Source organism: Heterodontus francisci, chromosome 5 (genome assembly GCF_036365525.1).
Source record: "Heterodontus francisci isolate sHetFra1 chromosome 5, sHetFra1.hap1, whole genome shotgun sequence".
NCBI lineage: Eukaryota > Metazoa > Chordata > Chondrichthyes > Heterodontiformes > Heterodontidae > Heterodontus > Heterodontus francisci.
The window spans coordinates 106,856,970-107,001,148 of NC_090375.1; the positions used below are offsets into that span (position 1 = coordinate 106,856,970).

Here is a 144,179-nt window from a genome sequence, read left to right on the forward strand (position 1 = left end):
CATTAACTGATGTACAAGGACTAATGGACACAGATTGAAGATTTTGGGCAAGAGATGCAGGGGAAATGTGAGGAATAATGTTTTTACTCAGCAAGTGGCAATGACTTGGAACTCGCTGCCCATGAGGTGGAAGCAGAGACAATCAATTATTTGAAAATAAAACTGGATGGGTGCTTGAAGAAAATAAACATGCAGGGCTACGGGGATCGAGTGGGGTAGTAGGACTGACTGGATTGCCCCGTGGAGAGCTGGCATGGACTCAATGGACCAAATGGCCTCCTTCTATGCCGTAAATGACTCTACTTCCCTCTCACCGCTCTTGACTGATGAATCCCAAGCGCTCTCACTTTCTGAAGCTTAGTCTCTCCCTAGGTTCGAAGGCCTTGTCCAACTCTTCACCTCTCGTCATTTTTGCTGCGCACTGCTCACTTCCAGACTCATCTGCCCTTCCCCCCTAACCCCACCACTCAAGCTCAGCACTCCTCCAATCACGAATTCCCTTTCTCACCTGCTCATTATTCCTTCAATCATGATTTTGCCCTCACTGACCATTAATAAGACCGTGAACTTTTCTCTGCAGCGAGTGGTAATGACATGGAACTCGCTGCTTACAAAGGTGGTGGAAGCGGAGACAATCAATGATTACAAAAGTAAATTGGATGGGCACTTGAGGGAAATAAACTTGCAGGGCTATGGGATAGAACGGAGGAATGGGACTGACTGGATTGCTCTCTCTCTCTCATGCTCGCTGATCGTCCAATCACAGCTCCACTCTCTCCCCAGCTACTCATGCTTTTGTGGTTTGTGTTTCATGCTCATGCTTGCCCTTGACTTGAGCTTCTGTTATGAATGGCCTCTTTATTTCAATGTGCAGTACCTTCCAGATTGCTCTGTGGCGCGCATGACTGCACCTTAGAAAGAACATCATTCTGGACTGCAAGAAGTCTCATGGTATCAGGTCAAACATGGGCAAGGAAACATCCTGCTAATTACTATCTACAATCCTCTCGCAGCTGCTGAATCAGTACTGTTACATGTTGAACACCATTTGTAAGAAGCAGTGGCAGCAAGGACACAGAATGGACTCTGGATGGGGTCTTTTTAAAAATTCTTTCATGAGACGTAGACGTCGCTGGCAATGCCAGCATTTGTTGCCCATCGCTAATTGCCCTTGACAACTGAATGGCTTGCTTGGCCATTTCAGAGGGCAGTTAAGAGTCAACCACATTGCTGTGGGACCGAAATCACATGCAGACCAGACCAGGTAAGGACGGCAGATTTCCTTCCCGAAAGGAAATTAGTGAACTGGATGGGTTTTTATGACAATCGATGATAGCTTCATAGCATCATTACTGAGACTTGCTTTCAATTCCAGAATTTAAATTCCACTAGGTACCACTGTGAGATTTGAATCTGTGTTCCCAGGGCATTAGCCTGGGCCTCTGGAGTACTAGTTCAGTGACATAACCACTATGCCACCGTCTCCCCACTTTAATGCCCATCACCAAGAATGGCTCAGCAGTACCACTTCTGACCGAGCTTGCCAAACCCTGAAGGACATGATTGCCAGATGGGGCCTATGGCAGGTGATAAGAGAGCCAACATGAGGGAAAAACCTACTTGACTTCGCCCTCACCAATTTACCTGTCAGATGCATCTGTCCGTGACGGTATTGGTAGGAATGACCACTGCACAGTTCTTGTGGAAATAAAGTCCTGTCTTCACACTGAGGACCCCCTCCATTGTGTTGTGTGGCACTACCACTGTACTAATTGGGATAGATTTAAAACAGATCTAGCAGCTCAAAACTGGACATCCTTGAGGACCTGTGGGCCATCAGCATTAGCAGAATTGTATCCATGACAGCATAACCCAAGCTCATGACATCTACCACCCTGAAGGACTAGGGAAGCAGGCGCATGGGAACACCACCACCTCCAAGTTCCTCTCTGCATCACACGCCATCCCGACTTACAGAGTCATAGAGTCATAATGGCACAGAAGGAGGCCATTTGGCTCATTGAGTCCATGTCACTTCTCTGTAGAGAAATCCAGTCAGTCCCATTCTTCCGTTCTATTCCCGTGACCCTGAAAGTTTATTTCCCTCAAGTGTCCATCCAATTTACTTTTGTAATCATTGATCGTCTCCGCTTCCACCCTCCTCCATATCATTACCACTCGCTTCAGAAAAAAGTTCACGATCTTATTAATGGTCAGTGAGGGCAAAATCATGTTTTTTGCACACCTTCATTATAATAGCAAACTGAGCAAATTTATATGAATGCATTAGCTCATTGACTACTAACATTGTACACTTTAATTTCAAATTTCATCCCAAATCAAGCTTATAAGCAATAGCTTCAAGCATCTGGCACTGGACTTGGAATGGACAGAGATGGCTTTCATTGCCCTGCTGGATCAGTAAGTTTATCCAGTGAGTAACTAAGCTATACAAACAAGTATGTCTCAGGTGCAATCATCGGTCTGTGCTGTGTTAAGTGATCTCATCTTGGGCAGCTGTTGGAGTACCATTTGTGTCCAAGTCCCTGGGTGAGGAAGAGGAGAATTGGCTGACATTGCTGTATTTAAATAACTACAAGTGACTCTTGATGGAAGTTCCTGTGTGAGAGTAAAGACAAGATTTGGTTCAGCTGCGATGTTCCCAACTAATATGCCAACTGTCATAGTCATAAGCTACTTGAATGAGATACTGAAGGTTGACTGGTCCCCATAGAACTGCTGCTCAGCTCTGCATCTACATATTTGGAAGGAAGATGAAGCAAGTGAACAAGAAAATAGAATGGAGAAAGTCAGAGAATATGAATATATCTAAATCACCCCAAAGTATAGCCACCTAAATCTCAAACTTCTTTGAAGCACGCAGCTAATCTGGAGGTTAGCCAGCATTTATTGTATGAAATCAGATTTGGTAATCAGATAGGACTGGGATGTTGAAACTACAGTCCATGAGCCACATGAGGCCCCACAACCCCTAGCAATCATGCCCATGATATTCTTATATTTCTTACTTTTAATTTGTCTCTCTTCTGGGGCCGACATCCACATTCCTGCTGTTGGCTGGGTGCAGTCCCAGCAGTGGCCACCACTCCTGATAGTGCTGCTGGGACTGAGAGCTGCTGGCCCACTGATTGGCTGGCAGCTCTTGGAGGCGGGACTTACTGCGTCAGAGAGGTGGAAGTCCCACTCAAGTCCAATTAAGGGCCTGGGGACTGTAAAATCCTGGCATGGCTCCCCAGGCCTGGCAGATGCAAGCTTGCCCCTGACCTTTTGGCCAATGGGTGGGGCCTCCCACCCAATGTAAAATTCCAGCCAAGGAGTTGAAATCTCAGTGGATCTACTGCTTCGGAGAGGTGAGCAATGGTCGTCCACTGTATTGGGTTTGTTTCTTTATGATAAATTTTTTTCTTCATGAGTGTATTTTCATGTTTGGTGCCAGTGGAATAAAGAGACACTGAGCTGGAACCTTCACGCGTTCAATGTGCTTTTTCCTGCATTACACTAGGAACCGTAAGGTGGCCCACAAAAGGGTAGCAGAAAGTCCGTGGGCAGTTGTAAGCTCAATGAATGGCAAGTGTCATTCCTTTGCCGCTGACCACAAAAACCGGGCCAATACTATAAAAGGCAACTGGAGAGGCATATGGCACTGTGTACAACCAAGGGAAGTGAGGTGAGATGAAAGGAAAAAGGATGTGGGGAAGAACAAAGGGGCAACAAAAGCGGAAAAGAAACACAGGTGGCAGAAAAGAACAAGTGGCGCAGTGGTTAGCACCGCAGCCTCACAGCTCCAGCGACCCGGGTTCAATTCTGGGTACTGCCTGTGTGGAGTTTGCAAGTTCTCCCTGTGTCTGCGTGGGTTTCCTCCGGGTGCTCCGGTTTCCTCCCACAGCCAAAAGACTTGCAGGTTGATAGGTTAATTGGCCATTATAAATTGCCCCTAGTATAGGTAGGTGGTAAGGAAATATAGGGACAGGGTGGGGATGTGGTAGGAATATGGAATTAGTGTAGGATTAGTATAAATGGGCGGTTGATGGTCGGCACAGACTCGGTGGGCCGAAGGGCCTGTTTCAGTGCTGTATCTCTAAACTAAACTAAACTAAACTAAAAAGTAACCATTAAATTATAAATATTATGCTACAACATTATTTAAAAGAGAAAAAACTTGCAACATGAGTGAAATGTATGAAGATATTTAGTGTGGGCTGAAATTGTGATGGACCTGCTGTGCCCTCACATGTGAGCTCTACTGTGCTACACAACTACCCAAACGGAAGGCTGCAGACACGATACCAAATTTTGGAGACAGGGTCATTTACATGGTGTGGATGAGCTAAGCATACATTTAAGGGTACAACAGCATGCTTGCCTCAAGCTGTCATTGAAAACCAGAACAGCCCACAGCCACTGCACTAGTGGTCCCTTCCCCAACTGAAGAAATTTGGCAGCATTTTCATCTCAGCTCCTAAGGGAATCATAATTAAATAAAGGTTATCGATCTCCCCCAAAATTGATGACCTTTCTCTGGGAACCTTCTGATGCATTCCCAAGAGCCAACTCTTAGCTGATAAGAGTTCCATTGAGGCCTGATAGAGTGTACTGGTCAAAACTCTCAAAGTGGTCCAAGAACTCCCCCAGATAAACCATAGGCCATAAAGGGTAGAAGACTTCCACTATCTGCCCCCTCCACCACCAAAACTTAAGGCATCATTTGCGTGTGGTAAAATCGCAGCCTCTCCAACAAGGCGGCAGATCTGAATTTCAGGGCCATTATTTCCACACTTTTTCCTAGTGTTTTTGCATTAGTGTTATAGAGTCATTACAGCACAGAAGGAGGACATTTGGCATTTCAAGTCCATGCTGGCTCTCTGCAGAGCAATACGATCAGTTTATTTCCCTCAGGTGCTCACCCAATTTCCTTTTGAAATCATTCATTGTCTCTGCTTCCACCACCCACGTAGGCAGCAAGTTTCATGTCATTAACAGTCACTGCAGAAAATAGTTCTTCCTTCCACCGCCACCCAACCACCACCACCCCCCCCCCCCCACCCCCTGCATCTCTTGTCCAAACCTTAAACCTGTGTCTCCTAATCCTTGTATAATCAGTTAATGAGAACACCTTTTTTTTTGTCTACCTTATCTGAACCTACATAATCTTATACACCTCTCTCATCCCTGGAACCATTTTGATAAATCTCCTCTGCATCCTCTCAAGGGCCCTCACATCCTTCTTAAAGCATGGTGACCAGAACTAGACACAATCCTCCAGTTGTACCTCAGTCAGAGCTTTATAAAGGTTCAGCAGAACTTCCCTCCTTTTGTACTCAATACCTCTATTTATGAAGCCAATAGTTTGTTAACAGAAAAAGACAGGGAATACAATGGGGACAAAAAAGGAAAATGCAAAATAGTGTCAGCTACAACGTACTACAAGATTAATCAGGGCATTTAGGCATTGAATTTATAGTCAGCAAACAGGGGAAAATTTCATCTCATCAATCTGTTCTGCATTTAGACCATTGTCCAAGTAAAGACAGGACATTGTTTACGTCAAGTTTTTGGAGTTTCCATGGCTCTTGCATCAAAGTTACTAAAGGTGAGCAGGAGACCTCCCCACCGTGGAAATTGACCCTATTATTCTAGTACACTCTATGCATTATATCCAAAATTTATTACAACGTTTTGCTTTCAATTCACACCATCTGCTATGTTTATCAATAACATGTCAATCATAAATAAACACACTTTTCTTGTTACACAACTAGAGGTTAATTTATTTGCATTCTCAATGCTCAACAAGAATCTCTACAAAACAGCATCAAAAGCTATTCCAAAAACATTGATTCCAAGTACTCTTGACTGACACATAGCTGTGTACATATCAATTTATTCTTATTGACATTATTCCAGTATGATAAATCTGAAGTGACAATAACAAGGAATTATAATATTCAATAGTTCAGAATTACATAATATAACATTTGGGTACCTAGAGCTTAGGGGCGGATCATAATTACAGCGTTGTAATAAAATCAGAAAAATATCACGGTTAACTACACCCTCTGCAAACTTGAAGTAATTCAAAACCCTGCTACCCGTGCCCTAACTCGCATTAAGTCCCACTCACCAATCTCCCCCGTGCTTGTAGACCTACCATAGCTCCTGGTTAAGGAACAAGGAACATAGGAGCAGGAGTAGGCCATTCAGCCCATCGAGCCTGCCCCGCAATTCAATATGATCATGGCTGATCTTCCACTTCAATGCCTTTTTCCCACTCTATCCTCATATCCCCTTATGCTGTTTGTATTTAGAAATTTGTCAATCTCTGCTTTAAGCATACTCAATGGCTGAGCTTCCACAGCCCTCTGGAGTAGAGAATTCCAAAGATTCACAACCCTCTGAGTAAAGAAATTTCTCCTCATCTCTGTCCTAAGTGGCTTCCCCCTTATTTTGAAATTGTGTCCCCTCATTCTAGACTCCCCAACCAGCGGAAACATTTTAGCTGCAGCTACCCTGCCTATCCCTTTAAGCATTTTGTAGGTTTCAATGAGAATACCTCTCACTTAAGCTAAACCTCAACTTCAAAATTCTCATCCTTGTTTTCAAATCCTTATCTCCAGCCTTACAGTCCCTTGAGATATCTGTACTCTGCCAATTCAAGCATCTTGATCATTCTCGATTTTAATCACTTCACCAATGACAGCCATGCCTCCAGCTACAAATGTTTATTTATTTTTTATGTAGCGATACAGCACTGAAACAGGCCCTTTAGCCCACCGAGTCTGAGCCAACCATCAACCACCCATTTTTTATACGAATCCGACATTAATCCCATATTCCCTACCACATCCCCACCTACCATCTACCTACACTAGGGGCAATTTACCATGGCCAATTTACCTATCAACCTGCAAGTCTTTGGCTGTGGGATGAAACCAGAGCACCCAGCAGAAACCCACACAGTCACAGGGAGAACTTGCAAACTCTACACAGGCAGTACCCAGAACCGAACCCAGGTCGCTGGAGCTGTGAGGCTGCGGTGCTAACCACTGCGCCGCTCAAAGTTCTAAGCTCTGGATTTCCCTCCCTACACCTGTCTGCTTCTCAGCCTCTCTTTCCTCCTTTAAAATGCCTCTTAATACCTAACTCTTTGACCAAACATTTATTCATCTGGTCTCAGATCACCTTATGTGGCTCATTGTCAAATTTTGTTTAATAACTCTTGTAAAGCGATGTGGGACATTTTATTACATTAAAAGTGCTATGTAAATTCAAGTTGCTGATGTTGTTTGAGTTTTGGGTGACTGACTACGTAGGTTAGTCACCCATTTCAGTAGTGAATCGGCCCCTGTGATTCATTGAAGCCCTGGACTCATTTAAATTTGGTGAGCAGAGATATAGGTCACCAAACTGGGAGCTCACCAGATTGAGGCACCAAGATCAGGCCTGGGCAGCCACCCAAGGCAAATTGTGGGGAGCAGATGGTCCCCTGGGACAGCAGCAGGCCAGATTATTGTTGAGGGGCCAGGCAGAGCACTGCTGCTCCTCCTCAGCCCACAAGAATGATTTGTTGGGCCTCTTTGGTTTCATCACCCATGGAATATCATCACAGTGTACAGTGTGCACTGCAAAGGCTTCAACCAGTTCCTACTTAAAATGGTAATCAAGGTCATATTGATATCATAGGACCCCAATTTCCATATTGAAAGGGGACCTACCTGAACTTTGGACATCCAGTGGTGGGCCTATTTCGAAATAAAGACAGCCACACGGGCCAGGATTTTATCCTTGGTGGACAGGAGCCGTTCACCAACTGAAAGGTCGGTGGCGAACCTGATTCCATCTGGCCTTGGGATCCAATCCGTATTTTGCAGGTCCCCATCCTTTAATTGTTCTGAGGAGGGACTTCCACCCGTTTGGGGCAGGAAGTCCTGCTTAATATAGCTGCTGGCCAATCAGCGGACCAGCAGCTCTTAGTTCCAGCAGCGCCACCGGGAGCAGTGGCCACTGCTGGGACTGCAGCCCAGCCTACAGAAGAAGATGTCGGGGAGCCTCGGAACTAAGATAAGTTTTTGTTGCCTCGTCGGGGGTGATTGTTCGGGTCCCGGCGAGGCAAGTGTGATCGATTGGAGGAACAGGGAGGTGTGTTGCGTGTTGGGGGTGGTTAGGGCAGCGGGGGCAGCCCTCCATCGGGCACAGGGTGCCTGATCAGGAGGGCCCCCACCCCCCAGGCCGTCAGAGAGCCGCCTGCTTTTGTCAGGCAGCTTTTCTCAGGCCTGGGACGCCTGCCTGCCATGAGTAAAATCCACGTGGCGGTGGGCAGTGGCCCTTAAGTGGCCATTAAGTAGCCACTTAAGGGCCTTGATTGGCCTGGGACGGGTGGGCCGTTTTTCACCGCTCTTTGGCGGAGTGCGTAAAATTCAGCCCATGGTCCATGTTATGGGCGGTAAGGCTACTGAACCCACATTGATGTTGTTACCAGCACATTAACATCAGGCAATGAAAATTCATCTTAAAAAGTTTCTCATTGTTACGCTTTACATCTCCAACTATGCTTTATTCTGCACAGAAGGTCATCGATCTGCAACATTGGAGTTAATTTTAATCCCCCAAAACCGGTGTGTTGAGGTCGTGAGAGAATTTAAAACTTTAAGGTCTAAAAATTTGTAGTCTATGTAGATCCCCTGGGGACAGACAGCATCTTATGCTGTTACCTGTGTGGTGTTTATCATTGATATCATTGAAGAAACCTGCATGGGCTGCACAGGTAACAGCCCATGGCGATGGCTGTCCCAGGGAATCTACGTAGTCTTCATAGCACCACTTTGAAATGGCGGTATGCCATCAGATTTTTAGCCCTAAAAGTCTCAACCCACTTACTTCCATGTTTAACAGAGGCAGAACGGGGCAGGAAGCCAACCTTTTGGAGGTTCAACCCTGCCTGGCCAGGTTTCCCAAACCTAAGGAACATGCACCCCCACCCCCACAACCAAATTACTTTCTTGCCATGGATCAGCCACTTTCACCCTCTCCCCCACACCCCCAATCCCACCCCTGCTCAGGATCAGACCGCCCCACCCAATCCACACCCTCCAGGAGCAGTTACAGGCTCCCTAACTGAAGCTGCAGCCTGCTCTGGATTCCTCCCAATTTCTTGGCCTATATTTTTGCTGAGTTTTTTCTAAAGCAGAAAATATTGAAGAAAATCTAACAACACAACTGCTGCACCTCCTTATTAATGTTTTAAATACAACATCAAACAAAAGCTTTATTACAAATTTAGCAGGAGACTGAGGGGGGCCAGATCTGATTCACGTCACTCTGCTTTTACAAACCATTCTCAATTTCACAAACAGGTTGAAAATGAATTTGGCGTCAGGTTGTGAGCAATGTTTTTGGTTGGAAAATCCTGCTGCCTTATGTTCAGTAATTATGCATGGATGCTATATGGTTCTTGTCTGCCATCTAGTGTTATAGCAATTACAAATCTTCCTTAATGATTTCAGATAACTGCTTTTGACTATCATATAGGATGTCGGTTCTGCAGTCTTGTTGCGATTTGTACAGTAATTTTTGGATGCAAAAGCCAAATTTATGCTTTTCTTCAGTGGCCAATCTTCATGTGTCAGTACAAAGTGCTGATGAACTAGTTGACAATGTGGTGCGAGCGAGTGGGGTGGGGGAGCTTTAAAACCAATTAATTTCTGACAACAAATGACGTCTCCCTTCAGTACTGGAAGTGGACAATGTCAAATAAGTTGCCTGACACATATTTTGCAGTATGTGCTCCCTATTAAAATCTGCTGCACATACCCTGTGCTATACCATACAGTGTCTCATGTACTTCTTAATGGAGGAAATTTTACTAATCAATACTGCTGGTGGGATCCTCATCCACCAGCAGCGCATGTGAGAAATTTGGTCAGAAAATCATGGCAATATTCACTGACAGCAGCAAGGACTTGTAAAATTAGCCCTATTGATCTGCATTTGGTCAGGTGGAATCTAACAACAGAAGCAATGTTCTCAAGCAGGATTTTCCTTTTGGGATTGGGACCCCAACCTCGGTACCAGTTCTGGGTCCTGACCCCACTCCAAGGAGGAAGTAGTCACAGGTTGCAATATTCCCAGAGGTCGGCCCTAATTGGCTGGAGGGCGGGTGTTGGTGGCTGATTCGTGGCGGCAGGCATGGGATGGAGGCGGAAGCCTGTAAGTGTGGGCCCAATTAAAGGGATGGCAGCAGCCATTATTGTGGCAGCCGTCTTGTAATGCAAAGGCAGGCGGAAGCAAGGAGGAAGAGAAGCAGAGTCCGGGCAGCCGTGGCACGGCAGCCCCAAGATTTAGAGATGTTGCCCCTGAGAAATGTGTGCCCAGGGTAATTACTGAACCATCAGCAATACCTGTAGGAGAGGGTGAAAAGACATTGAATTCTGTAGATGAAGGGGATGGAGTGCATTCCTCCCAGTCTGGCAGCATCTCAAAGCCTGAGCTGCATTGTGAAGCCTCAGCTCTGCAGAGGCAACTGCTGTCAGGTGAGTTCTCATGATCTCCCCCTTATGTCTCCCACAGGGCCAGTTGTGGAGGGGGAGCCTGCCAGTGCTGCAGCGACATCACCGGGGTTCTCAGAGGAGATGATAGCCACAGACCCAGCACAATCACTTCATTCAAGCGCACTTTCCACCAGCGCAGATACACTCATATCAGTGGATCCTCGTGCATGATTAGATAGGGTGGTACTGGGTGAAGAGCATGTCATGAGTGAGCAGGAGGAGGGGAGCGAGGCAGAAGCAGCTGAGGTCATTCCTCCTCGGTGGATGGAGGACAGACACAGCCATGCTTAGTTGGGTGCAACTGACAGCCTCAGGAGTTCACTTTGACCAGCAGCATGAGGTGTGTGCCCACAAGTCGGAATTCACTGAGGCAGTGTGGAATCATGGGCTGGGAATGGAGGAGTCCATTCAGCTCATGTGCACCACCATGGTTCAGGGCTTTGAATGTATGCGCTCCTCCACTAAGAGAGTGACCAACCTCATGAAGCCATATGTGGCAGCACTCTGAATGGGTGCAGGGACAGTGCATTGACATGCACAGAATGCATGCAAAGCTCTGTTGCACTGACTGATCATGGCACAAAAATGTATGGAGTGGATGCCAGTTGCGCCTCAGCTGATTATCCCCTCCACCGATCCAGAGCAACATCAAGTGACTGGGGCAGTCACTGAAGAGTATGAGGGTGCCATCCCTCATGGGGCACCATCATCATCATAGGCTTTCTTGGCCCTTCTTACTGATGGACCATCTATGCAGTAGGGCCCTGTGATGGAGACTGCTCTTGCATTGATGGCGATGGAGCAGCCTCTGGAAGTGCCCCCACCTCCAAGATGAGGACAACCGCCATCAGCTGCAAGCAGGCACATGTGAGCAGGCCGCCTCCATCTCATCGGAGGCCATAAGGGGAGCATTGCATACAAGTGGCCAAGAGTGAAGGCCAGCATGTTGTTCATTGCAATGAGTGGTTCACTTGGGTGACTTTCATTTGTAATTGTGTAAATTATTTATTAATTATATTGGAGGTGTTCAGCCATGATCCCAGACATCTGAGCTTCAATTCTTTAATGTCAAAACTGGAAAAGAGGAAAGAAGCAGCAAAGGGAAGCAATGGTCTTTGAAGGGGACACTGAGGCCACTGGAGAGATGTGTATTATGCATTGTCAGTAAGAATGAAACTATTCAAATGTGTGTTTAATGGATGCATTCTCACAATCAGAGCAAAGTGAGTACCAGAGCATGCAGTCCTGCTGCATGAGTAACACTTAGTTACTACGTACCTAGATCAGATGTGCCCTGGTGTTCGGGCCATCCTGATGAGGGCTTTGGCTCCTGAGATGGCTCCGGCCACCTCCCTGCACAGCATGGGCACTGCTCTGCTCTGTATCTTCCTTTTCCTCCTCCTCCTCCAGTGAACTGTGTGGATCTAGCACTTCACCCATTTCAAGGTCCCCGTCTCTCTCAAGGGCCATGTTATGGAGAGCACAGCAGACCACCACAATGGGCGAGAACCTTGCAGCAGTGTACTGCAAGGCACCACCTGACCGGTCCAAGTACTGGAACCGCATCTTCAGAAGCCTGATCGCCTGCTCAATGATGGCCCTTGTTAGCAGATGGCTTCAGTTGTGGTGCCTCTGTGCCTCTGTCTCATCTCATTGAATGGCATGGCCATGACTGGCTCGCCACTGCTTTGACACCTCGTTCTACTTGGCCTGTTCCAGATCTAGCGTGGATCCCATGCCTTCCCACAAAAGTTGCAGACTAGCCCTTAATGAGCAGGCTTAATTGGGCATTGGTCCGAATTGGGCTGGTTGCAGAGTCCTACCTTCTCCCTATCTCAGCAAAATCGCTGACCATCAGAACAGCGTCAGTAAACCAATACGATGGCCAGTGTCAGGAAATGCCAATCCGCTTCAGCTCCCGCCCCCATTTGGGAACAAAATTACTGCACCTCGTTCCACCAAGAAGACCAAGATTGACAATGGAAACAGATGAGAGTTGGGGAAGGAGAAAGGGTCAAGTTATAAATCACAACAGAATCGTCACCCCAAAAAAATAGGCATACTGCTTTGGATAATGTGTTTTACTGAGACTTGGACAACTTCACCTCCGTTTTAAAATTAATGGCAATGGTAACTGGATAAGAACATCATATAATCAAATTATTTCTACATGAAAGGTACAATTGTTTCTATCCATGTAACATCAACAGGCACATTCCAGATATTAACAAAGAGTTAAAAGATCTTTTCTTTCTCTGTGTTTTTGTTGCTTACATTTCAGTACTTCACAACGGGAGGAAATCAGCAACTTAAAAGAATAAGTTTGCTGAAAAGGATTAGCTTTTCTCACCAGTTACCTCCTTTGCAATGGTTTACACCATGAGGGAAATATATTTCTTGATGTGTAATAACAGCAATTTTCTCTGGCGGTGACGGTAATGAAGTTGGCTGTGCCTATCTTCTATATCCCTGTTACATTTTGTAATTAGTTGTTCTCTAATGCACCAATTTACTGAGAAGTTATGACAAGACCCTGGGCCCCTCTGAGCACTTTCCCTCAGTAACCCATTTTCTGACAAAGAAAACATGTTTCGCTCAGGGAATATCCGGATACTTGATGATGATGCTGGTAGTACTCTCTCAATTACCAGGATATAGCTATAATTTGAAAATGCTACTCGGTTTGGGGGCTGACTACTTGCTGAACACTACCTGTCATTTTAATCTATTCCTTCCATTTTCAATATTTTTCTTATCTTTGGCTTCTCTCTTAAAGGTGACACTCCAAAGCTAGATCCACACCCAGTGACAAATCAAAATTTCAGGACAATAGCCTGAAATAACTAAGCAAATCGAACAAAGATTGCCAAACCTTCGAGGTACTGAAACTTTCAGTGGATTGCCCAGTACTAGTCAAATGATAGAGGAATGTCCATTGGTCATCCAAGATAACTCAGCTTCTGTATTTTAGATTACTCTCATAGATAAGTTCTCACCTCTGCTGAGAGTAGCTTCACTGGCTGTAGTAACGGAATACATTTCTGGTTAAGTAACAGGGATAATGAGCAGAAAAATCTTTATTTCAATTATTTTAGCTACCAAATCTAACCTGTGCCTCCACAGGACTTTTCACACATCTTCAAAAATCAATAAAGCATCACAACATTTGATCGCATTTTAGATTTTATCAAGTGAATTTATTGAAAGAAAGTTGATTACAGTATTATAATACAATTATATAGGAAAACAAAAATGGTCTCAATTTGTATACGGAGCTACTATTTTGTAATTAACCTTTTTATCCGAAGTATTCTTGTCTTCCAGTAGTCTTTCTAATGGCAGGAGCTATATAAGTTTGCCATGTATTTTTCTGAAGGCTTGAATCGACTCATCCATGACTTAAATCCATTAAAATTCTGGGCTTTCCTGGTTTTGAATAACTGTCAACTACATTCAAGAGTAACTGCCTAATGTACACAAAACTAAGCAAATTGTGCATTATGAAACAAAAATTTTGAGAGGGTACGGTGGTTTAGTGGTTATGTTACTAGATTAGTAATCCAAAGAACTGAACTAATAATAGAGACTTGAGTTCAAATACCATCATCAGCAGCAGAATTTTATTCCACTACAATCTGTAATCTCATGGCCTGACATATCCCTCACTCTACCATTACCATCAAGCCAAGGGACCAGTCCTGGTTCAATGAAGAGTGTAGAAGAGCATGCCAGAAACAGTACCAGGAGTACCTAAAAATAAGATGCCAACCTGGTGGAGATACAACCACAGGATTACATGCAAGCTAAACATCAAAAGCAGCAGGCTATGGACAGAGCTAAGCAATCCCACATCAACAGATCAGATCAGATCAAAGCTGTGCAGTCCTGCCACATCCAGTCATGAATGGTGGTGAACAATTAAACAACGAACCGGAGAAGGAGGTTCTATGAACATCCCCATCCTCAATTATAGAGGAGCCCAGTACATGAATGAAAAAGAAAAGGCTGAAGCATTTGCAACCAGGCTTGGAGGGCCGAAGGGCCTGTTCCTGTGCTGTAATTTTCTTTGTTCTTAACCATTTTAAGCCAGAAGTGCCGAGTGGATGATTCAACTTGGCCTCCTGAGGTCCTCACCATCACAGAAGCCAGTCTTCAGCCAATCCAATTCACTGCACATGATATCAAGAAATAACTGATTGCACTGGATACAGCAAAGGCTCTGGGCTGTGACAACCTCGGGCTGTAGTGTTAACAAGACTTGTACTCCTGAACTAGGGGCTTCTCTAGCCTAGCTGTTCCAGTACAGCTATAACACTGGCATCTATCCAACAATGTGGAAAATTACCCAGGTATGTTCTGTCCATAACAAGCAGGACAAATCTAATCCGCCCTGTCTGTCTGTTTTTAATCATCAGCAAAATGATGGAAAGTGTCATTGAAAGTGATATCAAATGGCACGTACAATAACTTGCTTGCAGATGGTCAGCATGGGTTCCTCAAGGACAACTACCTTCCAGACCTCATATTGGACCAAATATTGATATTGGAGGAGGTGGTGGCATAGTGGTAATGTCACTGAACTAGTAATCCAGAAGCCCAGGCCAGTGCCCTGGGGATACGAGCTCAAATCAATTCAATTAATTAATAAAAATCTGGAATTGAAAGCTAGCCTCAGTAATGGTGCCATAATACTATCATTGATTGACATAACAACCCATCTGGCTTACTAATTCCCTTTAGGGAAGGAAATCTGCCATACTTACCTGGTCTGGCCTACATATGACTCCAGACCCACAGCAGAATGGTTGACTCTTAACTGCCCTCTGAATGGCCTAGCAAGCCGCTCAATTGTTCAAGGGCAATTAGGGATGGGCAATAAATGCTGGCCTTGCCAGCGATGCCCATATCCCATGAAAGGATTAAAAAAAATGACAGAAGAGCTGAATTCAAGAGGTGAGGTGAGAGTGACTTCCCTTGACATTAAGGCAGCATTTGACTGACTATGGCATTGAAGAGCCCTAGCAAAATTGAAATTAATGGGAATCGGGGGAAACTCTCCACTGATTGGAGTCTTATGTAGCATAAAATAGAAGATTGTGATTATTGGAGGCCAAACAACAGCCCCAGGACATCACTGCAGGAGCTCCTAAGGGCAGTTTCCTCAGCCCAACAATCTTCAACTGCTTCATTAATGGCCTTCCCTCTATCATAATATCAGAAGTGTAGATGTTTGCTGATGATTGCGCAGTTCCATTTGCAACTCCTCGGATCCTGAAGCAGTCCATGCCCATATGCACCAAGACCTGGACAACATTCAGGCTTGGGCTGATGGTAGCAAGTGACATTAGCACCACACAAGTGCCAGGCAATGACCATTTCCAACATGAGATAGGCTGATGACTGTCCCTTGATGTTCAACAGCGTTACGATTGCTGAATCATCCACCATCATCATCCTGGGGGTTATCATTGACTAGAAATGTAACTGGACCAGCCATATAAATCCTGTGGCTACGAAAGCAGATCAGAGGCTGGGACTTCTACGGCAAGTGACTCGCCTCCTGATTCCCCAAAGCATCTATAATGTACAAGTCAAGAGTGTAGTGGAATACTCTCTGTTTGGATGAGTGCAGCTCCAACAATACTCAAGAAGCTCGTCACCATCCAGGACAAAGCAGCCCACTTGATTAGCACCTCATCTACCACCTTAATATCCATTCCCTTACCCGCTGGCGTACTGTGGCTGCAGTGTGTACCATCTACAAAATGCACCACGGCAATTCACCAGACTTCTTCGACAGCATCTCCCAAACCCATAAACTCTACCACCTGGGAGGACTGATGGATATACCACCATCTCTAAGTTCCCCTCCAATTCACACACGATTCTGACATGGAAATACATCATCGTTCCTTCATCATCACTAGATCAAAATCCTAGAACTCCCCACCTAACAGCACTGTGGGAGTACCTTCACTACACAGTCTGCAGCAGTTCAAGAAGGCAGCTCACCACCATCTTCCCAAGAGCAATTAGGGGTGGGCAATCAATTCTGGCCTTGCCAGTAATGCCCACATCCCATGACTGAATTTAAAAAAGTGTGTTTGTATACATTTGGTTAAATGTAATTTGGCTGCTCTTTTAGAAAGACCCTAAAAGTATCTCAACCCATTAGCAGCCCTTGACAAAGGTGAAGGGGGAGGGAGCTAAAAAATGAAAGTAAAAATGAAGGCAAGAGAAACCTAAATGGAGACATGGATTTGCAAGCAAGTGATGGAGCAGCCCAATTCTCAACCCTATTTGACCATGACTGAGGTGGAATTAGTCTTGTATGACGTGACAGCAAGGAGGGTGGCCATGTTTGCCACTCCATGCCACCATCCCCATAGGTCAGCATTATCGTATGTCTGAAAGAAAGTAGAGGCAGATTGGAGGTCACAATAACTCTGTATTGTCTTTAGCTGTGCCAACCCAAAGCTGCTTGGTAGCTACAGATGTTCCAGCAGCAAATTGGCACAGCTTGGCACCTGGCTCTCTGATGAAGCAGAACCAGTGAAGACAGACCCCAAGGCTGTCACCAAGTAAATGCAACAATACCTAAATATATGATTAGAGGTATCTTGGTTGGCATAACCAATCAGGCTTCCCTGTCTGTTCATTATCTTGGCATGCTTTCTTTCATGCAGTACCACTGAAAACATAGCATACTCTAACTGGGGTGGTTCTAGGAGTCAATCAGTCAGGTTAGTCAGGTATTCGCGTATCCTACTGATGCCATCAAGTCTGCTGTCTCAGCTTCCTTTGAGAATAGGCTCCTCCAACTGGTCCAATTACCTGCCAGAGTGAGGCCTGACCAATTGTGGGTGTTCAAGTATCAGCGAGTGGGCAGTCTGACCTGCCTGTCTTCACTCCATGATCCTCCATGTCTTATTCCTAATACATTGGGAAAACCGTTATTGGCGGCAATGGTGCTGGAAGTAAAAATACAATGAACAACTAGCATAACGACGCAACAGGAGGACCTGTGCCAGCAGGAAAGAAAAATGAAAAATGGTCCAGAAATGATGGAAATACATTATTGTGCCGTTTAAATGAAGTACCACATCTGGATACATATACTACAATGGCATAATTAAGAATCAATATCCTGCACACCAGGATGCTATGAAATGGTGTGGAGGATGTCTCCACCCACAAATTAGTGTTCAAATGAAACTCATCTCTGTTTAAGGCAGGCATTCCCCCCACCTTTCCCATTCCCTGCCAGAAAGGATGGTAGAAAATGGAATGGGCATTAAAGTGAGCAGATGGAATGAAACTCCAGCCCATCTTCCAAGCTGGCAGCTTGACTTACAGTCGGAAAATGAGCAATCCCAATGGGAAAATTGAGGCACTTAGTGCTATAGAAACTAATGTATTTATACATCTAAAGCATCCAGTTTCCCTGTTGATGTGGCACTAGATATCTGTGATGTTAAATTAAGGTGTTCTCTCTCTTTGATATCCAATTTTCCAGTTCACTATGGGCTAATCCTCTATAGTGACTTATTAAAAAATTATCGCTATTTGACATTTTATTTTTCTGCTTGAGTAAGGAGTTCGCTATTTGTAGTATCTTATTAAGAAACCATCGAGCCATGACATTCATTTTTTGTGATTCAGGGACTGGGTTATTTGGCTTATTGGGTTATGCAATGGGTTATTTCTTTCATTACTAATCTAGAAAGTTGTACATTTGTGTTATCTGTGTGAGGAGTATTCATTTTTAACTATTCAACTTTTCAACAGTCTGGAGAGTGTTACGACCAGGTGAGCAATGTCTAGGGGTCGTTGGCTGTCTTTACCTGGTCTTATTTTAACAGGGTTTAATTTTAAACACACTGTGTTTTGAGCTCCCCTTTTTGTGAATCCGTGTTCACAGTTTACAATTATAAGACAAAGAACTGAGCATAAACAGGCTTTCTTTGGTTTAAAGCAGAAAGAGAAAATTTATTAAAACCTTAAACTCTAATACGGTTCACGCCTATGGATATACGACGTGCTCACGCTAGCATGCACACGCAATATAAACATGCAGATAGGAATAGAAAAGAGCAGAAGAAAAGATAAGTAGAACAGTTTGAGGCAATATCTTGTTACTGTTTCTCGAGCTCGCTGTAGTCCTTGATTGAAGATATAGTCTTGCGATTCATCGGGGCCCAGTCGTCTTCTTAAAACTTTGTTCACGTGGCAAACCCTTCTGTCTTTGAGTTTCATGTGTTTTCACAAGATTCAGTTCTGTGGGAAGAGATGAAGGCAGGCAGGCAGACAGGCAGGAAGACAGGCAAGAGAGGAGATGTTCTCAGTCCCAGGAGAAGGTCTTTATTCCATGAGCACACGGCTTTGTCTGAGCTCAAATCCTTTTGATGGAAGTTCAAATTCAAAAAATCCAGCCAGCCAGTCATGTGACCAAAACTGGCCCAACCACTTCTGCGTATTGGAGAAGCAATTGCTGGATCCCCATTGTTTCAACATTGCCTGTTACCATGGAAATGTCTTTCCGGTCAGGGCTTGCAACTTTAAGTTTTAGTGTTCATGTGGCGAAATAATGTGTGCCTCAGTTTTGGCAGGTGGAGTTTGCCTGACAAGAGGCATGCTCCACATGCTCATAATTTGTTTTTAAAAAACCATATTTGAAGCTGGATTCATATTTGAATAATTTCAATCTTGGACAAAGGGATGTCTGATCAAAATCCGAAGTTTAATTAATCCAAATGCTTATCCATATTAATATTTGATCCATTTATATCCCTGAACTTTAAACATCACTGTTGGCACAGTTATAGAGTCATAGAGTCATTCACAGCACAGAAGGGGGCATTCGGTCCATTGAGTCCATGCCAGCTCTCCGTGAAGCTATTCAGTCAGTCCCACTCCCCCGCTCGATCCCCATAGACCTGCAAGTTTACTTCTTTCAAGTGACCATCGAATTTTCATTTGAAGCCTTTGATTGTCTCCACTTCCACCACCCTGCGGGCAGCGAGTTCCAGGTCATTACCACACGCTGCATAAAAACTTCTTCCTCATATTCCCCCTACATCTCTTTCCCAAAACCTTCAATCTGAGTACCCTAGTTCTTGTACCATCAGTTAATGGGAACAGTTTTCCCTTGTCTAACTTATCTAAGCCTGTCAAAATCTTGTGCACCTCTATTAAATCTCCCCTCAATTTCCTTTGCTCCAGGGAGAACAACTCCAGCTTTTCCAACCTAACCTTGTAACTAAAATTTCCCTTCCCTAGAACCATTCTTGTAAATCTCCTCTGCACCTCTCAAGAACCCTCACATTCTTGTAAATGCGATTTACAAAGAGAGGATGGGGTGGGGGGTGGGGGGGTGGTGGTGAGCCAGCAACTCCAATTCACTGACTGTTGAGCTTGTTGTGAAGCTCATTAACAGGCTTTTGAGCAGCAGTTTTAGATTTTCAATCAGGAGGCATGGGGAAAATGGAGGGACTGGGACACCTTAGGGTGCAGTTGTCTTGAACACAGCAGGGAGCCACGAGTGAAAATGGATTCATTGGTCAACAAATTTAAGAAACTGAGATTTATACTCAGCTGCTCAACCATTGGGACAGAGTTGCCATTGCTGGTGCTGAGAGGTTTGGATTTGGGAACACTGAGTGGTTGGATTCATGAGTAGGACGTGAGGCTGCTGGCATCAACTGGGCATCAGAGGTTGGAAGAGGAAGCCCTGGTGAACGAACGAGTGGCAGCTGAAAGAGTTGACATGGGAGCAGGCTACTCTGACACTGGAGGAGCAGCTTCAGCAGATGCATCCTCCTGGTCAGGAGTAGCCCAGAGGAGCACAGCGAGGAACTGCAGGGGAAGAAGGCACTACCCAAGACATTGGGTGTATCGCCCAAGACTTAGCTACCTGCAAATGACAGAGCACCAGTGCTGTAGAAAGCTGCGCCTATCCAGGCAGATGGTCTGGGACATTTGTGCTGTGATCCACAATGACCTGAGGCCTCACAGCCCCCATGGCAGTCCCCTAACTGCAGCCATCAAGGCCACTGTCATCCTGAATTTTTAAGCATCCTGGTCTTTCCAGGGATCAACTGTAGATCTGGGTGGCTTCTCGCTGGCAGAGCTCATCACGACATCAGTCAGGTCATGGATGTCCTCGTCCAGAGGGCAGGGGAATACGTCCATTTTCAGACAGATAGGCCAGCACAGGCACAGAGGATATTGGGGTTTGCTGCCATCGATGGATTCCCTCAGGTCCAGGGATCATTGATTGCACCCATGTAGCATTCAAGGCACTGACAAAGCAGCCAGTCAGATTCCTAGAAAAAGGTTCCACTCACTGAATGTCTAGCTGGTCCATGACCACAGGAAGCATATCTTGCAGGTCTGTGCTTGGTTCTGGGGCAGCTATCATATTGCCTTCATCCTCTGAGAGTTCCAGGAGCAGCACCAGGCATATTTCAAAATGAGGTATCAACCTGGTGAAGCTACAACCTAGGACTACTTGCGTGCCAAACAGTGCAAGCAGTATGCGATACAGCTAAGCGATCCCATAACCAACGGATCAGATCTAAGTTCTGCAGTCCTGCCACATCTAGTTGTGAATGGTGGTGGACAATTAAACAGCTAACTGGAGGAGGTGGCTCCACAAATATCCCCATTCTCAATGATGGGGGAGCCCAGTACATCAGTGCAAAAGATAAGGCTGAAGCATTTGCAACAATCTTCAACCAGAAGTGCCGAGTTGATGATCCATCACGGCCTCCTCCTGAAGTCCCCAGCATCACAGATGCCTGTCTTTAGCTAATTCGATTCAAGCTGCGTGATATCAAGAAACGACTGAAGACACTGGATACTGCAAAGGCTATGAGCCCTGACTAACATTCTGGCAATAGTACTGAAGACCTGTGCTCCAGAACCTGCCACGCCTCTAGCCAAGCTGTTCCAGTACAGCTACAATACTGGAATCTGCCCAGCAATGTGGAAAATTGCCCAGGTATGTCCTGTGCACAAAAAGCAACCCGGTCAATTACCGTCCCATCAGTCTACTCCCAATCATCAATAAAGTGATGGAAGGTGTAGTAAACAGTGCTATCAAGTGGAGTTACTTAGCAATAACCTGCTCAGTGACGCTCAGTTTGGGCTCCATCAGGGCCACTCAGGTCCTGACCTCATTACAGCCTTGGTTCAAACATGGACAAAAGAGCTGAACTCAAGAGGTGAGGTGAGAGTGACTGCCCTTGACATCAAGGCAGCATTTGACCTTGTATGGCATCAAGGAGCCCGAGCAAAACTGAAGTCAATGGGAATCAGGGGGAAAACTCTCCGCTGGGTGGAGTCAGACCTAGAGCAAAGGAAGATAATTATGGTTGTTGTAGGTCAATCATCTCAGCTCCAGGACATCACTGCAGGAATTCCTCAGGGTAGTGTCCTAGGCCCAACCATCTTCAGCTGTTTCATCAATGACCTTCTTTCAATCATAAGGTCAGAAGTGGGGATGTTTGCTGATGATTGCACAATGTTCAGCACCATTCACGACTCCTCAGATACTGAATGCAGCAAGACCTGGACCATATCCAGGCTTGGGCTGATAAGTAGCAAGTAACATTTGTGCCACACAAGTGCCAGTCAATGACCATCTCCAACAAGGGAGAATCTAAGCATCTCCCCTTGACATTCAATGGCACTATGATCACTGAATCTCCCACAATCAACATCCTTGCAGTTACCATTGACCAGAAACTGAACTGGAGTAGCCATATAAATACCGTGGCTACAAGAGCAGGTCAGAGGCTAGGAATCCTGCGGTGAATAACTCACCTCCTGATTCCCTAAAGCCTGTCTACCATCTACAAGGCACAAGTCAGGAGTGTGATGGAATACTCTCCTCTTGCCTGAATGGGTGCAGCTCCAACAGCACTCAAGAAGCTTGACACCATCCAGGACAAAGCAGCCCGCTTGATTGGCACCCCATCCATAGACATTCATGCCCTCCCACCCAAGCACAGTGGCAGCAGTGTGTACCATCTACAAGATGCACTACAGCAATGCACCAAGGCTCCTTAGACAGCACCTTCCAAACCCACGACCTCTACCACCTAGAAGGACAAGGGCAGCAGATGCATGGGAAGACCACCATCTGCAAGTTCCCCTCCAAGCCACACACCATCCTGACTTGGAACTATATCATCATTCCTTCACTGTCGTTGGGTCAAAATCCTGGAATTCCCTTCCTAACAGCACTGTGGGTATACCTACCCCACATGGACTGCAGCGGTTCAAGAAGGCAGCTCACCACCACCTTCTCAAGAGCAATTAGGGATGGGTAATAAATGCTGGCCTTTCCAGCGATGCCCAAAATCCCATGAACGAATGAAAAAAAAACCTCTTCAGGCCAACACCCAGATTCCATAGCTGGCTGCTGGGTGATAAGGGTTATCCCCTGAGACCCATTAGGATCTAGACATGGATGCAGAGAGGTGCTACAACCAAAGCCATCTACTAGCATGAATCTACATTGAACAGACCAATGGCATCTTGAAGATGAACTTCCGTTGCCTTGATCGCATGGGTGGTGTCCTCCAGTACGAGCAAGCCAGAGTGTCTTGTATTCTGGTTGTCTGCTGCGCCCTGCACAACATGACAATACAAAGAGGCCTGGAGCTGGAAGATGAAGAGGACCTGGAACGCCACTCTTCCTTGGAGGAGGATGGAGAGGCGGAAGAAGAGAAGGAAGAGGAGGATGAAGGAGGCACTGCAGAGGATTGGATGAAGACCTCCAAGACCGTCCCAGGCCTTAGGGTAATCGGAAGGCTGGCATGGCCGCAAGGGTGATACTAATTTCACAGTATTTCGCTTGAGCGGCTCTCAACCCTATGACAGATGACTCTGCAACTTACCTTCCATCAGAGAAAGAAATTATCCAGCAAACTCACACATCTGAATAATCCCACCCAAATAGATTGAAAATGGGGTCTCCACCATCAACAGTCTCCCCACAGAGCAAGGTACTGCAGCAAACCCAGTCCCCTGACTCCCAATCCCTCTGACCCTTAATTCTATATCTCTTTTGACATCAAGGGATAATAACACATGAGTCTGATCATCGGGAGAAGCGTTTTATTATTAAACGAAAAGTTAACGACCATACAATCTGAGAAAACATCACCCAGGTGACCCATTAAGTGCATCTAATGGCGTGATGCCTTGTGTTCTTGTCCATTCTACGGCATACTCCCCTGTGGTTGAAGATCAAGTGGAGTTCATATTTCATGGAAATATGAAAGTGCAAGTGATTATTGAATGTGCCTGTGACAATTTAATGTTCTGTAGAGTTAAGTTGTGGATCTATGGAAACCAATTAGTGTTGGGAGTTTATTGTGTTATTATGTCTCCCAGGTAAAAGAAGAGAGTTGCTTGAAATGTAATAAGTTCTAGTGTTCTGCCCCTTTAAGAAGTTCGTGGGTGCAGATTTTACAAGCTGCAAAGGCAAAGCACTTTGCTTTGTGTGATTTAAAAAAAAGGCGAGCTTGGAATTTTGGAGCAATTGAAAGAGTGATTTAAGTACTGAGCAGAATGTTCCGAAATCTGAGAAGGTGTAGGAAAAATTTCACAAGAGTTTGAAAGAAAAAGAACAGTCTAATCAGAGAGATTCAGGTACTTTCTTTGTTTTAAAAAAACAATTCAAACTAGCCAGAGCACATGGCAATGTCTTTGTTCTGTTCTTTTTTAAAAAAGGAGGGGTGACGACAACATCACAAGTTCATCTGAGATTTTTATCCCGACCTCTTTCAAAGCAGCAGAGAGTTAACCCTTTTCATTAGCAGCTTAAGTTACCATTTATAGATATTGGGCAATTTAAGTTTTTGAGTTGTCAGATATTAATCCATTCGGCCACAAGCAGAATCCTATGTTTTTTTTACAGGCAGCTGCAAGTGCAACGGGATTTCCAGCAGCTTCAAGAATTTAAGGACATTTGTCCCAGCTTTGTAGCATTTCGGAGTCTGGGTACAAGGAATTAGAAATGTTGTAAAATTAGATTCATGTGAGTTGGTATTTTAGACATTTAAAGGAAACAATAAAAGGACGTACACGAATAGGGCTGGATCTTGTTCTCCCTGAGGTGTCGGGTTCCATGGAGGGGAGAGGGGGCCTGTAAATGGCTCCAGATGAGGCCCACCACGGACCTCAATGTCGTGAAGCCCTGGCCCTGATCCTCCCAGCGGCAGCGAGGCTCCGTGGCAGCCCCCCACCCCCGACAATGGGCGACGGGACCACAATTAAAATATTCAAGTCAATAAAATTAATGATCTTGAGGGCCCGCTGCGAGCTTCGGCGCAGCGGCTGACACTCCCACATCTTCAAATCCCAGTCCAGGGAAAGGTGGCGCCACACTGGTCGGGAGGGGGGAGGAGGTAAGATTTTCAGTGCATTGGGGTGGGGGGAACAGGGTCATATAAATGTAATGGCTGTAGGGGATGGTGTGGAGGGTTGAACTGTAAACTTCGTGCAGTTTCGGGGGGAAAGTTCAGATGCTAAAGGTGCTGGGGGGGGGAAAGGGCAAATAGTTAATGGAATTGTTATGGGGGTGGGGGTGGGAAAGTTGCATTAAAATCTACTTATTTAATTTTGGGTGGGTCTATCTTTAAAAATTTAAATTAGGCAGCAGGGCTGGCTGCCCTTTAAAAATGGCAGCAGCACCTGTGCATAGGCAGATGATATTGTTGTAGGGTATTCCCAAGCGCAGAGGCACCTGCCGTAAATATCATAATGTTTAGATATTATTTGAGTAACCAGTAACATATAATATTAGTGAACAGTGAGGAGGTTGCAAAACACCATGGGGCTCAGTTAACTTGACCACATTCCACAGGAGCTGAGTAATCCAATCTCAAACAAAAGGCTAATTAAAATGAAAAGCCCCCAGTCCTTCCTGTCATCTATCACAGAGGTCTTAGATGACAGCAGGAGGGAGAGACTGGACAAGCCGCTAATTCTGGACGAGCTGACAAAGGCCGTCGAGTCTTTCGAGACGAGTAAAACTCCCGGGAGCGACGGCTTACCGGTCGAGTTGTACTCGGCCCTGTGGGACTGGGTCGGCCCGGACCTGCTGGAAGTATACGAGAGTATGCTCCTGGCCGGCAGCATGTCAGAATCCATGAGAAAAGGCATCATCACCCTCATTTACAAGCAGAAGGGGGAGAGGGCAGAAATCAGAAATTGGCGGCCCATCTCACTGCTTAATGTTGATTACAAGATTCTGTCCAAAGTCATAGCCAGTCGAGTCAAGTCTGCTCTGGAGTTGGTGATTCACCCCGATCAGACCTGTACTGTACCCGGCAGGAAGATCTCTGATAGTCTCGCGCTACTCAGGGATACGATCGCCTACGTACGGGACAGGAGGGTGGACACCTGCCTCATCAGCCTGGACCAGGAGAAGGCTTTTGACAGGATATCGCACACCTACATGATGGACGTGCTTTCCAAAATGGGGTTTGGGGAGGGAATCTGCAATTGGATCCAACTGCTCTACACAAACATCAGTAGCGCAGTCTCAATCAACGGGTGGGAATCGGAAAGTTTCCCGATCAAATCTGGAGTCAGACAGGGCTGCCCTCTGTCCCCGGTCTTGTTTGTTTGCTGTATTGAACCCTTTGCTGAGTCTATTAGGAAGGATGCGAGCATAAGCGGGGTGACAATCCCAGGCAGCGGAGGCACTCAGGTCAAAACCTCCCTGTACATGGATGACGTCGCCGTTTTCTGCTCGGATCCGCTGTCCGTGCGCAGACTGATGAGCATCTGCGACCAGTTCGAACTGGCCTCGGGAGCCAAAGTTAACCACGGCAAGAGCGAGGCCATGTTCTTTGGCAACTGGGCTGACCGATCCTTTGTCCCCTTCACCGTCAGGTCAGACTACCTGAAGGTGCTGGGGATATGGTTCGGAAGGGCCGGGGCGTGCACCAAAACCTGGGAGGAGCGAGTAGCCAAGGTACGACAAAAGTTGGGCATGTGGGGGCAGCGATCTCTCTCCATTGTGGGTAAGAACCTGGTCATCAGGTGCGAGGCGCTCACGTTGTTGCTCTACGTGGCACAGGTCTGGCCCATACCCCACTCCTGCGCCGTGGCAGTCACCCGAGCCATTTTCCGCTTTGTCTGGGGATCTAAAATGGACCGGGTCCGGAGGGACACGATATTCAAATCTCTGGACAAGGGCGGGAAAAATGTACCCAACGCGGCCCTCATCCTGATGACCACCTTCGTGTGCGGCTGCATCAAGCTGTGTGTAGATCCCCAGTACGCAAACTCCAAGTGTCACTACGTGCTGAGGTTCTATCTGTCCCCGGTGTTGCGAAGGATGGGCCTGGTCACATTGCCGCGGAACGCTCCGTGCAGTTGGGCGGTGCCGTACCACCTATCCTTCGTGGAGCAGTTTCTGCGGGAAAACACCTTTGACCACCGGTCCATCAGGCAGTGGTCTGCACGGAATGTCCTCAAGGCCCTACGGGAAAAGGAAACGGTGGATCATGTCGGATGGTTCCCCGAGCAGACCGTCAAAGTCATTTGGCGGAATGCCTCATCACCAGAACTTTCAAACAAGCACCAAGACGTAGCTTGGCTGGTGGTGAGAAGGGCCCTCCCCGTCAGATCCTTCATGCACACCCGAAGTCTCGCCCCCTCCGCACAGTGCCCCCGCGTTGGCTGTGGTGGGGAAGAGACGGTCGCCCACCTCCTCCTGGAATGTGCCTTTGCAAAGCAGGTGTGGAAAGAGATGCAGTGGTTTTTGTCAAGGTTCATCCCAAGCAGCTCTGTAACACAGGAGTCTGTGCTCTACGGGCTGTTCCCAGGGACGCACACCGAGACAAACATCAACTGCTGCTGGAGGACTATCAATTCGGTGAAAGACGCCCTTTGGTCTGCCCGAAACTTGCTGGTCTTCCAGCGCAAAGAGTTGTCCACCACCGAATGTTGCAGACTGGCACATTCCAAGGTCCAGGACTACGTGTTGAGGGACGCACTAAAGCTTGGGGCAGCCGCAGCAAAGGCTCAATGGGGAAAGACCACAGTGTAAGGTTCCCCCACCAAGCTGGACTGAGGGGCTGGATCCATGGGAAACCCCTCGAACTGTATCGTTAATATTCTCAATTGCTGTAAATGTAAAACTGTAATTGACATGACAATTGTGAAAAGGAAGGGTTGGGAAGGAACTCATGACAGTATTGAAGGAAACTGATCTCCCTTGCAATGTTTGTATTTTTTGGTGCTGTTTGGAAACTGTCTGGCAATGTAATTTTTACAGATGTTTATGAATAAAGTATATTTTGGAAATAAAAAAAAATTAAAATGAAAAGCAGACGCTGACAAAGGTGCTAACAATTGTAACGAGGTGAAGATAAGGGGGTATGGAAAACATCATGAGTAATCCCCTATCTGTGTATGGGCCAGTCATGCAGCCCCTTTATGCCTAGTAACCGCTTCTATTGGCTCTAATAATCAATGTATATAATCGATAATCGTTGTGATTGGACCATGTCCGGCCGGGATGGGCTGAGTAACTGTTTTAAAATGTATAAGTATGGATGATTTTCCTTTGTTCAGTGGAGAGGCGTCTGGACAGCCCAGTGACCTGCTCCCCGCCGGCGTATCTAAATAAACTGTTTGACATTGGAGCAGACCTGAGTGTCGAGTGATTCTTCTAGATTCATTCCCGCTAACAATGCCATTGCTGGGAACAGACAGCCCACCCCCTCCATATGATTGGGTGTTGGGGGGGTTGGGGGGGCGGGCTGCCTCGGCTATTTAAATGAGCCACCACGCTTAAGATCCTGGCAACTCTTTGGCGTGCGGCCCATGCGGGCGGGCCGCCATTTTTTGACCTCGCTGCCAATCTAAATCCAGCCCATAGTTCCAATGGGTTTTTTTTTGGATATAAATAAAAATTTTAAGTTTTATTTGAAGGGAATTAAATAATTTGATCTTAATATTAGGTGATCTGCAGGTGGAGGAACTAGTGTCGAACCAATAGGAGTATCAATCTAAGTAATGCAAATTACGAAGCAGAGAAATCAATAAAAAAGAAGGAAAAGCAGTAGGGAACCCCGCTGGTACCACTGGTACCCCCAAGCCCACCGCCCGCCACCAGAGTGAGGAGCGAGAAAGTACAAAGAAAATCACAAAGAAAATTTGAATATGTATATATACAACCAAAACTGTATAACTGTATTAAATAATATGTAACTACAATACGCCTGTGACCAAATCAGCTCACAGAGCAAAATTTTGCTTTGTTTTATGTTTCACAGGAAATGTGATGGAAGTTAATCTTATCAATAGTTGCATTTGGGGAAGGAGGCGAAGGATATCGAACCTCAACAGTATATGGTTGTTGCTGTCGAGAGGGATCATTACAAACACTCAGTAACGACATCCCATGGTGAATGATTACTTGGCTCCTGTTGCTATGTGGCGACCCTAAGCCCACCAATCTGAGACTCACTTGTCCTCGGGGGGAGGTCATGTGCATTAATTCCCTAAGTCACAGGCAGACGGGTCCCTTGTGGCTCAAAGCAGCAAAGGGATGGGCAGACCAACCAGTGGAAGGAAGGAGCCAACACAAACAGGAGGCGAGAACCGTTGAGCAGAAAGTTGCAGTTCGGAGGAGAATAATAAACACTTGCCCTAAGAATGTAGTTGTGAGTCTAATTAACATAGAGGTGGAATGGGGAGAAACATTTTGCACACAGTATAGGGAAGAAGGGTTTAGGCCTGAGATAATATTGTGGGGAGGAAAAATGACCCCAAAGCTGTGAGTAAAAGAGTTAAGGATATGGAGACCGCTAGACTATGAAAGTGTGGGTATGGTTGGTGACACTAGGGGAGACAACAAGACATTTTGTTGGAAGTGATTTCCAGCTCAAGGGGTAGGCTTCGATGTGTGCGATGATAAATATCAAGAACTACGCTGCTCAAGTAGCAGGATGAGCAGAGTGCTGGGCATCCAGGTGACATTGCCTAGGAAGCCCCGGCCTTTGTTTCCACAGATAGTACTGCAAGGTGTCTCTAACAGACCCCAGGCCCAAAGAATGGTTCGGTTTTGATACCTACTCAGAAAATATTATCTCATGACATATGCCATGAGGTGATTCCGGTGATGTTGAATTTGACAGAGATAGGGTTGTCCAGGTGATGTGGGAGAAAGAAGCAGAGCCTGTATGCCAAGTTATTGGACAATATGTTGGAACATGGAGTAAGGACCAGCGGTGATCTGTCTGCTCTCTGAAGACAGGTATATCTCCCATTCGTAACAAAAGGGTGCAAGCCAAAGCAGGAGGTGAGGGCTGGTCAATGACAGGGCTACCATCTTTAATAGTGGGACTTTACTGGTATATAGTTTGGACCTGGTATCACTGGAGGATTTCAAGGGAAGATTAAAGGATGTTCTTACGAATGAGAATACCAACCAGGATGCACAACTGAGGAAAGATCAAATTATGACAATCTATTTAAAAGATGTATCAGAACAATTGGAAGACCATGCTAAAGCCATAAATAAACTCATCCAGGAGGATAGGAATGCTACTGATGAGGCTGCCCGGAATGATGTGCATATTATAAGAACATAAGAACTAGGAGCAGGAGTCGGCAATTCAGCCCCTCAAGCCTGCTCCACCATTCAATACAATCATGGTTGATCTCATCTCAGCCTCAACTCCATTTTCCTGTCCGTTCTCCATAATCCTTCAACCCATTACTAATTAAAAATCTGTCTACCTCCTCCTTGAATTTACTCAATGTCCCAGCATCCACCACACTCAGGGGTAGTGAATTCCACAGACTCACGACCCTTTGAGAGAAGTAATTTCTCCTCATGTCTGTTTTAAATCTGCTACCCCTTATCCTAAAACTTATGACCTCTCATTCTAGATTGCCCCACAAGAGGAAACATCCTCTCTACGTCTGCTTTGTCAATCCCCTTAATCATCTTATATACCTCAATTAGATCTCCTCTCATGCTTCTAAACTCTAGAGAGTAAAGGCCTAAACTGCTCAACCTCCCTTCATAAGACAAACCCCTCATCTCTGGAATCAATCTGGTGAACCTCCTCTGAACTGCCTCTGATGCAAATACATCCCTCCTCGAGTAAGGGGACCAAAACTGTAGGCAATACTCCAGGTGCGGTCTCACTAATGCCTTGTACAGTTGCAGCAACATTTCCCTACTTTTATACTCTATTCCTTTAGCAATAAATGCCAAAATTCTATTTGCCTTCCTTATTTCCTGCTGCATCTGCATACTAGTTTTCTGCGATTCATGCATGAGGACACCCAGATCCCACTGCACCGAAGCACTCTGAAGTTTCTCTCCATTTAGATAATAATTTGCCTTTCTATTCTTCTGACCAAAATGGATAACCTCACACTTATTCACGTTAAACTCCATCTGCCAAATTTTGGTCCATTCACCTAACCTATCCATATCCATCTGTAAATTTCTTATTTCTTTATTACAACTTACTATCCCACCTATTATAGTGTCATCTGCAAATTTGGCTGTAGTACCTTCTATCCCTGCATTCAAGTCATTAATATCGATTGTAAATAGTTGGGGCCCGAGGACCGAACCCTGTGGCACCCCACTAGTTACATCTTGCCAACCAGAAAGGACCCATTTATTCTGACTCTCTATTTTCTGTTGGTTAGCCAATCCTCTATCCAAGCTAATAAATTGCCCCTAACCCCATGTGATCTTACCTTGTGTATTAACCTTTTGTGCGGCACCTTATCAAATGCCTTCTGGAAGTCCAGATACACTACACCTACCGGATCCCCATTATCCACTTTGCTTGTTACATCTTCGATAAACTCTAGCAAATTAGTCAAACACGATTTACCGTTCATAAAACCATGCTGACTCTGATGGATTGCGGTTTGACTTTCTAAATGTCCTGTTATTACTTCCTTGATAATGGATTCTAACAATTTCCCAATGACAGATGTTAAATTAACTGCTCTATAGTTTCCTACTTTCTGCCTCCCTCCTTTTTTGAATAAGGGCGTTATATTAGCATTTTTCAAATCCACTGGAACCTTTCCCGTATCCAGGGAATTTTGGAATATTATAACCGATGGATCCACTATCTCCGCTGCCACTTCCTTTAAGACCCTAGGATATAGGCCATCAGGCCCTGGGGACTTGTCTGCCCTCAGTCCCAATAGTTTGCTCAATACCTTTTCCCTAGTGATGGTGATTGTTCTAAGTTCCTCCCTTTCTATAACCTCTGCATTACTGTATTATGTATGGCTCCTCGTTGGTAGAGCAGGCCAGGGAAAATCTGAGGCAAATTCCCACTGGGGAAGTGCCCTCTTGGTAATGATCATCTGGATGCATTGATGAGGGATAGAACAACATTACTGTGTGCCAACTCAGAGGTTTGGTGCAGGCGTACCCTGTACAAACAGATTGTAAAAGGGAAGCTCTCAAAATAATGGGTTTGGTGATGTATCTTTCGGTAATGCCACATGCAGAAGCACCGCTCCTGGTCTATAGAATAGAGAACGTAGAAGTCATCAAGGGGGATAGTCATATTGATGGGAACTAGGTTAGAAGGATGCACTGACAGCAGAGGCAAGAGGGTATGTCCCTATTGGTTGGAAAAGCATGCCCAGTCACATGTGGATTCAACCTTCCTGAGGTAAACTGTACCATGGAGGCTGCAAGGGTGGCTCCGAAGCCTATGCAGGCAGCCAATGTGAGGGAAGGGAATACTGTGTAACCACTAAGGAAAAGGGGTACAATCATGGAAGGGATTTATGGTGTCCGATATCCCAACCTACCTTCTGTTTTACTCCTGAAGGGCCTGTAAGGACAGACAACAGGAAGATTGTAAATATTTATAACCTGAAAACTACTGAGCTTAACGTGAGGGATGATTTAAAGGGAATTTCACCAAATCCAACAAATGAACCACCAGATTTTGCAAGAGATTAATGACATCCCAGAAACATTCTGGTGGAATGGGATATGGAATTGGAAAGGTAATATTGAGATACACCCTGGATAAGAAATATCTCTCACACATTCATTGTTGTACAATTGCATATTGTTGTGTATCTTTTGTATGACCTATGTCGTCGATGCAACCGTAGGAGAGCAGAACAGCGGGTGAAAATGTTACTGGAGGGACAGAATAAGGTGAATGGATTATATTCGGAAGTGTAGGAATATTCTTAGGGAAAATTATACACTTAAGGGTGGATGCTGGAAGGCATTTTGATGTCTCTTGTCCTTCTGTTTGTAAGTAAAATGTAATCAGTTATGGTGTGGACCAGCATGTGGAACTCACCAGGTGGTAAGAACATGGAGTTTGGAGGATCGGAACAAAGGGAGAAGAATTCTGACTGAAGACATCATCGCTGGGGCTCATATTGGACGTGTTAAAAATAAAGACAGTTTAACTGAACAGGGACACATATACACACAGACGTGTCAGGACATGACATTGAAATGGTAGCCCCAGACTATTACAACATCAGACACTCTGTCTTCAACAGCTCTCATAGACAATGGCCTCGTGGAATATGTGTAAATGGCTTTCTTCCTGTGTTTGCAAGAAGAAGAAATCACATCCATTGCTGGTATGCACCTAAAACCCTCTGCTGAGAGCAGGATATGGCTACATGCAGATGGCCTAGAATAGCCATGGTGGGATTGATAAGGCACTGAAACCCAATCAGATGACCCGCTTAGAGATATTACCTTATATGTCAAGGGACCAGGGTCAGAAACGGGTATAAAGCCACAACCCACAAGGACATTGTTGCTGCATCCAGGAAGTGTAATTTGGTCAGTCAGTGGAAGAATTCATTCAGCGGACCAACCACCTGGGAATGAGCTCCTGTACGTGGGTCTAACTGAGCAACTGGTGTTGTAAGTATATACTATTGCTTTGTGGGTTAATAAAGGTTTTCCACATAAAGTGGAAAATGTATTCAAAGTTTGTTTCATGTCATTGATACCTAGCATGGAGTCAGGACCTTAGAGAGAAGTAAGACCCCCTGTTTAAGAGTCTTACAGTGGAAGATGTGGAGGAATGATGTGACGATGCAGGTTCCAGAACATCTCTCCCCGCCGAGGAGGCTGGCGACAACTGGGCTGGGATACTCAGCTCCTGATCTGCTACTAGCCCTGTGGCAAACACAAGAAGGTGGTGATGAGAACTTGGGTTACTCAGCAGGTGCCTCAGCACAAACAACCCCTTAGATGCTGGCGGTTGTATAGCCATAGCATGCATTGGGCTACATGCCCTTCACCTGAAGATACAGCTATCAAATGACCCTGCTCTTCATGACCTCCCATCTTGGCATCACCCATGGCCTGAATCAATGGCACCCTCACGGTGTCCGACACTGCCTTCTCCATTGGGGTCAGAATGTGGAGCTGTGGCACACCACCACCCATCCATGACATTTCCCTAGAATTACACACTCTCTTGTACAGAATGAAGAGAGAAACATTTATGACTAGGCTTCCCTCCCTCACCTATTCCATAATGGCACCCACATGAGATGTTGTGCTCCTCAGTGATGCCCACTGTTCAACTGTACCTCATATGTTAGGGTCACTGATGCACTGATATAACTGGCCTCTTGATCTGACAAAGTTAAGGAGAACTATGGGCACTCAGTCTGCTCAGCATGCTGGTGTGTACACAGTTAGAGACCAGTCATCGTGGTATCACTGGCCACTCACCTTTTCAGACCTCATAAGGTCATTGAATTGCTTTCTGCACTGGACCTACATCCTTCTGGTGACTCCCCAACTGCGGACCTCTGTCGTCACCTCTAAACGACTCTCCTGCTGGACACTGCATCCGTTAAAGCTTCAAGGGAGACATCTGAAAATCATGGTGCCACTTGGGGATGCCAGCGCTGGCTGTCTGATGTCCCTGCTGCTCCATTGTTTCAGCAAATGGCAAGCCCAGTCATGACTGCTGTTTGCATTTCCAAAGGGCTCTCCGTTACTGGGTCCCACCTCCAGGCTTCTCCTGGCACTGTTATTTGGGTGCTGAGCTCGACCCAAGGCCAATTAGGCCCTTTGCATTTCAAAATTGTGTTGCATCACTGACCCGGAAATGATGTGGGCATCGGGTTCCTGATCCCAGACTGAAAATCCAGCCCCTGATTTCTGAGAGCAACCTGTCAAATCATTTTGGCAGTGCATTAAACTGAGTTTTGAGAATTAAATCCCTCCAGGTGCCAATGAATCCCTGATCTATGCAGTGGATGAGGAATAAGTTTTCCAAGTAAATTAAGTTGAACAGCAGTTTCAAGGTTTTTATGCCAAAAGGAGCCATTCATATCATAGGTGCAGATTTTGATGCAATGTCGGCTTTCAATCAGGAAGCCTGCAATGGGATAGATCTTACAGATAATTGCTCTGTCACTTTTCTGAAGTGATAAACATACAAATTATTATTACAGAATTATTGAAACCAACTTTATCCTCTTCTGGAGTGGTATCCAAGTGATTAATATAAACAGAGCCGGTTTCCCTTAGAAACAAACACCAGAGAGATTCTATTGAAGAATGGTCTCCACCCATATCTTTAACTTGTCTTTTGGCTCCACAGATGCTGACTAACCTACTTTGTGTTTCCAACATTTTCTGTTTTTGTTTCTGATTACTAGCAACTGTGGTATTTTATCTATTTCTGTGTATTTGCCTATGCTTATATCCCCTATTAGGGGATAATCAAGATAGAAGGATTGTGGAAACTTTAGCAGGAGTGGCATTGAATAGAAACCAGTCAGAATGGTATTCATTCACTTCATACATACATGAGGCAAGTTTCACCTGCAGGATAAATCAGGCCTACAGTAGGAGTCATTTTTTTATTTTTTTTTATTTTATTTAGAGATACAGCACTGAAACAGGCCTTTCGGCCCACCGAGTCTGTGCTAACCATCAACCACCCATTTATACTAATCCTACATTAATCCCATATTCCTACCACATCCCCACCTTCCCTCAATTCCCCTACCACCTACCTATACTAGGGACAATTTATAATGCCCAATTTACCTATCAACCTGCAAGTCTTTGGCTGTGGGAGGAAACCGGGGCACACGGCAAAAGCCCACGCGGTCACAGGGAGAACTTGCAAACTCTGCACAGGCAGTACCCAGAATCTAACCCAGGTCGCTGGAGCTGTGAGGCTGCGGTGCTAACCACATTTTTTTTAGAATTAGAATATTACAGCGCAGTACAGGCCCTTCGGCCCTCGATGTTGCGCCGACCTGTGAAACCATCTGACCTACACTATTCCATTTTCATCCATATGTCTATCCAATGACCACTTAAATGCCCTTAAAATTGGCAGGCAGGGCGATCCACGCCCCTACTACTCTCTGAGTAAAGAAACTACCTCTGACATCTGTCCTATATCTATCACCCCTCAACTTAAAGCTATGACCCCTCGTGTTTGCCATCACCATCCGAGGAAAAAGACTCTCACTATCCACCCTATCTAACCCTCTGATTATCTTATATGTCTCTATTAAGTCACCTCTCCTCCTCCTTCTCTCCAACGAAAACAACCTCAAGTCCCTCAGCCTTTCCTCGTAAGACCTTCCCTCCATACCAGGCAACATCCTAGTAAATCTCCTCTGCACCCTTTCCAAAGCTTCCACGTCCTTCCTATAATGCGGTGACTGGAACTGCACGCAATACTCCAGGTGCGGTCTCACCAGAGTTCTGTACAGCTGCAGCATGACCTCGTGGCTCCGAAACTCGATCCCCCTACTAATAAAAGCTAACACACCATATGCCTTCTTAACAGCCCTATTAACCTGGGTAGCAACCTTCAGGGATTTATGTACCTGGACACCAAGATCTCTCTGCTCATCTACACTACCAAGAATCTTCCCATTAGCCCAGTACTCTGCATTCCTGTTACTCCTTCCAAAGTGTATCACCTCACACTTTTCCGCATTAAACTCCATTTGCCATCTCTCAGCCCAGCTCTGCAGCCTATCTATGTCCCTCTATACCCTACAACATCCTTCGGCACTATCCACAACTCCACCATTTTTGTGGTCAGGTCTAAAATATATTAAATTGCCAGCTGTCAATATGAAATGTGCTCCTGATAGGCAGCTCACCAATTAAGGGGCAGGAAATCCAGCAGGACAGCTGCTGCTTACAGGCATCCTGCAGTGCCTTAAAGGAGAAGTGCTTTTTACAGTGGTGGATAGTGGGCAGTGAGATTGTGCAGCAACATGCAAGATGACTTTGACATACATCCCCAAGTTCTCAATTTCAGTAGTGGAGGAGCTGATTGACCAATTAAGCAGTAAGAAGGAGGTTTTTTTCCCCTTAACCTGGCTGAAGTGCATTCCTGCCATTATGCACACTATGGTAAACTCATACATTGTGAAAATCAATAAAAGTAGGCACATTAATCCACTTCCACTTTATCTATAGGAGAAGCTGGAGTATGACAAGGAGAGCAGCAGACAGTAGGAGGTCTCACCATCCGACAGACATTGACACCAATGGATGAAGCAGCGTCAACATTATTGGCAGAGCAAGGACACATAGCACTGGAGATGGGCAGGTTGGTTTCCATGACAGCAGGCTGTTTAAGCATCTATCTTTCCTTTTCTCTTCCCACATAACTCTCACACAGGGTTGAATTTTAATGGAATGATGTGGATGGGTTTGGAGATGTGGGCAACCTAAAATCGGGAAGGGACATGTCGGATAGGAGGACCAATGGCATGACATCCCATCTTGACTTTGTCCATGGTGACAAATATGGAGGTTGGAGGTCTGACGGCAATGTGGCAGGCAAGTAATTAAAATTGAAAGCGATTTTATGTGAAGGATGTAATTTTACAAACTGTGCACGGGTCTCAAAGGCTTCAGAGTCTCACCTCCTTCAAGGAGGTGACATCGAGGCAGCAGATCATGGCTGCCTGGAAGGGGAGGCTATTGGAAGGGCAAACGTCGAGGGCCTGGAGGGGCCACGAAGGGAGGGCTGAGCTTAGCATGTCAGGAGTGAGGGGAAGGTTGGCTGCGCTGCAGTGGAGCCAAAACAAGAGGGAAATGGGCAAGTAACATCTGGGCAAAGGACACAAGTCATAGAGTTATACTGCACAGAAACAGGCCCTTTGGCCCATCGTGTCCGTGCTGACAATCAAGCACCTGTCTATACTAATCCCATTTTCCAGCACTTGGCCCGTAAATATGTGGGCATCAAGAGGGGGACACTGGCAGGGAAGGATTTCCTTTAATGGAGAGGCCACTTATCATGGGTCTCATTCACCCAGGCTTCAGGGACCCTGTTGAAGACAAATTGCAACTGAGTGGGAGGAAGGGCCAGGCCCCTTCAGTGCCATCACAATGGACTATGAGCCCACAGGAGGGACCTCAGCAGCCTCCAGATGTGGCAGAAGGACAAAAAGGAAAGAGCGAGGGAGGTGGCCAGTGTAGAAGGAGGTACCATCCAGAAAGAGTGTACAGATCAAGGCTCAACTACCTGCAGATGTCTCAGAGGCAGTGCCAACAAAGACTGTGCCTCTTCACAGAGGCCATCACTGACCTGTGTGCAATGATGCATAATGAGCTGTGACCCAGGCGACTAGGTGGCAATCCAACGTCAGTGGCCCTGAAGGTCACCATGGTGCTGAACTTCTACACCACCAGATCATTCCAGGGATCCACAGGGAACATTTGTTGAATCTTGCAGTCCATAGCACATCAGTGCATTAAGGAGATCACCAATCCCCTGTTCAGGAGGGCCGAAGATTATGTGAGCTTCAGCATGGACCCCAACTCTCAAGCTGAGAGAGCCATCGGTTTGGGCCATCGCTGGATTCCCCCAGCTGCAGGGTGTCATCGACTGTACGCCTGTAGCCATCAAGGCTCCTGAACACCAGCCAGTGACCTTCATCAACAGGAAGGGCTTCCACTCCCTCAATGTACAACTGGTGTGCGACCGCTGTAAACGGATCCTGCAGTCTGGAAAGTTGCCACGATTCCTACATTTTGAGGCAGTCACAGGTGCCTGAGCTTTCCACCCTACCTCCAGCTTTCAGAGATGGATCCTTGGAGAGATGGGCTACCCGCTGAGGACATGGCTGCTGAGGCCTGTGAGGAGCCCACACATGGATGCAGAGGAGAGATAGAACACCTGCCATGGGACAATGTGAGCTAGCATTGAACAGGCCATTGGTCTGCTGAAGATGAGATTCAGATGGCTGGACAAGTCCGGGCGGAACCCTTCAGTATGCACCGGTGAGGGTCCCATGTATCATTGTGGTTTGCTGCTCACTGCACAACCTTGCCCTGCAGAGGGAGGAGCTGATGAGCAACGAGGAAAGTGTGGAGCGGACTGCCTCCTCAGACGATGAGGATGTGGAGCGGGAAGATGGGCAAGCTGGGCCAGATGAAGATCCCCGGACAACATGACATTGGGCATGAGAGGTGCACAAGGGAGGCCCACGATGTCCTTATACATTCATGTTTCATTTGACCCTTTATGGCCCTTGTTCCTTCTCCAATAAAGACCTTCCTTTATGCAGCCATCTGGCACCATTCTTTCCTGAACTCTTGACAGAGTTGATCTGATAAGATTCTAGAGATGAGCCCTCTCAGCATCTGCAATGGCCTCCAGCTTGTTACTAGAGGCTCGGATGCAGTGAAGGGTCAAGCATCACTTTTCCTTGATGGAGGAAAAAGGGAAGGAGTCCATGCCTAGCAGCAAAAAATTATTCACAGTCATATGGAGGCAGACAGTGTAATGATAGACAAATGCTCACCTGTGAAAACCCAATGATTTTAAGTGCACTCCTTAATTCCGTCATGCACATCAAAGTGTGATGATACAACAATCACACACTAACGCTGAAGAGTTATGAAAAATAGACGTTGTCTTTTAAAAAAGAACCTTTCTTTTAAAAAGTTATCAATAGTCCAAAATAACTGCTAAAGAAAAAAGTGGATTGGCCTTTTGTGTACTCAAACAGTCTGACAAAGGCAAAGGACAAATCTGCAAAGCCAAAAGGTGATAATGAAACCCATCTTATACCTATCCTAAAATATTCCAGAATTGAATGTCTTCCTCTGAAACAAAGGAAGTGTGAAGTAGACATGTCCTGGGTCATTGTGCGATCACCATGGGAAAGAAACCAGAAGGTCTCCTAACAGGAGGTGAGAGGTAACACAGTTTTACCTTAAAAAAAGGAGCCGGAGAGAGAGAGAGAGAGACTGACAACCGGAATTCCAGCAAGCCAGAAAGTACATGCCCTACTGAAAAATCCAACATCTACATTATATAGCAGATAGAGCTGGAAGTAACCCATCATCTTCAACAGAATCCTCAATCAAGAGAGAAATCTACAATCATTTCAGACCTGTAAACATCTAGATGTTGAGTTTCAAGAGAATTCAACAGGTTTATCATAACCTTTCTCCCCCGTTAAAAACTACCTTTCTCTTTCCCTTCTCTATCCGTTTCTTCATGGGTGTGTGTGTGTGTGTGTGTGTGTGTGTGTGTGTGTGCGTGCGTGCGCGTGAACAATTTCAGGATACGGTGTCTTGATCATTAAACAATTGACTTTCTGTTTTGAAAACCGACAGTAAAACCTGTCGCTGTCTGGTTATTTGTAAAATAAAACACCAAGGGGCTTAACTCTAATACAAATACACTTGCTGCGGTCATGTGGGGAGTTGAACAGTGAGAACCACCCAGTCACACTACATAGCTGTAACAATTACGTGAACTACATGTTGCTGCCCACGAACTGTCAGCTGAGGTGGAGGCTGCCTACTGACCTTGGTGCCCCATAGCTATGGATGATCTTGGCAGTTGTCCTCGGGATGCCTTTGACCTGGAGAGGCCCGGCATGTTGTGGGCCTCCTGCACAGAAGCAGTACTGCATTCTTTCGGCCGGGATATTGGATAAACTGGCGACACTGGCAGAGGGGTAGAGGACCTGCTGCCTGCACCAGGATCATCCTGTGAGCAGCCCCCACCAGCAGGAGGCATGCATTTCTCCTCCCTATCAAGGCAGACTTCTGCCTCCCTGCTGATCTGAGTGAATAGATGACCTCGTGGTGTCTTGAGGTCCCCATCCCCCTCCTTCATTGCCACTGCTGCCTTCCGTCCATGGTCAGGACGAGAGTCTGGAGGTCTTCACGAATATCCAGCAAACAATGAGTGCTCTGCTGGATGTGGTTATCCATCAGATCCGTCAAACTCTCAATGCAGGAGGCCATTCATGCACCAGTTGGAGACAATGTTGAGTTCAAGGCTTTCATGGACTCCTCCACTGACTGTGCTTGGGTGCGCATGTATCTGCAGTGGTGGAAGGTGTAGTAGTATGAGGTGCCGATGGACCCTCTGAGGCTCCTTCCTCCCCCTCAAAGGTGGCAGAATCCGCGGTATATTCAACTGCTCTCCGATTTGGCACAGCTTGACCTGCATGACAGAACAAAAGGGAAAAGCACATTCAAAAAACAGGTAGTTAAATAAGTGACAGGAGGAAAGGAAAAAGAGGTGGGGTAGCTCTGTTACTAAAGGATAAGGTCAGTACAATAGTGAGAAAGGATCTTGGTTCAGAAGATTCCCACGAAACTGATGACCACCCAACTTCTCCTCTTGCTTTCCAGGTTCGTCAATATTGTTAATGTTTCTCTTTCTTCAGGTCTTATCTCTCTCACCTTTAAATCTGCCATCATCACCCCTCTTCTCAAAAGAGCAACCCTTGACCCCTCCGTCCTTGCAAACTACCCCCTCATCTTCAGCCTCCCTTTACTCTCCAAAGTCCTTCGACGTGTTGTCACCTCCCAAATCAGTGCCCAGCTTTCCCAAAAATTCATGTTTGAAACTCTCCGATCAGTTATCCATCTATGCCACAGTACAGAAATGGCTCTTATCAAAGACACAAATGAAATCCTATGTGACTGTGTCAAAGGTAAACTATCCCTCTTCATTCTTCTTGACCCATCTGCAGCCTTTGACATGGATGACCACACCATCCTCCTCCAACATCTCTCCATTGTCTTCCAGCTGAAACAGTTTTTCCTCATCTCCCCCCTAATTTTTCTACTTTAAATCTATGCCCCTCGTCACTGACCTCGCTGCTAAGATGACTAGAGCCTTCACTTCCACTGTATCCAGGCCCCTCAAAATTTTGTACATTTCAATCAGATCTCCCCTCAGCCCTTTGTTCCAAGGAGAACGAACTGAGCTTATCCAATCTTTCCTAATAGCTGCATTTTTACAGTCCTGGCAACATCCTCATAAATCTCCTCTGTACCTTCTCTAGTCCAATTACAGCCTTTCTGTAATGAGGTGACCAGAACTGCACACAGTACTCAAGTTGTGGCCTAACCAAGGAGTTATACAGTTCCAGCATAACCTCCCTGCTCTTGTATTCTATGCCTCTGCTAATAAAGGAAAGGATTCCATATGCCTTCTTAACCACCTTATTGACCTGTCCTGCTACCTTCAGGGGTCTGTGGACATTCACCCCAAGGTCCCTTAATTCCTATACCCTTCTCAGTATTTTCCAATTAATCATGTATTCCTTTGCCTTGTTTGACCTCCCCAAATGCATCACCTCACACTTCCCCAAGTTGAATTCCATTTGCCACTTGTCTGCCCATCTTACCAGACCATCAATATCTTCCTGCAACCTACAGCTAACCTCCTCACTATCTACCACACGGCCAATTTTGGTGTCATCCACAAACTTCTTGATTATGCCCCCAACAATTACGTCCAAATCATTAATATACACCACAAAAAGCAGGAGACCCAGTACTGAGCCCTGTGGAATGCCACTGGTAACAGCCCTCTAGTCGCTAAAACACCAATCAACAATTACCCTTTGTTTCCTGCCACTGAGCCAATTTTGTATCCGCCTTGCTGCATTTCCCTGGATCCCACGGGATTTTATTATTTTAATCAGTCTGCCATGTGGGACCTTGTCAAAAGCCTTGCTAAAATCCATGTAGACCACATCATCTGCACTAACCTCATCTATCTTCCTTGTTATTTCTTCAAAAAATTCGATCAAGTTCATAGAACAAGATCTTCCCATTACAAATCCATGTTGATTATCCTTGATTAACCTGTGCCTTTGTAAGTGACAGTTTATCCTGTCTCTCAGAATAGATTCCAATAATTTGCCCACTACTGAGGTTAGACTGACTGGCCTGTAATTATTCGGTCTATCCTTTGCTCCTTTTTAAACAGAGGTACAATGTTAGCAATTCTCCAATCCTCCGGCACCACACCTGTATCCAGTGAGGACTGGAAAATGATGGTCAGACCCTCTGCTATTCCCTCTCTTGCTTCTTTTAACAGCCTAGGATACATTTCTTCTGGCCCTGGTAATTTATCAACTTTCAAGGATACTAATCCCATTAACACTTCCTCTCTCCCTATGTTTATCACATCCAATAGCTCACACTCGTCTTCGTTAACTACAATATCTGCATTGTTCCCCTCTTTTGTGAAGACAGATGCAAAGTATTCATTAAGAACCACACTAATATCTTCCGCTCCTACACATAGGTTACCTTTTTGATCTTTTACGGGCGCTACCCTCTCCTTAGTTATCCTCTTACTGTTAATGTATTGATAAAACATCTTTGGGTTCACCTTGATTTTGCTTGCCAATATTCTTTCATGCCCTCTCTTTGCTTTCCTAATTTTCTTTTTGATTTCACCCCTCCACTTTCTATAGTCCTCTCGACTTTCTGTAGTACTGATTTCTCGGTGTCGGACATAAGCTTTCCTGTTCTGCCTTATCTTGCCCTGTAGGCTTCTTGACATCCATGGGGCTCAAGATTTGGCCACCTCACCATTTTTCTTTGTGGGAGCATGTTTACCTTGTACCCCTTGAATCTCCCCTTTGAATGCCTCCCACTGTTGTAACACTGATTTACCTTCAAGTAGCTGTTTCCAGTCCACTTTCGCTAAATCACTCCTCAGTTTAGTAAAATTGCCCTTGCCCCAATTGAGAACTCTAACTCCTGTTCTATCTCTGTCCTTTTCCATAATTATGTTAAAACTGACTGAATTATGATCACTACCACCGAAATTATCTCCCACTGCCACTCCTTCCACCTGCCCATCTTCATTTCCTAAAACTAAGTCTAAAACTGCACCCTCTCTTGTTGGACTTGCTACATACTGGGAAAAAATGTTCTCCTGAATGCACCTCAAGAATTCTGCTCCCTCAATTCCTTTCACACTAAAACTATCCCAGTTAATATTGGGGTAATTAAAATCCCCTACTATTACTGCCCTATTGTTCTTGCACTTCTCAGAGATTTGCCTACATATCTGCTCTTCTAGCTCCCTCTGTTTGGGAGTCTATAGTACACCCCAGCAGTGTGATTGCTCCTTTTTTGTTCCTTAGTTCAATCCATGTGGCCTCATTTGATGAACCTTTCAATATGTCATCCCTCCTCACAGCTGTAATAGTTTGCTTGATCAAAATTGCCACACCCTCTCCTTTCTTATCCCCCTCCCTATCGCATCTGCAAACCCTGTAACCAGGAACGTTGAGCTGCCATTCCTGTCCTTCCTTATGCCATGTTTCTGTAATAGCTATGATATCATACATGTCTATCTGTGCCCTCAGCTCATCTGCTTTATTTGCTATACTCCTTGCATTGTAACAAATACCCTTGAGCACTGCCAAACTCTTTTTTTTATTTTCTAACCCTCGTTTCCTCTGTCTTCCAGACTCATCCATTAATTTTCCACCTTCCATTTTAATTTCTGATTTTGTCCCAGCTGAGTCTACTCTTAGGTCCCCATCCCCCTGCCAAACTAGTTTAAACCCTCCCCAACAGCACTAGCAAAACGTCCTGCAAGGAACTCAGTCCCAGCTCTGTTCAGGTACATCCTGTCTGGCCTGTACAGGTCCCATCTCCCCCAGAGCCAGTCCCAATGTCCCAGGAATCTGAAGCCCTCCCTCCTGCACCATCTTTCCAGCCATGCATTCATCTGTCCTATCCTTCTATTTCTATACTCAATTGCATGTGGCACTGGGAGTAATCCAGAGATTACTACTTTTGAGGTTCTGCTTGCTAATTTATTCCCTAGCTCCCTAAATTCTAACTGCAAGACCACATCCCTCTTTCTACTTATGTCGTTGGTTCCTATGTCGACCACGACTGCTGACTGTTCACCCTCCCCCTTCAGGATGCTCTGCAGCCGCTCAGTGGCATCCTTGACCCTGGCACCAGGAGGCAACACATCATCCTGGATTCATGTCTGCAGCCACAGAAACGCCTGTTTGTTCCCCTGACTATTGAATCACCTATCACTATGGATCTTCCAGTCTTCCCTGTACCCCCCATGCAGATGAGCCACCCGTGGTGCCATGGACCTGGTTCTGGTTGCACTCCCCAGGTGAAGCATCACTTTTCTCGGTATTCAGAACTGAATACCCATTGGAGAGTGAGATACATTCAGGAGTCTCCTGCACTACCTGCCTGATACTTTTTGACTGTCTGGTGGTCAGCCATTCCCTCTCTCCCTGATACTCTTCAGCTGTGGGGTGACCACATCTATAAACGTGCTCTGCACTTAGCTCTCATCCTCATGAATGCACTGCAGTGTCACCAGCTGCCACTCAAGTTCCAAAAGCTGGAACTCAAGCTGCTTCAATTGATGACAATTCCTGCACAAACGATTCTCCTGGATATAGGAAGCATCCTGGAGCTCCCACATAGCACAGGAGGTTCACTCTCGAGGTTGAAGCAACACTGCCATTCCTCTATTTATTAGATGACCCTTTGCTACTGCTAAAAAAACCTTAACAATACTACAACACCTTAGAATTATTGATAAAATCTTACTAGTACTGATAAATTTTACTAAAAATCAATACAGTTCACGTGCTTAAATAAACCTTACTCAAAAAAAATACCAACTACTCACTTGTTCTTTATTATTAAGCTATTTACACACACACCCTAACAGTAGTGTACTAACCCACCTATAGTTATTCCCTAACAGCAGTTACTCACCAACCAATCACTTTACAGCTTTCCTGTGAGGTCACTGCTCACTTTGTTTTCAAACTCTGGTGTGCCTGGACTGCTCTCCGCTGCTCTCCCGGAAGGTAAGTGCTCCAGGCCGCGATCCTCAGGCCGTATTTATATGCTTCTCGCTCCATGTTCTTCCTGCAGGTCCGCTTCTCTCCACTACGGCGGCACAGCGGCTCAGTAGTTAGCACCGCAGCCTCACAGCTCCAGTGACCCAGGTTTGATTCTGGGTACTGCCTGTGCGGAATTTGCAAGTTCTCCCTGTGACCGCGTGGGTTTCCGCCGGGTGCTCCGGTTTCCTCCCAGAGCCAAAGACTTGCAGGTTGATAGGTAAATTGGCCATTGTAATTTGTCCCTAGTGTAGGTAGGTGGTAGGGGAATTGAGGGGATGTGGTAGGAATATGGGATTAATGTAGGATTAGTATAAGTGGGTGGTTGATGGTCAGCACCGGTGGGCTGAAGGGCCTGTTTCAGTGCTGTATCTCTAAATAAAATAAAATAAAATACTGTCCCGGAAGGTAAGTGCTCTAGGCCACGATCCTCAGGCTGTATTTATCCGCTCCCCACTCCGCGTTCTTCCTGCAGGTCCACACCTCTCCGCTATTCTCCCGGATGGTAAGTGCTCTAGGCCACGATCTTCAAGCTGTATTATCCGCTCCCCACTCCGTGTTCTTTCCGCAGGTCCGCTTCTCTCCGCTACTGTCCTGGAAGGTAAGTGCTGATGACGTTTCTTCACTCAAATCGTTGCTGGATGCTTGGCCCTCAACTATTTCTCATCTACATGTGGCCCCGTGGCAACATCAGCCGAAAGCACAGTGTTAGTTTTCACACGTATACTGACGACACCCAGCTTTACTTCACCACCACCTCTCTTAACTCCTCCACTGTTGCTCAATTACTAGACTGCTTATCCGATAAGCAGAAATGTTCTCCAACTAATTATTGAGAAGACTGAAGCCATTGTTTTTGGTCCTTGCTCCAAACTCAGTTCCTATCTATCGAATCCATCCTTCTCCCTGGCAACTCTCTGAGACTAAACCAGACTGTTTTCAGCCTTGGTGTCATACTTGTCACTGAATCCTTGTGCTATCACTAAGACTGCCATCTCCATAACATCATCTAACTTTGCCTTCGCACATCTGCTGCTGAAACTCCTATTTGTGCCTCTGTTACCTCTAGACTTGACTCCTCTATTACATTCCTGGCTGGTCTCCTACATTCTACCTTCTGTAAACTTGAGATCATCCAAAACTCTGTTGACTGTGTCTCAACTCACACCAAGTCCCATTCATCTATCACTGCTGTGCTTGTTGACCTATATTGGTAGCTGGTCAAGCAATGTATTGATTTTAAAATTCTCATTTTGTTTTCAAATCCATGCATGGCCTCACCCCTCCCCATCTCTGTAATCTCCTCTAGCCCCCTAAACCTTTGAGATATCTGCACTCATCTAATTCTGGCCTCTTGAGCATCTCTGATTTTAATTGCCCCACCATCGGTGGAAGTGCTTTCAGTTGTCTAGGCCCTAAGTTTTAGAATTCCCACCCTAAACCTCTCCATCTCACTTTCCTCCTTTATGACATTCCTTAAAACCTACCTCTTTGACCAAGGTTTTTGCCACCTGACCTAATATCTCCTCATGTGGCTCGGTGTCATATTTTGCTTTATAATGCTCCCGTGAAGCATCTTGGGATGTTTTATTACGTTAAAGGTGCTATATAAATATAAGTTGTTGCTGTAAATGTTGGTATTCAGAGGGATTTAGACGCTCTTGTACATTGATCACAGTCAGTTCACATGCAGGTACAGCAATTAGGAAAGCAAATGGTATATGTTAGCCTTTATTGCGAGGGGTTTGGTATAAGGAAGAGTAAGGAAGAGTAAGGAAGTTTTGCTGCAATCATATGGGGCTTTGGCAAGACCACACCTGGAGTACTGTGTACAGTTTGGTCTCCTTATCTAAGGAAGGATACACTTGCTTTAGACAGGGATAGGCACCAACATGGTCCACCACAAACATGTGACAGAATTATTGACTCAGCCATGCACATGGGGGCAATTAATCTGTATATAAAGTGTATAGCCATCAAAATACAGTCCAATTTAAAATACATTTCTCCCTATAAATAAAGCAGATAAGCATACAAATATCAATGGAGAGCAGCACAACTGTATTAGCAATCGAAACATCCACAAGGAATTGCCTTGAGAACTGTTGGGTTGATGGTTGTCTACGTATTGCAACTGCAACAACGAACACAAAGGACTTTAATGTAACTGCGGTGGCGAGGTACAATCAGAATCAAAAACATTAAATGAATTGAATTTATCATTATTAGCTTACCAGCTAACTAGGACAGCTAGCTAATCACTTTGTCCGATGTGGAAAATTATTTGCTATTTTACTGGTTGAATGACATAAAGTTACTTCTCACAGTCCTGGTTTTTATTGCATGATGGTTTAGCTGGCTGGCTACATGCTAATGCAATGTTATGTTACGCCAATGTGTTTTGTTGAATGATAATTTTCTTTAAATCACTGACTGGAGATCTGAATTTTTTTAGAGACATTTTTAAAAGACATTTAAAACAGGATGACTGCTGACAGCTTAAGATGATCACCTAGTTTGCTGCACTGCATCCTACATTGCAAAGGACTGTGAGGAGGGAGAAAAAATGTCTATGCATTTCCCAACAAAAACTAAGACGCAGGAAGTTTAAGGGAACTGTTTGTTCTTTCTTTTAGCAAAAAGAAGAAATACTGCTAACCGCTATGTTTGGATCACTGAGTGACTGTCATGTGACAAGCCCCTCCCCATCTGTGGTTTTAAGCTGGTGTTTTCTCTGCAACGGAGGAGAAGCAACTAGACTCTAACATGACCAGACCCTACATGAGGGTCCCTCTCTCTCTCTCTCCATTCCAGCTTGAAAGCTTTCAAATCCTGCTTGTTGACTGACCACCTTTGCATACTCCAGCTACAATCTGAAACCCTTTTGGAGGAAATCATCCGCATCACTATCTCCAAAAGACTCACCGAACCAGTCATCTACCTCTTCAAATTAAAAGCCTCAGGACCACTGAATTCACCTAGGAGCCAGCCGAATTGCCAAACTCCACAGACCTTATCCTTTTTTTATGGACGCTAATTCAACCAATCTACCTTTCTCCACTCTGTAACCTATTTTTGTGTGTGTAAACCTCTCGTGTGTGTGTGAGAGAGTGAAAGCTGGCGCATTGTTTATTATTTTATGAGTTCAGTTTAGGTACAATAAAGTTAACCTCTTTCTTTGTTAACTCAAGCAAAGCTGTCCAATGAGTTCTTGTTATGATCATAGCAGGTAAGTAATCAAACACCTATTGATTTGGCCAGTACATCCACTTTAAGAAAGAATTAAACCTATTGTGGTCAAACAAGGAGAGGGAAAAGAAGGAAGCCCTTCGCCCTCTCACTTAGAGTCGTAGAGTCATTGAGTTATACAGCACAGAAACAGGCCCTTCGGCCCATCGTATCCGTGCCGGCCATCAAGCACCTAACTATTCTCATCCCATTTTCCAGCACTTGGCCCGTAGCCTTGTATGCTATGGCGTTTCAACTGCTCATCTAAATACTTCTTAAATGTTTTGAGGGTTCCTGCCTCTACCACCTCTTCAGGCAGTGCTTTCCAGATTCCAACCACCCTCTGGCTGAAAAAAATCTTTCCTCAAATCCCCTCTAAACCTCCTGCCCCTTAACTTAAATCTGTGCCCCCTGGTTATTGCCCCCTCTGCTAAGGGAAAAGGTTTCTTCCTATCTAACCTATCAATATCACTTGACCATAACAGTTAGCATATGGTTTAGCTAGCTCTATTCTGTCAACAAAAGTAATTCACATTGGTATTGCATACTGTTTTCCTTGCTAGTTAGCTAATACAGTTGTACAGACGGATGTAAGAAAGAACTTGCATTAATGTAGCACCATTCACCACCCTGTGACTGAACTTAGGATGGATCCCGGGTCCAGTCCCAATTCCAGACCCCACCTCTCCCCAACTGATAAACTGCTTGAGAGACGAACCATCCCAGAGTCTACTTCAAATGCAAAAGTGCCACCGACTGGGACAAGTGACCAGTTTAGTACCAATTCGGGCCACTTGGATTCTGTGTTTCAAACCAGGAAGAGTCTCTTTCCCTGGAACCGAAGGAATCGGGGGCAGGGGCTAGGGGGAGCTGGTGGGGGGAAATACAAATGCTGAGAACTGACTTTGAGCTGTTACTGAGTCACTCCTGTCTCTGAATTTTCAAGAACTGAAAATAATTTGAAAATCTATATTGAACCATTTACTCCTTTCATTGGTGTACACTAACCAGTTTCTTTGTAAATTAAATACACAAATGTACAAATGTTTAAAACGTGCCTACTGGTGCCTGTGTGATTCAGAGATGCTCAATGAGAAAACCCTCCTCAAATTGGCACAATCCGCAGAAACTTGCCAGGCTCATTTTTTCTATCTGGGGGTGGGGGTCAGCATTGAGTGAAATTACTTTTACACCAGAGTTAAAGTTACATCAAGGGTAAACATAAGTTTACTCGATTGTTTGTACTGGTTTGGCTGATGTCACCCGAATTATACTCATAAAACTAGTGGAAAGTCAACCTCCTTATAGTTAACTTAGTGACTCCTTTTGAAAATAAACTTCAGGTATAAACTTGTGCCTTTACGTACAAAAGAGTCATTTATTATATTGTAGAAAAATACTCCATTAGAATTAAACAATATCTATAATTGATGCAGGATTTAGAACTGCTTTAACAACAATAAAAAAGCTTCTGACTCCATTCCCTTATTTGAAAACAAAGGCCTATTCTAGAATAACCTTTTAACAAAAGTTTTAAGTGTGCTCATGGTTAGCTCAGAATCGCCAAGACCCTCGAAATATCTCAGTGTTCCCGCGTTGTGGTGTAGCTCATGATCTGGAGTCAGGTCCTGATTTTATGTATGGTTACCAGTACTAGACCCTGCCTGTGTGTGAACAGTGCAATGTGATTCCGGGTCCCATCGCTCCAGGACTGATCCCGATGCCTTACTTTTGTTCCTGGTAATTTAAAATGTCTTAGTCCAAGCCTTTAAACTTGGGTTTTTAAATATTTAAAATATATATTTAATATAAACATTTTAAAATAATTTTAAAGCACAAATTGAAAGGCTTGGAGCAAAACATTTAAAATTAACATGGATCTCAAATTTTTTTACCATGGACACTGGTGAATGGACACGTTGCCAACCCCCTTAGTGGGGTACAACAAAAGTTCACTACATTGATTCATGGGAGGAGAGGGCTCTCCCATGAGGAGAGATTGAGTAGAATGGGCCAATATTCTCTGGAATTTAGAAGAATGAGAGGTCATTTAACTGAAATGTATAAAATTCTGAGTGAGTAGATGCTCAGAGGCTGTTTCGTCTGCTTGAAGAGTCTAGAACTAGGACTCATAGTCTCAGGATAAGGGTTGGCCATTACGAACTGAAATGAGGAGAGAATTCTTCACTCCAGAAGTTTGTGAATCTTTGGGATTCTCTATCCCAGTGGGCTGTGAATGCTCAGTCATTGAGTACATCCAAGACTGAGACTGATAGATTTTAGGGCACTAAGGGAATCATGGAATATGGGAATAGGGTGGAAGTGTGGAGTTGACGTCGAAGATCAGACATGATCATATTGAATTGCAGAGTAGGCATGAATGGCCAAATGGCCTACTTCTGCTCCTATTACTTACGTTCCTTTCCCATCTCCTGCCAGACTTCGTAGGCCTCCCCATAAAAAAGCACTTTAAAACTATACACAATTTTATACAAATGAAAATTATTTTTGTTATATGAATATAATGGTTACTGAAATGTTCAAATGGATTTGTAGGCGATCTCCATTTTTTGTCATATGTGCTGACATTTAAGCTTCAAATTTCCAAAACTGATAACCACTCATATGTATTTAGATCTCTTCCTGTTGTTACGACCAAGGCAGGAGAAATTCACTGTTAATTCAGTCCCACTTCTCCATGGGTCACAGCATATCAATACTTTTTCTCACCTAATGAAGAATAACCAATTAGACACTCTATTTGTCTGCCAGATTAAAGCACACCAAAGAGATTGCTTTAAACAACAACGTTAAATATTTATTAGAAAAAAATGTCTTAACCACTAAGAGATAACTCTATATCTATGAAAAGCTCCTTATTTCCCTAACCCTCATACACACACACACACATACATTCAACAAAAAACAGTTAATTAACCTGGGGAAAAGGATCTTGGTTTACAACTGTTTCATAGGAATAAAAAGGAATGATAAAAATAACTCAGTTTGTCACATTCTGGTAGGAAAGTCATCGGGTGGGTGAGGTGTCCCAGAGTCGAATAGTTAGATGCCACTTGAAGTCTCTCCAGGCGAAGTTGATAAACAGTCTGTGATGGGTAGGCGTTCAAGGCAATTCAGCTACAGCAGGCGTCATGTAGGTCTTTCGGCAGGGGTGTAGCAAAAGGTCTGCTTAGGACTCACAGCAGTAGTATAGCAGTAGAAGCTTTATTCAGGTTCCAGGATTTCCCAAAACACAGGACGCAACAGGACCCACACTGGATGCAAGAATTCTTCAGAGACAGGAGGCAAATGGAATCTGCCACCTTTCAAATACAGGGTTTCTTTTCAAGAGATGCAAGTTTCCTTTACTGAGAGAGGTCTTTTCTGGGTTTTCCACTTTGATCTCCAGCCAGGTCAAATATCAAGTTTTAATTGCCTGCTCTTTGTCCGACTCACTGGTTTTTAAAAGGATCCAAAGTGAAAGTAAACCTCCCTGAGCTGATCACATGACCAGATACAGCATCTCCCCCATCATTCAAAGTATTGCTCTGCGGAGGTCAAAACCTCTGGCTGGCTTCCTTGAAACTGCTTGCTTTCCTATTCTTGTATACAAAGTCAACATCCAAAAAATTCAGCTATTTGCAGGTGTCCATGTCCACTGAAAATCATTTTTTCAGTTTTTAAAACACAAAGAATTCTAAGACTTTAGTACAAAAATAAAACCTCTTGTAAAACTGTCTCCATGTCCTTTCTGCCTGAGCCAAAACACTGGACATTTGAAAAACATTGGTACAATGCAGAAGTTGCTTAAAAAGATAATTATTAATTAAATTTAGTTGCTTGTGCTTGTGTGAATCAAGTGCAATATTCTACCACCATCTTGCTTGTCATATGTACATTCTAAAATTCTTGGAAACTGTCAACAACATGCATTTATATAGCATCTTCAAAAAAGAGAAAAGTCTCAAGGCACTTCACAGGAATGTAAGCAAAGATCAAGGCAGAGGTAAAGAAAATATTATGACAAGTGTCCAAAGACCAAAGGATCAAAGAGGTAGGTTGCAAGGAGGGTCTTAAAGGAGGAGAGACAGGTGGAGAGGTTTAAGAAATTCCAGAGTTTCGGGCTTAGATGGCTGAATGCACAGCTGCCAATGGTGGTCGAAGTGGGGGATGCACAAGAAGCCAAAGTTGGGGAAATGCTTGTCTCATTGGCTAGAGGCAGGGAGAAGCGAGGCCATGGAAAGTTTTGAACATGAGGATGAGAATTTTAAAAATCGAGGGATTGCTGGATCATGGGCCAATGTAAGTCAACAAGCACAGGGGTAACTGGAAAACTGTGTTAAGAGATGGGCAGCAGAGTCTTGCATGGACTTAAGTTTATGAAGTTAAAAGAGGGGAGGCCTGCCACAAAAGAATTGGAATAATTGAGTATTCTTTTTTTTTCTTTCTTTTTCTTCTTTTCTTTTGGGCCTCCTTATCTCGAGAGACAATGGATACGCGCCTGGAGGTGGTCAGTGGTTTGTGAAGCAGCGCCTGGAGTGGCTATAAAGGCCAATTCTGGAGTGACAGGCTCTTCCACAGGTGCTGCAGAGAAATTTGTTTGTTGGGGCTGTTGCACAGTTGGCTCTCCCCTTGCGCCTCTGTCTTTTTTCCTGCCAACTACTAAGTCTCTTCGACTCGCCACAATTTAGCCCTGTCTTTATGGCTGCCCGCCAGCTCTGGCGAATGCTGGCAACTGACTCCCACGACTTGTGATCAATGTCACACGATTTCATGTCACGTTTGCAGACGTCTTTATAACGGAGACATGGACGGCCGGTGGGTCTGATACCAGTGGCGAGCTCGCTGTACAATGTGTCTTTGGGGATCCTGCCATCTTCCATGCGGCTCACATGGCCAAGCCATCTCAAGCGCCGCTGACTCAGTAGTGTGTATAAGCTGGGGGTGTTGGCCGCTTCAAGGACTTCTGTGTTGGAGATATAGTCCTGCCACCTGATGCCAAGTATTCTCCGAAGGCAGCGAAGATGGAATGAATTGAGACGTCGCTCTTGGCTGGCATACGTTGTCCAGGCCTCGCTGCCGTAGAGCAAGGTACTGAGGACACAGGCCTGATACACTCGGACTTTTGTGTTCCATGTCAGTGCGCCATTTTCCCACACTCTCTTGGCCAGTCTGGACATAGCAGTGGAAACCTTACCCATGCGCTTGTTGATTTCTGCATCTAGAGACAGGTTACTGGTGATAGTTGAGCCTAGGTAGGTGAACTCTTGAACCACTTCCAGAGCGTGGTCGCCAATATTGATGGATGGAGCATTTCTGACATCCTGCCCCATGATGTTCGTTTTCTTGAGGCTGATGGTTAGGCCAAATTCATTGCAGGCAGACGCAAACCTGTCGATGAGACTCTGCAGGCATTCTTCAGTGTGAGATGTTAAAGCAGCATCGTCAGCAAAGAGGAGTTCTCTGATGAGGACTTTCCGTACTTTGGACTTCGCTCTTAGACGGGCAAGGTTGAACAACCTGCCCCCTGATCTTGTGTGGAGGAAAATTCCTTCTTCAGAGGATTTGAACGCATGTGAAAGCAGCAGGGAGAAGAAAATCCCAAAAAGTGTGGGTGCGAGAACACAGCCCTGTTTCACACCACTCAGGATAGGAAAGGGCTTGAAATTGAGTATTGAGTTAACAAAAGCATATATGAGGCTTTCAGCAGTAGCTGAGCTGAGGCAGGGCGAAGATGGGTGATATTACGGAGTTGGAAATAGGTGGTCTTTGTGACGGAGAGAATATGGGGTCAGAAGCTCAACTCAGGGCGATATTGGGCGACAAGGTTGCAAACAATCAGATACAGTCTGAGACAGTGGCCAGACTGGATATTAAACAAGCAGTTTGACAACACAGAGGCAGTGAAGGTGTCGTGAGAGGTGAGGGTAAGTTAGGGCTCAGTGTCATCAAAGTACATGTTGAACCTGACGAGTTTCAAATAATGTTATCAAAGGGTGGCATGTAGATGAGAAATAAGAGGGTGCCAAGGATAGACAACAGTGAAGAAGCAGGAAGAGAAGCCATTGCAGGAGATTTGTTGGTGACAACTGGAGAGTTAAGAGTGAAACCAGGTGAAGGCAGTTCCACTCAGCTCTAATACGGAGGAGTGGAGCTGGAGAAGGATGGTGTAGTCAACTGTGCCAAAAGATGCCGATATGTTGAGATGGATTAGGATGAATAGTGTACCATGATCACAGTGGATTCATTTGTGACTTTGACTAGTAATGTGGCAAGGACGGAAACCTGATTGAAGAGCTTGAAATATTGAATTGCATGAAAGATGGGCACTGATTTGGGACATGACAACACATTCAAGGGCTGGAATTTTACTTTCGCCGGACAGGTGCCGTCCACTGACTGAAAAGTTGGTGGCGATCCCGCCTCTGCCTGACCTGGGGATCCGGACTGCATTTTATGGTCTCCAGGCCTTAATTGTTCAGCTTGGGTTTTGCCAGGGCCACTCAGCTCCTGACCTCATTACAACCTTGGTTCAAACATGAATAAAGAGCTGAACTCAGGAAGTGAGGTGAGAGTGACTGCCTTGACATCAAGGCAGCATTTGAACAAATCTGGCATCAAGGAGCCCTAGCAAAACTGGACTCAATGAGAATCAGGGGGAAAACTCTCTGCTAGTTAGAGTCGTACCTAGCACAAAGGAAGATGGTTGTAGTTGTTGGAGGTCAATCATCTCAGCTCCAGAACATCACCGCAGGAGTTCCTCAGGGTAGTGTCCTAGGCCCAACTATCTTCAGCTGCTTCATCAATGACCATCCAATGTTCAGCATCATTCGTGACTCCTCAGATACTGAAACAGTCAGTTTAGAAATTCAGCAAGACCTGGACAATATCCAGGCTTGGGCTGATAAGTGCCAAGTAACATTCACGCCACACAAGTACCAGACAATGACCATCTCCAACAAGATAGAATCTAACCATCTCTCCTTGACATTCAATTACAATCACTGAATCCCCCACTATCAACATCCTGGGGGTTCCCATTGACCAGAAACTGAACTGAAGTAGCCATATAAATACCGTGGCTACAAGAGCAGGTCAGAGGCTAGGAATCCTGTGGCGAGTAACTCACCTCCTGACTCCCCAAAACCTGTCCACAATCTACAAGGCACAAGTCAGGAATGTGATGGAATATTCTCCATTTGCCTGGATGGGTGTAGCTCCAATAACGCTCAAGAAGCTCGACACCATCCAGGACAAAGCAGCCTACTTGATTGGCACCCCATCCACAAAATTCACTTCCTCCATCACCGACACACAGTGACAGCAGTGTGTACCATCTACAAGATGCATTGCAGCAACACATGAAGGCTCCTTAGACAGCACCTTCCAAACCCGCGACCTCTACCACCTAGAAGGACAAGGACAGCAGATGCAAGGGAACACCACCACCAGCAGGTTCTTCTCCAAACCACACACCATCATGACTTGGAACCATATTGCCGTTCCTTCACTGTCACCGGTGTACCTACCCAACATGGATTGCAGCTGTTTAAGAAGGCAGCTTAAGGGTAATTCGGGATGGGCAATAAACGCTAATCCAGCAAGCATCCCATGAACGAATAAAAAAAATTGTTCTGAGGCAGGACTTCCACCTCATTGAGGCAGGAAGTCCCACCTAGCGGAGGTGCTGTCCAATCAGCAGGCTGGCAGCTCTTAGTCCCTGCAGCGCCACTGGGAGCAGTGGCCACTGCTGGGACTGCAACCCAGCATCAACAAGAAGTGGAAGGACACCCTGGGAAAAGTTACATTTTTGGGGCCTCTCTGGGGGTGATCAGTCAGGCCCTGGCAAGGCAAAGGTGGTTGATTGGGGGGGGACAGGGGTCGTGTTGGGTGTGGTTGGAGCATTGGGGACAGCCCTCCATTGGGCACAGGCTGCCTGATCATGAGGGCCGCTGCCCCCGCCCCCCGCCATCAGAAAACCACCTGCTTTGGTCAGGTGGCTTTTCTCAGGCCTGGGCCAATTGACTGGCAATGGGTAAAATCCCCGTGGCGGTGGGCGGAGGCCCTCAAGTGGCTGTTAACTGGCCACTTGAGGGCCTTAATCGGCCTGGGGTAGGCGGGCTAGTTTTTGCCACGTAATATGGCTCCATTTTATGACCCCCCTCCCTCCCACCTGTTCTTCGGGGGAGAGTTAAATTCGGGCCGAGCAATTTGGTGACAAAAGGGAGATAGGCAGGAGATTGCAAAGGGCGGTTATTTGCAAGTGTGCGGGGGTGGCAGTATAGTTGAAATATTTGAATAGGGTGGAGAGGGAGGAGAAGGTGGGTCTCATGAACAGGATGAGCTGGGAGAGAGAAATGCGCCATCTCAGCGAGAGCAGGGGTAATAAGGTGCCGCGCTTTTCTGCTTCCGACCTGTTGTGATCTTGAGCTCAGCTTAAGGAAGCAACAGCCGAGTTAGTACCCCGAGCGCAAGCGGGGCGCGGAGCTCAGTAGAGCGGAGGCGGCGACGGGCGGAACCCGGGCGCAGAGCGGAAAGATGGCGGATGGCGCTGAACGGGAGGAGAGGACACGGCGATTGGTGCGGTTAACCGGGGCGGTGGAGGAGCGGGCCCGGGCTCAGCTGGAGGCAACCGGCTGGGATGTGCAGGTGACGGAGTGGCTTTCGGATGTTTGTGTTTTTTTTTTGTGAGCAGGTTCTTGTTTTCTCGTTGAGGTGATTGAGAGGCGGCAGTTAGCGATGGCTGATATAAAACCCGCCCTCGCCAGCCCCCTCAGCACGGTTCAACCCCCCCCCCCCCCCCCGTCCGTCCGTCCAGTTTGCGGTTACACAATGTATGACCGGCCTGTGGCCGCACTGTCCCGGTACTGATGGACTGTCCTGTCGGTGAGCCAGTGCCTACTCTCCCCTCAGGGTCCAGGTTGAATTATGATGGTTTACCGAATCGCATCTAACAAGGGATTGCTTGAGATTGAAAGAGAACAGGTTCCTTTTTTCCCAACCTTTTGGACCATTACTTTCCTCTGATCAGCGCAGTAATGTTTGGTGGTTTTTGGATTATGGGATTAGTAGCGCACTTTCAGTTGGCCATTTTTAGCCCGATAAACGTGGTGATGGTTCAAAATGCTGGAAAAAAGAACTTGATTAATACTGATTATGTCTATCTGATTTATCTTTCTCATTGTGAAAATGTACTTTGCTCAAGATTTTATGGAGACAATACATAGGATTTCCTCAGTGCATACAATCCCAGTGGCTGTGCGGAGTTTGCAAGTTCTCTGTGACCGCGTGGGTTTCCGCCGGGTGCTCCAAAGACTTGCAGGTTGATGGGTAAATTTGCCATTGTAAATTGCCCTCAGTGTAGGTAGGAGAATGGTAGGCAATATGGGATGAATGTCTTCATCTTCATCTTTGGCCTCCTTGTGTCGAGAGACAATGGGTAAGCGCCTGGAGGTGGTCAGTGGTTTGTGAAGCAGCGCCTGGAGTGGCGAAAAAGGCCAATTCTAGAGTGGCAGACTCTTCCACAGCTGCTGCAGATAAAATTGGTTGACAAGGCTGTTACGCAGTTGGCTCTCTCCTTGCGCTTCTGACTTTTTTCCTGCCAACTGCTAAGTTTCTTCGATTCGCCATGCCTTTATGGTTGCCTGCCAGCTCTGCCGATCGCTGGCAACTGACTCCCACGACTTGTGATCAATGTCACAGGACTTCATGTCGCGTTGGCAGACGTCTTTAAAGAGGAGACAAGTACGGCCGGTGGGTCTGATACCAGTGACGAGCTCGCTGTACAATGTGTCCTTGGGGATCCTGCCATCTTCCATGCAACTCACATGGCCAAGCCATCTCGGGCGCCGCTGGCTTAGTAGGGTGTATATGCTGGGGATGTTGGCCGCCTCGAGGACTTCAGTGTTGGAGATACGGTCCTGCCACCTGATGCCAAGGATTCTCCGGAGGCAGCGAAGATGGAATGAATTGAGACGTCGCTCTTGGCTGATGTACGTTGTCCAGGCCTCGCTGCCGTAGAGCAAGATACTGAGGACACAGTCTTGATACACTTGGACTTTTGTGTTCTGTGTCAGTGTGCCATTTTCCCACACTCTCTTGGCCAGTCTGGACATAGCAGTGGAAGTCTTTCCCATGCGCTTGTTGATTTCTGCATCGAGAGACAGGTTACTGGTGATAGTTGAGCCTAGGTAGGTGAACTCTTGAACCACTTCCAGAGAGTGGTCGCCGATATTTATGGATGGGGCATTTGTGACATCCTGTCCCATGATGTTCATTTTCTTGAGGCTGAAGGTTAGGCCAAATTCGGTGCAGGCAGCCGCAAACCTGTCGATGAGTCTCTGCAGACATTCTTTAGTGTGAGATGTTAATGCAGCATCGTCAGCAAAGAGAAGTTCCCTGATGAGGACTTTCCGTACCTTGCTCTTCGCTCTTAGATGGGCAAGGTTGAACAACCTGCCATCTGATATTGTGTGGAGGAAAATTCCTTCTTCTGACGACTTGAATGCATGAGAGAGCAGCAGGGAGAAGAAGAACCCATACGGTGTAGGTGCGAGAACACAGCCCTGTTTCACGCCACTCAGGATAGGAAAGGGGTCTGATGACGTGCCGCTATGCTGAATTGTGCCTTTCATATTGTCATGGAATGAGGTAATGATACTTCGTGGCTTTGGTGGACATCCAATCTTTTCTAGTAGTCTGAAGAGACCACGTCTGCCGATGAGGTCAAAGGCTTTGGTGAGATCACGGCATTTCTCCTGTAGCTGTCGAAGGGAGAACAGCATGTCAACGGTGGATCTCTCTGCTCGAAAGCCACACTGTGCCTCAGGATAGACACGCTCAGCCAGCTTCTGGAGCCTGTTTAAAGCAACTCGAGCGAAGACATTCCCCACTATGCTGAGCAGGGAGATTCCACGGTAGTTGTAGTTGTAGCAGGTCACCCTTGTTCTTCTAGAGGGTGATGATATTGGCATCGCACATGTCCTGTGGTACTGCTCCCTCGTCCCAGCACAGGCAAAGCAGTTCGTACAGTGCTGAAAGTATAGCAGGCTTGGCACTCCTGATGATTTCAGGGGTATTGCCGTCCTTCCCAGGGGCTTTTCCGCTGGCTAGAGAATCAGTGGCATCACTGAGTTCCGATTTTGTTGGCTGTACGTCCAGCTCATCCATGACTGGCAGAGACTGGGCTGCCTTGAGGACGGTCTCAGTGACAACATTTTCCCTAGAGTACAGTTCTAGGTAGTGTTTCACCCAGCGGTCCATTTGCTTGCGTTGATCAGTGATTGTGTCCCCTGATTTAGATTTGAGGGGGGTAATCTTTCATGATGGTTGGCCCAAAAGCCCTCTTAATGCCATCATACATTCCTCTGATGTTTCCGGTGTCTGAGGCCAGCTGAATATGACTGCATAGGTGTTGCCAGTAGTCATTTGCGCAGCACCTGGCTGTTCTTTGTGCAGTGCTTCTGGCTGCTTTAATTGCTACGGATGTTAACTTATTAATGTAGGATTAGTATAAATGGGTGGTTGATGGTTGGCACAGACTCGGTGGGCCGAAGGGCCTGTTTCAGTTCTGTATCTCTGACTCTATTTCTGTGGAATGTTTCAGAAGTTGCAGAGATGTCTTTATATTGCCCTGGAATTATGCAGTATGATTAATGGTGAGATAATCCAGCATGAAGTGTCAATGCAATGAATGGCAGGCACCGTTCCTTCGCTGTTCGTTAAGCTTGCCCAAAGACTTTCTACGTTCTTTTTACACTGGACCATCCAAAAAGAACAGCATATCTGGGACTTGTGTGAACAGCAGAAGCAACTGTATATTTTCATAACCAAAAGGGACAGATAGAAAAAGTAAAGAAAAAAGTATTTTTTTAAACTCCAACAATAGTTAAAATCTTCACACAGTTAATTCAGTGTCAGAGATTGTTTGGTAGTAATTAAGACTTACCATGCCATTAAAAGAGTACTTGCATTGGGATGGACAAGTTCTAACTTTTTCTAGTGAGTTTAGATTATATTTATAAGGTAAATACAGCAACTTCACATTGTTCTATGTATTTGAATGAAAAACCCAATGCCATTTCTGGACATTTTCTTGGAGGAACATCGCATCTTGGATAACAGTTTCCAGATTTCTGCATTTAACTGCACATATGCAGTCACCAAAACTTGCTGTTAACACACTTATTTCCACAGTAAATTATTATTTACATTTTTGGAAGCTGTCCCCTTTTTGGTCCCTCAGGATCGACGGATTAAGTAGCATTCCCTTCTCTGGTAGAAATCGAGCTCACGAGATTACTGGCCTCATCTTTTGACTATCCTTGTGCCTTGGTAAATTTGTTTGGGACAACTTAGTGTTTGATTCATGCTAGAGTTAATTTCATTAAAATGAATAAAAACTTGTTCCTACTTTCAGAGTGTAACAGTGTGTTATGATAGGTGGTAAGGGGTGGGAAAAGGAAGAATGTGCAGGGTTATTGGGAGAAGGCAGGGGAATGGAACTGAGGGAATTGCTCTTTTGGAGACTCAGTGCAGACACGATGGGCTGAATGGCTGCTTGCTGCACTGTAACGATTCTGTGTGGGTGGTGCCCACTGTTCACCTCCCCAATGACTGCAGTCGTGCTTTGTTTAAAATGATGAGTTAGTCAGAGTGTTTTTTTTTTTAGGGTCAAATAAACAGACAAATTAGAGGTTTTCTTGTCGGTTTAAACCAGAAGATTAACTATTCCTTGAACAATATTCATTCACTCTCTCATGCACTCTCGAGAGGATAGATAAAAGGTAAAGGCTAAATGTTCACGGTGTAGTAGGTATTCGTGGTTTATGGTAAGCCTGTTGAATCTGCTAAGTAGGACAGTCTTTTTTAAAGATGCAGGCCTGGGTGTTTGTAGTCTTGAACATGTTGAGTGCTGTAGATTTCTGGTGGTTAAGATTTCAGACTGGAGGTGGTGGTCATTTTCAGTTCTCTGCGGTACCAAGTTGGTGTAAAATTGGCAGCAGGACTGCTTCTTGTTTAGGCTGGATCTTTCCACAGCCCCTGGCTTGACTATCTTCTGTGAGGTTGCTCTTTCCGGAAGGTTATCTTTTAAGGTCACAATTTATCATGCTAGCATTTCTATTATTTGACACATGGCCTTCACCCTTGGTGTGCCACACAATGGACTAGGATGTGGAATCCATGGTGGTTGATGTCTGGATGAGTATTATTCTGTTAAGATGTGGCTACTTCACACCTTTGTCTCAGAAGAAAACCATTCAACTCAGGAATGGCTCTTGATGGGTTTAGGATGGGCGTAGTTGACACCTCTGAGTTTGGAATGTATCCTTTTGTCCTATTGAGAGTGCAGCAGTGTTTGAATGCGCAGGCCAGGTCATCTGACCTTTGGTGGGCATCTTGCAACACATTGAAATTGACTTTTCCTTTTTTTTAAAAAAGTGGACAAAGAGTCCACACTGATTAAAGTTCATATCTTAAAAGTAGCAATATTATATGTCTATATTGGACATCACAAGTGTATTTCATCAAAAGAAGTAAAAACATTTTTTTATATTGTTCAAATCTGTTCAGTTTAGTACACACATTTTCATGATCTCTGTGCATTGTTTAATCTTCTGTCACATGTAAAGTTACACAAAATTATTAGTTCAAATTTCCCAGGAACCAATCAAAATAGTGCAAACATTTCACACTGTCTGGACATAACCCTCAAACATATTTTCAATTGTTAGCCACATTGCTTCCTCAAATAAAAGTCCCCTATCTTCCTCCCCCACCATACTGCAACAATATAACCTCTGATTCACTGTGAGCAATTCCACAGATTAGGCTAGACGTAGTGTGCATATAATGCACTTTTTTGATAATTACCATTAACAAAATAATGACATTATAAACTCTTTAAATGATGTTGTAGAAATGTGCTACAAATAAAATGGTTAAAGTGTTTCGATGCACAACAGTTTATAAGGCAAAAACAATTAGAAGTAATTAATTATGAGTGAATATTACTTAGGTGGCCCAGTGCTGATTCAAGTTGGTTATTCATATTCCATTCATAGAGGCCAAGTAGCATAGTTATAATATAGTTTTGCTCATGCTAGAACACTTAACTAACATTAAATGTGTTATTTCTTATATTTCCATTTTCCATTTCCATATTCTTTCATATACCAATAGTGTCACATTTTATGGTTAGAAATTTATGATTAAATGTTGTTGGTTTATTGTACAATGACACTCTTTCCAGAGACAAATTACCTATTTCCTGGTCTAAGGCTTTTAGGCATGGTGCTAAAGTTTAGGGGTAAGCTGGAGCAGTGTTTTGGGTTGTCAGGTAAACCCCCCCCCCCACCTGCCAAGACTGAGGCACACATTATTTTGCCACATGAACATTAAAACTTAAAAATTGCAAGTTCCTGACTGGAAATACATTTTGATAGAACCAGACAATGTGGAAACAAAGGGAGCCATTTCCTGCCCGCCAATACACAGCAAGAGACCTGGTCAAACCAGTTAGTCACATGACCACCTGCTGGCCAACTAGGGGAGTTTTAAACTGGTAAAACTGATTTTGAATTCAGAACGCTGTGTGTTCATGGATTGAGAACATCTCCTCCCCTGTCTGCCTGCTTCCATCTCCTTCCCATGGAACTGAATCTTGTGAAAACACGTGAAACTCAGAGAGAACCGTGTCCTAAGTGAACGAGGTTTTAAGAAGACTACTGGGCCCCAACGAAACGCAAGACCATATCTTCAATCAAGGACGACAGCGAGCTCGAGAAACAGTAACAAGATATTTCCTCAAACTGTTCTACTTGTCCTTTCTTCTCTTTTCTGTCCTTATTTGCATGTGTGTATCGCGTGTGCATGCTAGCGTGGGCACGTTGTATCTCCAATGGTGTTAACCTTATTAGAGTTTAAGTTTAAGGTTGAATAAATTTCATCTTCTTTAAACCAAAGAAAGCCTGTTTGTGCTCATTTCTTTGCCTTATGATTGTAAAGTTGTAAACAAGGATTCACAAAGGGGGAGCTCAAAACACTGTGTGTTTAAAATTAAACCCTGTTACAATAAGACCAAGTGAAGATAGTAACAGAACCCTAGACACCTTTCACACCTGGTCGTAACAGGGTAAAGGCTTGTACCTTTACTTTCATCGCATGAGCCACAAACTATTTGACAGCTCCATGGATTTAGTTCTGTTGGAATACCACCTATCTTTTGTGGTTTATATTTCTTGTTAACTTCTAAAATGACTTGCTGTAAAGTATTGCACAATGAATTTATTAGAATGCCAAAATGCCCCAAGCTTATAGTTCAATGAAATAGAGTTAGCATTTCAGGCCGGTGACGTTTAATTGGTGCTGCCTGACTTGCTGAGTATTGCCAGAATTTTCTGTTTTTATTTCAAATTTCCAGCATCTGCAGTATTTTGCTTTGTGCTAAGTATACTGGAACCTGTCATAGCCGCTAAGCGCATTGCACTTTTGAACTACAAGAAAGCCCCCAGCGATTTAACATCCGCAGCACTTAAAGCAGCCAGAAGTACTGCACAAAGAACAGCTAGGCGTTGCGCAAACGACTACTGGCAACACCTATGCAGTCATATTCAGCTGGCCTCAGACACTGGAAACATCAGAGGAATGTATGATGGCATGAAGAGAGCTCTTGGGCCAACCATCAAGAAGATCACCCCCCTCAAATCTAAATCGGGGGACATAATCACTGACCAACGCAAACAGATGGACCGCTGGGTTGAGCACTACCTAGAACTGTACTCCAGGGAGAATGCTGTCACTGAGACTGCCCTCAATGCAGCCCAGCCTCTACCAGTCATGGATGAGCTGGACATACAGCCAACCAAATCGGAACTCAGTGATGCCATTGATTCCCTAGCCAGCGGAAAAGCCCCTGGGAAGGACAGCATTACCCCTGAAATAATCAAGAGTGCCAAGCCTGCTATACTCTCAGCACTACATGAACTGCTATGCCTATGCTGGGACGAGGGAGCAGTACCCCAGGACATGCGCGATGCCAACATCATCACCCTCTATAAAAACAAAGGTGACCGCGGTGACTGCAACAACTACCGTGGAATCTCCCTGCTCAGCATAGTGGGGAAAGTCTTTGCTCGAGTCGCTCTGAACAGGCTCCAGAAGCTGGCCGAGCGCGTCTACCCTGAGGCACAGTGTGGCTTTCGTGCAGAGAGATCGACTATTGACATGCTGTTCTCCCTTCGTCAGATACAGGAGAAATGCCGTGAACAACAGATGCCCCTCTACATTGCTTTCATTGATCTCACCAAAGCCTTTGACCTCGTCAGCAGACGTGGTCTCTTCAGACTACTAGAAAAGATCGGATGTCCACCAAAGCTACTAAGTATCATCACCTCATTCCATGACAATATGAAAGGCACAATTCAACATGGTGGCTCCTCATCAGAGCCCTTTCCTATCCTGAGTGGTGTGAAACAGGGCTGTGTTCTCGCACCCACACTTTTTGGGATTTTCTTCTCCCTGCTGCTTTCACATGCGTTCAAATCCTCTGAAGAAGGAATTTTCCTCCACACAAGATCAGGGGGCAGGTTGTTCAACCTTGCCCGTCTAAGAGCGAAGTCCAAAGTACGGAAAGTCCTCATCAGAGAACTCCTCTTTGCTGACGATGCTGCTTTAACATCTCACACTGAAGAATGCCTGCAGAGTCTCATCGACAGGTTTGCGTCTGCCTGCAATGAATTTGGCCTAACCATCAGCCTCAAGAAAACGAACATCATGGGGCAGGATGTCAGAAATGCTCCATCCATCAATATTGGCGACCACGCTCTGGAAGTGGTTCAAGAGTTCACCTACCTAGGCTCAACTATCACCAGTAACCTGTCTCTAGATGCAGAAATCAACAAGCGCATGGGTAAGGCTTCCACTGCTATGTCCAGACTGGCCAAGAGAGTGTGGGAAAATGGCGCACTGACACGGAACACAAAAGTCCGAGTGTATCAGGCCTGTGTCCTCAGTACCTTGCTCTACGGCAGCGAGGCCTGGACAACGTATGCCAGCCAAGAGCGACGCCTCAATTCATTCCATCTTCGCTGCCTTCGGAGAATACTTGGCATCAGGTGGCAGGACTATATCTCCAACACAGAAGTCCTTGAAGCGGCCAACACCCCCAGCTTATACACACTACTGAGTCAGCGGCGCTTGAGATGGCTTGGCCATGTGAGCCGCATGGAAGATGGCAGGATCCCCAAAGACACATTGTACAGCGAGCTCGCCACTGGTATCAGACCCACCGGCCGTCCATGTCTCCGTTATAAAGACGTCTGCAAACGTGACATGAAATCGTGTGACATTGATCACAAGTCGTGGGAGTCAGTTGCCAGCATTCGCCAGAGCTGGCGGGCAGCCATAAAGACAGGGCTAAATTGTGGTGAGTCGAAGAGACTTAGTAGTTGGCAGGAAAAAAGACAGAGGCGCAAGGGGAGAGCCAACTGTGCAACAGCCCCAACAAACAAATTTCTCTGCAGCACCTGTGGAAGAGCCTGTCACTCCAGAATTGGCCTTTATAGCCACTCCAGGCGCTGCTTCACAAACCACTGACCACCTCCAGGCGCGTATCCATTGTCTCTCGAGATAAGGAGGCCCAAAAGAAGAAGTATACTTTGCTTGTCCTGACACATTTATCTTCTCCTTGTATTTGACACCTTGGGGAGCATTTTATCCTGCCTCCGGGGGGTCTCTGCATCCAGAAAAGCGATGCAGAGATCCCCGCGTCGTCTCTTTCCAGAAGGCCCGCCAAATCTAGCATCAATCAGGCACTTAAATGGACAGTGGCAGGCCTTCCACCGGGTCAAGGACCCCATTGCTGGAAGTCTCACTCTTGGAGAGCTGCTGGCCAATCAGAGGCCAGCAGCTGCAGCAACACCACAGATGGTGGTCGTTGCAGGATGAGCACCTACCAGAGGCCGAGGAACATTGCTGGAACCAGCCCTCGGGAAGATCAGGGTGGAGGGGTCTCACTCCGTGGGAGTTGCAGGGGAGGTGCGTTGGCAGCAAGAGCAGGGGGATAGCTCTCAGCAGGCCCCTCGTTCAAGCATTAAGTGCCTTTAAATGAGGCCCGCAGCCAGGAAGCAGCCCACACGGTTTCCATGCCATCCTTCCTGTGTGGCGACAGGGCCGCCTGCCACACAACTAATTGCGGCTGCGGCGGGAAAAGGCCCTTAATTGGGGGTTAATTGCCCAGTTATGGGTCTCAATTGGTGGTGGGGCAGGAAGGCTGTTCATGGGCCTTCCTGCCTCGGACTAAATTTTGGCAGAGGCGGGCTGGTGGCGGGAATGCCCTCTCCGCCACCATCCCGCCCACCTTCTCCTTTGTTATCTCTTGCCCCACCCCTGCTTTACTTGTTTGTAATCTTTCACATTTCTAATATTTGCCAGTTCTGAAGAAGGGTCACTGACCTGAAACGTTAACTCCACTTCTCTCTCCACAGATGCTGCCAGACCTGCTGAGTATTTCCAGCATTTCTTGTTTTTATTGGCCAACCTTTTCGTGTGCGGGGGCATATTACAATTTTTGCCTTACATGGGCTGGTGAGACAATATAAAGGTATTAAAAAAAATTATCTTACTGTAAACAAAACAAAAACAAATGTTCATTTTTGTGAAGAAGCTTTAAATGAGAAGATTAATTTATTGACTTACTTTCTCAGCACTATGTTGGACACTGATTTCGGGCGATACCTGCCAATTCTTGCTTGACCGGTAGTCACTGTTTGCCCACACACTACTTGTAGCGGAGCATTCTGAATAGATGGCTCTCGCTCTCTTTCTCCCGTGTCTCCTCCCCCCCGGCGTTGTGTTCCCCCCTCTCTGCCGCCGGTTGTGAAACAATTGCTCTATTTTTTTTAAATGCTGATCTGAAAGAAGACGACAGTAGAAAATTTCTCATCTCTGAAATATATCCCCGTGCCGGATCCTGGCTCACGGGCCGTCTGATGGGCAACCCTGACTTATCACTTGCGCTTTTAATGTACAAGCCCCATCATTTTCCGGTGTGTTTACTGGCTATCATGTAAGTACCCAAACTGCACACAGTTCCAGAGAATACTAAGTCTCTCAGCGAGATACAAGTATAGTAAAGCTTTTGGAGGAGCAGGGCAACTTGGACAGCAACTTTCTGGTTGCCACTTTTAACTACACACGTGATCGGTATAAGTTGCTGTCGGTTTTACTGACCGGAATTTTGCCCTTGGCGGACGGGAGCCGTCCACCAAATGAAAAGTCGGTGGCGATCCCGCCCCTGCTGGGCCTGGGGATTCAGTCAGATTTTTGGTCCCCAGGCCTTTAACTGGGTTTAGGCAGGACTTCAACCTCATTGAGGCAGGAATTCCTGCCTAATGGACCTCCAGCCAAAATGTGGGTCGGCAGTTCTTAGTCCAGCAGCGCCACCGGGAGCAGTGGCCACTGCTGGGACTGAACCCAGCTCCCACAAAAAGAGGAAGGATGGCCCCAATTCGTAGGTGAGTTTTTGGGGCCTCGCCGGGGGTGATTGGTTGGGCCCCGGTGAGGCAAGGGGGATAGATTGGGGGGGATAGGGGGCATGCTGTGCGATGGGGCACTAAGGGCGGCCTTCCATTGGGCACAGAGTGCCTGACTAGGAGGGCTCTCCCCACCCCACTCCCCCCTGCCCCCCCACCACCGCCCTGGCCGTCAGAAAACCGCCTGCTTTTGTCAGGTGGTTTTTCTCAGGCCTGGGCCGTCTGGCCCTGTGTCGGTGGGCAGTGGCCGTTAACTGACCGCTTAAGGGCCTCGATAGGCCTGGGGAAAGCGGGCTGCTTTCACCGTCGCCACCCCATGTAAAATGGAGGCGGGAACGGGTTAGGAAGGGCCCCCCGAGCCTCCCACTCCATTCCCATTTTCCTCACCCACCCCCTGGCCCCCAAAACCACCACCATCTCACTCTTTGGATGGGACATAAAATTTCAGCCACTGTTGTTGTGGTGCTAACCTCACTGTTATTTTTCCTGCAAAAGTTGTGTCACTTGGTCCAGAGCATGCTGGTGTAATTTAGTTCCCATTTTAATTATACATTTTGTTCATATTTTAATATTTCTGTTCTAAATTCCTATTTATAAACAATGTAAATGGTCACGTTTTATTTGCACTCTTCTGCTCGGGGTGGAATTTCTTTTGCAGTTTCCATTATAAATATGAACATAAGGATTTTAAGTAGAATAGCTGACATGAAATATAAGCTGATGTAAAATTTTTGATATAAATAGTAATGTCAGTGTTTTGGAAAATCTGTTTATATTAGACTAATTCCCAAGTAGTATAACCTGAGTTAGGAAACCGTACTTCGATATATACACACATACATACAAATTAGGAGCAGGAGTGGGCCACTCAGCCCCTCAAGCCTGCTCTGTCATTCAACAAGATCATGGCTGATCTGATTGTCACCTTGACTCCACATTCCTGCCTACCCCAATAACCTTTCACCCACTTGCTTATCAAGAATCTATTTACCTCTGCCTTAAAAATATTTAAAGACTCTGCTTCCACTGCCTTTTGAGGAAGAGAGTTCCAAAGATTCACAACCCTCTGAAAGAAAATATTTCTCCTCATCTTGGTCTTAAATGGGCGATCCCTTATTTTTAGATAGTGGTCCCTAGTTCTAGATTTTTCCACAAAGGGAAACATCCTTTCCGCATCCACTCTGTCGAGACCCCTCAGGATCTCATATGCTTCAATCAAGTCACCTCTTACTTAACTGGGAGCAGAGCAGAGCGGCGGCTGGCAGACCTATGTGGTACCTGATCCGGAGCAGTAGCACACTCCCTGTGTCTCTCAGTGCGCGCTGAGACTCGAAAAGAGGAAAAAAACTTAGTGACATCATGGGAATTCTGCAAGGTGATTGGTTGGGTAAGTAACAGCTGTTAGTGTATTTATATTTAAACGTGGCTGCAGGAATGGTGTAGGAGGGAGGGCTTCCAGTTCTTGGATAATTGGACTGCATTCTGGGGAAGATGGGACCTGTTCAAACAGGACGGGCTGCATCTGAACCAGAGGGGCACCAATATCCTGGGAGGGAGGTTTGCTAGTACTGTTCGGGAGGGTTTAAACTAGTTTGGGAGGGGGATGGGAACCGGACTTGTAATCCAGGGACCAGTGGGTCCACTCAGAAAGACAAAGAGTGTAGTGAGGTATTGGGGAAGGTAGCACTGTCGCAGAGGACAGATGGGCACGGAGAAGGGTTAAAGTGCGTATACTTCAACGCAAGAAGCATCAGGAATAAGGTGAGTGAATTGAAGGCGTGGATGGGCACTTGGGACTACGATGTTGTGGCCATCACTGAAACGTGGATAGGTGAGGGGGAGGAATGGTTTTTGGAGGTACCTGGTTATAGATGTTTTCATAAGATTAGGAATGGTGGTAAAAGAGGTGGGGGGGTGGCATTGTTAGTTAGAAATAGTGTAACAACTGCTGAAAGAATTTTCGAGGAGGATCTGCCGACTGAGGCACTGTGGGTTGAGGTCAGGAACAGGAAAGGAGCAGTCACCTTGATGGGAGTTTTCTATAGGCCCCCCAATAGCAGCAGGGAGGTGGAAGAGCAGATTGGGAAACAGATTTTGGAAAGGAGCAGAAGTCACAGGGTAGTAATTATGGGGGATTTCAACTTCCCAAATATTGATTGGCAACTCTTTAGATCGAATAGTTTGGATGGGGTAGTGTTTGTGCAGTATGTCCAGGAAGCTTTTCTGACTCAGTATGTAGACTGCCCGACCAGAGGGGAGGCAATATTGGATTTGGTACTAGGTAATGAACCAGGGCAAGTGATAGAGCTGTTGGTGGGCGAGCACTTTGGAGATAGTGATCACAATTCTGTAGCATTCACTGTGGTAATGGAGAGGGATAGGTATGTGCAACAGGGCAAGGTTTACAATTGGGGGAAGGGTAGATATGATGCTGTCAGGCAGGAACTGAGGAGCATAAGTTGGGAGCATATGCTGGCAGGGAAGGGCACGGTCGAAATGTGGAACTTTTTCAAGGAGCAGATAGTAGGGGCCATTGATAAGCATGTCCCTGTCAGACAGGGAAGGGATGGTCATGTGAGGGAACCGTGGTTGACAAGAGAGGTTGAGAGTCTTGTTAGGAAGAAGAAGGATGCGTATATAAAGTTGAGGAAAAAGGGCACAGGCATAGCTCTGGAGGGATACAAGATGGCCAGGAAGGATCTGAAGAAAGGGATTAGGAGAGCTAAGAGAGGGCATGAAAAATGCTTGGCGGGTAGGATAAAAGAAAACCCCAAGGCCTTTTACGCGTATGTCAGAAATATGAGGATGACTAGGGGGACCGTAGGTCCGGTCAAGGACAATAGCGGGAGACTGTGTGTTGAGCCGGAAGAGATATGTGAGGTTTTGAATGAGTACTTCTCTTCGGTATTTACGAATGAGAAGGGGTGTATTACTGAAGAGGACGGTGGGAAGCAGACTGGTAAGCTCGAGGAAGTGCTCGTTAGGAGGGAAGATGTGTTGGGGTTTTTGAATAACTTGAAGATAGACAAGTCTCCCGGGCCTGACGGGGTATATCCAAGGATGTTATGGGAAGCAAGGGATGAAATTGCAGAGCCGCTGGCAATGATCTTTTCATCTTCTCTGCTGACGGGGGTGGTACCAGGTGATTGGAGGGTGGCAAATGTTGTGCCCCTGTTCAAGAAAGGGAATAGGAACAACCCTGGGAATTACAGGCCAGTTAGTCTTACTTCGGTGGTAGGCAAGTTGATGGAAAAGGTGCTGAGGGATAGGATTTCTGAGCATCTGGAAAGACACTGCTTGATTCGGGACAGTCAGCACGGTTTTGTGAGGGGTAGGTCTTGCCTCACAAGCCTGATTGAATTCTTTGAGCAGGTGACCAAGCAAGTGGATGAGGGTAAACCAGTGGATGTGGTGTACATGGATTTTAGTAAGGCATTTGATAAGGTCCCCCATGGTAGACTTATGGAGAAAGTCAGGAGGCATGGGATAGTGGGGAATGTGGCCAGTTGGATTAAGAATTGGCTAACTGATAGAAGGCAGAGAGTGGTCTTAGATGGTAAATACTCAGCCTGGAGCCCAGTTACCAGTGGCGTGCCGCAGGGATCAGTTCTGGGTCCTCTCCTGTTTGTGATTTTTATTAACGACTTGGATGAGGAAGTCGAAGGGTGGGTCAGTAAATTTGCAGATGATACAAAGGTTGGTGGAGTTGTGGATACCGAGGAGGGCTATTGTCGTCTGCAAAGGGACTTGGATAGGTTGCAGTGCTGGGCTGAAAAGTGGCAGATGGAGTTTAACCCTGAAAAGTGTGAGGTCGTCCATTTTGGAAGGACAAACATGAATGCAAAATACTGGGTTAACGGTAGGGTTCTTGGGCATGTGGAGGAGCAGAGAGACCTTGGGGTCTATGTGCATAGATCATTGAAAGTTGCAACTCAAGTGGATAGGGCTGTGAAGAAGGCATATGGGGTGTTAGCGTTCATTAGCAGAGGGATTGAATTTAAGAGCCGTGAGGTGATGATGCAGCTGTACAGGACCTTGGTAAGGCCTCATTTGGAGTACTGTGTGCAGTTCTGGTCGCCTCATTTTAGGAAGGATGTGGAAGCCTTGGAGAGGGTGCAGAGGAGATTTACCAGGATGTTGCCTGGAATGGAGAATAAGTCTTACGAGGAAAGGCTGAACATTCTAGGCCTCTTCTCATTAGAACGGAGAAGGATGAGGGGTGACATGATAGAGGTTTATAAGATGATCAGGGGAATAGATAGGGTAGACAGTCAGAAACTTTTTCCCCGGGTGGAGCAAAGCGTTACAAGGGGTCATAAATTTAAGGTGAAGGGTGGGAGATATAAGGGGGATGTCAGGGGAAGGTTCTTTACCCAGAGAGTGGTCGAGGCATGGAATGCCTTGCCCGGGGAAGTTGTTGAGTCAGAAACTTTAGGGACTTTCAAAAGGCTTTTGGATAGGTATATGGATAAAGGAGAATGATGGGGTATAGATTAAATTGTCCTTGACAGAGGACAAAGGATCGGCACAACATTGTGGGCCGAAGGGCCTGTTCTGTGCTGTATGTTCTATGTTCTATGTTCTATGTTAAATTTCTTAAAAAGGGGAAAGTTTTTTTTTAAAAACCTCAAGTGATCAGGTGAGTAGCACTACTTAAAATAGAGTAATTTATTAAGGACTTTATGTTGTAGTGGGTAATGTTTGGAGTAGAACAAGACCCCTAGTGTAATTAGTATTTTTTAAAGGGTGTAACTAAATTAATTTAAAGGTAAGTCATGGCAGGAGAGCTCAGCCCCGTGGTATGCTCCTTCTGCACTATGTGGGAAATCAGGGATGCTTCCAGTGTCCCTGACAACCATGTGTGCAGTAAGTGTATCCATCTGCAGCTACTGACTACCCGCATTACGGAGCTAGAGCTGCAGGTGGGTTCACTATGGAGCATCCGTGATGCTGAGGACGTCGTGGATTGCATGTTTAGAGTGTCACACCGCAGGTAATGGCAGCACAGGCAGAAAAGGGATGGGTGACCACCAGACGGAGTAGTAGGAGCAGGCAGGTAGTACAGGAGTCTCCTGTGGCCATCCCCCTCTCAAACAGATATACTGCTTTGAATACTGTTGGGGAGGGGGGTGACCTCCCAGAGGAAAGCAGCAACACCAAGGATGGCTCTGCTGCACAGCAGGGGTGAAAAAGGAGTGGAAGAGCTATAGTGATAGGGGATTCTATCGTAAGGGCTACAGATAGGCGTTTCTGTGGCCGCAAACGTGACTCCAGGATGGTATGTTGCCTCCCTGGTGCTAGGATCAAGGATGTCACGGAGCGGCTGCAGGACATTCTGAAGGGGAAGGGTGAGCAGCCAGAGGTCGTAGTACCCGTTGGTACCAACGACATAGGTAGAAAAAGGGATGAGGTCCTGCAACAAGAATTTAGGGAGCTAGGTAGCAGATTAAAAAGCAGGACTTCTAAGGTTGTAATCTCTGGGTTACTCCTGGTGCCATGTGCTAGTGAGTTTCGAAATAGGAGGATAGAGCAGTTGAATGTGTCGCTGATGAGATGGTGCAGGAGGGAGGGCTTTAGTTTCCTGGATCACTGGGTCTGTTTCTGGCAAAGGTGGGATCTGTACAAATTGGACGGGTTGCACCTTGCTGGGAAATTTGCTAGTTCTGTTGCGGGGGGGTGGGGGTTTACACTAATTTGGCAGGGGGATGGGATACAGAGTGGAGGTACAGTAGGGGGTAATATAGAACAGAAAGTGAGTCTGCCTGGAAGGCAGAGCAGATGTCGACCTGGTAAGGCACAAGGGAAAAATGCAAGGTTGGATTGCATCTATTTCAATGCAAGGAGTCATACTAGTAAGGCAGATGAATTGAGGGCGTTGATTAGCACATGGGAATATGCTGTTATTGCTATCACAGAGACATGGTTGAGGGAGGGACTGGCAGCTCAATATTCCAGGGTATAGAATCTTCAAGCGCGACAGGGGAGGGGATAGAAGAGGAGGTGGCATTGCACTGTTGATCAAGGAGTCAACTACTGCAGTAAGGAGTGTTGACATCTTAGAAGGTTCCTCAAATGAGGCCATTTGGGTAAAACTTACAAACAAAAAGGGGGCAATCACTTGGCTGGGTGTCTACTACAGGCCTCCAAACAGTCAGGAAGAGATAGAGGAGCAGATATGTAGGCAAATCTCAGAGATGTGAAAATAATATGTAAAAATAGTACAGGATTTCAACTTCCCCAATATTAACTGGGATAGTCTTAGTGCAAAAGGCTTAAAAGGGGTGGAATTCTTAAAATGCATACAGGAGAGCTTTTTGAGCCAGTATGTAGAAAGTCCCACAAGGGAAGGGGCAGTACTGGACCTAATCCTAGGGAATGAAGCTGGTTGAGTGGTAGAAGTGTCAGTGGGGGGAGTATTTCGGGGATAGTGACCATAACTCTGTAAGATTTAAGGTAGTTGTGGAAAAGGACAAAGATGGACCAGAAATAAAAGTACTGAATTGGGGGAAGGCTGATTTCAATATGATAAAACAGGATCTGGCCAAAGTGAACTGGGAGCAGCTACTTGTAGGAAAGTCTACATCAGACCCGTGGGAGTCATTCAAAGAGGAAATAGTGAGAGTCCAGAGCCAACATGTACCCGTTAAGGTGAAGGGTAGGACTAACAGGCCCAGGGAACCCTGGATGTCAAGGGATGTAGAGCATTGGATCAGGAAAAAAAGGAGGCTTACGGCAGATCCCAAGCGCTGAAAACAGCGGAGGCACTAGAGCAGTATAGAAAGTGTAGGGTGCCACTTAAAAAAGTAATTAGGAGAGCGAAAAGGGGGCATGAAAAGACACTGGTGGGCAAGATAAAGGAAAATCCCAAGGCATTTTATAAGTACATTAAGGGTAAGAGGATAACCAGGGAAAGTGTAGGGACCAATGTGGCAATCTTTGTGTGGAGCCGGAGGACATTGGTGAGGTTTTAAATGATTACTTTTCATTGGTGTTCACTCTGGAGAAGGTCGATGTAGGTGTAGAGGTCAGGGTGGGGTATTGTGATATACTTGAACAAATCAGCATTGAAAGGGAGGAAATATTAGCTGTTTTAGCGGGCTTAAAAGTGGATAAATCCTCAGGCCCAGATGAGATGCAACCCAGGCTGTTATGTGAGGCAAGGGGCTTTGACACAAATTTTCAAATCCTCTCTGGCCACAGGAGACGTACCAGAGGACTGGAAGACAGTGAATGTGGTACCATTATTCAAGAAGGGTAGTAGGGATAAACCAGGTAATTACAGGCCGGTGAGTCTAACATCAGTGGTTGGGAAAATGTTGGAAAAAATTCTGAGGGACAGGATTAATCTCCACTTGGAGAGGCAGGGATTAATCAGGGATAGTTAGCATGGCTTTGTCAGGGGGAGATCGTGTCAAACTAACTTGATTGAATTTTTCGAGGAGGTGACTAGATGTGTCGATGAGGGTAAAGCAGTTGATGTAGTTTACATGGATTTCAGTAAGGCTTTTGATAAGGTCCCGCATGGGAGATTGGTTAAGAAGGTAAGGGCCCATGGGATCCAGGGCAATTTGGCAAATTACATTCCAAAATTGGCTTAGTGGCAGGAGGCGCAGAGGGTAATGCTCGAGGGCTGTTTTTGCGATTGGAAGCCTGTGACCTGTGGTGTACCACAGGGATCAGTGCTGGGACCCTTGCTGTTTGTAGTGTACATTAATGATTTAAACGCGAATATAGGAGGTATGATCAGTAAGTTCGTAGATGACACGAAAGCTGGTGGTGGTGTAAATAGTGCGAAGGAAATCCTTAGATTACAGGGAGATATAGATGGCTGGTAAGATGGGCAGAGCAGTGGCAAATGGAAGTTAATCCTGAGAAGTGTGAGGTAATGCATTTTGGGGCGACTAACAAGGCAAGGGAATACACAGTGGATGGTAGGACCCTCGGAAGTGCAGAAAGTCAGAGGGATCTTGGTGTACTTGTCTATGGATCACTGAAGGCAGCAGTACAGGTAGATAAGGTGGTTAGGAAGGCATATGGGATACTTGCCTTTATTAGCCGAGGCATAGAATATAAGAGCAGGGAGGTTATGATGGAGCTATATAAAACGCTAGTTAGGCCGCAGCTGGAGTACTGTGTACAGTTCTGGTCACCACACTATAGGAAGGATGTGATTGCACTGGAGAGGGTGCAGAGGAGATTCACCAGGACGTTGCCTGGGCTGGAGCATTTAAACTATGAAGAGAGACTGAAAAGGCTAGAGTTGTTTTCCTTGGAGCAGAGAAGGCTGAGGGGGGACATGCTTGAGGTGTGCAAGATTATGAGGGGCATTGATAGGTTAGATAGGAGGAAACTTTTTCCCTTAGTGGAGGAGTCAAGAACCAGGGGGCATAGATTTAGAGTAAGGGGTAGGAGGTTTAGGGGAGATTTGAGGAAACATTTTTTCACCCAGAGGGTGGTTGGAATCTGGAACGCGTTGCCTGAAGAGGTGGTGGAGGCAGGAACCCTCACAACATTTAAGAAGTATTTAGATGACCACTTGAAACGCCATAGCATACAGGGCTATGGGCCAAGTGCAGGAATATGGGATTAGAATAGTTGGGTGCTGTATGGCTGGCACAGACACGATGGGCCGAAGGGCCTGTTTCTGTGCTGTATAACTCTATGACTTACTGGCCAAAACTCCAGCAGATACAAGCCTGTCCAACCTTTCCTCATAAGACAACTGGCCCATTCCAGGTATTAGTCTAGTAAACCTTCTCTGAACTGCTTCCAATGCATTTACATCCTTCCTTAAATAAGGAGACCATACTCCAGATGTGGTCTCACCAATGCCCTGTATGACTGAAGCATAGCCTCCATACTTTGGTATTCAATTCCCCTCACAATGAACAATAACATTCTATTAACTTTACTAATTACTTGCTGAACCTGCATACGACTCATGCACTTTTGCGACTCATGCACTAGTACACCGACATCCTTCAGCATCTCCGAGCGCTGCAATATCTCACCATTTAGATACTATGCTTTTTTATTCTTCCTGTCAAAGTGGACAATTTCATATTTTCACACATTACACTCCATTTGCCAGATCTTTGCCCACGTACTTAACCTATCTATATCCCTTTGTAGCCTCCTTATGTCCTCTTCACGACTTCACTTTCCTACCTAACTTTGTGTCATCAGCAAATTTAGCAACCATACCTTCGGTCCCTTCATCCAAGTCATTTATATAAATTGTAAAAAGTTTAGGCCCCAGCACTGATCCCTGTGGCACACCACTCATTACATCTTGCCAACCAGAAAATGATCCATTTATGCCTACTTTCTGTTTCCTGTTAGCTAGCCAATCTTCTATCCATGCCAATATGTTACCCCCTAGACCATGAGCTTTTATTTTCTGCAATAACCTTTTGATGTGGCACCTTATCAAATGCCTTCTGGAAATCTAATTACAATACATCTACCTGTTCCCCTTTACCCACAGCACATGTAACTCCCTCAAAGAACTCCAATAAATTGGTTAAACATGATTTCCCTTTCACAAAACCACATTGACTATGCCTGATTACCTTGAATATTTCTAAGTGACCTGATATAATGTCCTTAATAATAGCTTCTAACATTTTCCCCGAGACAGATGTTCAGCTAAATGGCTTTTAGTTTCCTGTTTTCTGTCTCCCTTTTTGAATACAGGAGTTACATTTGCTATTTTCCAATTTAATGGAACCTTCCTCGAATCTAGGGAATTTTGGAAACTTAAAACCGATGCATCAGCTCTCTCACTAGCCACTTTTAGGACCCTACGATGAAGTCCATCAGGACCCGGGGACTTGTCAGCCCGCAGCTCCAACAATTTGCTCAGTACCACTTCCCTGGTGATTGTAATTTTCTTGAGTTTCTCCCTCATTTCTATTATTACAATTGCATTATTATTGCATTAATCCAATTAATGGACTTTAAATAAAAGCTGCAAACTGCACAATAATGTCTTCTATTTCAGTACAGACTAGAAAGGCTTATAACTTCAGTGTTTAATCCATGTGTGAGCAGAGGATGCTGTTAATACATTATCTATGGATAAAATTTGGAATACTAAATAAAACATGAATCCACTGTATATTTTTTAATTTGGAGATTCAGCATTTAACATTGCTTATAAATATAGATGTGGTTTTCAGGCTGTTGTGATGTTTGGTATGGAAACTACATCAAGTGAATAAATTTATAGCTCTTTGAACTGAGAGTCATAGAGTTCTGTGCTGTATAACTCTATGACTCCAAGTTAAAAGAGATATAAATTTATTCACTCATTGAATATATGTGAAACAAGTAACCAATGTACAGAAGAAGGGAAATGTGACAAAAATGTTTCATAGACTCATTCAAAACTGTGAACCTGACTGAATACAATAAAAACTGCATTGTATCTACATTCATTTGATTGCTTTTCTTTTAAGTGCACTGGTATGTCTCTGTGTGCCTTTTCCCTTCCCTTTAGTTATCTAAAGTCCAAGGATGTGGATAAACAAGTTTTATTTGCCCACAGAAGGAGTTTCACCAATGCTAAATAAACATACTAGGTGGTAGACTTTTATAGGGAAAGCCAAACACCCAAAACTTAAGTATGAAACTAACTTAAATTTTTTCTTCTTCACCAGTCCTCTCTGCAATTGTAAGAGCTCCTGCTCTGATATCTTAAGTTTGTGACTTTCAATCTAGATTATCTCTCTTCGAATGTTGGTACAATTCTTCCAGAAATTTCCTCGAACCTAACCCTAGCAAAACTGTCATTATCACACACTGTCAAAAGCTCACCCTTGAATTTACTGTGCCTTCTAACTACCGCCCAATTTTCACTCCCCCTTGTCCAAAATCCTTGAGCATGCCATCACGTCCCAACTATGTCCTTATCTTTCCCAGAACTGCTATTTTAATTCCTTTAGCTTTGCCTGTCCACAGCATAGAGGTTACCTTGGTGAAAGTCACCAATGACATCATCTGTGACTATGATTCATTAATTCTTCCTGTTCCTCTTGAACTTTTTCCAGCATTGGACATGATCAATCATGTTTATCACTTCTCCTCTATGATCAACCTCAATGAGACTTCTCCTGCATTGATCCATTCCAATTTGTTGCAATACATTTCCAGCATTGATTTTTCTCATTGCTGCATTGTTGTCTCTAGCATTTCCTATGAATACTGCTCCTTTACATGATGTCTCTTGATGACTTCATTTGTAGACACGAAGTTGCCTTCCATGTGTATACAGATTACACCCAGCTAAAAACTATGCCCTTAGCTTCAATTGCATTCTCCTCTTTGCTTCGATCTGATTGAGAAAGCATACAGCTTGCAAACTCAGCATTCTGACAGAGACAGTTCTGAGTTTCAAACTCCATATCCTGTCCATTACCAAGATTGTTTTTCCACCTCTGCAGCATTACCTAGCACCACCCCATGTTAGCCTCTCTGCCTCTGAAACACTTAAGTCTCCAGATGAAAAAGGGAGACTTCTCCAGTGGCTTCCTTACTGCGACTGTCCATAAATTCCAAATTTCCCAACATTCTGCCACCTGCATTCTGTGCTGCACTAAACCTCATTTGAGTTTCACCTCCATCCTCATTGCTCCACGTTGGCTACCTGCCCACAGTGGATTGAATGCAAAATCCTCATTTTCATCTCTACAGTTATCTCCTGCTTTATGTCCATTGCTATGACCTCTTGGTTCCTACCAGGGAAAGAGTAGGTAGGACCCATTAGGGATCAAGGGGAAAATCTGTGGGTGGAGCCAGAGGACATTGGTAGGGTGTTGAACAAATACTTCACATCTGTCTTCCCCCAAGAGAATGAGGATGCAGATATGGAACTCGGAGAGAGAGACTGTGAGGTTCTTGAGCAAATTGTCATAGGGAGTGACAAGGTATTGGAGGTTTTGGCAGGCTTAAAAGTGGACAAATCTCCAGGTCCGGACGATTTGTGTCCCAGGATGCTGTGGGAAGCGAGGGTGGAGATTGCAGGGGCTCTGACCCAAATTTTTAATTCCTCTCTGGCCACGGGGGAGGTGCCAGAGGACTGGAGAACAGCTAATGTGGTCCCACTATTTAAGAAAGGTTGTAGAGATAAGCTAGGGAACTACAGACCAGTGAGTCTCACGTCACTGGTAGGGAAACTATTGGAGGAAATTCTGAAGGAGAGAATCTATCTCCACTTGGAGAGGCAAAATTTGATTAGGAATAGTCAGCATAGCTTTGTCAGAGGGAGGTCATGCCTAACAAATTTGATTGAATTTTTTGAGCATGTGACCAGGTGTGTAGTTGAGGGTAGTGCAGTTGATGTAGTTTACATGGATTTCAGCAAAGTATTTGACAAGGTCCCACATGGGAGACTTATCAAGAAAGCAAATGCACATGGGATACAGGGTAACTTGATAAGGTGGATTCAAAATTGGCTTAGCTGTAGGAGACAGAGAGTGATGACAGGCGGCTGTTTTAGTGACTGGAAGCCAGTGTCCAGTGGCGTACCACAGGGATCTGTGCTGGGTCCCCTATTGTTTGTCATTTATATAAATGACGTAGATGACTATTTGAGGGGTAGGATCAGTAAGTTCGCGGATGACACAAAGATTGGCCGAGTGTTTAACAGTGAGGTGGAGTGTCTTGGGTTACAGGAAGATATAGACGGGATGGTCAAATGGGCAGAAAAGTGGCAGATGGAATTTCACCCTGAAAAATGTGAGGTGATCCACTTTGGAAGGAGTAATGTGACACGGAAGTATTCAATGAATGGCCTGACACTGGGAAGTTCTGAGGAAACTGTTGTGTTTATCCATAGATCTCTGAAGGCAGAAGGGCTGGTTAAAAGGGTGGTGAAAAAGGCATATGGGACACTTGCCTTTATCAATCAAGGCATAGATTACAAAAGCAGGGAGGTCATGTTGGAGTTGTACAGAACTTTGGTAAGGCCACAGCAGGAGTACTGTGTGCAATTCTGGTTGCCACATTATAGGAAGGATGTGATTTCACTGGAGGGGGTGCAGAGGCGATTCACCAGGATGTTGCCTGGGATGAAACATTTAAGCTGTGAAGAGAGGTTGGATAGGCTTGGGTTGTTCTTGCTGGAGCAGAGAAGACTGAGGGGTGACCTGATCGAGGTGTACAAGATTATGAGGGGCATGGACAGGGTGGATAGGGAGCAGCTGTTCCCCTTAGTTGAAAGGTCAGTTACGAGGGGACATAAGTTTAAGGTGAGGGGCAGGAAGTTTAAGGGGGATTTGAGGAAGAACTTTTTTACCGAGAGGGTGGTGACGGTCTGGAATGCACTGTCTGGGAGGCTGGTAGAGGCAGGTTGCCTCACATCCTTTAAAAAGTACCTGGATGAGCACTTGGCACGTCATAACATTCAAGGCTATGGGCCAAGTGCTGGCAAATGGGATTAGGTAGGCAGGTCAGATGTCTTTAATGCATCGGTGCAGACTCGATGGGCCGAATGGCCTCTTCTGCACTGTATTCTGTGACTCCTATGCATCTTCTGCTCTCTTTCATGTTTAATGGCAAACTTTTCAGCTGCCCTCAGTCCAACTCAATGGAAATCCCTCCCAAATCTTTTGCCCTCTCTATCTCAATCCCCACTTTTAAATGCCTTCTCAAAGCACATCTCTGCAACCAAGCTTTTGGTTACCTTTCTACAAAGGTTTGGTGCCTGCTTTTTTTTTCATTGTGAATGTCTTGGGGCAATTTCTATGTTAAGCTGCTGATAGAAATTTGACTTCACAATTTAGTTTTCTGCTTTCTTTGATAGAGTAGTTACAGGAATCACTTCAGTAAGTCATAAAAGCCATCGTAAAATGCTTAAAATTTTGTGTCATGGCTGAAACCTGGGATTGGTGAAGGTAATAATAATGGCTTAATATTTCATCATCTGTGTTATAAGGCTTTCTTTCATCTACCTTTTTAGCTCGATGGGAAATGCTTCAATGGCAAAATGAGAAATCAGGAAAATTCTTCTAAGAAGTTATACTAATATAAATACTGTGGAGGATCAAGTAAAAGTAAGAAAACACAGCAAAGTTAATATTTATTGTTGAAGAGCTGACTGCAGATTTTTATTTTTGCCCTTGCTTTGTAATTTTTGTTATTTCATTCTCCAGTGAATTTTTCTAATGTGAATTTGAGATGTCAGGGACGTCTATGTTGGAATTTATTTTCAACTAATTGTTATTGCACTTCAGATTAGCTCCTTCCATGTGAAGCATTTTCAGACATTTCTGGGAGACATAAGGCAATATAAATACAACAGAACTGCGTGGTATCTAACAAAAGTTTAAGGCATTGTTTGACAGACATACATTTGTATGCGTCAAAAGATGAGATTTCCTAATACTTAAGCTTTTTACCTTAGTGTTTCTGTGACTGAATCTGACATTTTTAGAAAAATTGCAGGAGCTGATTGTAGACTGAAGACAAAGGTGACTTCTTGAACTTGGCATATTTTTAAAGCTGTTACTGTTCTTGCTATCAACTTGCTCGATGTAGTGTCCTACTAGATCTGATATGCTTGAAAAAAAAAACCATGGACAGATCCCTGGCTAAGCATGCAGGTAGATGACCTGCTGTAAAACCTCTGCCAATACAGTTGCATATCTGAAATGTACAAGAGTATAGCAAGGCATTTGCCTCCTTGTTTCCCCTTCCCCTGTCCATCATCCCTAGAGGATCTAACCAAATTGTAAATATGCTATTTAGGAAATCATAACCATCAACTAGGTGATAGGTTTTTGATGCTAAAACCAGAATGAGAACCAGAAAAGAAAAGGGAGGTGGGAGGAAGCTTCACAAAGTTTAACCATTCTGTATGTTCCAAATGTGGCTTGAGACGTACGCACATACATGCGATCATATGAATTAGGATCAGGTGGAGGCCACTCGGCCCCACTCCGCCATTCAGTAAGTCATGGCTGAACTGATTACTCCACATTCCTGCATACCCCCGATAACCTTTCACCCCCTTGCTTATCAAGAATCTAACGATCTCTGCCTTAAAAATATTCAAAGTCTCTACTTCTACCACCTTTTGAGGAAGAGACGTCCAAAGACTCTCATCCTACGAGAGAAAAAATTTCTCCTCATCTCTGTCTTAAATGAGCGACTCCTTATTTTTAAACAGTGACCCCTGGTTCTAGATTCGCCCTCAAAAGGGAAACATCCTTTCCACATCCACCCTGTCGATACCCCTCAGGACTTTTATATGTTTCAATCAAGTCACCTCTTACTCTTCTAAATTCCAGCGGATACAAGCCTAGCCTGTCCAATGTTTCCTCATAAGACAGCCCGCCCATTTCAGATATTAGTCTAGTAAACCTTCTCTGAACTGCTTCCAATGCATTTACATCCTTCTTTAAATAAGGAGACCAATACTGTACACTGTACTCCAGATATGGTCTCACCAAAGATTGACTATTTTTATCTTTTGAATTTTTCAATTTTTTCACCAACTTCAAACATCATAATTTTAAAGTCTAAGATATAGTTAAGCAAAATGGTTCACCTCATAATGTAAATGTTTATTTTTAAACATTATCCAATTTGAACATAAACATTTTTGTGATATTCAAGCTTTTTTTAAGGTGTATGGTTAGAACGAGATTTAAAAAGAACCATATGCATCTGAATTTAAATTTGCTGTTTATCATTTACTGCAACTTTGGGATGTATTTTTAGAGAGGATTTTTCAATTTTGTGCGGATTTCCGATTTTGTATAAGGAACCTGAATGCGCAATTTTCAGGTATATTCTGTCTGTTGATTTCAGCAAAATCTATTTGCACCATGCTGTTTAGAGGTTAGCAGGTTTTGAAGCACCTTTCTGGATAATAATTTTTGTCTTTTTTCTAATGTAGCTAGCTGTGGCTAATTTTTATGACAATGAAGGTGGTGATCAACTGGTTCAAGACACTCGAATGTTTAGTAATACTAAGTGCAGACCTGCGGTTCATAGGTAAGAAATATCAGAAGTACTTTGAGGTATACCCGGCTTTCTTTAAAACTTCTGTGTTATGAATTTTAGTTAGCAGCTTTTGCAGTCATTTGTTGGTTTGAGTTTTCTAAGTTTATTGCAACAGTCGAATCTGTTCCTACATTTGTAATTACAAGCCCTCATTAGATGGTTCAAACAGTAGATTCTCATTCTGAAAAGAGAAGCTGTCCAGATTTGAATGATACCTAGCTGTAAGTAATTTTTTTTTGTTGAGTCTGGGAAAGAAAATGGCCCAAACACCAATTTGGTAGTTCAGTTATAGCTACTGCACTACGAAACATGCTTATAGCACTTTAGACCACATTTTTTCCTGTGTTTCGTAAAGTGGTTCTCGGCCTATTCAAATCTATCAATTTTGTGAGACCTTTTATCCTCACAGTTGTTAATACATTAAAAAAAATGCCCATTCATTGGATGAATCACACTGCAAAAACATAATATTGCATTTTGTCTTGGATAAATGTGTGACCTCTTTTGTGCTTTCAGATGAGCAATATAAAATAGAGGATTTTTTTAATGCAGATTCATTAAAATTATGTAGTGTTTCCTGATTTAAGTAGGAAGTTCGTTTAGTATAGTAAGTTCTATACTTACTTTACTGGGTAGCCTCCCCACATGGCAGAGGGACCTCCCCACCCCCGCCACTGGTTACATGCCAGTGGCGACGGGATGAGGTCCTTAAGTGGCCATTAATTGGCCTCTGGGCGCGAACGCCATTCTCAACCTTCCCCGCCCCGACTTCATTGCGGGAGTCGGGAAGATGATGGGCACTCCAACCCCTCCCGTCCCACATTCCCTCTCGATTCTACGAACCCCCACCACCGCCTCCCAGCCCACTCCCAAGCGGGGAATTAAATTGCGCCCACCATGTTTATAGAAGTAGCAACTTTAAAAATCTTGTGTCAGGAGCAACATGCCAAAGCTGCATTATGCTTATTTGCAATATTTTGTTAAACTTTATATCGCTAAGAATAATTTACAACCTGCAGAAATGGGATTCCACAGTTTCAGTTGTTCCCTTTCTGAGCCGAAGAGGCTGAGTGGCATTGCAGGAACATAAATCTTGTTATTAAAAATGTACTTGCACTAAGTACCAGCTTCTGCATCAAGCTTAATTGGTAATTACTGCACAAATGCATCATTGTCTTGAAACACGTGGTGAAGTTGATGGTAAGCTGCTATTTTCACGAGGCTAATGGCAATTCTCAACACACTTCCTCACAGCAAATAGCTGTACAGTTTACATACGAATAACAGTGCCTGCATTAAACATGCTGGGGGGAATTTTATGTCACCCCAATGAGCCAGATGGTGGTGGGATAGAGATGTGTAAAATGGAGTGGTAGGTCTTGCCGACCTGCTCCCGCCTCTGCCCCCTTTACGTAGGGCGGGGTGGGGGCAAAAAACGGGCCACCTGCCCCAAGCCAATCATGGCCCTTAAGTGGCCATGTAACGGCCACTTAAGGGCCTTCACCTGCCTCCACACTGATTTTACGTGTGGCAAGCAGGCGTCCTGGAGCCGGGAAAGGCCGCCGAGTAAAAGCTGGCGGCCTCTCAGTGCCCTGGGGGTGGGCCTTGAAAATCGGGCACAGGGTGCCCGATCGAGGGCCGCCCCTGCTTCCCCAACCACCCCCAGGACCCAACACGCCCATCTTCCGCCCCGCCCCCAAACGACCGCCCTTGCCCCACTGGGGCCCGACTGATTACCCCCGCCGAGGCAACCCAAACTTACCTGGACTCCATGTCCTCGGCTGGGCTGCAGTCCCAGCAGTGGCCACCGATCCCATTGGCACTGCTGGGACTAAGAGCTGCTGGCCCGCTGATTGGCTGGCAGCTCAATGAGGTGGGACTTCCTCCCTCAAGCAAGTGGAAGTCCCGCCTCATAAGGCCATAGAGTTGTACAGCATGGATATAGGCCCTTTGGCCCACCGTGTCCGTGCCGGCCATCAAGCCTATCTATTCAAATCCCATTTTCCAGCACTTGGCCTGCAGCCTTGTATGCGATGGTGTTTCAAGTGCTCATATAAATACTTTTATTTATTTATTTTTATTAATTTAGAGATACAGCACTGAAACAGGCCCTTCGGCCCACCGAGTCTGTGCCGACCAACAACCACCCATTTATACTAACTCTACAGTAATTCCATATTCCCTACCACCTACCTACACTAGGGGAAATTTACAATGGCCAATTTACCTACCACCTGCAAGTCTTTGGCTGTGGGAGGAAACCGGAGCACCTGGTGGAAACCCACGGGGGTCACAGGGAGAACTTGCAAACTCCGCACAGGCAGTACCCAGAATTGAACCCAGGTCCCTGGAGCTGAGAGGCTGTGGTGCTAACCACTGTGCCGCCCAACTTCTTAAATGTTGTGAGGGTTCCTGCCTCTACCACCCCTTCAGGCAGTATGTTCCAGATTCCAACCTGGAGTCGGTGGCCAGCTCCCATCTGCCCAACGTAAAATCCAGCCCACTGTTTCTTTGCCAGCAAATTCTGGCCTTTTTTATTTCATGTACACAAGTTAGTGTATTGTTTATCACAACTTGCTTCAGTGAGGGGAAAATCAGGGAGCATCCTAATATCCTTGTTGATTGGGATATCTGTATTAGGAATTACCTTGCTTACTTGAGATTTTTAACCTTTTGATTACTGGAGTGATTTTAGCACTCGTCGTTTTAAGCAGGTGGGTGAATGTGAGTGCATCCTTGATGTAACACATGTAAAATACTTTGTTTCTTGATCTACGTAGCCTATACTGAAACAATCAGTAACGGTATAGCTAGTCTTGTTTGGATAGGTTTTTGTCCTTCCTATTTTAATTGCTTCGTTCAGTAGTTCAGTATTGTCATTTTAGAAGTGCCAACACCCTGTGCTGTCGGTGACCTGATGGTTTCAGTAGCACTTTCCATTTATGCAAGATATAAACCCGAGGGTTAATTTCTATTCGTGCCATTTAAAAGACAGTTTTCCAATATCTATCCAAGGTCTGGATTGCATATGTATCAGAGTGAGTAATGAGGCTTAAATCTAATAGAGGGGTTTGGATGATGTCCAAAGCTGTAAGAATGATGATCTATGACTTCCTTCTACTCAAAAAAAAAAATCAAATAGATTTTATATTCCCTGATTATTCAAGGGACATTTTAATTCCATCTTTGGCTGTATATGGCCACTGTTTGTTGATGCCTTCCATACTCCTGACATAGTTATCTTGAGGTTATGGTATATCAGCTACTACATAGTAGTAACTTCTTGTGCGCACTGCTCATGTACAACTTAATCAATTATACATTCGTGCTTGGCAAACTTGCAATGATTCTTCAGTGTGGTCTTAATCCATCCATTAGGTAGACAGTCATGGCCATTTGAGTCTGCCATGACACACATGACCAGTTGTAAAATACAACAAAACTACAACTGTGATCTTCATAATTATAATTTTAAAAACACAAATGTACAGGTGTGATTGAAAGATTAATCTGATTAAGGATTCAGGTGAATTATGCAAACAGTTGAGACTTCACTGAATGTGACTATCAGTGTCCATCAGATTACTGTCTTGGAATCACACTCATGCACCCAGAAATTTTCCTCAGGACTTTACTGAGTTTTTATACATTAAAAATATTCTAAAGTTCTTGAATACAGTAAATATTTAGCTTTGTTTGGTTTGCTAATCCTTAAGAAATTGTAACAAAACTTACCTTTTGCTTGAAAGTGAGAAAACTTTCGAGTACTTGAAGCACAGACTTGTTTTTGCATATAATGATAGAAATTACAATACAGTAACAGGCCATTTGACCCTACCAATTTCTCCTCCACGCAAGCTGTAATTCCAATCCCATGTGCCCGCACTCTTTTCATATCCATTTATTCCAATTTTCTTTAACCACCTATCCAACCTGTTTTTAAAAATTGACATGGCATATGCTTCAATCATTAACTCTGATAATGCATTTCATATCTTCACAATCCTCTGTGTAAAAACAAAAGTTTATCCTGTTCTCTGTCTTGAATCTCTTGATAATTTTTGATTATCTAGTCTCAAGCTTTTCAGTTTTTCTCATGTTCCAGTGAATGGCCTTAAGATGTTTTTCCGTTATAACTGCTTCATAAATGTAACATTTTGTAAACTAACCCAAAAACCCAGTTGGTTTCATTTCCTTTGGAGTTGTATGTATGTAGGAACATAGCAAAGTACAAGAATGCAAAAAATTCTGCTGCCTATCTGGCCAATCTTAATAATCAATACTCATCAATCACCCACTCCCTCAAATATCAATCTGATTTTTCCTTAAACATTTCCTTGTTATCTGCCTTCAATGCCTTCCTGGACTGTGCATTGCACATGTTCATCACTCAGTTTGAAATAGGTCAATCTAAACAGTATATGCATATGGAATTAGTGTAGGATTAGTATAGGTGGGTGGTTGATGGTCAGCACAGACTCGGTGGGCCGAAGGGCCTGTTTCAGTGCTGTATCTCTAAACATGCATCTTCCCTTTTCTAAGCTTGAGACAGTGTTGCCTGGTTTTGGTGTTTGTGGTAATCTTGAATATATTATCAGGATTTTGTATCTCTTCTCCAGAGTAAACAATCCCGAACTCTTCAACTGCACGCAAAAGTTCAGATTTTTTACGCTAGTTATCAAGTTATCAGTTTGGTTGCTATTTTCTGCACTCCTCCCAATGCCTGGATATCCTTGGTATAGTAAGGCGACCAGAATTCTACACAGGACTGCATGTGTGGTTGTATCAGTTCCTTGTCCAGACTTCTTACCCCCTTCAGGGATTTCTGCTTATTTCCTCTAGCTATACATCCCGAACTCACTTAGCTTTCCTTCCTGCTGCCACTCAGTTTGCTGTTAGCCTGATTGAGCTGTACACCAATATACCTGCAGATCCTTCTCCTGTGTTGTATCCTGGATCAAAAGATCTATTTACTTTAGGTTACGACTCTTGATTTCATAGTATCATTACCTTGCATTTGTCCATATTAGATGCCATTTTCAAGTCAGCAGCTCAGTTTCCTATCTGGATCCCTTGTATTTGGGTGCCAAGAAGTGATTCACCTCCTCCAGGCCGATCAAGGCCCTTAAGTGGCCAATTAACTACCACTTAAGGGCCTCCTCCTGCCACCGCGGGTATTTTTACCCGTGCTGGGCAGACGGCAAAGGCCCAAGAACGTTACCAGGTAAAACCTGGCAGCCTTCTTGTGGGCTTGAGAGGGCCTCCACGGAGGGCCACCCCCGAAGCCCCCACCGCACAACAACTTTTTTCCCGCCCCCCCCCCCACTTGCCTCACCGGGGCCTGGCTGATTGTTCCTGGCAAGGCCCCAAAAAGGTACCTGTGTTCCGGGGGCGTCCTTCACCTTGCTTGCGATTGTTGGGTGTAGTCCCAGCAGTGGCCACTGCTCCCGCTGATTGGCCGGCAGCTCCATTAGGTGGGGCTTGCTGCCTCTTCCCTATTGCTTAAACCTTCCCTCAAATCGCTATCGTATACAAACTCAAACAGATCTATTTCTGCCTCCAGCTCCATATTATTTCAATGCACTGTTAGCTGTGTAGACTAATTAATAAGAGTAGAACAAAATATTACCTGCTAAGTTTGTTATGGAAGTTTTCTACAATATGACATCTGTATACATCAGTTAGTTGTGAATAGTGTATTTCAAGCAAGTAATTAATATGACCATTTTTAATATGATAGTGTATTCATAGGGTTTTGTCCTGATAAGAACACACGATCAGCCATAGTTTGTGTATGAGTTTTTGGAAGCAAATCTATTTGCATAGTTTAGTTTCTATAACCACAGCTTCAAATTCTTGTAAATCGTGTTTAACATTGTTTAATTTGTCAGCCCAATTATGGGTATCTGCTCTTACACATTTTCTCCATGGTTACTGTTTACAGGCCTTATCTATTGCCCTTCTTATCTTTGTGCCCCATTAGAGACAGTGGACATTGGAAAGACATTGGCGTCATGCAAAAGTTGCCCAACAAGTGAAATCATTATTCATTAAAGTTGGTCGTCTTGCATTCTAAAATTCTTGGAAACTGCCAACAACATCATGCATTTATATAACTCCTTTAACTTGGAGGCAAGTTCCTAGGCACTTCACAGAAGTGTAATTAGACAAAAATCGACGTCAAGTCAAAGAAGGAGATATCAGTAGGAGTAACTAAGAGCTTGGTCAAGAGGTAGATTTTAAGCAGAGGAGAGAGGTGGAGAGACAGAGGGGTTTAAGGAGAGAATCTCACAGCTCGGGGCCGAGGAGGCTGAAGGTATGGCTGCCATTGGTGAGGCGAAAGGATTTGGGGATGTACAAGAGATCAGTTTCACGAATACTTTTTCCTTCTGTGAACATTATTAGTTCATTAATTTGTTTAAAGAATTTAAAAATGGAGTTATGCTGTTTGATTAGTGGGATTTAGTTTAAGTGCTAACTTGAAATTTGCATCAGTGATTGTTTTAAATTTATTATCCTAGTGGTTCAAACAATAGATATTCTTTCCTCTATTCTAGTAGTGGTAGTTCCAGAATATCATCCTTGAAAGACCTGAAGAAGGATGAACAGAGTAACAGTGCAGCTGAAGAGGGTCAACGGTAAGAATTATTGACATTTCTGGCAGATTGGAACCTGTTGCACTTGGCAACTGCACCAAGATAATCTTGAATGCCAAATAAATAATCTGACTTAATCATGAAAAAAGATCATGTACCATTTTCCATAAGGTCAATTAACTGTTCCAGAATCATGCTGAGATAGTTTGTGGGACAGATCTGTAGAGATCTAATTAATGGAATTGAATATAATAGCATTCTAATTGAATTTGTATTCAAATGTTTTCTTGCAAAGGACCGCATTAGCTGTTAGTACTGTTTGACAAAGCAAGACAGAGTTATGACCAACACTGTTCATACCAAGTCTAGGGCCAGAATTTTACTGCCTCCTGCCCCCCCCCCATGAGTGAGCTGGTGGAGGAGGGGTGTGGCGTAAAATTCCGATCACCTCCCATCCCTGCGGCAATTTTACACGAGGTGATGGCGGTGAGAAGTGGTCCGCCCGCTCCAGGCCAATCAAGGCCCTTAAGTGGCTGATTGACTGCCACTTAAGGGCTACCTCCCGCCACCACTGGTATTTTTACCCGTGGTAGGCAGATGGCAAAGGTCCATGGGAGGGCTCTCCTGATTGGGCACCCTGTCCCCCACAGAGGGCCACCCCTTAAGCCCCCCACCGCACAACACTCCTTTTGCCCTCCCCCACCCCCAACCAGCCCCACTTGCCTCGCTGGGGCCCGACTGATTGTCCTTGGCAAGGCCCCAAAAAGGTACCTGTGTTCCGGGGGTGTCCTTCACCTTGCTTGCGATGGCTTCGTGTAGTCCCAGCTGTGGCCACCGCAACCGGTGGCACTGTTAGGACTCAGAACTGCTGGCCCCCGATTGGCCGGCAGCTCCATTAGGTGGGACTTGCTGCCTCAAGAAGGTGGAAGTCCCACCCAAGACCAATTAAGGGCCTGGGGAGCGAAAAATCCCAGCATGGCTCCCCAGGCCTGGCAGAGGCAGGTTTGCCCCCAACTTTTTGGCTGGTGGGCAGGGCCTCCTGCCTAATGTTAAATTCCAGCCTAGGTTTCAGCAGATGGCAGTATGGAAAAAATACAAGATATGCCAAACCATGACTTGCCTCTATGAATCTGTGGCAAAATATCTCTCCCCATTACATGATAGCAAACAAGGTCTGAGCCATATTGCTGTCAGCTGCACAGACTAATGGTCTCTAACCTGCCCATAATCCATGAAGTACCACCCAGAATACCCACAATAACAATGTATGAGCAGTCATCCATTACTTTCCTGTTAGCCGAAGTTATAGAACCCACAGCAGACTTCACCACTATTGGCCACAAACCACAATCAGTTGTGAGCCTACACCCACCCAAACTGAGCCTTACTTCTATGCAAGAAAATGTATCTACTGGTCGATGTAAAAGAGCTCATGGCCATTCTTAAGGAAGAGTGGGGACTTCTCCCAACACCTCGGCCAACATTCCTCCCTCGGCCAACACTACCCGAAATCAGCTGAACCAGTCTGTGAGACCTTGCTGGGTACAAATTGCCTGCTGCATTTGTCTATATCATATAAATGTCTATATTTCAAAAGTAAAAGTTGTAAAACACTTTATGAAATCTTCAGAACATAAGACACTATATAAGTGCAAGTTTTTTAATCTATATTCCTCTTTCTTTATTACTTGTATGACTCAGTTGCATAGCGGGCAATGCATTTACCCACTCAAACATTGTTGGAGCTACTTAAGTACATTTCATTGTTTGTGTTTTGTAGGATACTTCAAGCCCTCAGTCAGTAATTGAATTGGATTTACAAGCAGTGAAACATCTAATTTTTCCCTGACGCATTATTTCATAAAAGGAGTACTCTATAATGAAAATGTGAGAAAAAGAGATGTGCACTTTCTTTCTGTTTAGAGAGCAAGGGCAGATGTGATGATAAAAATGCTCACTTGTTAATGTACCTTGTGCTGGTTTTGTTTAGAAAGTAAAGCACTGGTTTCACTCACTGTACATTAATTTTTTTAAGCTTTTATGCAGGTGGATCTGAACACAGCGGCCAGCAGATAGTTGGACCTCCAAACAAAAAGAATCTAAATGAAATTGTGGATGACCTTTTTAAAGGAGCTAAGGAACATGGGGCAGTACCAGTGGATCATTGGACAGGAGATGTCGGAGAGACAAACAGAGCTGTGGTAAGATAATGTGGCAATGTCTGCAGAAGCATTGTGAATTCAGCAGTGTTCTTGCTCTTTTGGAAAGTTACAGCGCTGCATGTTTTTAAAAATAGTAAATATAAATTTTTAATACAAGATGAAAACATTAGAGCTACCATTATCTGCTCTAATTGTGGAGACCTTTCCTGGTGGATATTCAAAACTGGCACATAACCAAGTCTCCAAAATCTGTTTGAAGCTTATGAAACAGCAACATATTTATACAAGTCAAGCATGATACAGATAAGCAAAGAAAAATTATATAGTCTTATTCAACAAGTATAGGAGATGAAATACAAATAAAAAAAATTAAATGTTGGGTTGCACAACATGATAGTGATGTATTGTGCAAGGATCTCTCTCATTAATGTTTGGGAGAAAACTTGGAAGATATTTAAGTATACTATGGACATGAAGGGTCTGTTGCCATTTTCTTAAAAGTATATGTATAAATGTGCAGTGCTTGTTAAAATAACCCTGAAAGAAATTTTAGCTTTTCTTACTCTCTATGGAGGAGAATATCCAAACATGAATGAAAAAATATTGTATTCAGGACAGTATCTCACATGTAAGAGGAAGATGGGGATTGTGGGGACCAGGTGCAACAGTGTTGGTGGGAGAAGATGAGGCAGGCCTGAAGGGTTCTTGCAAAATTTCATTCAAAAGTAATTTATTAATTTTACTGCTTGACAGATAGGTTCCCAAACCCAACTGATTTTTTATGACAAGTGAAACCTGTGATTTGCACTATATAGTACCTTTAATATCCCAAAGAGCTTTCACAGTGAGTTAGTATGGTTAGGGGAAGTGATCAAAGAAAGAGGTCCTTAAGATGCATTTGAAGCTGGAGAGATGTGGCAAGTTGGAATAGTTTAGGATAGGAATTCTGAAGAGCAGTGATATGTTGACTGAGGTTCCCCGCCAATAGTGGATTGGAGGGAGTGCAGGTCCACAGCAGAATTAGTCAGCAGAACGGGAATTGCAAGTAGGAATGCAAGGCTAGAGAGGATTGCACAAAAGTGTTGAGATGAAGCCACGAAAGAATCAGTGAATAAATTCAAGGATTTTGAAACAAATTTGTTGGCATGCAGAGCCAGTGGAGGGAGGTTGACAAGGACAACTGTCTTAGTTAACTAGGACATATTATGGAGTATTGCATGAATTTTCTTTGCAAAGCCTACCCTCAGCCCTATCTGATATAAAAAAAAATGTTTTATTTAAGTCTGAGCGTGACATTGCAACTCCTTGCACGAGACCTTTTGATTGAGAGACCTACTCACTAAGGTAATATAAATAAAGGCCCAGATTTTGCGGTGGTATTGACAGCAATCACTGTCATTACCACACTGAAACAGCCAGCAACTGTGGGCGTCTGCACAGTATAATGTGGAAATCCAGAAGTTGCTGTCAGCCATAATAAGTTCCTCCTTAAATTGTGCTCCTGCCAGAGTGCAATCCCAAAGCTATCAGTGAATTGAAAATTTCCACTTTTACGCTGTTAGTCTTGCTGTAAAACTCCCTTGAAAAGTTACAACTTGTTGAATGAGATGTAACTGGGTTGTTAACAGTGTGTTAAGTTTATAATTACTGATAAACACCCTAATTAGCTCTGAAAATATTATATTTGTGGCATGTCAAATTTCACCATTATGGTAAAATTCTACATTTTTAATTTTTTTTAAAGTTTGGCTTAAGATAGAAGCTAAAGCATTTCACAATCATTTATTTTGCTCTCTGAAAATTTAAATTAAAAGCGAAGGAATTTAGTGCTTTTAACTTCCTGGTTTGCTGTCTGAGAATACTTCAGTGTGATTGGCTATTTACATGGCTTGCTGACATCACTGCTGCTGGGCACCTGGAAATCCCTTGAAATTAAATCAGAAAGTGCTGGAAATACTCAGCAGGTCTGGCTGCTCTGTGGAGACAGAAACAGAGTTAATAATTTTCAGGTCTTTGACCTTTCTTCAGAACTGGCAAAAGTAATGGAAGGTCACAGAACTGAAACGTTAACTCTGTTTCTCTTTTCACAAATGCTGCCAGACCTGCTGAGTATTTCCAGCACTTTGTTTTTATTTCAGATTTCCAGCAGCCACAGTATTTTGCTTTTATTATTGGAGATCCCGTGACTTGTCCCCAAATTTAAACTGCTGTCAGGAAAGGGGAAATACTAGATCTTTGTGGGCAGCTTTCCTTGAGGCCAGTGGCGAGCGCGATTGCTTCACCACTGACTGAATTCGCAGCCTATTGTAGTGTGAAATAAGGTGATGTAGTTACCTACTGAATAAAGTTTTTGAAATTTCCATTACTTTGTATGAATACAGAACAACTCTGATAAATGTGTTCGGATTTTTTGTAAGGTTTCTGGTTTATTTTATAGCCATTCGCTGGTGGTGGATACCGACTGGGAGCATCAACACAAGAACAATCTGAATATGTTTCACAAGATAAAAAACAAGATTCTAGCCTGGATGTAAGTTTTGAGGGTTAATATTCCAGAAAGCAAGTTGGTGAAGGATAGAACTGAAGACAATCTTTACACACTTTTATAAGCATTTACACTTTTATAAGCATTTATTGCAAACACTTCCTAACCTGCCAACCAGAGTTTTATTCTGTGTCTGTTTATAGAGCCACAAGTGAACCCCCAGTTAATGTCCACCACCTGCATACAATTAAACACAATTAGTATACAATTAACAGTAAGAACTAAAGGCTGAAAAAAGTCATCAGGATTGCCTACAGCATAGCTGTATTTTATTACTTGAGCTTGCTTCCATTTGTTGCTTTCCCCCATTCTAGGATTTTACCTGCAATGTTTGTGTCTGCATTCGCAGAAGAATTTTACACTTTTTATATTTACTTGTCTGAACCTGGTTGAGTATACAACTATACTATCTAGTGAAATGAGAACAGAAAGTGCCGGAAATACCCAAATGGTGTGGCAGCATCTGTGCCGAGAGAAACAGCGTTAACATTTCAGATCTAAGACACTTCCTGTTCTCATTTCAGAGTTCCAGCATCTGCAGTATTTTGCTCTTATACTACCTAGTAACTTGTTTATTTTGTCCCAAATTGTCATTTCTAAAAGCTTTCCCACCACTGAGGTTAAACTGACTGACCTATTGTTGCTGGGCTCATCCTTCTACCCTACTTAAACAAGGGTGTAACATTTGCAATTCTCCAGTCCTCTGGCACCACCCCTGTATAGAAACATAGAAAATAGGAGCAGGAGGAGGCCCTTCGAACCTGCTGCGCCATTCATTATGATCATGGCTGATCATCCAACTCAGTAACCTGTTCCTGCTTTCCCCCCATATCCTTTGATCCCTTTTGTTCTTGAAAACATACAATGTTTTGGCCTCAACTGCTTTCTGTGGTAGTGAATTCCACAGGCTCACCACTCTCTGGGTGAAGTATTTCTCCTCATCTCAGTCCTAAAAGGTTTGCTCCTGGTTCTGGATTCCCCCACCATCGGGAACATCCTTCCTGTATCTACCCTGTCAAGTCCTGTTATAATTTTATAGGTTTCTCTGAGATCCCCCTCACTCTTCTGAACTCCAGCAAATATAATCCTAACCGACTCAGTCTCTCCTCATACGTCAATCCTGCCATCCCGGGAATCAGTCTGGTAAACCTTCACTGCACTCCCTCAATAGCAAGAACATCCTTCCTCAGATAAGGAGACCAAAACTGCACACAATATTCCAGGTGTGGCCTCACCAAGGCCCTGTATAATTGCAGCAAGACATCCCTACTCCTGTACTCGAATCCTCTCGCTATGAAGGCCAACACACCATTTGTCTTTTTTACCACCTGTTGCACCTGCATGCTTACCTTCAGCAGCTGATGTACGAGAACACCCAGGTCTCACTGCATATTCCCCTCTCTGTTTATAGCCATTCAGATAATCTGCCTTCCTGTTTTTGCTACCAAAGTGGATAACCTCACATTTATCCACACTATACTGCATCTGCCATGCATTAGCCCATTCACTCACCTTGTCCAAATCACCCTGAAGCCTCTCTGCATCCTCCTCACAACTCATCCTCCCACCTGTGTTGTGTCATCTGCAAATTTGGAGATATTACATTTAGTTCCCTCATCCAAATCATTAATATATATTGTGAATAGCTGGAGTCCTAGCACCGATCCCTGCGGTACCCCACTAGTCACTGCCTGCCATTCGGAAAAAGACCCATTTATTCCTACTCTTTGTTCCGTGTCCGCCAACCAGTTTTCTATCCATTGCAATACACTACCCCCAATCCCCTGTGCTTTAATTTTACATACTAATCTCTTATGTGGGACTTTGTCGAAAGCCTTCTGAAAGTCCAAATAAACCAGATCCACTGGCTCCCCCTCATCAACTCTACTAGTTACATCCTCAAAGAATTCTAGTAGATTTGTCAAGCATGATTTCCTTTTCGTAAATCCATGCTGAATTTATCCGATTCTACCACTGTTCTCCAAGTGCTCTGCTATAAAATCTTTGATAATGGACTCTAGAATTTTCCCCACTACCGACGTCATGCTGACTGGTCTATAATTCCCTGTTTTCTTTCTACCTCCCTTTTTAAATAGTGGGGTTACATTAGCTACCCTCCCATCTGTAGGAACTGTTCCAGAGTCTATAGAATCTTGGAAGATATCCACCAATGCATCCACTATTTCTAGGGCCACTTCCTTAAGTACTCTGGGATGTAGATTATCAGGCCCTGGGATTTATCTGCCTTCAATCCCATCAATTTCCCCAACACCATTTCTCTACTAATACTGATTTCCTTCAGTTCTTCTCTCTCACTAAACCCTGTGTTCCCCAACATTTCTGGTATGATATTTGTGTCCTCCTTTGTGAAGGCAGAACCAAAGTATGCATTTAGTTGGTCAGCTATTTCTTTGTTCCCCATAATAAATTCCCCTGTTTCTGACTGTAAGGGACCTACATTTGTCTTCATTGATCTTTTTCTCTTTAATCTTTTACCTATAGAAACTTTTACAGTCAGTTTTTATGTTCCCCGCAAGCTTACTCTCGTACTCTATTTTCCCCTTCTTAATCAATCCCTTGGTCCTCCTTTGCTGAATTCTAAACTGCTCCCAATCCTCAGGTCTGTTGTTCTGGCAATTTTGTATGCCTCTTCCTTGGATCTTATGCCATCTCTAATTTCCCTTGTAAGCCACGGTTTGGCTACCTTTCCCGTTTTACTTTTGCGCCAGACAGGAATAAACAATTGTTGCAGTTCGTCCATGCACTGTTTGAATGTTTGCCATTGCCTATCCACTGTAATCCCTTTCAGTAATGTTTCCCAATCCATCATAGCCAACTCGTGCCTCATATCTTGGTAGTTTGCTTTATTAAGATTCAGGACCCTAGTCTCAGAATCAACAACGTCGCTCTCCATCTTGATGAAGAATTCTATCATATTATGGTCACTCATCCCCAAGGGGTCTTGCACAATTATTCCTCTCTCATTACACAATACCCAGTCTAGGATGGCCTGTTCTCTAGTTGGTTCCTCAACGTATTGGTCCAGAAAACCATCCCATATACACTCCATGAATTCCTCCTCTACGGTATTGTGACTAATTTGATTTGCCCAATCTATATGCAGATTAAAGTCACCCATAATTACAGATATTCCTTTATCGCATGCTTCTCTAATTTCCTGTTTAATACCATTCCCAACATCACCACTACAGTTTGGGGGTCTATATACAACCCCCACTAACGTTTGTTGCCCCTTAGTGTTTCTCAGCTCTACCCATACAGATTCCACATCGTCAGAGCTAATATCCTTCCTCACTATTGCATTAATTTCCTCTTTAACCAGCAATGCAACTCCATCGCCTTTTACTTTTTGTCTGTCCTTCCGAAATACTGAATACCCCTGGATGTTCATTTCCCCTCTCTGGTCACCCTGCAGCCATGTCTCCGTAATTCTGACTATATCATACCCGTTTACATCTATTTGCGTGATTAATTCATCCACTTTATTGCGAATGCTCTGCGCGTTAAGGCACAAAGCCTTAAGGCTTGTCCTTTTAACATTACTTATCCCCTTCCCACTATTTTTCACTGTGGCCCTGTTTGATTCTGGCCCATCACTTTTCTTATTCCCCTTACTGTCTTTTGTTCTTGTCTTTGATCCCCCCCTCCTTTGACTCCTTGCAAAGGTTCCCATCCCCCTGCCATTTTAGTTTAAACCCTCCCCAACCACTCTAGTAAATACTTCCCCTAGGGCATCAGTCCCGGTCCTGCCCAGGTGTAACCTGTCCAGTTTGTGCTTCCCCAAGAACCGGTCCCAATGCCCCGGGAATCTAAAACCCTCCCCTTCACACCATCTTTTCAGCCACGTATTCATCTGGTATATCTTGCTATTTCTATTCTGACTAGCACCTGGCACTGATTAGTAATCCTGAGATCACTACCTTTTGAGGTCCTACTTTTCAACTTCCTCCTTAACTCCCTATATTCTGCTTTTAGGACCTCATCCTTTTTTTTTACCTACGTTGTTTGTACCAATGTGTACCACGACCACTGGCTGTTCACCCTCCCCCTTCAGAATGTCCTGTAACTGCTCTGAGACATCCTTGACCCCATCACCAGGGAAGCAACATACCATCCTGGAGTCTCGTTTGCGGCCACAGAAACGCCTATCTATTCCTCTTGCAATTGAATCCCCTATAACTATTGCATTCCCACAGTTTTTACTCCTCCCCTGTGCAGCAGAGCCAACCGTGGTGCAACGAATTTGGCTGTTGCTGCTTTCCCTTGAGAGGCCATTCCCCCCAACAGTATCCAAAGCAGCATATCTGTTTTGCAGGGGAATAGCCGCAGGAAATTCCTGCAATGCCTGCCTAGTCCTCTTGCTGTGCCTGGTGGTCACCCATTCCCTTCTTGCCTGTGGAGTCTAAGCCTGTGGTGTGACCACCTCTCTATACGTGCTATCCACGACACTTTCCGCCTTGCGGATGCTCCACAGTGTCCCAGCTGCCGCTCCAGCTCTGAAACCCAGGCTTCCAGGAGCTGCAGCTGGAGACGCTTCCTGCACACATGCTGGTCCCAGGCACTGGAAATGTTCCCGTCTTCCCACATAGAGCACGAGGAGCACACCGTGACTTTGAGCTCTCCTGCCATGACTTAACTCTTTAAATTAAACCTTTTGGAAGATGCTTAATATCAGTTACTCTTTGGCCCTTCTTCCCTGGTCCTCATTACTACAGAACTCCCTAAAAGACACCACCTACTATATATGAAAATAAACTGTAGACCTTTCTTACCTTAGTTACGAAGCCAGCTATTTAGAGCTATTCCCTAACAGCAGTTACTCACCAATCAATCACCTTGCAGCTTTCCTGTGATGTCACTGTTGACTTTTTTTTCAAAATTCCACATGCCTGGACTGCTCTCACACAGTCTGACTGCTCTCCGCTCCCTGTGCCGGTCCCACTCAATCTCACTCCTTCCCGCTGCCGCTGCACTTTTAAACTATGCCAGTCTCACTCCTCCTTGCTGTACTTTTAAACTGTGCCGGTATCTAAGGAGGATTGGAAGATTATGGACAGTGCGCCCCAATTCCCATCCTTACTTTCTTCAGTATTCTTGGAAGCATCTCATCCAGTCCCGGTGACTTATCAACTTTTAGTGCAGCCTACTGTTTATCAACGAAAGAAAGCAAAGCTAATCAAATTATTTTTCTGCTTTTTTTAAATATGGAAGAGATCGTGATGAATAGACTTGCTCATTAATTTATATGCCCTTGTGTTCTTTTCTGATCAACTTGTGTGAAATATGTGTGTTATTCTTGATAGGTTCAGATTTTGCTGAAGCTATGGAAAAATGGCTTCAGTCTGGATGATGGAGAACTCCGAACCTACTCAGACCCCACAAATGCTGAGTTTCTGGAATCCATTAGCAGAGGGTAAGATGCTATTAATACCTTAATGCTGACTTTTCAAAAGGTAATCCAAATTACTTGAATATTTTTTGCAATAAATTCACTGACGTGTTTTCAATGAGCTGTTACTTTGAGACAGGCTTGAACACAGTACAAAAGCAGATTGAATCTTCAGAGCTTTACTCAGAGCAGAAATATAATCTGTGCAATTTGGTCTCTGCCTTGCATGTCTTATCTGTTTATTGTGTACACTGTCTGTATCTTGCACATGCTCTGTGTTAAGTCTACCTCTCTCCACTATTGCTTGCTGTCTGTCTTGTACACACTAATTCTCACAGCTGTTTTAGTTTTCCTCTTGCTCTACTGATTCTCCCCTTCATCCTTTTTTTTCTTCTCCTATCCTTCCTCTTGTCCTTTCAGTTCTTCTACCCTCCTTTCCTACTCCACTCCTTCCATCTTCCCTTGCCCTCTTTCCTGCTCCTCAATCATGCATTCTAACTTTATTCCCTTTTTGCATTTATACAACCGCTCTAAGCCTGTTGTTTAAATTTCATTTTATTTAGTCGTGTTTTTGTGTGCATTGTTCCTTCCAGCGAGATTCCCGTTGAGCTGCAAAAATTGGTCCATGGAAATCAAGTAAGTTTGGATATGGAGGACCACAGAAGTGAAGAATATTTGAAGCACAAATTGAAGTTCAAGGCATTTTCTGGAGATGGACAGAAACTGGGAAGGTAGGGAAATGAGTATAAGGTGGCTTGATGGTCCATGCAGTAGGTTTGCCAATTGAAAATGTCATCATTTACTGGATTTAAGCATGCCTGTTTACAAACTACTCTTGTGTAAACTAAAAATCAAAATGGCAACAAGCCTACCAAGCTTTTAGCCCTTGAAAAGATATATACAGTTGACATCGGTAAATAAAGGCTCAAATCTGGATTTTGTTTTTAAGACCACAAGCTGGGCAGCACATTCTAAACGTTCTCTGTGTGGGATAGTTAACATCGAATGTACCTTTCACCTTCCCTTTTCTGAGATTTATCCCATGGCCATCCCTTTGCTGGTGTTCCTGGTGCCACAGTGAGCAATTTCTAAGGGTTCAACCCTTACAAGAAGGGTGAACCATCAACCAGAGTGTTCTACTTGTTTGATATCTCATGGCTTCTAACATAGAAACATAGAACATTACAGCGCAGTACAGGCCCTTCGGCCCTCGATGTTGCGCCGACCTGTGAAACCATCTGACCTACACTATTCCATTTTCATCCATATGTCTATCCAATGACCACTTAAATGCCCTTAAAGTTGGCGAGTCTACTACTGTTGCAGGCAGGGCGTTCCACGCCCCTACTACTCTCTGAGTAAAGAAACTACCTCTGACATCTGTCTTATATCTATCACCCCTCAACTTAAAGCTATGTCCCCTCATGTTTGCCATCACCATCCAAGGAAAAAGACTCTCACTATCCACCCTATCTAACCCTCTGATTATCTTATATGTCTCTATTAAGTCACCTCTCCTCCTCCTCCTCTCCAACGAAAACAACCTCAAGTCCCTCAGCCTTTCCTCGTAAGACCTTCCCTCCATACCAGGCAACATCCTAGTAAATCTCCTCTGCACCCTTTCCAAAGCTTCCACATCCTTCCTATAATGCGGTGACCAGAACTGCACGCAATACTCCAGGTGTGGCCGCACCAGAGTTTTGTACAGCTGCAGCATGACCTCGTGGCTCCGAAACTCGATCCCCCTACTAATAAAAGCTAACACACCATATGCCTTCTTAACAGCCCTATTAACCTGGGTGGCAACTTTCAGGGATTTATGTACCTGGACACCAAGATCTCTCTGCTCATCTACACTACCAAGAATCTTCCCATTAGCCCAGTACTCTGCATTGCTGTTACTCCTTCCAAAGTGAATCACCTCACACTTCTCCGCATTAAACTCCATTTGCCATCTCTCAGCCCAGCTCTGCAGCCTATCTATGTCCCTCTGTAACCTACAACATCCTTCGGCACTATCCACAACTCCACCGACCTTCGTGTCATCCGCAAATTTACTAACGCACCCTCTACACCCTCATCCAGGTCATTTATAAAAATGACAAACAGCAGTGGCCCCAAAACTGATCCTTGCGGTACACCACTAGTAACTGAACTCCAGGATGAACATTTGCCATCAACCACCACCCTCTGTCTTCTTTCAGCTAGCCAATTTCTGATCCAAAGCACTAAATCGCCTTCAATCCCATACTTCCGTATTTTCTGCAATAGCCTACCGTGGGGAACCTTATCAAACGCCTTACTGAAATCCATATACACCACATCAACGGCTTTACCCTCATCCACCTGTTTGGTCACCTTCTCAAAAAACTCAATAAGGTTTGTGAGGCACGACCTACCCTTCACAAAACCGTGCTGACTATCTCTAATGAACTTATTCTTTTCAAGATGATTATAAATCCTATCTCTTATAACCTTTTCCAACATTTTACCCACAACCGAAGTAAGGCTCACAGGTCTATAATTACCAGGGCTGTCTCTACTCCCCTTCTTGAACAAGGGGACATCATTTGCTATCCTCTAGTCTTCCGGCACTATTCCTGTCGACAATGACGACATAAAGATCAAGGACAAAGGCTCTGCAATCTCCTCCCTGTCTTCCTAGAGAATCCTAGGATAAGTCCCATCTGGCCCAGGGGACTTATCTATTTTCACACTTTCCAAAATTGCTAACACCTCCTCCTTGTGAACCTCAATCCCATCTAGCCTAGTCGTCTGTATCTCAGTATTCTCCTCGACAAAATTTTCTTTCTCTACTGTAAATACTGACGAAAAATATTCATTTAACGCTTCCCCTATCTCCTCTGATTCCACACACAACTTCCCACTACTATCCTTGATTGGCCCTAATCTAACTCTAGTCATTCTTTTATTCCTGATGTACCTATAGAATGCCTTAGGGTTTTCCTTGATCCTATCCGCCAATGACTTCTCGTGTCCTCTCCTCGCTCTTCTTGGCTCTCCCTTTAGATCCTTCCTGGCTAGCTTGTAACTCTCAAGCGCCCTAACTGAGCCTTCACGTCTCATCCTAACATAAGCCTTCTTCTTCCTCTTGACAAGCGCTTCAACTTCTTTTGTAAACCACGGCTCCCTCGCTCGACAACTTCCTCCCTGCCTGACAGGTACATACTTATCAAGGACACGCAGTAGCTACTCCCTGAATAAGCTCCACATTTCGATTGTGCCCATCCCCTGCAGTTTCCTTCCCCATCCTACGCATCCTAAATCTTGCCTAATCGCATCATAATTTCCTTTCCCCCAGCTATAATTCTTGCCCTGTGGTATACACCTGTCCCTGCCCATTGCTAAGGTAAACCTAACCGAATTGTGATCACTATCACCAAAGTGCTCACCTACATCTAAATCTAACACCTGGCCGGGTTCATTACCCAGTACCAAATCCAATGTGGCATCGCCCCTGGTTGGCCTGTCTACATACTGTGTCAGAAAACCCTCCTGCACACACTGGACAAAAACTGACCCATCTAAAGTACTCTAACTATAGTATTTCCAGTCAATATTTGGAAAGTTAAAGTCCCCCATAACAACTACCCTGTTACTCTCGCTCCTGTCGAGAATCATCTTCGCTATCCTTTCCTCTACATCTCTGGAACTATTCGGAGGTCTATAGAAAACTCCCAACAGGGTGACCTCTCCTCTCCTGTTTCTAACCTCGGCCCATACTACCTCAGTAGACGAGTCCTCAAACGTCCTTTCTGCCGCCGTAATACTCTCCTTGATTAACAATGCCACACCCCCCCCTTTTTTACCATCTTCTCTGTTCTTACTGAAACATCTAAATCCCGGAACCTGCAACATCCATTCCTGTCCCTGCTCTACCCATGTCTCCGAAATGGCCACAACATCGAGATCCCAGGTACCAACCCATGCTGCAAGCTCACCCACCTTATCCGGATGCTCCTGGCGTTGAAGTAGACACACTTTAAACCAAGTTCTTGCTTGCCAGTGCCCTCTTGCGTCCTTGTAACCTTATCCCTGACCTCACTACTCTCAACATCCTGTACACTGGAACTACAATTTAGGTTCCCATCCCCCTACTGAATTAGTTTAAACCCCCCCCGAAGAGCACTAGCAAATCTACCCCCCCAGTATATTGGTACCCCTCTGGTTCAGGTGAAGACCATCCTGTTTGTAGAGGTCCCACCTACCCCAGAAAGAGCCCCAATTATCCAGGAAACCAAAACCCTCCCTCCTACACCATCCCTGCAGCCACGTGTTCAACTCCTCTCTCTCCCTATTCCTCGCTTCGCTAGCATGTGGCACGGGCAACAACCCAGAGATAACAACTCTGTTTGTTCTCGCTCTAAGCTTCCACCCTAGCTCCCTGAATTTCTGCCTTAAATCCCCATCTCTCTTCCTACCTATGTCGTGGTGCCTATGTGGACCACGACTTGGGGCTGCTCCCCCTCCCCCTTAAGGATCCCAAAAACACGATCCGAGACATCACGAACCCTGGCACCTGGGAGGCAACACACCAACCATGAGTCTCTCTCGTTCCCACAGAACCTCCTATCTGTTCCCCTAACTATGGAGTCCCCAATGACTAATGCTCTGCTCCTCTTCCCCCTTCCCTTCTGAGCAACAGGGACAGACTCTGTGCCAGAGACCTGTACCCCATTGCTTACCCCTGGTAAGTCGTCCCCCCCAACAGTATCCAAAACGGTATACCTGTTGTTGAGGGAAACGGCCACAGGGGATCCCTGCACTGCCTGCTGGTTCCCTCTCCTTCCCCTGACGGTAACCCATCTACCTACTTCTCTTACCTGAGGTGTGACTACCTCCCCATAACTCCTCTCAATAACCCCCTCCGCCTCCCGAATGATCCGAAGTTCATCCAGCTCCAGTTCCCTAACGCGGTTCTCGGAGCTGGAGTTGGGTGCACCTCCCGCAGAAGTGGTCCCTGCCGTTCACAATGGGATCAGCCAGCTCCCACATCATACAGCTACAGCACATCACCTGCCCAGCCATTTCTACTTAGTTCATTACTTTATTAATTTATATAAATTTATGAGCTAAATACTTTGATTCTTCTCTGCTGTGGTCTTTTTCAAATAACCAATTAATAGATAAGTCAAAAAAGTAAAAGAAGGAAGTAAATTTTTACCAATCACACGATACAGAAGAAATAAAATAAAAAGTTTACCTTATCAACACACCATAGTCCTTTTTTTTTGGTTAGAGGAGGAGGGTGGGTGGGAGACACTACACGTGTAGTGTCTCGGGTTCAGCCACTGCCCAAATATTTAGGTTTTGACTTACCCAGCAGTCCCCTGGTCCTCTGAAACAAAAGGGAATTAACTTTACTGAAACTGACCTCCCAGCTGATAGTTCGCTCCGCACTCTCCGCTTCTGAAAAAGCTGCTGCAACCAAAAGCTGGCAAAAAGGGAGCATTGGTGGATGTGAGAGCAGATCTTTATCCATTCTCAACAACAAATGTTTCTTTCATTCACTCGTGAAATGTGAGCATTGCCTGCAAGGCCAGCACTTATTGACCATCCCAAATTACCATTGAGAAGGTAATGGTGAGCTGTCGCCTTGAACTGCTGCAGTCCATGTGGTAAAGGTACTCCCAAAATACTGTTAGGTAGCGAGTTCCAGGATTTTGTCGCAGCGGCTATGGAGGAATGGCGATGTATTTCTAAGTCAGGATGATGTGTGACCTGGAGGTGGTGATGTTTCCTTGTGTCTGCTGTCCTTGTCCTTCTGTGGGTGGAGCTTGCAGGTTTGGGGGGTGCTGTTGAAGACGGCTTGGTGAGTTGCTGCACTGTATCTTTTAGATGGTACAAACTGCAGATATGGTAAATTGATAGTGGACAGCATGAATGTTTAAGGTTGTAGATGGGGTATTAATTTGAAGTAAGATTGACCTAGACTTGGGAATTAACAGTATTTGAAAGAATAAATTCAGTATTTGAAGTGCTTGAAATAGATGATAAATATAGTTTTTCTAGTGTATTGTTTCCCATGTTATAGCTAAACTAGGCAATGTCTTTACTTTTGGCAATGATGAATTGTACGCTTTTCTCCCTTTTGCATAGCCCTACTCCAACAATAGTTAGTACACCATCTTCTCCTGAAGAGGAGTTCAAATATTTTGTTAATATTGTGAATATAAATGATTCTGAGCCAACAACCAACATTCAGATTCGTCTAGCAGATGGAAGTCGTTTGGTGCAGAAATTCAATCAAGCTCATAGGTAAGAAATGATATGGGTCTCACTTTATGATACCGCAGTGTCCCTTTTCATGTGTTCACACACATCCACAAGCATACTAATAGCTGTGATACCTAACCTGCAATTTAGCTTCGTCGTAGCACTTTTGCAACCAAGATTATGGATGCAAGCAACACTACAGGACATTAGTACATAATCAGGGATGATACTCCAGTACAGCACTGAGGCAGTTCTGCATTGATGTCTTTGGAATTGGCCATTAAACATCCTCACTATCTGTAAGTAAAAGATCCTGTAGCACTATTTGAAGAAAAGCAAGGAGTTCTGATGACCTTGCTAAAGTTTATCCTTTAACTAGCACTACCAAAGCAGATTAACTGGTCACTTATCTATATTTGCTGTTTGTGGGACCTGGCTGGGGAAAATTGGTTGCTATGTTTGCCTACAAAACATTGGCTTTGTTTAAAAATAACAAAATGCAGTAGGCTATGAATCTAGTAGGGTATTAAATGTACACTATACCTTTGTTAGATTATCACACTTTGGGTCCAAGCTAAGTATGCCTTTAAAATGAGGTATGCAGTATAGTAAGTATCTGGCATCCAGTCATGATTCCTTTGCTCAAGTGGCCATCTGCCATTTGTCTGTTCACATGAACACCTGCATACATCCTCTGATGGGAGATTTTAAGAATGTGTGAAGAGCAGAGTGGTTTAGTCTGAGAACCAACGCTCAGTTTTGGTTTTGCCAGGGCTACTTGGCTCCAGACCTCATTACAGCCTTGGTCCAAACATGGACAAAAGAGCTGAATTCAAGAGGTGAGGTGAGAGTGATTGCCCTTGACATCAAGGCAGCATTTGACAAGTATGACATCAAGGAGCCCGAACAAAAATGGAGTCAGTGGGAATGAAGGGGAAAACTCTCCACTGGTTGGAGTCATGTCTAGCACAAAGGAAGATGGTTGTTGGAGGCCAAACATCTAAGCCCCAGTAGGAGTTCCTAAGATCAGATGTGGGGATGTTAATTGATGATTGTAGTATTCACCATTCGGAACTCCTCAGATACAGAAGCAGTCCGTGTTCCCGTGCAGCAAGACCTGGACAACATTCAGGCTTGGGCTGATAAGTGGCAAGTGACATTCGCGCCACACACGTGCCAGGCATTGACCATCTCCAACAAAAGAGAATCTAACCGTCTGCCCTTGACATTCAGCGGCGTTATCATCACTGAACCACCTCCCACTATCAACATCCTGGGGGTTACCATTGACCAGAAACTTAACTGGACCAGCCACATAAATATTGTGGCTGCAAGAGCAGGTCAGAGGCTGGGAATTCTGCAGCGACTATCTCACCTCCTGACTCCCAGAAGCCTGTCCACCATTTACAAGGCACAGGTCAGGAGTGTGATGGAATACTCTCCACTTGCCTGGATGAGTGCAGCTCCAACAACACTCAGGAATTTCAACACTATCCAGGGCGAAGCAGCCACTTGATCAGCACCTTATCCACTAACTTAAACATTCACTCCCTCCACCACTGTCACACAGTGGCAGCAGTATGTACCTTCTACAAGATGTACTGCAGCAACTAACAAACCGTCTTTGACAGCACCTTCCAAATTCACGACCTCTACCACCTAGAAGGACAAGTGCAACAGGAGCCTTGGCATGCCACCACCTGCAAGATTCCACCCCGCCCCCCACGCCCCCCCACCAAACCCCGAAGTCACACATCATCCTTACTTGGAAATATACCACCATTCCCCCAATGTCATTGGGTCAAAATTCTGGATCTCCCTTCCTAGCAGAAATGTTGGTGTACCTACACCAGATGACTTGCAGCAGTTCAAGAAGGCGGCTCAATACCACCTTCTCGAGGGCAGTTAGGGACAGGCAATAAATGCTGGCCTTGCCAGCGATGCTCACATCCCAGGAAAAAAATTTTAAAAGTAGGTTTGTCTGGTCGGATAACCAGCACATTCCCCCCTCTGTGCGATCTTGTTGGAGGCGTGGTCAACGCGACAGTGGCTGGCCACCCAGCAGTGGCAGGCAGTTAATTAGGCTTATTAAAGGGCCAATTGGAGAAATGGTTGTGGTGCCGCCCGGATCTTCCCGATTTGTGGACAGACCCCCTGATGAGGCAGGAGCCTGGCAGGTAAATGGCAGCTGCCTCCCGGCAGCAGGCCAGAGAGCCAATGGCACCTCCTCTTAATCACCCCAGCATGGAGCCATTAGGATGAGAGGGCCATGCCCATGGACAGTGGCCATAGACCATCCTATGGAGGGCTTCCCCCTCCATGCTGATGGCCTGAAAGCAGTGGCCCTGACTCAGTTTTAAATTTTTGGAATGTTGCAGCGAGCATCTCCGAGTAGAGGTGCGCTCGTGGTCTGCCTGCCTCAGCAGCGCCCACTTCTCCTGGTGTGGCTACAGTCATCCAGAGTTTCGAGCCCGCTGGGTTTCCCATCTTGGGAACCCACCCACTGTCCTTAATTGGATGGTGAGGGAGGAGAAAGCCTCTTAATTGACTACCTCTCATAAGATCGCAGTCATGTGGTCAGCTGACACCATTGGGGTCAGGACCTGTGTTTGTTCCCAATGGCATAAAGCTTTCAAAGACAGTAAAATTCTGCCCACAGAGTATAAACCAGGAAGTATAAATTAGATTTAAATCGAGTGGAAAGACAAATAGGATAGAAAGATGAGACGAACAGAAAAGGGGAAAAAAAACTAAAATCTCCAACAAAAATTAACTTCCAAAGGAATGAGGCTCCACGCTTCTAAATAAAATTTTCAGGGCCATTGGTTGTTTCTAAGTAATTATCACTTATCATGCCTTTAAAAATTCGCTTATTTCTGACTACACCAGCCCGAAGTACCCCAGTCTCATGCAGTTGCATGTATTTCAATGCCGAGTCTATTGGCCAGGTTCTGTTATCGCATAGCCTGTGAAGGAGTAGGGCAACTCGGACAGCAACTTCCAGATTTCTGCGTTTAACTGCATCAGCAGTCTAGAGGTGGTTGTCCAATTTACTCCAAAATAACAGTGAGCACTGACAGCATCGCTGTTATTAACACTAAATCTGGGCCTTTGTTTCCTGTATGTCTCCTCCCTATTCCCAGAAACTTCCACAAGATTCAAGCAATGATGATTATGATGAGCCGTTGCTCGTCAGAAACAGTCGATCACAGAGCATTGGCTAACAGTTGATAATCAGTCTCTGTTTCATAGATGGTAGCATTTCTCCCAATTCCCAGGTCATATCCTCTACCCACTTACAGTTCATAGCATGGTGAAGAAGATTTGTTTCCTCGAGGAGAGGGGATGGAAGTTATTTTACATTTGAAAACTATTCAAAAACACCGTGCACCCTTAAAACACGTGCGTTAATTGTGTTCATATTTGCCGTACAACGTGCGTCTGTAAGTTCTGCCATTTGCAGCATCTGTAATTTGTTGTTTTTATAATAACAGATGATGTCTAGGAACTTGTCTATTAATCTGTTTTATATTCTCAAATGAAAGAAGTTTATTAAATCTTGTTCAGAGGTTGTTTGTATCCAAGTTATACCTCTGATTATGCTGTTTAATGATCTGAACAAGTTACTTGAATAACTATTTTATCACATTACTTTATCAAATAATTAATGGACATTTCCTTCTAGTAGTTTTTAAGCAATGAACTGACTGCCTCAAATATCAGGCATGCCTTTATTTCGCCCTGTGTACACATTGTATGCCAAAATATGTGCCCCAAATGTGGAAAAGTTGCTCTAATTGAGGGATTTCAGTACTGGAGAATGGAATATCTTTCCACTCTGCATCCAGTATCCTCTTCACCCACTCCCAAACCAGCTGTTTAGGTGCAAGTAAACTCTGTTTACTATGACACAACAATATGTCACTGCCCCAGACTCAAAATAAATTTCTCCTTTTCCCTTTACGCTATTGTGATATTTTGTGTCCCCACTACAGTCGTCCCTTTAGTCCCTTTTCATGAGACTGATAGTAGTGCAGTTTTTTAATATGTGATGTCACCTATTTGACCTGCCTGCTCCTGCACAATATGAAGGGTGCAACGCCCTTGAGAAAATGGTAATTTTATGCTATGCACTCATGCATTTTGTAGTGCATTTGGATTACCAATACATATTTTGTTCAGGACCCTAAGGTTGTTCTCCCTGCCGGCTCTGACAATTCTGATCAATGTTTTGGAGGTGAACAGAGAGTGTTCACAATCCCTACTCCAACTGCTTTGCCTTGAATGTCAAATACTTGGGTATAATGGATATTTTAGAACATTTTAGAGATCAAAGTTGCATTTGTTTTCCATCAATCCTTTTGACAGTTTTTGAATCTCAATGAGGAGTCTCATGTGAGTTAATCAAAGTGCTTTGTTTTAATTACAGGATCAGTGATATTCGTCAATTTATTATCCAACACTGTCCTATCTTTGCTAATTCCTCCTTTGTATTGATGACCACTTTCCCAAATAAAGAGCTGGCAGATGAAGAGCAGACACTGCAAGAGGCCAAATTGCTCAATGCGGTGATTGTTCAGCGTCTGAAGTAACTTTGCCTGTGTGGGACCGTACAGGATAGAACAAGTCTTACAAATCTTCCAGTATACTGAATCTGAGCTGCATGTCAAAAAGTGGTAAAATTGTCATGATGCTCAACCTAAGTCATCTTAGCACTGAAAGGAAGAATGAAGCAGTTGTTCACCTACATCAGGAGGCTATTCTCACTCTCCTAGGAAAGCTTACAGGAACAGTTTTCTAAATGATAAATATACTGTTAATATGTACAAGTCTACTAATTCTCAAATAGGAAATCCTATATAGTAATAATAACTGAAAACATTCTGCAAAAGTAACTGGAGACTTCAGGCAACTGTTATAAGCTTGAAACTTGGTTTAAACAATCACTACTGTATTTGGGCTAGGTTCACTTGAATTTAAAAAAAAAAATTATTTTAAACTCTGCATAAGGAGACGAAAAGTACATTAGGTAATAGGGCAGACATTGTATTTATGCATGATAGTGGTTATATGCCAGTATTGAATATCGTACTGTTTACTTTTACAGATTTCATAAAATGTCATTAAAATTTATATGCTGTTGGTAACCTCATAATTGTGAAATAAATGTTCTTGAAATGTATTCCATAAAATTATGCCATGATTAATGTTCTTCAGTTGCCACTTCCAGCTGTTTCCTTGAGATGAGTATTACCAGCCTTGTCAGATATGTCTTATATTGATGGTTCGGTTCTTTGAAAGTGGCTGCTGCAGCAATGGCTGCATGTTTTATAGCTGCTTGTGGAACTAGTTTAAAAAGTTTAAACTTTGAAATTCAGTGATGGCTCAAAAATTGGAGTGCCCTTTTTTAAAAGAAAATAAATGATACGAACAGACTATTCCATGAATACCTTTGAGTTATGAGGCTGTTGTGACATAGGATATAGATGCTCGTTTGTTACTGAGTATCCTCTATTTTTGTTTTTATATTGAGAGCTGGTTATGCAATGAATTGTGATAAATGTTTTAGAAAAAAAGCTACAGTTCTGGACTCTGCTAAATACATGATTTAGACACAGCATATAAGGGAAGAAAGATCCATTGACTGATGATCATAAAATTACTGGCTACCAAGAATATTTTTGTGTGTTCAAAACAGCACCCAAGGCCAGAACCCTCTTCATGAAATGGCTACATAATATGAACTTTGGCAATCAGTTCAGGGCAAGTGAGATGAGTGTGCTCATATCTGCTTCTGCAGGCTCCAAAGCTTTAGAAGGGAAGAGTCATCATTTTCGTCTTGGCTGCTGCTCTGCACAGGACAGCATGCTGCTTTCTTTTTGTACACATCTTCTGTTTGCTCCTGCACACTGTTGGAAAATCTGTGGTTTAAAAAAAATCAGTTATTCTGCCTTTCTTCCTCAAATGTTTTATGTATAGAAATTTATTTATAACAATGGCAATCTTTTTCATAATTTTGAATGCAATTTTAAAATAAGAAAGAATATTACTCAATTGATTTAATATCCTGGTCTTAATCTCATGGAACTGCTGGTTGGGTATGTGGATGACAGAAGTTTCACAGCTACATTCAAGATCCTTGTAATTGGTAATGAGGTGTGTCTTCTCCTTGATTGATACTGTTTGAAATGGGTGAGTTCTCACTAAAATGAAACGTATGGAAAAACTTTACAATGTTTGGTTATTTTATGTAAACTTAAGCCCGTATATAAGAGACTATGACTATTATTAAATATTCATTTAGTAGTACAGAACTTGAGTATTGCTGAAAATAGAGACATGTTGTCGAAGCTTTTCGTCTTGCACTCATCAGGATAATCGCAAGAATAAATAATGTAAGGGAAAACAACAACTTATACTGCATGAGAAGAGAGTGTTGATTGGTTGGCAAGTGAACTCCGGTAGAGGTGTTGACATGGCGAATGCGCCAGTTTACGGTGACTGACAGTTAACTGCCAAGCTTTGTTTAAAATTAAAACCAGGCAGCTTGACTCTGGTCAAGGCATTGCCCTGAGAAATGAAGCAGCGAATGGCTGTCGCTTATTTTGTTCAGCTGAAACAGGTGCAATGTTTGTACATAATCTTTCGGTCTGCAAAGAACAGGGCCTAGCTTCCAGTACATGCAAATGCACCACACTGCGAGCCCTACTGTCAATCTTAAATTGGTTGTCAGCATAATTCTTAGCACACTGAGGATTATTTAGCAAATTGTTATGACCAGGTGAGAAAGGGGCCTAGGGTTCCCTTTCAGCCTTCACCTGGTATTATTATAAGGCAAAGAAACCAGCACAAATAGGCTTTCTTAGGTTTAAAGAAGAAAAGTTGAAATTTATTAAACTTAATCTCTAATCCAGCTAACGCCTATGGATACATGCCGTACCCCACACGAACATGCATACGGGATACACACATGCAAATAGAGGCAGAAAGGAGCAGAATACAAAAGTGGAAAGGTTTGAGGCAATATCTGAAGAGTTGTTATGGCTTTTTGAGTTCACTGTGAATTCCTTCATTGTAGGTAGATCTTGCTTTTTGTTGAGACCCAGTATTCTTGTTAATCCTTGTTCGCTATGGGAGACTTTTCTCTCTTGGGGTTCGTGTGTCTTCAGTGGATTCAGAGGCTTGTGAGAAAGAGATGGGAGCGGACACGGGAGAGATCTCAGTCCAGGAGCTAACCGCTTTCTGCCCAAACTATTTGTACAAATTCAAAAAACTCAAGTTGCCCAGCAGGTTAGACATGTGACTAGCTGGTTTGACCATATCCGTTTGTGTAATCGGCCATCTTAGCAGTCAACCTGGAATGCGAGCTTCCCCACCTTCAGCGTCTGGTGATCAAAAGTCCATTGTGGGTTGAATGTCGGACTGGCTGCATTGCCCTTCCAAACACCATCTGTTGATATGCAAATGTCTTTTCCAGCCACAGCTGATCTGTTCAACAAGTCCTTCCCTCACTCCAGTAACAGTTTAAAAATCAATGTTCGTGACAAAATTAATGTGCCTCATTCTTGGCAGGTGGGGGCCTAGCATAACAAAATGTTGTCCAATCGCGGAATCACATCTAATGTTAGACACTGCGTTTTGAATTTTGGAAGCACGGGCTGGTTGGGTACGGCTCGTACCTTGCTCACTGCAAACAACAGAAGGGACATGTTGTTTGATGTGATCTGCCAGTCTTTGGGACGTATGGCCTACATACCTAGCATCACACTGGCATTGAATTTCATATCTCACATTACTCATTTGTGTGATAGGCGTGTCTACCCTGAGGCACAGTGCGGATTTCAAGCAGAGAGATCCACCATTGACATGCTGTTCTCCCTTCGCCAGCTACAGGAGAAATGCTGCAAACAACAGATGCCCCTCTACGTTGCTTTCATAGATCTCACCAAAGCCTTTGACCTTGTCAGCAGACGTGGTCTCTTCAGACTAACAAAGATCGGATGTCCACCACAGCTACTATGTATCATCACCTCATTCCATGACGATATGAAAGGCACATTCAGCATAGCGGTGCCTCATCAGACCCCTTTCCTATCCTGAATGGTGTGAAACAGGGCTGTGATCTTGTACCTACACTGTTTGGGATCATCTTCTCACTGCTGCTCTCACATGCATTCAAGTCTTCAGTAGGAGGAATTTTCCTCCACACAAGATCAGGTGGCACGTTGTTCAACCTTGCCTGTCTTAGAGTGAAGACCAAAGTACGGAAAGTCCTCATCAGGGAACTCCTCTTTGCTGACGATGCTGCATTAACATCCCACACAGAAGACTGTCTGCAGAGACTCATCGACAGGATTGCAGCTGCCTGCAATGAATTTGGCCTAACCATCAGCCTTAAGAAAACGAACATCATGGGACAGGACGTCAGAAATGCTCCATCCATCAATATCGGCGACCATGCTCTGGAAGTGGTTCAAGAGTTCACCTACCTAGGCTCAATCATCACCAGTAACCTGTCTCTCGATGCAGAAATCAACAAGCGCATGGGAAAGGCGTCTGCTGCTATGTCCAGACTGGCCAAGAGGGTGTAGGAAAATGGCGCACTGACACGGAACACAGAAGTCCGAGTGTTTCAAGCCTGTGTCCTCAGTACCTTGCTGTATGGCAGCGAGGCCTGGACAACGTACGTCAGCCAAGAGTGACGTCTCAACTCATTCCATCTTCGCTGCCTCCGAAGAATCCTCGGCATCAGGTGGCAGGACCGTATCTCCAACACAGAAGTCCTCGAGGTGACCAACATCCCCAGCATATACACCCTACTGAGCCAGTGGCGCTTGAGATGGCTTGGCCATGTGAGCCGCATGGAAAATGGCAGGATCCCCAAGGACGCATTGTACAGCGAGCTCGTCACTGGCCACCGGCCGTCCATGTCTCCGCTTTAAAGAGGTCTGCAAAAGCGACATGAAGTCCTGTAACATTGACCATAAGTCTTGGGAGTCAGTTGCCAGTGATCGCCAGAGCTGGCGGACAGCCATAAAGGCGGCGCTAAAGAGTGGCGAGTCGAAGAGACTTAGCAGTTGGCAGGAAAAAAGACAAGTGCAAGGAGAGAGCCAACTGTGTAACAGCCCCGACAACCAGTATTATCTGCAGCACCTGTGGAAGAGTCTCACTCTAGAACTGGCCTTTATAGCCATTCCAGGCGCTGCTCCACAAACCACTGACCACCTCTAGGCGCTTACCCATTGTCTCTCGAGACAAGGAGGCCAAAGAAGAAGAAAGAAGATAGGCAGAATGTCCTTTTGGCTTGATGGCAGCATCCTGTTACTGGCAAACACCACATGTGTTGCTACTGCATAGTAGCAGCACGAAACAGCCAGCTTTACTTGTTGCTCAAATTTTTGGATACGTTACCCTTCCAGGGTAATTTGAGGTAGACTGGGCACTTTCCAGGGCTGAAAATGATGGCCTTCGGCCCATTCATAAGTTTGTGTGATATGCAGCCAGAAATTATCTGATCAGGGTAGCCATTGTAACTCAGGATGTCTTTGATGCTGAGATAGAGCGAATCAAGCTTGCATGGTGAGCAAATGGCTCGGGCCCTATTTATGAGTTATTAAACATTTTGTATTTTCATCCTAAACCTTAAGTTCTCGGAAGGAAGTACAAAAGTGGTCTTCTACAGCTTGGAACTCCAACCTTCATTGATACTATTGGCATTATCCCATTTTTGTTGAAAAGAATTTGCATTTTTTTTGTGTTTAGGAGAGACTGAGTCATGAATATCGGAATGTATCAACAATGTTAACAACTGCCAATTTACAGTAATTTTCACTAAGGTGGTTTGAAGACAATTTTACAGCTCTGAATATAACTGCAGATTCAATTGGATAGTCATTTTAGTAAACTCAAGGAATGTTCTTATTGCACAACAATTTTTTTCTCTGTAAACAGGCACATTGAACAGTGATTTATTTTTGTGTTGTCTGTTCGCAAGGAATCCAATTCCTTGCACCTTCATGGCTTGCATCAGCACACTATTGTATTTTTAAATGCTAAATTTCTGGTGAATTGATCTAAATTTGTATGTTTTAAGTCATAGACCTTTTCAAGTAGAAATTGAACAATGTATCAAATGCAATCCTATTTTGCCTGCAACGAAAAACCTGTTTATTTCTTAATAGATGCAATTTCACTACGCCACCAATCAGTAGCACGATGTTGCATTGCCACTGAGTGGTAGGATGTGGTTTTGCGCCCATAATTCCCTTGTAGCTTTGTGTTCTCAGTTTCAGCCTCAATCCTACAGTAAATCACTGAATGAAACACAAGCTCCTATGCAGAAGAAAACCTATGGAAAAGCTCTGGAATATATCCAAATTGCTACTTCCAAACAGCATCTGTTGAATCCACGGTGCCAACCCCATTAACTTCAGTTGGTGCATTGCCCATTGAAATGAGAAGAATAAATGTATGCTTATCTTCATTTAAAACTCACATTCTTAAAATTCTGTTTGGCTGCCAGTTTTTAACCTAAAAAGGTATTGGGAAAAATTCTAAGAGCAAATTACTGCGGATACTGGAACTCTGAAGTGAAATTCTGATGAAGGGTCACAGACCTGAAACATTAACTCTTTCTATCTACACAGATGCCTCCAGACCTGCTGAGTATTTCCGGCACTTTCTGTTCTCATTCGAGAAAAATTACATTGTGAGGATTAAACCATAACTAATAGCAAGAAATTTAAAGGTATATGTTTTAGACCTATAAAAGATGATGCAATACAATGCTTGAATCCAAAACAATGTCGTTTAAAAACTCATCTCTTTCCCCTTGCCTGAACTGAAAATATGAAACCTGGACTTGGGTAAGAGAAGGCCTGTTCCCAACTCAAATGAAGTCATGTCCAAATTTAAAATCCACCTTTCCCCACTAACACAGTTGCTTTGTCTATGTTTCCTATGTCCACATCCCCCTCTAGGAGTGAACTGGCTCCCCAAAAAGTCTAAATTCTTTGATATTGACATGGGAGGGTTGGGCAGCAATGGTAATATGGTACTATGGAACCATTCTTGGGAAATTTCCTGTTCGGCCAATCCTTATCCCTTCTGTAATTGTTTGTGTGGGGACGGTATAGAGAATCTTAATGAGAGTGAACAGGATCTTTTATATTTGACTTTGTTCTCTCGATTTAATCTACCCATGTTTTATTTAGCATTAAGATACTTTTTTTGTATGCTAGCAGAGACCTGCAAAACATTTGTGGAGAACTTAGTATCTTTATTGCAACAATAAATACTTCTTGAAATACAGGATTTCTGGTTATTCTTTCACCGAAGACCTTTACAGAATCAAAACTTCTCACTCTGGAAAAAGCTACATAAAGCTGCCCATGTGTAAAAACAACCCCAGGAATATAAATACAAATTTTGTTAAAAGTCTGGCCTTGTGACTTGTTTATAGTCAGTTCCCAATTAGACTTTCATATTCTGTTTTCTCCTGAGTTGAAAAGGCAGGTTTACGATGCTCACATATCACAAAGTTAAATGTAACACCATAAATGCAACTGAGTGTAAAAGAATATTGCAGCTAGCAACCATTTCGCCGAAATAGCATTTTTACTAATTTGTCATGCATCTCATGCTGCTAATAAAAAAAATCTCATTTCCACTACTCACCTCCGTTCTGGTCAGAAATAGTGCCAAAAACTAAATGTGCCCCATGTAGATGATGCACTCATATCTCGAATTTAATTGAATGCAATAAATGGAACTGGGTTTTTAAAAAATTGGAGTTAGCAACCACTTTCCTGAAATAACAGTAAGTACTTGCAATTGGCTGGTCTGATGTCATACAGTAGTAATAGCTCAGAAGCAGGCCATTCGGCCCATCGTGTCCATGCCGGAAAGTTAAATTCTCCAGCTGCAATGGTGGGATTTAAACTCATGTCTGCAGATCATTCATCCAGACTTCTGGATTACTAGTCCAGTCACACAACCACTATGCTACCATTCCTGACTTGGGCTTACCTGTTTAGGTGCAATAATTGTTCCAAATTCTAAGCCTATGTTGTTTAACATATTTATTCACTTGCGACTAAATATACTTTATCCCTACATGCAAGTGTTTAATATTTTAATGCATACGAGCAGGTGAGAAAGAGGTCTAGGGTTCCCTTTCAGCCGTCACCTGGTCTTACTCGAACAGAGTTTAATTTTAAACACACTGTGTTTTTAACTCCCCCTTGGTGAATCCTTGTTCACCGCTTTCCAACTATAAGGCAAAGAAATAAGACGTACCCATGCTAGCATGCAAACGCAATACACACATGCAAATAGAGACAGAAAAGAGCAGAAGAAAAAATAAAGTGAAACACTTGAGGCAATATCTGAAGACTTTTTGTTATGGTTCTTCGAGCTCACTGTGGAGTCCTTGATTGTAGGTAGTTCTTGCTTTTCGTTGGGGCCCAGTATTCTTCTTAAACCTTGTTTGCTGTAGGAGATCTTTCGGGGTTCATGTGTCTTCAGTGGATTCAGAGGCTTGTGTGAGAGACAGAAGGGAGCAGACAGGAGAGATCTTCTCAGTCCAGGAGAAAATAATCTTTTTGAGTTCAAACTCTCTGCGACCAGTTCAAAAGAAAACTCTGGAACAGCCAGTTGGTCATGTGATCAGCTGGTTTAACCAGTCCTGGCCCTTGTCGATTGTATCCTCCTTAGCAGGTCCTGGAATGTGCTTCCTCACCTTTGATGTTTGTTAGTATGTAAATGTTTTTTTACAGCCACAGCTGATCTGTTTAACAAGTTATTTCCTTGCTCCAGCAACAGTTATAAATCAATGTTCATGACAAAATTGATGTGCTTCATTCTTGGCAGGTGGGGGCCTAGCATAACAATATATATTATTTGATATTCTACGCATCCATTGAAATAGAATATTTGTGATATTGCCTGGCATATAGTCTGAGGCCTTTGTGGGATTTTCCTGCCCCTACAACTAACTATGCACTTCTACCACTCAACTGGCTGGAATCTATTTGTTTATGGCCAGTGTTTGCTTGGCCCTGCTCCTGATCTCTGGTCCTACAGCTCTTTAAGAAACCTGATATTTTACGAGTATACACATGGTATACAATTGGATTGCCTTCAGTTTATAACCATATGCTGAGATAGAATGGCTGTTCTCTAACCACATGGCCTACCTTCGCATATGATGATATAGCTAGATGCTGTTCACTCAATTTTATCTGGGGAATCATGATCCATAGTTGTGACCAAGGAATCCTGCTGACTTGGAGAACTGTGGGGAATAGGAAAATGAAGGAATGATACTGCTGCAACTGAAGAAGTGGTGCGGGGCTTTGCAAAGAATATGAAAGGGATGAAGGCAACCTTCCTGGTCATGATCAGATCTTCAAATTTTTTTCCTGCATTGCAGCCAGGCCCACACCAATTCCTTTGGGCGGGAGCCACATGCACATTGCACATCATGCGACCAATTTGCACTGGAGCTAAGATCATCCTATTGATCCTCAATTTAAATAATTAGGAATGTTTGCGGAATGAAGTAGCAATTTTAACAGATGATATCAGTTACCACCTGTAAATCAGGTAACACCCTCCACCCACCCTCGTGTGATAATGAAACAATTCCTCAACTTAATTGAACAATCACCATTTCATTATTTCTGTTACACCGGCCGGAACTTAGATTGAACTGTGCAGGTCTTGGCAGTGGCACCAAAAGCGGGTGCCATTGCCGCATGCGCAAAATGCGGCTGGCTGACCATGATCATGTGGCGGCCAGCAAATTAAGGAACGGCCCATGCAATGAATCACCAGAAGCAGGAAATGAAGTGCCGTAATCTGACTCACTAATGTCCTATGAAGAAGGAAATCTGTTGTCCTTACCAGGTCTAGCCTATATGTGACTTCAGACACACAGCAATGTGTCCGAGTTGGCCAAGTCCTAAAGGACATAGCTGCTAGACTGGGTCTGCTGTAGGTGGTGAGGAAACCAACAAGAGGGGAAAACATACTTGACCTCGTCCTCACCAATCTGCCTGCCGCAGATGCATCTGTCCATGATAGTATTGGTAGGAGTGAACACCGGACAGTCCTTGTGGAGACGACGTCCCACCTTCACATGAGGATACCCTCCATATTGTCGCGTGGCACTACCACCATGCGAAATGGGATAGATTTTGAACAGGTCTAGCAATGCAAAACTGGGCATCCATGAGGCACTGTGGGCCATTAGCAACAGCAGAATTGCACTCAACTACAATCTATAACCTCATGGCCCGGCATATTCCCCCACTCTACCATTACCATTAAGCTGGGAGACCAACCCTGGTTCAATGAAGAGTTCAGGAGGGCATGCCAGGAGCAGCACCAAGCATACATCCAATTGAGGTGTCAAGATGGTGAAGCTGCAACCCAGGACTACTTCCGTACCAAACAGCGTAAATGGCATGCGATAGACAGAGCTAAGCAATCCCGTAACCAACGGATCAGATCTAAGCTCTGCAGTCCTGCCACATCCAGTCGTGAATAGGGGTGGACATTAAACAACTAACTGTAGGTGGAGGCTGCACAAACAACCCCATCCTCAATGATGGGGGAGCCCAGTACATCAGCGCAAAACATAACGCTGAAGCATTTGCAACAATCTTCAGCCAGAAGTGCCAAGTTGATGATCCATCTCGGCCTCCTCCTGAAGTCCCCAGCATCACAGATGTCAGACTTCAGCCAATGCGATTCACTCCTCGTGATATCAAGAAACGACTGAAGGCGCTGGATACTGCAAAGGTTATGGGCCCTGACAACATTCTGGCAATAGTTCTGAAGACCTGTGCTCCAGAACTTGCCATGCCCCTAGCCAAGCTGTTCCAGTACAGCTACAACACTGGCATCTACCCAGCAATATGGAAAATTGCCCAGGTATGTCCCCTACACAAAAAGCAGGACAAGTTCAACCTGGCTAATTACCGCCACATCAGTCTACTCTCAATCATCAGTAAAGTGATGGAAGGTGTCATAAACAATGCCATCAAGCGGCACTTGCTTAGCAACAACCTGCTCAGTGACGCTCAGTTTGGGTTCCGCCAGGGCCACTCAGCTCCTGACCTCATTACAACCTTGGTTCAAACATGGACAAAAGAGCTGAACTCAAGAGGTGAGGTGAGAGTGACTGCCCTTGACATCAAGGCAACATTTGACCAAGTATGGCATCAAGGATCCCCAGCAAAACTGGAGTCAATGGGAATCAGGGAAAAACTCTGCGCTGGTTGGAGTTGTACCAAGGGCAAAGGAAGATGGGGTTGTAATTGTCGGAGGTCAATCATCTGAGCTCCAGGACATCACTGCAGGGGTTCCTCAGGGTAGTGTCCGAGGCCCAACCATCTTCAGCTAAAGGTCTGCTCAAGTGACAAAAGAAAAACCCAACCCAAACCCGACCCGGTCCGGGTCCCTCCATTTTCCCCCGAGCCCGACCCAACCTGACCCAAGCCCGACCTGACCCGAGTCCGACCTGACCTCCGCAATGTTCCCTTTACTTACCTTCTGACTCCCAATCTCCCGGAAACTGCAGCTTGAGCATGATGACGTCATAGAGACGCTCACTGCGCAGACTCAGAGTTTCCCTGCTTGATGGCCCAGACTCCCAGTTCATGTAAGTTTTTAACTTTTATCACCTACCTTGCTGTGTGTGTCTGGCCCAGACCCAGCCTGACTCGAACCCGGCCCGACTCGGACCTGGCCTGACCCAACCCGGGTTAGCAGGCCTTTAGCTTCAATCATATGGTCAGAAGTGGCGATGTTCACTGATGATTTCACAATGTTCAGCACCATTCGTGACTCCTCAGATACTGAAGCAGTCCGTGTAGAAATGCAGCAAGACCTGGACAATATCCAAGCTTGGGCTGTTAAGTGGCAAGTAACATCTGCACCATACAAGTGCCAGGCAATGACCATCTCTAACAACAGCGAATCTAACCATCTCTCCTTGACATTCAATGGCATTACGATCACTTAATTTCCACTATCAACATCCTGGGGGGTTACCATTGACCAGAAACTGAACTGGGGAAGCCATATAAATAACGTGGCTACAAGAGCAGGTCAGAAGCTAGGAGTCCTGCAGTAAGTAACTCTCCTCCTGACTCCCCAAAGCCTGTCCACCATCCACAAGGCACAAGTCAGGAGTGTGATGGAATACTCTCCACTTTCCTAGATGGGTGCAGCTCCAACAACACCCAAGATGCTTGACACCATCCAGGACAAAGCAGCCCGCTTGATTGGCACCCCATCCACTAACATTCACTCCCTCCACCACCGATGCACAGTGGCAGCAGTGTGTACCATCTACAAGATGCACAGCAGCAATGCACTAAGGTTTCTTTGACAGCACCTTCCAAACCTGCGACCTCCACCACCTAGAAGGACAAGAACAGCAGATGCATGGGAACACCACCACCTGCAAGTTTTCCTCCAAACCGCACACCATCCTGACTTGGAACTATATCGCCGTTCCTTCACTGTCACTGGATCAAAATCCTGGATCTCCCTTCCTAACAGCACTGTGAGTGTACCTACACCCCAGGGACTGCAGCGGTTCAAGAAGGCAGCTCACCACCACCTTCTCAAGGGCAATTAGGGATGGGCAATAAATGCTGGCCTGGCCAGCAACGCCCACATCCCAGGAATGAATTTAAAAAAAATTGCTGGCCTTGCTTGCGACACCCACATCCTATGAAAGGATTAAAAAAAAGGTGCTGATGCCATATTTAAAGGGCTGCCAGCCCTGCATTCACTACTGCCTGGTTTAAAGAAGTTCCTTCCTTGTGCCCTTAAGAACCCCTCTGCTACCTCTGCTCACTGATAGACAAGGAACTATATGCGAGCCTGCAGCAACCATGGCTGAAAGAAGACACCAGGTGGCCCCATGTTTTAGCGAAGCCTTTCTGCAGGTTTGGGTCCAGGCTGCAAGGGAAAGGTAGGTGGTCCTCTTTCCCAGCGATGTAAGGAGGAGACCTAACAGCTCGAAAAAGCATACCTGGGTGAGATAGCAAAGGAGGTCAGAAGCCATGGGGTCACCCCCAGAACACGTGTCCAGTGCAGTAAGTGGGTCAATGACCTGATCTGAGCTGCTAATTTGAGAAGGATGACATTAGGACAATAGTGAGAGAGGAACTTAGTTCTAAATATCAAGATATAGTATGAGTTTGGGTAGAGATAAGAAATAGCAAAGGTAAGAAGTCATTTGTGGGAGTAGTTTATATGCCTCCTAACAATAACACACTGTAATACAGGTTATACAGGAGGAAATAATGGGGGCTTGTAAAAATGTTACGGCAATAATCATGGGTGATTTTGATCTAAACATAGATTGGACAAATCAGATCGGCAAAGGTAGCCTGTAAAATAAGTTCATAAGAATGTTTTCAGGACAATTTCTTGGAACAGCACATTCTAGAGCCAACCAGAGAGAAGGCTTTTCTAGACCTGGTCGTGTGCAATGAGGCAGGATTAATTAATAACCTCATAGTGAGGAAGCCTTTAGGTAGCAGTGATTATAACATGATTGAATATCGTATTCAGTTTGAGGGAGAGAAGAGTGGGTATAAGCCAAGTGTTTTAAATTTAAATGTAAATAAAGGCAATTACAAGGGTATGGAGACTGAGCTGGCTAAAGTGAACTGGGAAATTAGGTTAAGGGGTATGTTACAGCCTCGTGGTGTGGTGTGCACGGTTCCCACTGTTCAACTCCCCACCTAACTGCAGCAAGTGTACTTAAAAGAGAGTTTAGCCCCTTGGTGTTTTATTTTTCAAATAAGCAGACAGTGACAGGTTTTCTTGTAGGTTTTAAAGAACAGAAAATCAATTATTTATTGATCAATACGCCTTATCCCAAAATTGTCGCAACCGCATCCACTCACTCATTCGGTCGCACGCATGAGAAGGGAAAAGGGAAGGTGATTTTCAGTGCGGGGAAAGGTTATGATAAACCTGTTGAATTCTCTTGAGAATGAAATTCTACTTGGATGTAGGCCTGAGATGATTGTATATTTCTCTCTTGATTGAAGGTTCTGTTGAAGATAGTGGATTACTTCTAGCTCTCAATCTGTGTGCTGTAGATATCAGATTTTTTTCATGCTTCCTGGCTTGGCTGGAACTCAAGTAGTTTCATCTTCTGGGTCAGTCTCTCTATCTCTCTCTCTGGCTGTCTTGTTTTAAGGTAAGACTGTGCCACCTCTCACCTTCTGGTAGGAGACATTCTCCTCTTTTCCCCATGGTGATTGCACAATAGCCCAGGACATGTCTACTTCACACCTCCTTTGTTTCAGAAGAAGACATTCAATTGTGGAATGTTCTAGGATAGGTGTAAGATGGGTTTCATTCACACCTTTTGGAATGTGAAGTAAAGGCCTGTTACCCAACCCGAACCCGACGGGACCCGACGACATGTGTCAGGTCGGGTCAGGTCGGGCCCATCTTCCGGATCCCGCTTTCGGGCTCGGGTTGGGTCGGGCTGTACGCACACAGTAAGTGTTTTGCTGGTAAGTATTGAAATTTTTAAAACTTACCTGAGCTGGGAGTCCGAAACGAAACTGAATCTGCGTAGTGAGTGAGTGAGTGACGTCACTGTGATGTCATCACGCATGCGCTGCAGCTTCCTGGAGGTTCCGTTCAGAAGGTAAGTAAAGGGACAGTCAGGTCAGGCTCGGGTCGGGTCGAGTCGGGGCGGGCTCGGATCGGGTCGAGTCGGGGCGGGCTCGAGTCGGGTCGGACTCGAGGCAAAATCGGGAGGGTTCAGGCTGGGTTGGGCTCAGGTCCGCCATGGATCGGTTAGGATCGGGTCAGGTTTTTTTTCCCGACCTGAGCAGGCCTTTACTGTGAAGATTTGTCCTTTGCCTTTATCAGACTGTTTGAATACACAAAAGGCCAATCCACTTTTTCCTCAGTAGCCATTCTGGGCCATGGTTCATTTTTTAAAATACAGGTTCATTTTTTAAAGACAAAGTCAGTTTTTCATAACTCTTCAGAGTTAGTCCATGATTGTCATATCATTGCACTTCCAGTTTGCGTGACACCTCCCCCAAAAGGGAAAAAATGAAATTCCTTGGATTCATTTTTATGTTTTTTTTGTGGGAGGTGGGTTAGAAAGCTGGAAAAGGAAAACTGTAAGACAGTTTAAGATCACACCACTTTACACATTCATTTCATTTACTCTTTAGGCTTCCAGCCTATTTTTTTCATCATCCTTCCTTTGGATGAGGTACCACCAAATAATTGCATTTCCTTTGGTTACATGTTGCCAAATGGGGTTGTAGTTTCTCTCACACCATTATGTATTATTTTAGGAATGTTAATCTCCAGGACCATGTGATTGTTGGTGAAGCTTATAGTATGCAAATTTCTGTTACTGCTGGTTGTGAGGTTTTCTGTTTGTACAAACTTTAACCCTTAACTACTGCTTTCACTATACATGGCATTATCCATTCAGGTTCTGGCACACAAATAGTTCTGATTTCTAGGGTGGTAGTGGGTGATGCATTATTTTTTAACCCTTGCAAGGCATCTGGGATTTCTTCCTGCCTCTTTTTCTTGTTTAATTCTGACTCTAAATTGTTAGGTTTGATTAGTTTTGGATTTGGAACCTGATCGCGTGATTCTTCAGTGGGTAGATCCATGCTGACCTCACTTTTAGTTTCCTTATGATTTTCAAAAATGTGGTTCACTTTAGGGTATGTTACCTTCCCTTTTCCCTTTACTGCCAAGATAGGTGTTTCTCTAATCTGCCCCATGTCCTCTTGGACACTACTGCTCACAAGAGCAGTCCAGCTTCCACTGCACTCCCCTGTGGCACAAGGTGAGGCATTTCCCTCACTCTTCGCTTTCCTGTTTGGGAATTTTCCTCATCCCTAGTTAAATCTTTTTTAAAAAGTTTCAGCTAAACTCTGTTTCTTGGACAGAGTTCCACCTCCTGGGCCTAAGTGCATTTCCCTGCCACTTCTGGCTCTTAGGTGACCTCCAACTTCACCTTCATCTTTCTGCCTGGCAACTGATTCTGCACAACCCCTGGATCTTTATTCCTTATGAAATACCTCCATCTCTACCCTTTGTGTAAAGGCAAGAAGTCACTTGTGGGAGTGGTGTGCAGCCACCTAACGTTAACCACACTGTAGGATGGGGTATAAAGGATGAAATAATGGCAGCTTGTCAGAAAGGTATTGTCATATTTATGGGGGATTTTAACCTACATATAGACTGGAAAAATCAGATGGGCAGAGGTAGCCTAGATGAGGAGTACATAGAATGTTTTCAGGATAATTTCTTGGAACAATATGTGTTCTGGAGCCAACCAGAGAGCAGGCTTTACTAGACCTGGTATTGTGCAATGAGATAGGATTAATTAATGGCCTCATAGTTAAGGCGCCCCGAGGCAGCAGCGATCATAACATGATTGAATTTTATATTTAGTGTGAAGAAGAGAAGACTGGGCCCAAGACTAGCATTTTAAACTTAAATAAGGGCAATTATGAGGCAGAGCTAGCTAAAGTAAACTGGCAAATTAGGTTAAGGGATAGGTCAATAGAGATGCAGTGGCAGACATTTAAGGGGATATTTCAGAATACACAGAATAGATACATTTCACCGAGAAAGAAAAATTCCAAGGGGGGACCCGCCATCCATGGTTAACTAAAACAGTTAAAGAGAGCATCAAACTTAAACTTAAACTTAAAGAAAAAGCCTATAATTGTGCAAAGATGGGTGGCAAGTCAGAAGATTGGACAGAATATAAAAAACAGCAAAGAATGACTAAAAAATTGATGAGGAAGGTAAAATTAGATTACAAGAGAAAGCCAGATAGAAACTTAAAGACAGATAGTAAGAGTTTCTATAGATATTTACAAAAGAAAAGTTAACAAAGTGAGCATTGGTCCTATAGAAAGTGAGTCTGGGGTATTAATAATGGATAATAAGGAGATGGCAGATGAATTGAACAGATATTTTGCATCGGTCTTCATTATAGAGGATACAAATAACATCCCAGAATTAGCTGTAAGTCAGGAAATGGAAGAAAGGGAGGAACTCAAGAAAATTACAATCACCAGGAAAGTGGTACTGAATAAATTGTTGGAGCTGTGGGCTGACAAGTCCCTGGGTCCTGATGGACTTCATCCTAGGGTGTCAAAAGAAGTGGCTAGTGAGATAGTTAATGTGTTAGTTTTAATTTTCCAAAATTCCCTAGATTCGGGGAAGGTTCCGTTAGATTGGAAAATAACAAATGTAACTCCTTTATTCAAACAGGGAAGGAGACAGAAAGTAGGAAACTACAGGCCAGTTAGCTTAACATCTGTCTTAGGGAAAATGTTAGAAGCTATTCCTAAAGATGTTATAGCAGGGCACTTAGAAAAATCAAGGTAATCAGGCATAGTCAACATGGTTTTGTGAAAGGAAAATATTGTTTAACCAATTTATTGGAGTTCTTTGGGGGAGTTACATGTGCTGTGGATGAAGGGGAACCGGTGGATGTAGTGTATTTGGATTTCCAAAGGCATTTGATAAGATGCCACATCAAAGGTCATTGCAAAAAATAAAAGCTCATGGTGTAGGGGGTAACATATTGGCATGGATAGAAGATTAGCTAGCTAACAGGAAACAGAAAGTAGGCATAAATGGGTCATTTTCCAGTTGGCAAGATCTAACGAGTGGTGTACCACAGGGATCTGTGCTGGGGCCTCAACTTTTTACAATTTATATAAATGACTTAAATGAAGGGACTGAAGGTATGGTTGCTAAATTTGCTGATGACACAGAGAGGTAGGAAAGTAAGTTGTGAACAGGGCAGAAGGAGTCTACAAAGGGATATAGATAGGTTAAGTGAGAGGGCAAAGACCTGGCAAATGGAGTATAATGTGGAAAAATGTGAAATTGTCCATTTTCGCAGGAAGAATTAAAAAGAAGCATATTATCTAAATGGTGAGAGATTGCAGAGCTCTGAGATGCAGAGGGATCTGGGTGTCCTAGTGCACAGATTGCAAAAGATTAGTATGCAGGTACAGCATGTAATTAGGAAAGCTAATAGAATGTTATTGTTTATCGCGAGGGGAATTGAATACAGAAGTAGGGAGGTTATGCTTCAGCTATACAGGGCATTGGTGAGACCACATCTGTAGTACTATGTACAGTATTGGTCTCCTTATTAAAGGAAGGATGTAAATGCTTTGGAGACAGCTCAAAGAAGGTTTACTAGACTAATACCTGGAATGGGCAGGATGTCTTATGAGAAAAGATTGGACAGGCTAGGCTTGTATCCGTGGGAATTTAGAAGAGTAAGAGGCGACTTGATTGAAACATATAACATTCTGAGGGGTCTTGACAGGGTGGATGTGGGAAGAATGTTTCCCCTTGTGGGAGAATCTCGAACTAGGGGTCACTGTTTAAAAATAAGGGGTCGCCCATTTAAAACAGAGTTGAGGAGAAATTATTTCTCTCAGAGAGTCATGAGTTTTTGGAACTCTCGTCCTCAAAAGGCAGTGGAAGCCGAGTCTTTGAATATTTTAAGACTGAGGTAGATAGATTCTTGATAAGTAAGGGGGTGAAGGGTTATCAGGGGTAGGTGGGAATGTGGAGTACTCAGTTCAGCCATGAACCTATTGAATGGCGGAGCAGGCTCAATGGGCCGAGTGGCCTACTCCTGCTCTGAATTCGTATGTTTGTACATTCGTATCGGACCATCCTCCGATACTCTACCCATCAAACAACTTCTGACCTTCACTTGTCTGCCATACCTGTCTCCGAACTTGGACAATGATTCGTCGATCCTCCATGCTAACTCCATCTATGTACACCAACTTTATCTCACCATGAGACGCCAGACTTTAACTCTGGACTCCCTGCTAGTGTCTCCTCTCTATTCCCCATTTAATGCTAGGATATATGCATCCTAAAAGCTGCTATGTAATCAGGCCTTTGTAATTTGAGTTATCCCCGAGTCCATTCATATGTGCATTTTGGCTGCTGCTCCAGACCCGACTCTGCCCTCCCAAACCCCTACTCCAACCCTCAGTACACCTTAACCTTCCTACTCTTCTAAAGTTGTCCCAGGCTTGACTCCTTCCAAGATAAGCCTACAGCTTCCATCTGTGCTTCTCTTGGCATCCTCCTAAGCGCCCATTGAGGCATTTGTCCCTGGCTCTTTATGAGCAGCAACCCCAACCACCCTATCCTACTCTCTCACTGACCTTCCCACCCAGGATGCTGGCTGGGGCTAATCTTGCCAATCTCTCCCTGTCCAGCTCAACTTTCCCAGTGCTGACCCTCTGCCAGCAGATTAACTATCACTATCCCTTTCCACATCTCCCTCCAGAATGTTTGTTCACTTGTGAATAAGGCCCTTGCCATCCCTGGGCTTATTGTGGATGATTGCATCGACATCGTGGCCTTGATGGAAATCTGGCTGAGGGATGATGGCACCTTTCCCCTGAGGCCTCCCCTTGCTTTACCTTTCACTGTCATGGTGTCAGTGTTCACCAAATCACACCTTGGTCAGTCCCCCTACTCCTCTGGCATTTGCTCCTCCTTTGAGCATCTCACCTTACTTCACCCCTCTCACCTCTCATTTAAAATTCTCATTCTCTACCATCCACCCAAGTACCTGAGATATCTTCACTGCTTTCCTCCCTCAGCCTCTGCACTGAGCAACTTCTAATCCTTGTCACCTCATCATGTTCTCTTTCCTCTGAGTTCACTGCCCTCTTATCCTCCCTCAATCTCTCCCTCCATGTAAACTTCCCAATTTATATTCACAGCCACCCCTTGATCTTGCCATCTGTCATGGTTTTGCTGTGCCCAGAGTATCAATCACAAATAAGGCCATCTCTGACCTCTTCCTTGTATCGCTCTCCACCCACAAACCTCTTCCCCCACACCTGCTTCCTTCTGTGTCCACCTCTGAAAAAAACTCTCCCAATTTACTTACAACTGTACTTTTAAAATCCCTGTCTAACCTATGGCTCTCTGTTCAGCACAACATTTCTGCAGTTACTGGTCTGCTCAACCACAAGCCTCAATTCCCTTGTCCCTATTAAAACTACTACACTCTCTGACCCTGGCCATTCCCCCGGTTCAGTCCTCATCTCCACTCCCTTAAGTCCAAGGGATGCAGACTTAAACGGATATGATGGACAACTGATTTAGCCATTCATTGCCAGATCTGGCTGGACCACATAAAGCACTGTTGGATCCTGCTCTCGTCTTCAAAAACTGCTCACAAATTCAGGATCCTCCTGGAATGCAAAGGTAACCCCCAGCTTTTTTTCTCTATCTCAACATCAAGAAGATGCTTTTGCTCTGGACTACACTGGTTATAATGCAAGACCCAACTTTGACTCTGAATTGCTGTTCTGTTGTGATATTTAAAATAACTCATCAGTTTACTGCCCTTCCCCCACCATTGCTCTGTTTGAGAGACTTCAGCCTCCTGCTGAGCCTGTGACTGGCCACTGGTTATACTGGTTTTTCTGCTTTTTTTCCAAAAATATACTTTATTCATAAAAATCTGTAAAAAAAAATTACAAAACAGTTCAAAACAGCTCCAAGTTGACATTCCAGAAGAGCAAAGGAAATCAGTTTTCTTCAATACAGAAGTGAGTTGCCTCACAACTCTTCCATTCCATTTTACATGCAATGTACATTTCACAGCAAAACCATATTTTGCTGCTTACAACCCAAGGGGTTTTCCATGGGTTCCAGCCCCTTGGGATATTATGGTGGGAGGACCTTACACAATGGTCTTTCCCCATTGAGCCTTTGCGGCGGCTGCCCCAACCTTTAGTGCGTCCCTCAGTACATAGTCCTGGACCTTGGAATATGCCAGACTGCAACACTCGGATGTACACAACTCTTTACTTTGGAAGACCAGCAAGTTTCGGGCAGACGAAAGAGCGTTTTTCACCGAATTGATGGTCTTCCAACAGCAGTTGATGTTTATCTCGGTGTGCGTCCCTGGGAACAACCCATAGAGCACATGTGTTACAGAGCTGCTTGGGATGAACCTCAATAAAAACCACTGCATCTCTTTCCAAAGGCACATTCCGGAAGGAGGTGGGCAACAGTCTCTGCCCCAGCACAGCCACCTCGAGGGCAGTGATCGGAGGCGGTGAGATTCCGGCCGTGTAGGAAGGATCTGACGGGGAGGGTTCTTCTCACCACCAGCCAAGCTATGTTTTGGTGCTTGTTTAAAAATTCTGGTGATGAGGCATTCTGCTAAATGACTTTGGCAGTCTGCTCGGGGAACCATCCGACAGGACCCACCATCTCCTTTTCCCGTAGGGCCTTGAGGTCATTCCATGCAGACCACTGCCTGATGGATTGGTGGTCAAAGGTGTTTTTCTGCACAAACTTTTTCAGGAAGGATAGGTGGTACAGCATGATCCAACCAAAAGGAGCATTCCGCGGCAATGTGGCCTGACCCATCCTTCGCAACACCAGGGACGGATAGAACTTCAGCACGTAGTGATACTTGGTGTTTGCGTACTGGGGCTCTGCGAACAGCTTGATGCAGCTGCACACGAAGGTGGTCATCAGGATGAGGGTGATGTTGGGTATGTTTTTTCTGCCCTTATCCAGAGGTTTGAAAATCGTGTCCCTCTGGGCCCGGTCCATTTTGGATCTCCACATAAAGTGGAAAATGACTCGGGTGACCACCACGACCTAGGAGTGGGGTATGGGCCAGATCTGTGTCACATACAGCAACAACGTTATCGCCTCGCACCTGATGACCAGATTCTTACCCACAATGGAGAGAGGTCGCTGCTTCCACATGCTCAGTTTATGGTGTACCATGGCTGCTCGCTCCTTCCAGGTTTTGGTGCACGCCCCAGCCCTTCCAAACCATATCCCCAGAACCTTCAGGTAGTCTGACCTGACGGTGAAGGGGACAAAGGATCGGTCGGCCCAGTTCCCAAAGAGCATGGCCTCACTCTTTCCACAATTTACTTTGGCTGCCGAGGCCAGTCCGAATTGTTCGCAGATGCTCATCAGTCTGCAAATGGACAGCGGGTCTGAGCAGTAGACGGCGATGTCATCCATATACAGGGAGGCTTTGACCTGAGTGCCTCCACTGCCTGGGATTGTCACTCCTCTTATGCCCACATCCTTCCTAATGGACTCAGCAAAATGTTCGATACAGCAAACAAACAAGACAGGGGAGAGAGGACAGCCCTGTCTGACTCCAGATTGGGTAGGAAAACTTTCTGATTCTAAATTGAGACTGCGTTACTGATGTTTGTGTCGAGCAGTTTGATCCAATTGCAGATTCCCTCCCCAAACCCGATTTTGGAGAGCACGTCCATCATGTATGTGTGCAATATCCTGTCAAAAGCCTTCTCCTGGTCCAAGCTGATGAGGCAGGCGTCCATCCTCCTGTCCCGTACAAAGGCGATCGTATCCCTGAGTAGCGTGAGACTATCAGAGATCTTCCTGCCGGGTACAGTGCAGGTCTGGTCAGGGTGAATGATCAACTCCAGAGTAGACTTGACCCGATTGGCAATGACTTTGGACAGAATCTTGTAGTCTACATTAAGCAGTGAGATGGACCGCCAATTTCTGATTTCTGCCCTCTCCCCTTCCAATTGTAGCTGAAGGTGATGATGCCTTTCCTTATGGATTCTGACATGCTGCCGGCCAGGAGCATACTCTTGTATACTTCCAGCAGGTCTGGGCCAATCCAGTCCAACAGAGCCGAATACAACTCAACTGGTAAGCTGTCACTTCCGGGAGTTTTACTCGTTTTGAAGGACCTGATGGCCTTTGCCAACTCGTCCAGAGTTAGCGGTTTGTCCAGACTCTCCTGCATGCTGTCTTCTAAGACCTCTGTGATAGATGACAGGAAGGACTGGGAAGCCGTGCTGTCTGTGGGCTTCATGTCGTACAGCCCAGCATAAAAGGATTTGCTAACCCTTAGTATGTCAGACTGCAAAGACATTACTGAGCCATCCTCTTCCTTCAGGCTGCTGCTCCCAGAGCTCTCACTGTGTACCCTTTGGAAGAAGAAACGCGAGCACGTCTCATCCTGCTCAACGGAGCGGACTCTGGACCGGAAGATGACCTTGGAGGCCTCTGTGCCAAAGAGCGAGGCCTGCAGGCTCTTCACCTCTTGGAGGTCCTCCTTGACTTCGACCCCCATCAACTGCAGCCGGAGCAGATTTTGCATTCTTTTCTGGAGTCAGGACATTTTTCTCTGTCTCTGTCTCGCACTCGGAACACCTTTGATGATAAAGAACCTCTTGATGTTCTCCTTGATCACCTCCCACCAGTGAACTGGAGACTCAAAGAGGGGTTTCACGGTTCAATGTTCTCTGGGGTTAGCAATGTAACATTTGGCTTCTATGTCCTCCTACCAACCCGCTGGTGAGTGACAGTCAGCCAGTAAGAGGCAGTGGTCGGGGAAGAACATCGGCTTGACGTTGGTGGATCTGACTGTGAAAGCATGGGACATAAACAGGAAGTCAATTCTGGAATGGGCAAAGCCATTTGCTGAAGACGTCGTGCAGCTTTATTCTGCCAGCTCCATGAGGGGTCCTGGGGAGCCCCTATCACAGGAGCTCTTGGAGCAGGCTTTCAGCTAACCCTCCAAGAGCACCCTGACACAGATCCACAGGGCCTGCATCTGAGCTTGCCAGCTGGACATGCTGGCCATGTGTATATATTAGTCCCCGTATGTGTAACGGAGTCTGGTCTCCAATTGTCTCGGCCATCCTTGCCATGGGACAAAGACCTTGCTTCGCTCGGACTGTGTGGTAGTCAGTGTGCAACAGCAACCCCATGTTAAAAGAACCCAAGTGCAGGCATCTCCCACCTCCTCAAAATGAACTTTGGGAGCTGGAGTATCATGATTGGACGATTCAGTCACCTAAGGACCCACAACCCTGGAATAGAAGAAAGTCATCCTCGTTCCCGAGGGACTGCCTAAGAGAGATTTCACTAAACTACTGACCACTTAATATCCCTTCCTGGCTCCCATGTTAGCTGATGTTATTAACAATTCTCTCTCCTCACCTGCTATCCCCCTGTCCTTAAAGTCTCCAGTCATCCACCCATTTATCTTTACGAATTACCGACCCATCTCCATCTTCCCGTTCTTCTCCGAAGTCCTTGGGTGTGTTGTCACCTGCCAAATCCGTGCCCATCTTTCCAGGAACTCCATGTTTGAACCTCTCCAATCAGTTTTCCACCCCTGCCACTGTATCAAAACAGCTCTTATCAAAGTTACAAATGACATCCTATGTGACTGCGACAAGTAAACTATCCCTCCTCATCCTTCTTGACCCGTCTGCAGCCTTTGACATGGTTAAACACACCATCCTCCTCTAACGCCTGTCCACTGCCATCTAGCTGGGTGGGACTGTACTCACCTGGTTCCATTCTCATCTATCGAATCATAGCCAGAGAATCGCCTGCAAAGGCTTCTCTTCCCACTCAAGCACCGTTACCTCTGATGTTCCCCCAGGATCTATCCTTGGCCCCCTCTTATTTCTCATCTACATGCTGCCCCTCAGTGGCATCATCTGAAAGCACAGTGCTAGTTTTCACATGTACACTGATGACACCCAGCTCTTTACCTCACCCACCACTTCTTTCGACCCCTCCACTATTTCTAAATCGTTAAACTCCTTGTTTGACATCTGGTACTGGATGAGTAGAAATTTCCTCCTATTAAACATTGGGAAGACTGCACTTTGGCAGTAGATTTATGAGGTGAACCAGACTGTATGCAACCTTAGTGTCATATTTGACCCCAAGGTGAGCTTTTGACCATGTAGCTATGTCATCACTAAGACCATCTATTTCACCTTTGTCACACTGCACAACTCACCCCTCCCATGGACTCAGCTCATCTGCTGCTGACATCCACAACCGTACCTTTGTTACTTCTAGACTTGACTATTTTATAGACATAGACAGATACAGCACTGAAACAGGCCCTTCAGCCCACCGAGTCTGTGCTGACCCATTTATACTAATCCTACATTAATCTCATATTCCCACCTTCCCTCAATTCTCCTACCTACAATAGGGGCAATTTATAATGGCCAATTTACCTATCAACCTGCATGTCTTTGGCTGTAGGAGGTAACCGGAGCACCCGGTGGAAACCTACACAGTCACAGGGAAAACTTGCAAACTCCAGACAGGCAGTACCCAGAACCGAACCCAGGTTGCTGGAGCTGTGAGGCTGCGGTGCTAACCACAGTGCCACCTGAATATTTTAATGCACTCCTGGCTGACCTCCCATCTTTCCGTCCTTCGTAAACTTGAGGTCATCCAAAACTCTTCTGCCTGAATCCTAATTAGCAAGACGTCCCATTAATCCATCATCCCTGTGCTCACTGACCTACATTGGCTCCCAGTTAAGCAACACCTTGATTTAAAAATTCTCATCCTTGTTTTCAAATCCCTCCATGGCTCGCCCTTCCCTATCTTTGTAATCTCTTCCAGCCTCACAACCCTCTGAGATATCTGCGCTCCTCTAATTCTGGCCGCTTGTGCATCCCTGATTTTAATCGTTCCACCATTGGTGGCTGTGCTTTCAGCTGCCTAGGCCCAAAGCTCTGGAATTTCAAAGAACAAAGAACAGTACAGCACAGGAACAGGCCATTCGGCCCTCCAAGCCTGTGCCGATCTTGATGCCTGCCTAAACTAACACCTTCTGCATTTCCGGGGCCCATATCCCTCTATTCCCTTCCTATTCATATATTTGTCAAGATGTCTCTTAAACGTCGCTATCGTATCTGCTTCCACCACCTCCCCTGGCAGCAAGTTCCAGGCACTCACCACCCTCTGTGTAAAAAACTTGCCTCGCACATCCCCTCTAAAGTTTGCCCCTCGCACCTTAAACCTATGTCCCCTAGTAACTGACTCTTCCACCCTGGGAAAAAGCTTCTGACTATCCACTCTGTCCATGCCGCTCATAACTTTGTAAACCTCTATCATGTCGCCCCTCCACCTCCGTCGTTCCAGTGAAAACAATCCAAGTTTTTCCAACCTCTCCTCATAGCTAATGCCCTCCAGACCAGGCAACATCCTGGTAAACCTCCTCTGTACCCTCTCCAAAGCCTCCACATCCTTCTGGTAGTGTGGCGACCAGAATTGCACGCAATATTCTAAGTGTGGCCTAACTAAGGTTCTGTACAGCTGCAACATGACTTGCCAATTTTTATACTCTATGCCCCGACCGATGAAGGCAAGCATGCCGTATGCCTTTTTGACTACCTTATCCACCTGCGTTGCCACTTTCAGTGACCTGTGGACCTGTACGCCCAGATCTCTCTGCCTGTCAATACTCCTAAGGGTTCTGCCATTTACTGTATACCTCCCACCTGCATTAGACCTTCCAAAATGCATTACCTCACATTTGTCCGGATTAAACTCCATCTGCCATTTCTCCGCCCAAGTCTCCAACCGATCGAGATCCTGCTGTATCCTCTGACAATCCTCAGCAATATCCACAACTCCACCAACCTTTGTGTCGTCCGCAAACTTACTAATCAGACCAGCTACATTTTCCTCCAAATCATTTATACATACTACAAACAGCAAAGGTCCCAGCACTGATCCCTGCAGAACACCACTAGTCACATCCCTCCATTCAGAAAAACACCCATCCACTGATACCCTCTGTCTTCCATGACCGAGCCAGTTCTGTATCCATCTTGCCAGCTCACCTCTGATCCCGTGTGATTTCCACGCTGCAACTCTCCACCTTTCTATTCTCCTTTAAGATCTAACTTAAAACCTACATGTTTGACCAAGTTTTTGATCATCTGCCTTAATATCTCCTTATGTGGCTTGGTGTCATTTTTAAAATTATATTTCCCTTGAAGCTAAACATTCAGATTCTTAAAATCTGTGATTTTTGTGATGTAATCTGGGTGGCTATGGTAGATTTTGGAACAAGATCCAATTTCCTTAGGTCTCTGCCCCATTTGTGTGATTCTGGGGTTTCCTTTGTGTGGAAGGGGGAAATGACTGTTCCTGCATCAACCTTTTTTCAGTCTGACATCACAGAAGGAGACAGGACCGATAGATGGAAGTCACCAAACAGTACTCTTGCCTGTCTTGCCTCTGATTTCTGGCATGAAGTAGGTGCATAGTACTTTTAATAAGGTGAATGTGAGGCCCACCAGATTTTTAAAGGCTGATTTACTGTTGTAAAGTGATCAGCTGTTGTAAGGAAATTGACCTCCCTTGGCAGCTTTTCACACCTTCCTTAAAAGCTGATTTCGGGAAACAGTGTCTGACTCTTAAAAAACCTTAAAATATCACAAAGAGCATTCCTATTCAAGGAAAATGACAAGGCGTGCCCAATCAAAATGATCAATGCAACCATGACACAACCATTACACTTAGAATATTGCGTGCAATTCTGGTCGTCACACTACCAGAAAGACGTGGAGGCTTTGGAGAGGGTACAGAAGAGGTTTACCAGGATGTTGCCTGGTCTGGAGGGCATTAGCTATGAGGAGAGGTTGGATAAACTCGGATTGTTTTCACTGGAACGACGTAGGTGGAGGGGCGACATGATAGAGGTTTACAAAGTTATGTGAGGCATGGACAGAGTGGATAGTCAGAAGCTTTTTCCCAGGGTGGAAGAGTCAGTTACTAGGGGACATAGGTTTAAGGTGCGAGGGGCAAAGTTTAGAGGGGATGTGCGAGGCAAGTTCTTTACACAGAGGGTGGTGAGTGCCTGGAACTTGCTGCCGGGGGAGGTGGTGGAAGCAGGTACGATAGCGACGTTTAAGAGGCATCTTGACAAATACATGAATAGGATGGGAAGAGAGGGATACGGTCCCCGGAAGTGCAGAAGGTTTTAGTTTAGGCAGGCATCAAGATCGGCGCAGGCTTGGAGGGCTGAATGGCTTGTTCCTGTGCTGTACTGTTCTTTGTTCATGTGGATCACTTTGAAAGATGACAATCAACTGAGCAGATGTGCCAGAGATTAGAATTGCTGATTTGTAATTAGCTTGATAATAACGGAATCCAAATTATTCTTTTAGCCCTTCCTCTTGCCTAAATCGTGCTAAGAAGAAGATAGATTTTCTGATAACAATTCTCTGCCAAGGTCTTAAATGCTTTATTATTATGAAAGTGTTTTTTTTAATTCATTCATGGGATGTGGGCGTCACTGGCTATGCCAGCATTTATTGCCCATCCCTAATTGCCCTTGAGAAGGTGGTGGTGAGCTGCCATCTTGAACCGCTGCAGTCCATTTGGGGTAGGTAGACCCACAGTGCTGTTAGGAAGGGAGTTCCAGGATTTTGACCCAGCAACAGTGAAGGAACAACCATATAGTTCCAAGTCAGGATGGTGTGTGACTTGGAGGGGAACTTGCAGGTGGTGGTTTAGTTTAGTTTAGAGACACAGCACTGAAACAGGCCCTTCGGCCCACCGAGTCTGTGCCGACCATCAACCACCCATTTATACTAATGCCACACTAATCCCATATTCCTACCACATCCCCACCTGTCCCTATGTTTCCCTACCACCTACCTACACTAGGGGCAATTGCTAATGGCCAATTTACCCATCAACCTGCAAGTCTTTGGCTTGTGGGAGGAAACCGGAGCACCCTGAGGAAACCCACGCAAACCCAGGGAGAACTTGCAAACTCCACACAGGCAGTACCCAGAATTGAACCCAGGTCCCTGGAGCTGTGAGGCTGCGGTGCTAACCACTGTGCCACCCATGTGGTGTTCCCATGTATTTGCTGCCCTTGTCCTTCTAGTTGGTAGAGGTCGCGGGTTTGAAAGGTGCTGTCTAAGGAGCCTTGGTGCATGCTGCAGTGCATCTTGTAGATGGTACACACTGCTGCTACTGTGCGTTGGTGGTGGAGGGAGTGAATGTTTGTAGATGGCGTGCCAATCAAGCAGACTGCTTTGTCCTGGATGGTGTCAAGCTTCTTGAGTGTTGTTGGTTATGTGCTCACATACCATGACATGTTAATTTGTTTTTCTTCATTTATGGCAGGCCCCAATTTAAGCTGGTGTAAGGAGTTTAATTAGGAACATTTAGATATATTAGAAAGTGTAAATGCTGGTATGTTTCACAAGCATATGCTTTTAACATGAGCATTTCATCATTTAGAATCCAAATCTTAATAAGGTTAGTTGATGAGTGCTGATTTTCCAAGGTCTGCTGTTTATGGAATCTTGCAGCAGAATGCAAAGTTCATAACATTAGTGAAACAAACTTGCAGAGCTGATTCACAGCAGAATGGATTTACAACTGACACATATGGGGTGGCACAGTGGCACAGTGGTTAGCACCACAGCTCCAGTGACCCGGTTCTGGGTGCTGCCTGTGTGGAATTTGCGAATTCTACCTGTGACCGCGTGGGTCCCAACTCGGTGCTCTGGTTTCCTCCCACAGCCAAAGACTTGCAGGTTGATAAGTAAATCGGTCATTGTAAATTGTCCCTAGTGTAGGTAGGTGGTAGGAGACTGGTGGGAATGTGGTAGGCAATATAGGATTAGTATAATTGGGTGGTTGTTGGCCAGCACAGTCTCAGTGGGCCAAAGGGCCTGTTTCAGTGCTGTATCTCTCGATGACATTTAGTGGGTGAGAAGCAGCTGTATTACTGGTGGAACAATTATTCAAACTAGGTCACAGAACAAATTCGATTAAGCTCATCTGAGCTACACTCCCAGCAATTATCTCATCCAAAGGAATTTCAGACCTAACCAATCCGCAGCTCTGGTGTATTTTAGTTGATTTCTTAAAGAGATAATTGGGTTTGAAAGTTGCTTTTTCATGATGTTACATTTCAGTAGTTAGTATCGAGGTAGGTGGTGGCATTGTGGTATTATCACTGGATTAATAATCCAGAGACCAAGGGTATTTCTCTGGGGACATGGGTTCGAATCCCACCACAGCAGACGGTAGAATTTGAATTTAATTAATAAATCTGGAATTAAAAGCTAATCTAATGATGGCCATGACACCATTGTCGGTTGTTGCAAAAACCCATCTGGTTCACTAATGTCCTTTAGAGAAGGAAATCTGCTGTCCTTACATGTGACTCCAGACCCACAGCAATGTTGGTGACTCTTTTTTTTAAAAAAAGCCTCTGAAATGGCCTAGCAAGCCATTCAGTTGTACCTAACCGCTACGAAGTCAATAAAAAGGAATGAAACCAGACGGATCATCTGGCATCGACCTAGGTACTGGAAACGACAACGGCAAACCCACCCCTATCGACTCTGCAAAGTCCTCCTTACTAACATCTGGGGGCATGTGCCAAAGTTGGGAGAGCTGTCCCACAGACTAGTCAAGCAACAGCCTGACATAGTCATACTCACAGAATCATACTTTCCAGACAATGTCCCAGACACTGCCATCACCATCCCCGGGTATGTCCTGTCCCACCGGCAGGACAGACCCACCAAAGTTGGTGGCACAGTGGTATACAGTAGGGAGGGAGTTGCCCTGGGAGTCCTCAACATCGACTCCGGACCCCATGAAGTCTCCTGGCATCAGGTCAAACATGGGCAAGGTAACCTCCTACTGATTACCACCTACCGCCCTCCCTCAGCTGATGACTCAGTACTCCTCCATGTTGAACACCACTTGGAGAAAGCACTGAGGGTGGCAAGGGCACAAAATGTACTCTGGGTGGGGGACTTAAATGTCCATCACCAAGAGTGGCTCAGTGGCACCACTACCGACCGAGCTGGCCGAGTCCTAAAGGAAATAGCTGCTAGACTGGGTCTGCGGCAGGTGGTGGGGGAACCAACACGAGGGAAGAACATACTTGACCTCGTCCTCACCAATCTGCCTGCCGCAGGTGCTTCTGTCCATGACAGTATTGGTAGGATTGACCACCGGACAATCCTTGTGGAGACGAAATCCCGCCTTCACATTGAGGATACCGTCCATCGTGTTGTGTGGCACTATCACCGTGCTAAATGGGATAGATTTCAAACAGATCTAGCAATGCAAAACTGGGCATCCATGAGGCGCTGTGGGCCATCAGCAGCAGAATTGTACTCAACCACAATCTGTAACCTCATGGCCAGGCATATCCCCCACTCTACCATTACCATCAAGCCAGGAGACCAACCCTGGTTCAATGAAGAGTGCAGGAGGGCATGCCAGGAGCAGCACCAGGCATACCTCAAGATGAGGTGTCAACCTGGTGCAGCTACAACCCAGGACTACTTGCATGCCAAACTGCATAAGCAGCATGCAATAGACAGAGCTAAGCAATCACATAACCAACGGATCAGATCTAAGCTCTGCAGTCCTGCCACATCCAGCCGTGAATGGTGGTGGACAATTAAACAACTAACTGGAGGAGGTGGATCCACAAATATCCCCATCCTCAATGATGGGGCAGCCCAGCACATCAGTGCGAAAGATAAGGCTGAAGTATTCATGTACCAGGACACCCAGATCCTTCAGTACAACAGAATTCTGCTGTCTCTCTCCATTTAAATAATATTCTGTTTCTCCATTCAGTCAATGTGGGAACTTGATGAGACCATGCAGAGGTAGCTCCACAAATATCCCCATCCTCAATGATGGGGAAGCCCAGCACATCAGTGCGAAACATAAGGCTGAAGCATTTGCAACAATGTTCAGCCGGAAGTGCCGAGTTGATGATCCATCTCGGCCTTCTCCTGAAGTCCCCAGAATCACAGATGCCAGACTTCAGCCAATTCGATTCACTCCGCGTGATATCAAGAAACGACTGAAGGCACTGGATACTGCAAAGGCTATGGGCCCTGACAATATTCCGGCAATAGTACTAAAGACCTGTGCTCCAGAACTTGCCGCGCCCCTAGCCAAGCTATTCCAGTACAGCTACAACACTGGCATCTACCCTGCACTGTGGAAAATTGCCCAGGTATGTCCTGTACACAAAAAGCAGGACAGGTCCAACCCGGGCAATTACCGCTCCATCAGTCTGCTCTCAATCATCAGTAAAGTGATGGAAGGTGTCAGCAACAGTGCCATCAAGCGGCACTTGCTTAGCAACAACCTGCTCAGCGATGCTCAGTTTGGGTTCTGCCAGGGCCACTCAGCTCCTGACCTCATTACAGCCTTGGTTCAAACATGGACAAAAGAGCTGAACTCAAGAGGTGAGGTGAGGATGACTGTCCTTGACATCAAGGCAGCATTTGACCGAGTATGGCATCAAGGAGGCCTAGCAAAACTGAGATCAATGGGAATCAGGGGGGAAACCCTCCGCTGGCTGGAGTCATACCTAGCACAAAGGAAGATGGTTGTGGTTGTTGGAGGTCAATCATCTGAGCTCCAGGACATCACTGCAGGAGTTCCTCAGGGTACTGTCCTGGGCCCAACCATCTTCAGCTTCTTCATCAATTACCTTCCTTCAATCATAAGGTCAGAAGTGGGGATGTTCGTTGATGATTGCACAATGTTCAGCACCATACGTGACTACTCAGATACTGAAGCAGTCCGTGTAAAAATGCTGCAAGACCTGAACAATATCCAGTCTTGGGCTGATACGTGGCAAGTAACATTCGCGCCACACAAGTGTCAGGCAATGACCATCTCCAACAAGAGGGAATCTAACCATCTCCCCTTGTCATTCAATGGCATTACCATCGCTGAATCCCCCACTATCAACATCCTAGGGGCTACCATTGACCAGAAACTGATCAGGAGTAGCCATATAAATACC

General features: G+C 44.8%; 1 protein-coding gene across 5 annotated transcripts; it reads left to right on the forward strand.

Annotated features, from left to right (window-relative positions):
- Positions 1-57,281: 57,281 nt before the first annotated feature.
- LOC137369990 (NSFL1 cofactor p47-like) lies at positions 57,282-118,729 on the forward strand. 5 transcript variants are annotated; one of them, XM_068031874.1, is made up of 10 exons: positions 57,539-57,629; positions 82,473-82,566; positions 84,414-84,511; positions 91,078-91,158; positions 93,152-93,317; positions 95,716-95,808; positions 101,148-101,257; positions 101,827-101,964; positions 107,354-107,512; positions 111,900-118,729. In XM_068031874.1, the coding sequence occupies exons 3-10, from the start codon at positions 84,474-84,476 to the stop codon at positions 112,060-112,062; spliced, it is 948 nt and encodes a 315-aa protein (XP_067887975.1). In that variant the 5' UTR covers positions 57,539-57,629; positions 82,473-82,566; positions 84,414-84,473; the 3' UTR covers positions 112,063-118,729. The 5 variants fall into 5 exon arrangements, with proteins under 5 accessions (XP_067887973.1, XP_067887975.1, XP_067887978.1 ...); XM_068031876.1 differs by lacking the exon at positions 57,539-57,629 and adding an exon at positions 57,863-57,965; XM_068031875.1 differs by lacking the exon at positions 57,539-57,629 and adding an exon at positions 70,121-70,273.
- The last annotated feature ends 25,450 nt before the right edge of the window (positions 118,730-144,179 follow it).

Coding starts and splice junctions, on each gene's coding strand:
- LOC137369990 (XM_068031872.1), top strand. CDS start 57,519: ATGGCGGATGGCGCTGAACGGGAGGAGAGGACACGGCGATTGGTGCGG. Junction 93,318..95,715: donor GAGAGACAAACAGAGCTGTG/GTAAGATAATGT, acceptor TTTATTTTATAG/CCATTCGCTGGTGGTGGATA. Junction 101,258..101,826: donor CTGGAATCCATTAGCAGAGG/GTAAGATGCTAT, acceptor TGTTCCTTCCAG/CGAGATTCCCGTTGAGCTGC.